The following is a 105452-nucleotide window of genomic DNA, read 5'->3' on the forward strand; positions in this document are numbered from 1 at the left end:
TTATGCAAGATGAACATGATGCTCCTTTCAAATGGAGCATTTTTTTCCCTTATTTATATGGTTGCAACTCAAAGCGATTAAAAAACAAAAAACAACAACGAAAAAAGAAGGAATGGAGTCAAGTTTTTTTAGTTCACGTTAAAATGAGTAACACCCTTACACCAGCACGAGGAATACACTCCTCTCTGTACACAGAAGCGAGTGAACCTTACAGAAGGCTACGACGTCTTTAAAAGCAGGTCGACCGGAATGTAAGTTCTGAATGTCTGACTAGTGTTTCAGTGCTCTGATAATCACTCAGCATGTAGCTCCGTCCTGCTGCGTCTCGTCCTGACAGTGCTCTGACCTTTACTGGCCCATCCATCAGGAAGTCTCGTACGGCATCGGCTCCCGGCTTTTTCGGAATTCGAAAGGCAAAAGTGGATCTGAAATGAGCACAGGACACAATTCTGTAGGCGACAGCGAGGAGAAACGGAACGGATCCTCCCGCTGAAAGGATGATGATGATGATGATGGTGATGATGGTGGAATTCCAGAGTCTTCCTGGGACATGATCGCACAAACAGTCCTGTGTGTACTTGATGCTCGTTCAACCTGAGTGGATCATACAAGGTGTGTACTGGCACAGATACACAGCCGGAGCGGAGACAAGCTTACATGGTCATGCTGACTGTCATCAAATGAACCCCACTGTAACATATAGAACTCATCACAATGTGTTTACAAAGTCTTTTTTTTGTTTGTTTGTTTTTTTTTCTTCCAGTTATAGATGGTGTTCTATTCAGCTATGTGCAAAAATATGTAAAAAAAAAAAAAAAAAAAAAAAAAGCGAAAAAAACAAAAAATAAAATAAATGGAAAGAAGATGGATCTGAGGTAGTTCAGGGAGTGTATTTATGCATCGAAGCTCACAGGAGTACAATGAGTTCTGCTCTACACGACTGAGCTGGGACGCTCGATACACACAGACCCTGGACTATCGCAGTGTTACGATGTCTTGCAAATTCGAACTACACCCGGAACAAGTGCATCTATTTCCACACAGAAAATAATAATAATAATAATAATAATAATAAAGAAAAAAAACCTCGATTTATACTCTACTGACAATAACAAAGCCCAGTATATATTGTTGCAGAGTAATAATTGTTTGTATCGCTAAAATATTTGTTAAAAGTTCGGATAAAACCCCGGACGTCGCTTTCAATACTGCATCGTAAGAGACATTTTTTTTATTTATTTATTTTTTTTAAATCATAGCAAGATGGCTTGAATTTAAATGACACACACCATAAGAAAGCCATGGAAACTACAGCTAATGCATTCAATCTGTCCAAACGAATAATACTGTCTGTCTTTCCAGAGTCTAATTTTTAATGCGCTGAACTGAAACCGCGAAGAAACGTACAGTATAGCGACGGCGGAGCGGCTTTCTTATTGCAAACGGAGAGAAGACGTCCAGGAGACTCCACGCCGGTCTGTGAAGGATTACACCAGGAGTCCTGGACTAAATCAATACAGTTCTGCAGACATTTCTTCATTATTAAAAGATTAAAAGAAAAAAAAAGGAAAAAGTAGCGTCTTCCACATGAAAACATCTGGATTTTGCCATCATTTGTAAATGCCCCATCTGTGTAAAACATATTCGTTCAAAAAGGAACCAGAATTGTCCTTTGATGCGACGTCTGTCCCGTCATCCGGAATCAGATTAAACGCCAGTGTCTACCTAAAAGCTGTATTTAACTCCTATCTAAATTCCAGTTCCCCAAATTCACAACATCTCCCCCCGGATACACTACGACTGTATGTATAATCTGGGGGGGAAAAAAAAATCAGCTTACTAATAAGATATCATGAAAAGCTAAAAGACTCCAAGTGTGCTCTTAGGATTAAAGATTAAATTTAAGATTAGGATTAGATTAGATTATTTGTCACGTGTACTCTTCAGCACTGGGAAATGATTTTTCTTTCCGCCTATTCCAGAGCGTTAGAGCGCCCCCTAGAGCAGATAAGGTTAAACCCCTGACCTTTCGATCAGTAGCCAACAGCCTTACACGGGTAACAAAGGTACTTTTTAACGCTAATCATTTTTTTAAACCCCTTTCCCCTTTTCCCATTACACAATAACGCATTGCATGGACCCGGTCATGTGCGGTAATATTAATATTGATAACTTCCGTTTGGAATTTTTAGATCAGTGAGAAATAAAACCTTCAGTCTAGAGAAGAAGTGATGATGAAGCGTCACTGTAGTAGAACAACCCGGTGAGCAGAAGTTATAAGTTTAAAATCAAAGGTAGATTAAATGAGCCTCCTGTCACACGGCCTCTCTCTCTCCTTCACACACCGACAGCGACTGATGCGTGAAGGAAATGCAGCGCTCGCGACCTAGAGACCTGAATCTCACGACACGCTTCTGCTAATACTGTCCAAAGTGTCTTGGAAGGGACATCGAAAGGTTATCTTACACGAGTCTCGCACCCTGTTTGCCATTTCGCTGAGGGGAAGAAAAAAAAAAAGAAGAAAAAATAGAGAAAAAAATAAACGCGTCAATCAAAGAAAAACTCCACCTGGTCTAGAAGTCTGGGACATTAGTTTACGTTGACTTTTCATTTAGCCCATCCCACAATCTCTTCCCCTACAGCTCAATTGCTTAAGCATTTTAAATACACTGAAGACTATATACAAACACCATCAGCTCACATCAACTCATTCTGCCACAGATTTCCAAAAAAAAAAAAAAAAAAAGTCAAAACCCAAAAGTCTGGTTTTCTTTTTCTCAGTTCGTTTGGCACCAGGTCCAAGTGGCGTGCTGTGAGTTTCCAAGACTACAAGCTGTGTAATGTTTTTCATTAGTTTTTTATATATATATATATATATATATATTTATATATATTTATATATATATATAGGGCCATTAAAAAGAGAGAGAGAGAAAAAAAAATTCTAATTCAAATACTGTTTGAAAGCAAAAACGTCCTAAAGTTACACATGTTGTCATGAAGACTAGAGGTGAGCAGGTCTGTGCCACAGGACATGTCTGGCAGGACATGATGATTTCTCTGTCGTGTCCCCGCCCCCCCTCCCCCAGTATCATCCCTTTAATGTTTCTTGCAGTCTTTCGGTTGTCCATTTGTTGCATGCCACAGGGGAAAACATGCAGGGAGGAGGGACGGCCAGGGCTGAAAGATTTTTTTTTTCTCCTGCTCTCTCCCTTGTTCTCCATCGTTCCTGTGCAGGTTTAGGAGGGCTCGGAGCTCTTGAGTGCGTCCACCTTCGTTTCTAAGTCAGTGATCTGAAAAAGGAAACAGAAAAAGAGGCTTTGTGAGTGTGTGGAATGAACTGTTGAGATTTCATTGTTTAATCTTAGACTTTCTATTTTCCCCCCTGATTTTCTCCCTAATTCGGTCGTGTCCAATTCCTCCCCGTCACTAGGGGGCTCCACATTAAGGCTACTACGACCACTCAGTCGGGAAGGCCGAAGACTATCACATGTTTCCTCTGAACTACATGACGCCAGCTGACCACATCTTTTCGAACTGCTCAATCACGCACCGTTGAGGGCGGCATAACACACTCGGAGGACAGCGCTATCCAAGGAGCTGGCCAAAAGTTTTGAGAATGACACAAATATTAGTTTTCACAAAGTTTGCTGCTAAACTACTTTTAGATCTTTGTTTCAGTTGTTTCAGTAAGGTACTGAAATATAATTACAAGCACTTCATACGTTTCAAAGGCTTTTATCGACAATTACATGACATTTATGCAAAGAGTCAGTATTTGCAGTGTTGGCCCTTCTTTTTCAGGACCTCTGCAATTCGACTGGGCTCTTAATCAACTTCTGGGCCAAATCCTGACTGATAGCAACCCATTCTTTCATAATCACTTCTTGGAGTTTGTCAGAATTAGTGGGTTTTTGTTTGTCCACCCGCCTCTTGAGGATTGACTACAAGTTCTCAATGGGATTAAAATCTGGGGAGTTTCCAGGCCATGGACCCAAAATTTCAAAGTTTTGGTCCCCGAGCCACTTAGTTATCACTTTTGCCTTATGGCACGGTGCTCCATCATGCTGGAAAATGCATTGTTCTTCACCAAACTGTTGTTGGATTGTTGGAAGAAGTTGCTGTTGGAGGGTGTTTTGGTACCATTCTTTATTCATGGCTGTGTTTTTGGGCAAAATTGTGAGTGAGCCCACTCCCTTGGATGAGAAGCAACCCCACACATGAATGGTCTCAGGATGCTTTACTGTTGGCATGACACAGGACTGATGGTAGCGCTCACCTTTTCCTCTCCGCACAAGCCTTTTCGGAAAAAGGTTTCATCGGAGAATATGACTTTGCCCCAGTCCTCAGCAGTCCATTCACCATACTTTCTGCAGAAGATCAATCAAAGAAGATGTTCTTTTTTTGAGAGAAGTGGCTCCTTTGCTGCCCTTCCTGACACCAGGCCATCTTACAAAAGTCTTTGCCTCACTGTGCGTGCAGATGTGCTCACACCTGCCTGCTGCCATTCCTGAGCAAGCTCTGCACTAGTGGCACTCCGATCACGCAGCTGAATCCCCTTTAGGAGATCTTGGCGCTTGCTGGACTTTCTTGAACGACCCTGAAGCCTTCTTAACAAGAAGATGAACCTCTTTCCTTGAAGTTCTTGATGATCCTATAAATTGTTGATTTAGGTGTAATCTTAGTAGCCACAATATCCGTGCCTGTGAAGCCATTTTTATGCAACGCAATGATGGCTGCACGCGTTTCTTTGCACGTCACTATGGTTAACAATGGAAGAACAATGATTTCAAGCATCACCCTCCTTTTAACATGTCAAGTCTGCCATTCTAACCCAATCAGCCTGACATAATGATCTCTAGCCTTGTGCTTGTCAACATTCTCACCTGAGTTAACAAGACGATTACTGAAATGATCTCAGCAGGTCCTTTAATGACAGCAATGAAATGCAGTGGAAAGGTTTTTTTTTGGGATTAAGTTAATTTTTATGGCAAAGAAGGACTATGCAATTCATCTGATCACTCTTCATAACATTCTGGAGTATATGCAAATTACTATCATAAAAACCTAAGCGGCAACTTTTCCAATTTCCAGTATTTATGTAATTCTCAAATCTTTTGGCCACGACTGTAGATTGTGATTAATGTGGGAGCCCGAAGTACCTCTCATGCCTCCCCTCTGAGAGAGCTCGACCAATCAGGCTGCGAGAGGTTACAGCATCACCCGGGAATCAAACTCACGATCTGTCCTACGAGTGCGTTACTCCGCCCCCAATGGTGCGTGAGCGAGCAGTTCGAAAATCTGTTTAAATATGCCAACTAATTATTAAATCTAAATATATTCCTGTAAGTTAATGCGGCCACTTTAATCAATCCTCACGTTTCCTCTTGCACTTTACCTTCTCCTGCAGGGTGTCTGTCTCCTCCTTGTGGCCGGCCTCTGATTCCTCCTGTGCACGCCTCTGTGCTGTCTCCCTCTTCAGATACTCAATCTCTCTGTATCACACACACACACACACACACACACACACACACACACACACACACATATACATATTAATGACCTACCGATAATCTACACAGACTAACAATGGCCTTATATCCTTAATCTGTACTAAACCTGTCCTGTTCGGAACCAGCAGCCCTTTTATAAACCACAACATGCCCTGATTAACCGTGTTTGTGTTAATATGTCTTATTATTACACCGCAGTGCACTCTGGTGGTTCTGGCCCATGTATTGCACCCACTAAGTGCAAACAGCATTCTGTATTTAAACCTGCCAAATGGAATTTTTAATTATTTGTCTGGTTCGAACAACTAGTCCGGAAACTATGCCCACACAAACATGATGTTGTTGAAGTAATGGCATTAGCACAAGTGGATTATTATACTGAGAAAAGCCTTTGGGGGAAAAAAAGGAGTTTGCAACATAACTTTCATTCTGCCTCAAAATCTCAGTCTGCTCAGAAAAAAAGGTCATTTTGTGTCAAATTATGTCCCCAGGTTTGTTTAAAATGTGCCATACCTGTACGTGCTAGCAAGCGCAATGACAAGAAAAAAATAAATAATAAAAAGTACTATTAATATAAACATTGGTGTCAATTTTGCAAGATTTGGACACTAGACAGTTCTGTAAAAACCAGTCTGAATGTCTGTTTTCACTCAGCGACTCAAGTGGACACATGCGTAACACTTTGCAAACCATGTAAGATAATGCTTTGGTTAAATAACCTATATAGGACTGTATCTACGAGTTGTGTTCAAGTCAAAACGGGATTTGTGATGAAATCTTTTCGTGAAAAAATAAAATATTAATATAATAATAAAACAATCGCCGTTCATTAGGCTTTAAGCAGGGTCTGGGGAAGAGACTCTTAGATGCAGTATAATACTTCAATGGTGCAAGAGGATCCCAGCCGAGGTGGCGACATTTGAACTTAAGCATCTTTTGAAGTCCCTCAACTCTGTCTGCTCCGCTCTCACCCCAGCTTCTTACGTGGGATATGCAAAGAAAGGAATTTCAATGTGCACTGATGTATGAGTGACAAATAAAGGCTTAATTAACTTAACAAAGATTCAGTCAAAGATCTTGTCTTTGGGAATCATTCAGGAACACCACTTGCACATTACAGGAACTCGTCTGGGAGTTACTCCCACATCCCCCTGTACAGTCCTGACCTCGCTCCAAGCCATTTCCATATGTTCTGGCCATTAAAGAAGTTCCTGGGAGGCCAGCGTTTCAGGCGTGAAGCAGTCAGTCTGATCATCACTCGGGGGTACTGATACTGAAAACTTTCTACCTTGATGGTATCCAAGCACTAATGAAACACTGGGATAATTCTGTACATCATTCATTCACTCATTCATCTTCCATACTGCTTTTCCTATAAAGGGGTGCAGGAAGCCCAAAGCCTATCACAGGAAACTTCGGGCACGAGGCAGGGTACACTCTGGACAGGGTGCGAGGGCACACATGCACACTCTTATTCACACACTGCGGGCAATTTGGGACCACCCATGAACCTGATCTGCATGTCCTCCAACTGTCAGAGAAAACCGGAGATCCGTGAAGGCAACCCACCATCCAGCACAGGGAGAACATGCAAACCCCACGCACGAGGTGGAAATCAAACCCTGGGGGTGATTTCTATTTGCATATCTAGAATACCCTTGCCATGGGTCATCACCTCACCCAGGGAGAACCCTTCCTTGTGTGCCCCACAACCCTACAGGATAAGTGTAATGTATGGACAGATCATCCATATAATGGATGGACAGATCTCTAGAATATTTTCTAATCTCTCACTTTAAAATGACAGCGGTCCCTCTGCATACAAACTTAATTCGTTTCCATCCTTAAGGTCAAAATTTCGTATCGCAAAAACGTAAACACCTTTTTCCCAATAGGACTAATGTGGTTAATATCTTCCAGCCACTCAAGAATAATACCAATAATACCACTTTACAATTTCGGTTCCGCGTTTTTACTCTGGTGAGATCTTCTTTATAAATCACGAGGGGAATCCCGGTGACGCAAGAAGGTCAGCTGATCATGTGTAAAGGAGAAGCCGGGAAGCTTACGCTTCAGTGTTGGTTATATGCATATGACTGTTTTTGTCTTTTTTGCGGATACATTAAAATTACAGGAGAGTATTACTGGACAGCGTTTTTTCATCATCGTGCTCCCGGATTGACTCGAAAAGCCGGTGTATACAGGACCCGGGAATACATCCATATACATACACACCAAAATATTTAGTATGCGGTTGTAAATAGTCGTATATTAAAACACAATCCATCAAAACTTTTCGAATCGTGAGTCAAAGATTTCCGAGCTGCTGCGTTCGTACGCCGAGGGCTCGCTGTATACAGCCGTGTCTAAGTACATGCCATTACACATCACATTTCCTTCCGTAAGTCCTCTGCCCACTCACTTCTGCTGGTACTCCTTAATGAGGCGTTTGGCTTTGCTGTATTTGCGCTCCAGTGTCTGGTACTGCGCCTGTGTCTCTTTAAGGTGCTCATCCACTGCCTGACACAGGCTCTGGGCCTCCATCCAGTAGCCCTCCAGCTTTTCCATGCGTTCTTTGGTCTCTCGCACGGTCTGCTCCAGCTGGGCCTTCTCCATCCTCCAACGCAGCTTTTCCTGCTCGGCATGAGCCAGCTGCAAAGAAAAAAACAAAACAAAAGAACAAAATAAAAAGAATGTGGAGACTCTTAGTATGTCATCTGAAATCCTTTTATCCTCTGCTAGCTTTTTTTCTATTAACTTGAAACACTTGTGATGTCCTTACCTTCCTTTTTAGCTGCTGGATCTCAGCCTGGGTCACGGCATGCTTTATCTGGAGCTGAAGACACAATGAATGATATGCATCTCTTTTATTAACCATAGTCTCTTGACTTAAATATACAATAATGCCTTTTTTTTTTCAACCTGAATCTCTTCGGTGGTGAGAGAAAAGGAGGAAGGCTGACGACCGCATGCAGCACTGACCTCTTTAAACTTGTGGGTTAGTTTCTCTGGGTCCATCTCCACAGGAGAGAGCATGTCCTCGCTCTCAGCCAGGTCGAACACCTCGATAGCGTTAGGGAACATGGGGCTCATCTCCTCGTCCTCGTCTGTGCCGTACTCACCCGCCTGCACACACACGCAGACAGAGAGAGAGAAATATAGCAATTCATTAACTCAGTAACTCCACCGTCTTTCAATACGACTTCTTTCTCTTTAATGATGTCATCATTAACAATGACAGATAATCCATGATAATCAGCAATAGGACGAAGAAACTAATAGTTTTTCAAAGCCTTGTGCTAAATTGCAGTTCACTTCAAGACCAGCTCTTTAAGATCAGGTTTTTTACTTAGTAATCTTTTCCTGGTATTTCAAAGGTTCAAATATTTCAAAACCTTTGGGTGTGTGTGATGCAGTAAAACATTAGTGACAATTCCACGATCGACCACAAGGTGGCAGGGTTTCTGCAGACACCAACTGGCCATTTGTAGTCTGTGCATTAGATAAGGTCATTCACATTTTCAATTTTCATTTCCAATCAAATTTCTTTCACATTTCCACTGAAGTGCATCGCGCTAATATGAGTAACTGCAGTGCTTATTCCAGACAGGTGTACTGCCTGATACGTCTGAGGGACTAATCGTGCCATCGTGTCAGTAGAATATCTTTACAAAAAAAAACAAGTCAGAGTCGGATGTTCTTTCGGAGATGTTCTACTAATCAGCGGTGGCCAGTATTCTTTTCTCAGAAGCAGAGACGCCACACGACTGATAGCTGGGTTTGTGGTTGGCGTTAAGCTTGACTCGCTTGAGCTGGTGCTGGAAAGGAGGACCTTGAACAAAATACCATCTATTATGTCCAACACCAGTCACCCAATGGAGCGTCTGCCAAGCAGAAGAGCATGTTTAGGGACAGACTTCTATCATAGAGCTGCTCTACTGACACTCCTTTGTTTTCATACACTGTTTTAACACCACTTTACCGTGACGTGATTGGTATTCTTGGGAGTTGTTATGGTCCCTCAACCTCTAATCGTCCTCCGTTACACAGTACATGTATCTCTGCTTTGTAACAGGCTCTCTTTACACACGCAGTTCACAATAATACAGTATTTTCCATCAAGCACTATGATAAAATCAGCTGTCTTAAAGACCATTCCAGGAAGGAAAGACCAAACGTACCACTGATTATTATATACAGCGAAACCTCGGATTGCGAGTAACGCGGTTTGCGAGTGTTCTGCAAGACAAGCAAAGATTTTGAATAAATATTGACTTGGAAAACAAACAAGTCTTGGTTTACGAGTACTGAGTATCGTGTATCAAGTATGCGCTTCTTGTTTTGACGCCGAGCGTCACGTGATCACAACTAAGCCAACGTTTTTTCTCTCTCTTGCACTACGGAATTGTGGGTAATCGTCTCCCCTGGTCGGTCTCTGGTAAGTCACTTACTTGCACGCGTGTACTGTTTACTATAACACTGTGACCACGTATGTGCACATAAAACATCTTTTATTTTGTATCTGTATGCGTGTGTGTACAGCGCGTGTGTAAAGCAAAAGAAAGTCTTATTAGAGAGGTTAAATATAAATTTTCTCTTTCTGATCAGCCTGCTGTTTGTGTCTGAAAGCACGTCACCGGACACCGTGCCCCTTTACCCATACACCCCTCCTTTCGCCTTTACACACACCCCCTGCTCCTCTTGCCTTCACACACACACACACACACACACACACACACACACACACATTCTGCTCTACACAGAAACACTGCTCTGTCTTGATTCTTTTTAGTGCAGGTTAAGTTTTGTTTTTTAACTTTACAGCAGTGATTCCCTTAGTATGCGCTCACGCGAAATTTATTAGCGATATTCCTTGCTGGTTTTTCCGATAAAACACTCTTTCCGTTAAGGTGTGTGTGTGTGTGTAAGAAACTTAAATAAGAGAGGAGGAAGATTTACTGTGTAAGATTAGAAGGGGGAGACGAAAGGGGCTGATTCCTTCTCTCCTCTTACTTTAGCTTCACACACATACACAAACACACACACACACACACACAGCGCCTGGCCCACATTAACGTAAACATTTATCTGTCAGGATTTATTTTTACTTTTTTAAAAGGTAAAGTACAGGTTCATTTGTTTCATTTTTACTTCATATTTTGTATTAATTATTTTTATGTATTTATTTTTTTGGGGCTGTGGAACGAATAATTGAGTTTCTATTATTTCTTATGGGAAAATTCGCTTGACCAACGATTGTTTTTAAATACGAGCCCGCTTCTGAATTACGCTCGTAATCCACTGTAAGGTTCCACTGTACTTTGGATGCCTTCTAGTGATGTGAAGCTTGAACTACCCATTTCTGTTTCCTGTACACAACCTACTGAGGTTTTGCGATGCTTTGCGCTGCACGTAGAAAATGAACGAATCATTCTCCGAGACTACTCGTTCTTCTGAGTCACGTTAAAGACCCGTTCAGAAATGTAGGAAGAAATAAGAACCAGGAAAGACCATGGAATGACTGTAGAGGGTGTGTTCAAACTTTTGACTGATACTACTGGGTAATGATGTACTAATGATAAATGATTATGTACACTACTGAGTAACATACAGTAGGTGACGATTCCCTTATTCTGAACCATAATTTCAGTTAAAGGCTTTGTCTGGCTGAAAACTTCTCATTTTCCTGAACAGTTAAACATCACATTACACACACACATGAACTAAATGTAACGAAAATCATAAAGAATCTGAAAATCGTAACAGTGTACATAACGGAGTAGATGGGAAATTAATATACCCGATGACAATGAGCTATTATGGATTAATTTACTTTTTTGTTAAATGAGAGAACACTTGCAACAGTGGGTTTAAAAAGAGAAGAATGAGATGGAAATCAAGTTTGAGTTAGATGTTAGTAACTAAGTTGACAGAACTTTTGTGGACATTAATTAATTGATATATAATTTAATTGTTAAATGAGAAAGTTGATTTCAAATATATATCATGTTTTATCATATACGTTGTTTTTATTTATTGTTTTGAAACCACAAATCCCTCAATTGCAAGACAATTTGGCAGTATTATGACAATTTAAGCTAACTGAAGCAGAGGTTGCGCACAACATCTGTGTGATATTATAACCTGCTTTCTGTCATATTTAAAAAAGAAAATATCTTTTAATTAATAAATATACTTATCATCAACAAACATATAATGTAGTCACATTATAGAATGACTCGAGAGAACAACTTACTGTACAGCAAGAATAATCCATCAAGAACTACACAGAGAGAGGGGGTTACTACAGTCTTTATGTACTGTATGTATGACCCCCTCATTACATCACTGAACACATAAAGATGGGCCTACAGAGAATAAAGTGATATAATCACATTACTTACAAGTCTGGACTATTACAAAAAATGTCCATAATCAAAAAGACCCTGAAAACCTGGCTTCCACCCTCATTGATTCCTGTCCCTTTAAACAACATACTGCTGCTACAAATAGAGACAGCAGATGCACAGAGACTGAGTCATAGCACTGTGTAACTGTGAAGAGGAGGAACGGGTTCCTGCAGACCCCTCGCCTGAATGTCAGCGCTGTTAGGAAACTTCCGAACAAAAATGCACGGCTAAAGTTCCAGTAAGAAAAAACATACCTGCCTTTTAATTGATCAGGCAAATGTCAGCGTAAATGATCTGAGAGACGATATTCGAGTCATAACTGCACTGTCTACGGATACATGATGCATATTCATAACGGTCGTTCATGCGAAAAGAAAAGAAAAGAAAAGAAAAGAAAATTTAAACGTAATGCTTGTCCGGTTGGGGATCCGATCTGATTATTCCGCTGATCTGTATTACATTTCGGACATTACAACTGGTATTTATTTATAAAGCCTGAGCTGAATGTTCTTGAAGTGCGAGACTGCCACGGCTTTGAATCATCTTAGAGACGCCGTGTGGAGGAAACACACCGCCACACTTTCGCTTTCGTGCCCACGTCCTACCCGAGTGGATCGCAGCACATCCTCCGACGCTGAATTATTTACCACTTGCTTTACACCCGAACGCGTCACACGTGGAGGAGGAGGAGGAGGAGGAGGAGCAGAGGAAGGTTTGGCTGGGATACTGTAGATCATCAAGGTGTGAATAACTGTGTGTGAATACAGGACCGATAGCACTCTCACCTGCTTTATGCAAGTCCCTTGAACAAAGCGACACTAAATACTCCAGAAACAACTTTAAGCCACTGTCAAATTATTCTCAAATAACACAATGTTGATCTTTAAACCTTAACGATCTCCTTATCGTGTCCTCCTTGTCATTTTGTCTTCCTCTGTAGAAGAAGCAATTCCAATTAATGCCACGTTTGTTCAGACTTGCATTTAACTGTCTGAATGCATGATTTCCACATCTGTAATTCAGTCTGAAAAATACCTGTCTAAATGCTGTCCTGCGGTTAATTAACCTTTTGATGAAGTTATTCCGCTGTATGAGAGTAGAAAGTTGAAGATTATAAAAAATACAGTAAGCTCATTGCACTCTTGTAATGTAATCGCACGTGAATCATTCTAACTGCTATTTAAACCATCTGGAGACAAGGATCAAGCAGGACAAATGTCTCAAACGGACCATGATTATGCTAACAGCCGTGTCCTTACGATGTATGTAACATCAATTACTCGTCTCTACTAATAAAAGCATTGCAGTAAAAGTCCACTTTAGCACTTTTTACATTTTATCCAGCCTCACTGTTGTTATGTTGCGGAGGAGAAGCTGCTGCCAGTCATTATGCAACCTGACACGTACACACCCACACAGTCCTAATCAGGACGACAATGCTAGCCTGAAGCTTGAACTATAATTACACTTTAGTTATGGGTATGCATGCATCTAAAAAAAAAGAAAATGGTTTTCCTTTCTTTTTTTTTTTCTTTTTTAGAATTTAATTATGCCTTAATAAATGCCTTTCCTCACCGATGCAGTAACTTTTGCATTGAGTGCATAAACGTACAGACTTTTTATAAGTTGGACATTTCTGTATTCTTCGTACTGTAAATACTTTTTTTTTTTTTTTTTGATTGATCATTGGAAATATTTTAAGATACATGCATTTCCGTGTGCTTTTATCTGTAATCATTGAAATTAGAACAGAAAAAGGGTGGAAATATTTCTTTATAAGTGTAATGAATCCATAATATATGAGGTTCCACTTTTTGAACGAAATATTTCAAAAACACACACACACACACACACTTCAAAGATATTCTAATTTTAGACGCTCTGTACACAGATTGTGGACAGATTTATACTAGAGCTAAATTTGGAAAAGCAATATCTTTGCATCTTGCAGCCATTATCTAGTGCAGAAAATGCAAATTCAGTCATCAAATAATGGAGTGATGATACGAACACGTTCCCTCTGCCGTGGCCCAAAAAGATGATATTAAATTTCCATTCATTTTCCTGATTCCACGTCTTTAATATTACCTGTAAAGCCTCTTTTTACGCCCACTATCTGCCTCTGTGTAGAAGACATGAGCAAGATGTCAGCCTCTTGCCAATTGTGTGTGTAACCTTTTTCTCTGTGGGTGTGTGAAGCCTAACCTCTTCATCCTCCTCCATGTACTGGTTATAGCGCTGCTCCATCATCTCCCTCTGCCAGCGCTCCTGCTCCAACGTCTGCTGGATCAGCTGTGCTACCTCGCTCTGCTCACCGGGCTTCTCTCGCCCAATGATGAACCTGCAACACAAACGTTATGATGTGTCACTTTAGTGCCTGAGCATCATGCGATGACTTGATCAGACTCAAAGGAGTTAATAAGGGTATTTATTAGTTTTATTAGATTTGTTTATTTTTTTCATCCTCAATAAAATTTTATTCACCTTGTGTTTTTTAATGGGCATTTAATCTTTAACATAAAGCGTACACCTGCCACCCTGATGCAGCTCATCCAGCTAAAGCTCAGCTTCTGTATTCAGTGCTGATGAATCTAATCTAATCTAATCTACAGCTGTGCCAAATGGCATTGGTTTCAGTTGGCCTCTCTCCGGTCCTGCTATGCAATGCACTAGCTGGTGGATTGTCTGCTGTGCAGAATAAGACACACCTACAGCAAAAACACATGTGAGAAGTTCACAGCAGAGCACCTGACCAGAGGAGAAGTGTTGCCGCATAATAAAGATTTGGGACAATGAGAAGCCACTAACTGCAAACACTGGTAAAGAAAGCTGGGAGAATCTGAAAGAGGTTTTTGGGAACCTGAAATGTCTGACCATGCCTCACAACCCAGACCTACTGAACTGTAAACCTCTTTCACATGTGCAGTTCGAACAGCGACAGGAATGAGTTAAGCGTCACTGGGTTTTCATGCATGGACAAAAGAGACTTGAAAGTCACCCTGAGACCATCAGTCCATTTATTAAATTATTAAAATGTTCAGGTATTCATCGGCAAAAATTAGCTTATGTTGGTTGTCTAAGATTAGATGTGAAAGACGCAATTTCCTAAAAAAGGTATAAAAAGAAAAAGGTCTACATGTCATTTAAAATTTTAAAATAAATCTAGACTTTATTACCTAAAATTCACACAAAGCCATGTATACATCACACCTAAACATATTTGGGACATATTTGAAGCTTCCAAAAATGTGTTGCCATAAATCTGTAAGCAAACACTTGTACAGAATGCCGTTGCATGTTGCAGGATTATATGTGTGTTTCCATTTGAAGTGGTGACATGCCATTCCTCCAGAATCCTCCAGGTGGTGCACTCTAAACTATTTATACATGGAGCAAAGCATCCTGTGCGTTAGGAGCAAGGTACAGTATTTGCTTAGGTTGTTTAGAAATTCATTCTCTCACACACACACACCCATCCGCATGCAACCTCCACGAACACAGACCCGGGATGGGAATCAAACCCGCACCCTGGCGGTGCCAGGCCACTTCACCTTCTTTTAAGAAGGTAACTTTTTTAAAACAAACCAACTTAAGTGTTAAATAAATGCTTAAGTGCTACATCTACTGCTTTCTTACACTAAGTTTCATTTTGCGTCCAGTGACTTTGTGACAGATAATGTTTAACAGCTTAAAAAAAAGCACAAACGTCACTGGTTAAAAATTACTGATAACAAAACATGTCTTTAAATATGAATAGAGCTTTTTCAGAATGTAAATTCTTTATCAAAAATACAGTGACAGTTTAATTTATGAATATGCGTAAATGATAAGACACAGCCCACTGAGCTGTCTCTGAGATAAGATGCTTTTGTGCACCACGTGTGAGAATGAGTGACGTTCCTCCAGCTCGCCTGAATGCTCTGAGACAGGAACAGTGGGCTTGAGGAATGCACGGTTCTGCTCACAACACTATCTAATCTACTGAAAAATTAGACTGCAATTTTTTCTTGGACAAAGAAGACTCACTATGCGCTATTTTATATCAAGGACGGTCCACTAAAATCCACACGTACTGTATTGTGCTGAAATGTGCTTCTTTTCCGAGTGGATGAAACGTGTCTTTTTTTCTTTTAAAGAGGGAGTAGGTTCAGATTTCAGCACACAAACATGAACGTTATGCAATAACGGCATCCTACAACAATGCTGAAGGGTAATATGAAGAGTGCGATTGATTTCAGCTATTAGTTAGCGGCACATGCGGTAATGATTCCCTCTTTCCATCTCTGACTTCCCTTCGACACTGTAACAGCTACTTAGTAAACCGGTATAAACCTGTGCCTGTAAATCATGTAGAGTATCAGCAACACAATGCATAAATCAACAAAGATAGAAGAACCTGGAACCTTCACATTAGAGGTAAAAATGACGGGATTTGAGAAAAGAGAGCAGGCTATTTGTCTTTCTGATCGGCAGTTATCTAATTGGTATCTCTTCTACTTCTATTCTTTTCTGCTCACCATGTTTGCAGTGAGGGGTTATTTGAACTACCGTAACCTTTATGTCCTCACCCTGGTCAATCCATCATGACCTTTCTTGTCTTTCCAACCATTATGAGTCTGTGTAGCCTCTAAAGACCTAAAGAAATTCCAGCCATTTCTCAAACGTTCAAAGCGACCCATCTGGAATCACCAGCACTACCATGGTCAAAGTAACTCGGTCCCCGATGAAGTGAAACTCGTGACATGTTTATGGTGTACACATGTTCCTAATAATGTGGACGGTAAGTGTGCTGTAATTTAACAAGGTTATGATGTCTGATGATTTTGCGTTTACACTCCACTCACATTCACAGCAGGTACAGTATGTAATTACCAGTAACACTGTTGCTTACTTGACAGTCCCGGTGGTGTTTCTCAGGACGGACGCCGCGAAATTCTGCGTCACTCCCACCAGACTGGTGCCGTCGACCTCGACTATCAGGTCATTCACCTGGATCCTGGTGGATGAGGAAAACGGGACAACGTTCAGGAACATGAAACGCACAACCGTGCTTATTAATCTGTTAAGTGTATTTATTCATTAAGCACCTTTAATAATTACACTACTACCATAATGAAGACGAGACTTACACGGATGAATCATCATGTACAGTTACAATTACTGCTTCAGAGGTCTTTTATTGTAAAAGAAATGATTCATTAATTTAATTGTATTGGACTGATGAATTGCTACTCTCTTCCATATTGGATCGGATCGGATCCCTCTGCTCGCTGACGGCTGACGTGAGATCTAATATCTGTTCTACTGATGTACAGTACATGGTCCTAGCAGTACTACTGCTCCTGGACATGCACAGAAATATAGTACGATGGGCTTCACAATTCAGAATGTTAGTTACTTTTTCGCGGGGATCCGTGAGTACAACTGATTTTGGACAAATAGACAGAATCGCGATCGAATCGCAGCGGTCCATGACAGGTTGTCTAGGGAGCGGAACACTTGCTCTCTTGTGTTATCAGATACTGTGACACTAACCAACCACGAGCTCACGCAAGCAGAAGTTGGTGTATAGCACTTTCCTCCGGGGGTGTTACATCTAACATCGTGTGGGCAGCTGTTTGTAAAGATGTGGTGGACTGGCTTCACATGCCTCGAGAGGAGCACGAGATACAGTGGCCTTCAGCCTGGTTGGGGCTGTCGCTTGATGAGGAAGAGATGTCCTGTATGGGTGGGATAATGGGTGGGAATTATCATTTCCGGACAAAATTAGGGAGAAAATAATAGGAGATCTGTAGTAAACCCCTGCACACAGTCTGCGTATACAGAACCAAAAGCTTGTGATTTTCTCTTAAAGTTCAAATCATGCCTTGATTTTAAACAGACCTTGGTCAGAGTGAGACTGATATAAATCTAATCAGTTCAGTCTGTAATCAAGAAGCAAATCTCTAAATGTGTATTATGTGGATTTAAAAAAATCTGCTTTTTGCTTTATTTAGGTTTTTTGGAAGGGGGCGGGGGTAACTCGTTTTATTTTGCGACGGAGAACTCTTTTCTATTTCAATGTGGGCAAGTCTAGCGTTTTCACAACTACAGCGTCGGCTATGTTGAGCTCAGTTTCTCCAGAATACCAAGTCTCAGTTCTTCAAATGTAATAAGTAGTGAACCTTTTAATAGTCACCTGCTCTGTTTCTGCAGAAGAACGAAAATAATTTCTTATTTAAAGTAGAACTAAAAGCAATAAGGAAACAGAAACAGGATTAATTCCGGTTCTCTGGCTCTTTATCTAAATAATACCGTATATTTCTGACCTTCCGTCGCGGTGAGCAGCACCTCCCTCCGTCACGGTCTTGACGAAGATGCCAAGTTTCTCCAGGCCCATGTCTGCGCCAGCGCCCATTCCGATGATGCTGATCCCCAAGCCGTCGCCATCTGAACACAGGATATAAGATCCTCATGGTTTAAACAGCATCAGTAGATTTATAATACAATTCTTTATTGGCAAATGTGGAGATGATTATCCCACTCACTCATTACCGCTTAATTCTGTATTCTGAATATGCAATACTAAGTATCCTGTGAGCCTAATCCAGGAGACTTAGGGCACCCACCTTGTACAGGGCGCCAATTCATCACAGGGCAGACAGACATACACACACTCATTTACACACTACAGGCAATTTAAAAACACCAATGAACCTAACCTGCATATCTTTCTATCTATCTTATCTATCTGCAGGAGGAAACCAGAGTACATGGAGGAAACCCACCAAGCATGGGGAGAACATGCAAACTCCATGCACACAGATGAGAATCGAGCCTGGCCGGGAATCGAACCCGGATCCTGGAGGTGCAAGGCGACAGTGCTAACTACACCACCCTGCCGCCGAGATGATTATCTATTAGTTAAAATATTTTTTTTTTACAAAAGTTAGTTCCGACCAAGTAATCTGATTGGACGAGCGGCATTCTACGATTGGTGATAGACAGGAACAGCGCTGAGACGTTTAACTATACATATCTCTTCACATCTAATAACATTATGTCACCTTAAACAACATTATGTCACCTTAAACAACAATATCTTTCTATCTATCTTATCTATCTGCAGGAGGAAACCGGAGTACCTGGAGGAAACCCACCAAGCATGGGGAGAACATTTAATCATTGCTTCACTCTGAAGGCTGAATCCCAAATCTCTCTCTAACCTAAGGCTGGGCGATAAAACGATAACGATATGTATCGCGATAGAATCAATAAAAAATGTGTTCGATAAAACGTTCGATAATTTTTTTCTTTGTCGGAAGAAAACAGGTCGCGAAGCTAGATTGGTTGCTGTCATGCGCATGATTCAGGAAGTATAAAAGGAGACAAAATGGCGTTTTACATCGCACAGTCATTGAGTGTGCTCATGCCGATTCCGACGCTTCGCCGGATCTTATGTGATTTTGGGTCCAATTCCTGATTGAGTGTGTGTTGCTAGAACGCGGTGTTAGCTTCTCCGCTTTATTTTGTTGTTTTTCGCGGCAGCACAACAGCCCGTTAATTCATGCCCATGCAGTGATGAGAAAGACAAACGAGTCGATGCATGTCCATTCTTTTATTTACCGCGTTGTCAGGCGATATTACAAACTTCCGGTTGGAATCCGTACTTAAATCAAACTAAAAACTACTAAAAGAAAACAGGTTCAGGCTCTATATTCCAGCTCATCTCACATTTCCGCGTTCACGCACATTGGACTGCATTACCCACAAAGCATTGCCTGCACTGGACTACACTCCCGTAAACAGCTGCCGTAAAATCAACCTCTCTCCCGCAACAGCGGGTATAATTGTGTAAACTCTTGCTCTCGGCGTGAGAGAGTTCTTACAATGACTCGCGTGGTTATCCTGCCTGTTCGCGCTATTTCCATGTTTGGATTTACCGTCCACGCTACAAGGGCTAACTGCTAGTCTTCTGGTCCGCTTCCGGTTGACCGTGACAGTTGCATTAACAAAGGCACGCGCTCTCTGGTAACCTAGCAACGTAGGGAGTGATACACTAACGCCAATCATGTAACAGTATCACGTTTGGTTGCGCCATGTCGTTGTCTCATGCTGGTCTGCTGGATTCCTCTTTAAAAGCAGAAAATGCACTTATTTTATTACGCTTTATTAAGCATTTCTTACATTTCTTTTATTTTGCACCGTAAATGTTAAGAGATAATTGTTAAGTGTTCATTGTGACTTTAGACGTATGTTTACATTTTAATTATTTGAGTTTTCCAAGGTTATTGACATTTGTGTCTTAATAACTGAGGGGACTATGATCAGAGGAAGGTTAAGTTTAAAATAAAAATGTTTAAATGTAATATATTTTTCTCCTGGTCCCTATTTTAGATGGGTCATAAAAATATCAATAATTATGGATATCGACCGATATGAAACACTGGTATCGTGATACAGTTTTCAGCCATATCGCCCAGCCCTACTCTAACCCCTAATAAAGGGCACTACTTGGTGTGCACACCCTAGTGCACTACTGTAGCTTTCTATTTAATGCTACTTGCGATTCAACCCTGGAAACTGGAAGTGAACAGAGCTAATATTCTAAAGTGGATTAAATGGAAATATAAAGATGATTAAGGAATTTACAGGACTGTCCACCACCTCCATAGTTTATTCTCCTCACCTTCAGTGTGTTGGCGGAGAAAAATAACTGCCTAAATAAAAAAGAAATCATAATTTGCTGATAATAAATGGTGTTTGTGGAACTTTGTATGAAAGCAGTATCACACAAGATGGAATGCGGTGCTGGATATCAGCACGACTCTGACGACTTGCTTAGTTATATTAGAAATGATTAATGATTCTCTGTTTCGGAGGAGATAAATCGCGTGCCCTGCCACAAACATGTAACAGATTAGTTTGGTGCTGTATGAGCGACAGTCTTTACAGTGCAGCTGCTATCCATTAAGCCACTGGCTTTCAAAAAATCTCTTGGAGCAAAGTAAAATTCTGAGCCAAAAGCTTTACACATAAGAGTCACATAAACATAAACGTTTGTAATTATAGCATTTAGTGATCTGACTTGTGTAACCACCAGCAGGGCTTCGACACGAACCCTGTAAGAGCTAAAACCAGGCTTTAAATGTGTGTTACCTTTCTCCAGTTCTACAGGGAAAAGGTCCAGCCTCTCCACTCTCTTCTCCAGCTCATACTCAGCTGAGGCTGCCATGGGGTCGACGTCATCGTTACGCCGGTCATAATCCTCGTTGGAGTATGTGGTGAACACCTGGAGGTCAAAGGTGAAGCAGCAGGATTAGATATGGATGTTTAGTACATCAAAACAGGTGAGACGGTAGAAGTCAACTCGGAACTCATAATTTATACTAAAATGTATTCTGGGAGTCTAACATCCTGCCTTGATTATGTACAGTAACAATGATATACAGTACGACTTAGGGTGGACGAATAAGCAGTCCTTTGAGAAGCTAGTCCACCAGGTAAGTAATAAATAATAACAACAAAATTATTATCCATGATAATAGACTGGCCAGTCCAATGCTTTGATGAACAGAACATTTACATTTACGCATTTGGCAGACACTCTTATCCAGAGCGACTTACATTTTTATCTCATTACACATCTGAGCAGTTGAGGGTTAAGGGCCTTGCTCAAGGGCCCAACAGTGGCAACTTGGTGGTTGTGGCGTTTAAACCTGGGATCTTCTGAACCGTAGTCCAATGCCTTAACCACTAAGTCACCCCTGACCCACACAAAAAAAAGGTAGCTACTGTAACAATGTACGAGGTTTGTTCAAGTCAAACAGGACTTTTTATTGCACAGAATAATAGAAGACAAACATAAGAAAAAAACCTATTTAAACAACTATAAGTAAAAAAAAATTCTCAATATTAACCCCTGCTACACTAATGCACTTATTCTAGCGTTTCATCAGTGCTTGGATTTAAAAAAGATTTTTTGTAAATAATTCACGTCTGAAACTCATGTCTGAAATAGCCCGAAAAACGTGGGAAATGGCTTGAAGAAATGTCAGAACTGTAGCAATAACAGTTTCCACAGACGGATTCGTCTCTTCCGCAAGCTGACGACGAGTTATCCGTCCTGTTTCAAGGATCAAACGTTGCACAAGCTCAATGTTGACAGGAACGACTGCGGTGTACTCCGAGCCACCTTAGCCAGGATCATTATTCACGGATGTAAAATGTTTGCACCACTCCATTTTTTTTACTACGACTAAGAGTCTCATTACCACACAGTGCTTAAAGTCTTCTGTTATTGTCAATCATGTTTATGCCTTCATTGACGAGAAATTCCCAGTTTGACATCAACACACCTCACAATAACTTATTATGCAGTGTTCCATATATTTTTCTCTTTATGTCTGTCCCAAGGTGGCTTCAAAAGTCAGTACAGAACTCCAGCAGTCTTTCAGGAAACGGCTCAAAACAAGAGATGCCCAAAAGGAGGAAATCATCTCAGCATGTAACATAAGTTCTGATACATTAAGAAAAGTTGGACGTTTGTGTTCAGTGTATACGCAAGTGCCAGAAACTCAGAGGTCTTCGATTTGAGCATTTAAGTGTTTGCCTATTGATCTCGAATTTCAGTCCAGCAGACACAAACTAGAAAAAATTCCAGTCACGAAACAATTAGACCAAAGTCTGTCCTTTTCTAAGCAACTCTCTGAGGCAGAACTTTATAAGGCAAAAAAAGAAAAAAAGGCAGATTCCTGGTCAGCTACATTTTTTTTCAGCGAGGTGACGTAATGGTAGCACGGGATTTATACGTAAGTAATCCTCGACAGATTGATCGTCAGCCATAAACCTGACGTGTGTACTGAAGCGAGCGAATTCGTAACAAAAAAGCTCTGACACACCACTGTGACGCTAATTTAGTTGAACTTTGTTTTGCAAAAAGTCAATAGCGATTAGAGTTGTTTTCTTTCTGTGGTAGCTGAATGATGAAAACATTCCGCGTAACTGCTAGCCTACTAAAGCTAGCCGGCTAAATCTGAGTCGAAAAAGGACATGTAATCTTCTTGTCCCGGGTTTCCGGGCCAGCGATTAGTCCACCCCTGAGACACCAAAAGGAAACAGGCAGGTCACTGCAGGCTTCTCAGATAACACCCGCACCTACGTACAGACGCGGATCTGGGGATGAAGATGATGGAAGGAAATGCCTAATGCCATTATCTAATCTAACTCTCTTCTCTCCATGACAGGATACATTCCATTTTTGAAAGTATCCACGGAACCGACGGAAGGTCTGTATATCTCTCTCTCTGAGTTTGTGCTACTTGGCCAAAACCTTTTAACTGGAGAATTCAAGCTTAAGGCAGACTAAAACACACCCAAATGAACGGTTCTTCACAATCACTGAAAAGCTTAGATTGCAAACTTGATTTGCTGAGCCGGGGAAAAAAAAAATCAGTTCCTTGTAAAACGGAAGTTGTGCCTCAGTCGGCTGTGTAAACATTCCTGTCGCAGTATTTCATACAGAGTATTACTGTACATTTATGCACGAGGGCAAAATGAGAGAGGAATTAGAGGAAGGAACAAGTGAGAGATAATTAAGAGTCTGTGTCAGGAGAATTGAGTTCGTCTACTGGGCAGAAGTGTTGGCCTGTCTCACACCTCATCCACATCTGATGTTACTCTAATGTTGCTCATCGAGTGTGGTGAGTTACACAAAGACGGGCTCTATTCACTCGTACTCGTTCCTGTACACTGTAGTCACGGCAGTCAAATGACATGTTTGGGTCAAAACACATATGTGTCCCTCTTGGAATTGGGAATTATTAATACTAATATGCAAAATTAAAATTTAGTTAGTGGTTAGCACTGTCGCCTTGCACCTCCAGGGTCTGGGTTCGATTCCCGCCTCGGGTCTGTGTGCATGGAGTTTGTGTTTTTCTTCATGCTTGGTGGGTTTCCTCCGGTTTCCTGATGTTCCTAAATGTTCACTAAATTATAGTGTGTTAATGAGCGCATGTGTACAGTAGATTGGCATCCTGTCCAACGTGTACCCTGCCTCGTGCCCAAACTCACCTGGGATAGGCTCCAGGCCCCCCGTGACCCTGAACACAGGGTAAGCCAGTATAGACCATAAGTGAGTGAGTGGTTAAGTAATCACAATCCTGTTTATTATGGTTTGTTTATTCTCATTTGCAAATACCGACAATATCCAAACGCAGAAAATAATGTTTTCATTTTTTTTTATGTGTTTAAACACAATGCACATAATGAAGGTACAGTAACATGAGCTTTTTTAATTAGATCAATTAACTAGCATAAAGAGATGACCTGTGACCTTTACTTGCTGAATCAGGAACTTGCAGGAGATTTTATCCTTTCGGAATCGGGAAGGTGTAGGTCGGTGGGAACACTTAGAAAACCAAGCAAATTAAAGAACATTGTGAAGCTGATATATCACTCTGCTCTGCTAGCACCACATGCAGTCTGCTTGTGCAGAAACGTGCCAAGGGGAAAATAAAGACACTAAGCAGACACTAATAATATTTGTTCTTGCAATGGAAGAGAGAACACCATGGCTCATAGCCAAACAGATCACTAAAGACTTGATGACATTACATCGAAGCTACAAACACACCAAAATGTGCTGTAAAGAAAAAATATATATCAGCGGTTATCTTTTTCCCAGGAAGTGTAGCAGGGAATTTGAGGTTTGTTATAAAAGCCTTGTTCAAGGACCCACGCATGGAGGCTTGGAGGTGCTGGGATTTGAATTGCGAATTAATAGCCTAGTACCTTAACCACTGAGATCCAACAGCCAACAAGGCACTTACTGTAGTGTACAACCCTGGAGCTTTAGCTGAACTGCTGAGCTAGCTAATGTATTTATCATTTGTCCATCCATAAAAGTGAATATGTATATATACATGATACAATAGCCAGTTAGTGTACATACTGTACTGTACAAGGCAACTGTACCAACAATAATAGTGCACTTAGTGATTAGGGAGATACACCATGCATGGAATAACTGCTGAGGAGGGGAATTATTCTAAAATTTCAATAGATGGTGTCGAGAGAAACCGGCGATTAAATAGACATGCTTATGGTTTTATTTACATATTGTATATACAGTAGTTTAGATATTTCATGGTGACTTGACAATAAATCCACACTCTCAATTAGAAATGTTAATTAACGATTAATTCATAATTTAATCGATTAAAAACCTTTTTCATTAAGAAAACAATGAACTGAAAATGTTTTGCACAATATTCTCCGTAGCTTATGTATCTATTAACTTATCCACCACAAGGGGGCACACTTTTAGTTTTCAGCTGCTTTATACTTCATTTTTATTTGGTTCGTTTCAATCATGTCTTGTTTATAGTACTTAAAATCGATACTTGATTAAAAATACAAGTACAGTATCTGATATTTTCTGTACTTAAGAATCAAATGTAATTGTAAAAAAAATTTAGTCTGATATTACACAAATACTTTGTTTTTTGTTGAGTTGTAAGGTTAGCAGTAAAGCTTTCAGAGGGTGCTTCCATGATGCAATCAGTCATTGTTGATTCTACCGGGCCTTCTGCGATTGGCAGCTGGCAAAAGACGAGCATAACGTCACCGACACGAATTGGTTTAGTAATAAGCAACAAGGATGCTTAGCGGAAATGTATCAGAGTAAAAGTACACATCTTATTTAGGAAATGTAGTGGAGTAAAAGTGAAAGTTGCTAGAAATATAAATAATGAAGTAAAGTTTACAGATCTGAAAATCCTACTTAAATACAGTAATGAAATACAACACAGTTTGTCTGATCATTTGTATCACATAACCAAATTTTAAGAAAAAACTCACTCACACACTGATAATCCATAAGGCTTATCCTAGGGGCCCCAGCGCACAAGGACGGGTACAATTTGGAAATTCCAATTAGCCTGTATGTCTTTGGACTGTGGAAGGAAACTGGAACACCCAGAGGAAACCAGTGCTAACCATAAACCAGAAACTGGTTATTAATTTTAATAAACAGAAATGAACATTTTAACGGTTGTATGTCTGTTTGAGTGTTCTGAGAGATAACAGAATATAAACAGGAGTTCTGGATCCAGAAACTTTATATAAGATTTAAGGTAGAAAGTGTAAGATTTGGGGACATGGAGAAATAATAAATAAAATTGATAACAATTAATACACAATACAATAAAATTCTCTTAAAGATCCCTATTTCTCTTCACCAACGTTCTTCATCTGTCATATTCAATCTCAGGTGAATCTGGTTAAGTGCATCATTTTCACACTATATTTCTTTATCCGTTTATTTATCTCACCCCTTCAATGTTTCATCTTGCGATATTACAGTCTTTGTGTCATGCATAAGAGCACACTCTAACGGTGTCTGTGTCTTTCATTTCTGACCGGATTTTCAGTTTGTTCCTTTTCATCAGCTTCCTTATTTTACTGCGTCGTGTTTTACTTCCTTTGCTCTTCTCACTCAAGTGTTCTCTTCCTCTTTATTTAAGCTCTCTTGTAGTCATGCGAACTGTCAGTTGTCTGTGCTCTGATTTCTGCTTTCTCTCGTACCTTCATTATTCCGAAATCCTACACAGTGTATCAGTCCTCTACCGTTATTATCGAACCACGGAGCTCAGTCTGCGTCCCACCCAGAGCGAAACTGCAAAGCCTTTATTCTTTTTTAAATTTTTTTATCATTTCTCTTTAACTCATCTTATGCTTTACCAAACACACTCTGTGTGTACATATCTGTGCATTTGTGTGCGGACAGAAGCAGACGAAGCCATCGCCCTACACTGTGAATGCCATCGCTCTGGTCACATGGGACCATCTCCATGGCAACCCCCAGGCTTTCCTTCTTTTTTTTCCTTTCTTTCTCCTTTTTTCCTTTTCTGTCTTTCCCTTACACACAAACACACTCCTTTTTTTCAACTCAATCTCATTCATTTTTTATTTTTTTTGGGTCACATACTCGATATGGTGATCACATCACATGTCAGTCTGGCTCAAACACACTGATCTGCATTCTTGCATGATTCTGGACAGCATATCGCTTGCTGAAGCAGCAACACACATCATGCTCTATTCCAGCTGCTATCCAGACTTTCATGAGGCGCTGTGTTTAAAACCGTGTGTCTTCTAGAAGTCTCTCTACCTCGCTTACCAGATGTGCCTGAGAGACACATGTGCAACCTCTCTGATATGTATTCAGGGAAATAACAGGTGGAGGTGATAAGTGGGAAACGGAGATTGAAGGGGAGGGAAAAAAATACAGAAGGAAAAGGATACAAGAGACCAGGGGCAGAATGAGAAGACTGAAGCAGAGAGGAGGGAATAAACGAAGAGGCTGAAGAAAAGAAGACGTGACGAGATGCGACAAGACAAGACGAGGGACAAGGAGACGAAACGAGAAGGGCGGAGAAGACGAGATGGGTCGAGACAGCATGAAACTTACTGCAACCAGGGGTAGGAAAAGAAGAGAGGAAATGAGAAGAGACAAAACAGACGAGAGACAGAGAGACGAGACAAGAAGCGTGAGGGCTTTGTTTCAGGCTTCTTTTTTAACGAACAGCTCAAACTGTACATGATGATAATTCTATGCCATTTAATCAATTTCACAGGCAACCATGCTCAGTTTCTTCTACCTCTATTTGTGTGTGTGTGTGTGTGTGTATACACAGAAAGCAGCTGGTCTGGCTACTGTTATTTCTCCAGTTCTGCTTGACTCAGCCATTCTCGAAGTCCCGAAGGAATGCAGAGGATGATGATGATGCTTTAGCGCATAACAGCCAGCAGTCTGCTTCCCATACACACACACACAGTGCAAGTACATATAGCTAACCGTTCACTCAAACACACTCTCACACACACACATGCGCAAACACACACTTACAAAGGATAAAATGCTATAAGCAAGTCAATGTGCTATAAGCAAGCAGACTCTCATGCCTGCATACACACACACACACACACACACACACACACACACACACACACACACACACACTCTATATAAGCTACACCTATGAATAACAGAGCCTAGTAGTGACATACAAAATCAGCCAGATACACAACCACACACCCACACACCCACACAGAAAATGTAATTACTTGCTGCTTCTAAACCTTGCGTAGAGGAGGATGAATAAAACAGAATGGCGCAGCACACACACACTTACACACACACACCCTCACTTACACACACGCACACTCAGGCAAGACATGACTATGCATTAGTAGAATAACAGCATTAGGCATTTCTTTTGCACCAATCTATTTTGTACCCTCTACGTCCTCTTACTGTTGTAAATGCTGAATATTCAGTATGTCCACTGACAACTTTAATAGGAACGCCTGCACAGTGTTTTCATCCTTTAGCCAGACAGATTCAGTGACTTGATACCTCCTATAGCCTCAGAGTTATGTAACATCACTTTTTTTACTACCTTAGGTGTACCTCAAGGTTCAGTGCTCAGGCATCTGTGTGTTGCATGTTCTGAGATGCTTTTCTGTTCAGCACGGTTGTAACGAGTGATTATTTAAGTCACAGTGACCGATCTGCTCATACTCCTCTAGTCTTCCTAATTAACGTGTCTGCTGCTTACTGGAAATAGGGAGGGAAATCGATTCAGTTATGAATCGCGATACTTTTGTGTGGCGATTCACGTACCCAAATTGATTTTTTTAAAGACTATTTTGACACTTATAATAGAGAGAAACCAGTCGATGAGCCAGTGGTCAGAATTGGCTGTTTTACAGTACATTTTCATAGGCTATGACTGGTGATTGGCCAATCAGCCTCATATATTACTGATTCAACACCGAGCGAGCGCAGAAGCTTTCTGAGTGGTGCAACAGAATTGCATTTCTTATTGCGTTACATTATCAAAAATCATGCTTGTTGAAAGCCTTTGCTTTCAACTTGTTGATCTGCCTTTTTCTCCAAATACAACTGAGCGAATTAGACACAAACCCATTCATTATGCACGCTTACACAAGCGAGTAAAAATTAGTCGAAATCACGTGCATGAGAAGCCCAGCATGCCCACGTCAGAAGCCATACGCAGCCATAAACACACACCCGCTCAATTCTGTCAAGTTGAGTTTTGAGACCTTGGAGGCTTTCGAGGAGGTAAAACTGCACTGTTTCTTTATAATCTTACTGTACAAACGGTACACTCTGAACTACACATTACATATTTTCATTCCAAGTTTGTGTAGAAATAATAATGTACAGTACGTGCTGCTGAGTTAAATGTTCTACTCATATTTAAAGTTAGTTTGTATTGTTTAAATGCTGCCACTGGCTTTAAGTGAGAAAAAGACATGGGCTACATTTAATAACTTTTTTTAATAAATTGTAACAAATTTTAATATTGAATCAGGCTCTTACTTATAGAATCGCAATTTTAATCGAAGCGGCACCTACAGGTATAGTGTAGATTTACATTTAGGCTTTTGGCAGACGCTCTTATCCAGAGCGACTTACATTTTTTTAAAAATCTCATTACACATCTGAGCATTAAGGGCCTTGCTCAAGGGCCCCACAGTGGCAACTTGGCGGTTGCGGGGTTTGAACCTGGGATCTTTAGAACCGTAGTCCAATGCCTTAACCACTGAGCTACCCCTGGCCGGGAGGTGACTGGAGATTTCCATCCCTAATTCCCTGGAAATGCAGTTGTGCATGAAAATCTCAGCTGTTTTATACAGACACACCCTGTCAGGCTCCACCCTCCATGCCATGGGCACAAGCTTTTCACCTGCATACACACTGAGGATCCCTGCCACATGATGAACTGTTTGGATGAATCTCTAGGTGTACAGATTTTTAGTAAAATGGCTAGTTGGTGTATACACACACACACACACACACACACACACACACATATCCACACACATTTATCGTACTGTTCTTGTGCAGAGTTTTCACTGCTATAATTATTAATTAAGTTAATTAAACCTAAACCTTACCCTAACTACGATTACCTAAAAAAAATATTTTGAATCTTTTCAGTTTGATGGAACTGGCCCACAAGGTCAAAAAGGTCAGATATTCCTAGCCATGCGGAGACATTTCGTCCCCACCCAAAATATACAAGCATACCCAGACACACTTGCACAAAAACCAGCGAAATTCAACATAGCCATAGCCAATTCTAATAGCCAGCACATGTGCTTAGTCTGTGAGCATATATACGTAATCTGTGTCTAGTCAAGAAAACCACTTGTGTGTGTGTGTAAGTGTTTTCTTCCTCACTTCGCAATTTTGGATCAGGCAGCTGCTTTTACGCCTCTCTCATGACCAGAGAAAACCAGGCACTCCTGGCCCTATTTTGACACCCGAGCCTGGTTGCTATGGCGATCGCCTTTCTGCACATAAAGGCGACAGCACGCACACACACACACACACACACACACACACGCACAACATGGAGTGCTCACAGGCGAGCCCCTAGGCATTGGAGGAGGTTGCGACAACTATTCTTAGCACTGCGGGTTTTGTCCATTGACTCTAGTCTAGAACAGCAAGCCTTGTGTGTTTCTAGAAAACAAAGAGAAATACATGCATGCATGCAGCCGTGTTGCAGGACAGGCTAGATGTAGGACAGAGAAAGACAGACAAGATGGAAGACGATGGTGTAGAATTTTCGTTTCCAGAGATACACTTATTAGCAAGCCCTACCTAGTCCTGTCACTCGGTTGCCTGGAAACTGTGCCCTTAATTGTGCTGATAATATACGCGTATATTTAGCTGACTTGCTGTATCACATGGATAAATGCACACTTGTACCTTTTCACTTGCTTGTTTACATCCTAAAAAGCCTCTCATGTTGCCTTGGCAAGGTTAATTGCCACCCTGAATTAAAATATCCCTGAATCTGGTAATTACCAACCATTAAAATATAAACATGTATGACAAACATTTTTAATAACGTTCAAGAGGTGACGAACAAGATCTCAACACTTTTACCCACACTGAACATGAATTTGGTTTAATTCATTACAACTCTATTTTATTTATACAGAGCTTTTACGTCATTGTCATTATCAAAAAGCAGCTTTACCGAATTAAAAAAAAAGGCATAAAAATTTAAATGTGTATAAATCACAGTTAACAAATTGCGGTGGCCATAAGTAAGGTACATTATGATTTACCGCAAGGTTTGGCGCTGATTACATTTCCATCTTCCCGCACAAATTAAACGTTTAATTTTTTGCCGGCCCTCACGGAAGCCTGCGGACCTTGCAGAACTTCGCAGAACGTTAGCGGGCAATCGCGGCGGCTCACGGTGCCTAACACCGCATCTCACCGTGAGTCACACCGCATAGGTGAGATAGGGGTATAATGAGCAAGCCGAGGGCAACGATGGCAAGAAAGGAACCTCGAGAGGAACCTGACTCAACAGGGAACCCATCCTCATGTGGGTGATATCAGATAGCAGAGATTGATCTGCAGTCATACAGTGTGTTAGGAGGCTGGAAGTTCAGTATATCAGGAGAGGTATACTTTGTATCAGGAGAGGAATCTCAGATACAAAAGATGTATCTGGCATCAGGGACACCTTCAGCCCTGGCATTCACATGTATGCTCCCTTAACAGGTAACACCTACAGTATCTAATCGTGCTGGCAGACCAACTACACCCCTTTGTGACATCTGGATTCCCTGATGGAATCACAATCCGATCAGTGTCTACAGTATATTGAAACCTGAAAGATCCGCCACTGACTAGCTGGTGCTAGAAACCATGGCATGAGGTCTAATGGGGTCCATGCCTCGAAGAGCCAGACAAACAAAGGGGACATACAGGCAGATGGCTTTAATTTTATAATTTATAATTTATAATTTTGATATAGACATAAAAACGTACAATGGCACCAAATATTATCTAAACCAGCTGGAATGGGTACAGAAATGTGTCAAATGGTATGAATTACTGGCCAAAATTATATGGTGGACTGAACAGCCTGCTGAGTCATTCACCCTTCAGGCAACAGCAAAGAAAAAACACGGACGGCTCAGACACAACATTCGCTTGCCATGTCTAACCAGGCTAGTGATTTCTGCTTAACAAACTCTGGCAATACACATTAAACTGCAATGATATACAGTACAGTCACTACTACTATCACTGTCTGCACGGCTCCCATTTAACCACACTACAACCTCTGTGATAAAACACACAGCTGTACAGCTGTTCTTATAAAAATGAAGCCTGTTATTTTTTTTATAGACGTTTTAAACATATTTTAACTATTTAACAAGTGATGCAAAGAATCTTCACTGCAACAGAAAGTGGCCTTGCTTTTTTTTTTTTCTCAAGCATATAGGCAAAGACCAAAGAAGAAACAGGAAGCCAGCTACAACAACAGGAAGTTGTGGATTGTGATCAGCAGGGGAAACATTGCGAAACCATCAGCGTCGGTCTAACATATAGAGTTGCTCACATGGCCAGGGTATAGCTCAACTCTCATTCTTGCAACAGAGCACAGAAATAATAAAAAAATCTAACAGGAAAATTCTTTAACATTGACATTAAGGCTTCATCACCGACGTTATCGAGATTCCCATTAGTCATTCTGGACTGTTGACTTTAATGGCTGCTGGGTAACATTGTCTTACAGGATAATTATAACCTAAAAAAAGAATGGCCCGGGATCCTCGGTCTACAAAACATCAGAAAAGGAAGAGCTATTGTTTTGTTAGAAAGAACGGGTATATAATAAAATTTTTTCCATGGCATGGTTTTGTTGCTTGGAGAAATATAAAGAACACAAGATCACATAACTACAGTGAAACCTCAGATTGCGAGGAACACGGTTTGCGAGTGTTCCCCAAGACAAGCAAAGATTTTTATATAAATTTTGACTTGAAAAACGAACAAGTCTTGGTTTACGAGTATCATGTATCACGAATGCGCTTCTTGTTTTGACGCCAAGCGTCACATGATCACAACTGAGCCAACGTTTTTTTCTCTTTCATGCACTGCGGAATTGCGGGTAATTGTCCCCCCAGCTGGGTTTTAGTGCGCGTCTCTTACTGGTATAATCAACATCCGTGCCTGTGTGTACTGTGTACTATAACACTGTGACCACGTGTGTGTGCGTAAAACATATTTTATTTTGTGTCTGCAAGCGTGTGTGTACAGAGCGGGTGTAAAATAAAAGCAAGTCTCATTAGGTACCAGCCTCAAGTCTCATTCAGTATCAGCCTGCTCTTTGTGTCTATGTGTGCATGCGTAATTGGACACCGTGCCACACACACACACACACACACACACACACATATGCACGCACACAGACCCCTCCTACTTTCGCCTTCACAGACACACACACACACTCTTTCTCTCTGCTCTACACAGAAACACAAAGTTAAAGTGCAGGTTAATTTGTTTTATTTTTACTTTACAGCAGTGATTCTGTTAGTGTGTTGCTCAATAGAGAGATTTCTTGTTTATTTTTCCGATAAAACAGTGTTTCCGTTGTGTGCGCGCGTGAGGGGCCTCCTTACTTTAGCTTCACACACATACACACATACTGTGGACACACATACACAGCGCCTGTGCGCACAAATGGAAACACTTATCTGTCTGGATTTATTTTTATGTTTTTTAAGGGTAAAGTGCCGGTTAGTTTGTTTTATTTTTACTTTATATTTTGTATTATTAATTGTTATGTATTTATTTTTTTGGGTTGTGGAACGAATTATTTAAGCTCTATTATTTCTTACAGGAAAATTCGATTTAGTTTACGAGTGTTTTGAAATATGAGCCTGCTTTCGGATCAAACGATTATCCTTGTAATCCGAGGTTCCACTCTAATTTGAAAACATAAAATGACTGACAAAATTTCAGGATTTATTCAGTGCCTGTGAAAATCTAACAGTATCTAAAATCATGTGCGGGATGCTACTGAATCACCAGGGTTTACCCGATACTGTAAATGTCGCTCCTACCACACATGACAGGATGCTCTAAGTATTTTCGAATGCATAACCTGCAGAATTATAAATGAATGGCAACATTGTACCACTTCCAATGCAAACATATACATTTTAAATGTATTTAAGTAATAGACTTTTCAGTCAGTGTATAAATTCTATACATGAACTGACACACAAAAGAACTGCAATATGCAACTAAATCGACTTTGCTTCCCATCTCTGACGGTGTCTGTTTATAATGTAAGACAATCAACTGCTGAATCAACTGGTTAACCCCACATTAACCCCAGTTGAAGTCAAGTTACCACAGTGACATCCCTCCCAGCAGCAACAGTATCAATTCCCACAATAATTCATAACAACTGGCAACCAGCGATGTTCTCAAACACCACATGTATCTGAACACACCTGGAGGAAAGCACTAACGGCAATCTTCTGACTACATATGAGCTCACCCACAATTCTACAGTATCATTAATACTGTATATCCACAACTTCCTCCATGTGTCATTAATCCTAAGCAGACATGATGGTTAAGAATAAACAATATGAAAGATTTTCGGCACACACTCTAACAGAGGGTCTTTCTTGCTTTAAGAGCTGATCATTAAAACAGGGGAGAACCCAGGCGGAGGCTGAGAAGCGTCAGATCATCAGAAGGAGGAACAGAGTCTACTGCAGCTCTCCTCACTGGATTGGCTACACCGCCGACAGAGGAAGGTGTGAAAAAGAGAGATGAAGTGAGACAGAGCGGCAGTTTACCGTTCAGTGCAATGAAACTGTTTGTCCTTGACGGGTTTAAGATGAATGGCACAGGATGTGTGGCCAAAGAGAGGAGTGACTGATTACGAGCTTCCTCTAGCACCTAATAAAGTCATAGTCTGATTCATTTGTCTCTCTTTGTTTTCAGGATGTTCTAGCCAGATCTTTTTCACAAGACTGCATGTATTTCTGAACTCCAGCAAACCAGGACGTCTATTCACAGGGCAATTTCCTGATTTATATTCTCAATTAAATCAGTTTTATTCTGAGCTGAGAGATTTAACACTTAAGTTATGCCAATTGTATAGTCCAAACACTCGCAAAGGCACAATGACACTTTACCTTTTCTGATTCTAATCCTGTATTTTTCTTTAACTGCAAGGTTTTAAAATTATTGCATCACTTGAAGCATATTACGCTCAAGGCAAATTATGCTTCATGTAAAAAGCCCATCTTAACAGACCTTGGCTTTACTTCAGTGCAGGAATAAATACATAACCATTACAACTTACAAAAAAAAATTACAGCTTTTTAAAAAATATTGTGTTTGAAGTATTTCCACGCCGCTGACATGACAGGAACACCCACACACGCTTTGTTAAATAGCTGCTGTTATGGTAACTTAGGTGGCTACTATTATTATCACATGACCTACTTTTTGTTGCTTTATACCACTGTGTTGTGGAATTGTTGAACCTGATTGGTCAGAGGTTAAATAATCCAGAGGTTAAATAATCTCATAGTAATGCAGACTACAGGGCGCAAGGCAGTCTGATCATGCCTCAAGCGTATTGAGAAATACTTTTAATACTTTCAATAGCTTGATGGCATCCAAGTGCTAGTGAATTACACAGATCTGTGCCTTATTGTAGAGAAGTCCCAGATTGACTTGAACACCCCTCATAATATCATAATACTGCATATACAGCAGAAGCCTCCATCAGATAATCAAATAATCAGTAGAGTAGTGTGTTGTTTATGTAATCACCAGACAAAATGTTGTCCTGATATCAAAGTCAGATTGTCTTTGATGTCTATGATTGCAAATCATAAATTATTAACCTAAAATCTCAGAAAGACACCTCTCTATCCACAAATCCCTTCACCTGGCCAAAACCAGCTCTAAATCGGCAAAACTAATCACATCAATGGACAAGAGAAGCGTAAACATGATAACAGTCGTACTTGAATCCCATATTATTGTTGATGGTTTGAAAGCGACGTGAGGTAATGCTTTAATCCGCCTGGATGTGACGCTAATCCCTGAGAGACAGGGTCCTGGATTAACCTTTAACAGAAAGTGTGGCCATGTGCTACTCCTGATCTCTGACAGGACTGTATCAAGAACAGCGGTGTTGTTGGGGTGTTAAACATTTACCACCTCTCTTTAGAAGATATGACTAATCTTATGCAAAGGACATTCTTCAACAGTTCCGTAAGTGGATCTGTTATGCAAAGTTCACTTTTAGGTCAATTTAGATATTTAGACTGCTCTCCAGTGTGCATGCAAAAGAAAAAATCCATGCCATGTCTTTTTTTTTACTTTTTTTTTATCGACCAGTGCTTAAAAAATCCAATTCAATTTCCCCCCAAAAAATTATATAAAAAGATAATTGTCGCTCAGATCTGCTGTTGTCTGGTGGGGAGGGGCTTAGCACTAGCTGATTTACATAAACACTGAAATGGTGCATTAGGAAGAGGAGTGAAACAGAGGTTTTGAGGTATGCGTTATCTGAGGCGTTATCTGATTACGCATTATCAAGCGCATTATCTGAGGAGTATTCCAGCTGAAGCATTAGCAGACACACTCAGGAGTTCTGAGACCTTGTTAAAGAAATAGTAAAACCTTTAATGGTAGAAGGTGTGACAAATTATGAGTAGCAACACATGAGCTGCAGTAGACTTACAGCGTACAATGTGCACCAATATGGTCTAATACAGTACCTAAGCAACCGAGGTCCTTGTGTATTTTCTTCTGAATAAACGCATGCGAACATGATAACAGCACAGAAAAATGTGCACAGTGATTGACAAACAGGGTCCATCTAGGGTTGTAGCTTTCACCTAGACGCCGGTAAGACGGCTAAACCAGGTCGATCCATTGATGAATATAGTAAATACACAGTAAAGGTGTTATGTGTTATGATCAAAAGCCATCCTTTCCACTAACAGAATAAGTTTGAATGACGTTTGGTTTTAAACTTTCGGTTTCTTTTTCAAAACCATGTGCATTGCAAACTTTGAATTATGAATTTTCAAAGAGATTCACAGAATTTGCATTCGGATGTCGAAATAAGACACAGGTACCAATATTGAATAAAATGAATAGCATGTTTACATCTTTGAGCATTTTTAAACATAAAGTGTTAACTGGACACGGCCTAAAATAACATGTCTTATCTGTTTTGTGCTATCTATGTGAATAGATCAATTAAACACCCAGAGTCATGATCTAAGAATGAAAGGACAAGGACGGCATCTCAAAATAAAAAGAACGTTTCTAAACCTGATAAAAATAATTTCTGCAATAAGCCTGGTTTCCTGTTTGGTATTCACCACATACTTCCGATGACAACAGCAGTCTGTAAAGGCCTTCTTCGCATTAGTGTTAAAAATTCCAATGCAGTTTAGCCAACTATTCTGCACCCAAATGGCACAATGCCTGTTTCTTTTAAAACCAGCCAAACTCGTTGCAATCGAGGCTCAGATTTCAGCCGTTCTATGGCCATTTATTGCCGTATTCACACCTCAAATACACTGCATTAGGCACTCTAACTAGGAGAATCATTATGCAGCATCAATTACATGCAACAAAAAAAAAAGGAAAAGTCAAATACCCCTGTGCATAGATTCATGCTAGAGGTGCTTCTACACCGTGCAAAACAACAGCATCTGAGCTCACTGGATGTGGATGTGATTAACAGAGGGAATCGTGATTACAGATCACTGATGAATTTTCCATAGGAGCGTCCCAGGATCTGTTTGCGTGTTTCGCATTAACGGGGGAAAAAAAGGGGCTCTTCGAAGTTAACTCCAGAAGTTCACCTAAAAAAAACTCCTTATAGAGGTAACTCGGTTATATTACTACCTTGCAATGCTTTATAAAGAGAAGGCTCTCTCATGCCTAGACATCCAGGCTGTCTCTTCCTGATGTCTCTTCCTGCTCGTATATTATAAGCTTTTTTATGTATATTATATTATGTAATATATATTACGCTTTTTTTAAGTTAAATGTCCAGGAAGTCTATCTTAGCAGGTACGTTTATATGGACTCTAATATTCTACTAACGTTATGCACAATCGGAATAAAAATGCAATGCGATGCCTCAATCTGAACAGTCTGACTGAACCGGTTGGGACTGGAATGATTTTTCAATCAGAATGAGAGGGGTGGTGTAAACCTTTCATAACCAATTTGAATGGTAAACACTTCATCTGATCGTTTCTCTTTTATCTGAATAAATATATTCTTTCTGAGCACATTTGCCCAATGTTAACATTATTCTTTCCTTCCTGATCTGTAAATTCTGAGAGAACACCGATCTGCGAGAGCACCTGTCATTAATTCAGACTTTTATCCTCTGGCTTTTTGGCAGAAGAAGAGACAGTGATTAGCATGCCGTTTCATACATATTAAAGCAACTAACCAAAGTTATCGAATCCTTTTCGAGAAGCGGGGTACACCCTGGACAGGGTGCCAATCCATCGCAGGGCACACACATACACGTTCATACTGTACACTACGGGTAATTTGGGAACGCCAATTACATGGGGGAGAACATGCAAACTCCATGCACGCAGAGGCTACAGGGGCGACAGGGCTAACCACTAAGCTACCTTGGTCTATACCAAGATCTCGTTGTATATCAGCAATAATGTGGAATAAAAGGCAAAAGCTTAGCATGTTTACGACTGAAATGTAAAATGGATATCATACATTAATATTTTCCACATTCTGTGTAGAAAGCTGTATTATATCTGTCTGTGAATATTCTCAAATTTCAAAAAAGGTTAGGACCTATGATCTTAAACACACGCATTACACATCTGTAACAAGCAACAGATAGATAATATAGTTTATAGTTTAATATTCACTGCCTGGACAAAAAGCCACCATTTCAGAAATGCCACAGCTATATTTATTAGTAAGAGTAAGAAAGTTTCTACATGCACAGTGCAATAAGAACTCACACAAAATAACCACTTTGTTTTGTGAGGCTACTCGGAAGAAAGGCTTCAATGTGCTTGAGTTCTAAATGGTTGGACTTATTGGACTAGCAATGGAAAAAGGTCACATGGTCTGACGAGTCCAGATTGACCCTATTCCAGATCAATGGGCGTCTCAGGGTAAGAAGTAAAGCTCATGAAGCGATGCACCCATCATGAATGACCAGGTTATCACATCAATACATTTTTTTTTTACTTCTATGATGGCACAGGTAGTGGTGCTGGATGCAGCATGGGGAATCAAGGGTGATTAATACAACAGTGATAAATTGGTGATTTGGGGGTTTGAACCTGGTGCCTTCTGAACCGTAATCTAACCACTAAGCTACCCAGGACGCCCCAGATACCCCTAGACAACACAGATATATACATCAGTAGTGCTGCCTTCATGTACGCAAATGCAACACAAAACCATTTTTATAGTAACAACTTTGAAAGATTTATCAATGGACTCTACAATCAGCACATTCAAATGCAAAGCTGTTCAAGAAAAACTGGACAAATCAGGGGTAGGGAATTCTGCTAAAGAATCAATTAATTCTAGTTGCTATAACATAAACGACTGGTTTCTCAACGGCACCTCAACATTTGTGACTATAAGCAACGTGACTATAAATGAATATTAATTACAACATGCTTTCCTCAACTAAGTTGCTTGTGGTACGAAAAACTCCAGCACACTAAATGGACAGAAGATGTTGATTATGTTTCTTTTTTTTCCGAACACTTGCAGCTGCAACGATTATATATTTACGTGCGACCTCTGATACGTTATTGTTTCTACAGTATAATAAAGACGTACACAGAGACTTTAAGTTAACATTTTGGAATGAGTCTCCAGTGGTGTATATCTCATCATTGTTCATTATTTTACGCCGAGTCAGGTTTTATTCCTTGCATAATCATTGCACTCATTTTTCGTGCCCGAGCTGCCTTGGAGCAGCCACGGCGTAGTTGATTATTATCTTTCTTCTTATTAACTACAGTACAGATTATGCTTTATTACTACATTGCACCTTTCTCATCCACAGTCCTATTGTGGATCAGCTTGCTTTGACTCGAACCGTCTTACACTATAGTACTATTAGCTAAGAAATGAGGAAGATAAAGTGCAAGAAAGATAAGGAGGGTATAGTAACTTACACAACACACTCAGCAATATGTACATAATCTATGCGTATACAGTATATGCTATTGTTCACACATTTTGAGCTTGATCCTTTTTCTTGTTTTCAAAGATGAAGCTGGAGATAATTTCTTATCAGAGAAAGAAAAAGGAGCTCAGGGCTTATGTTGCCCATTCGTGTAAAGTAACACAAGTATAATTATCCAGAGCATGAATTCATAAAGCAGGAACAGAATAAACAGAATAGGAGATAACACCCCTAACGTCAGTGATGTCCACTAGCCGCCTCGCAACCGATCTGCTGATTTAATATTGATGTAGAATGTAAAGAGTGGTGAAGACAAAGAAAAGCAAGGAGGGGAAAAAATGAAACAAGCCCTACAGTATATCCTGAGTCTTTTCCGTGTAGTGTGCATGACACGTCCTTCCTCCCCTGCCTTCTAGACGTCGCTTTTTTCTCAGCCCGTCTATTTGCGTTTTCATGCTCTACATACTGTACGTACGAGACGAACAAAACGACTGTAAAAGATACGAGAGTGACAACAAACGGAGATAAACGGAGAATCAGAGGAAAGAGCGGACGAGAGAGCGGGAGACAGCGTCGAGGCGGGAAGCGGCGAGAAACAGGGCGATATGTCAGAGAAGTGAGATATATTTAGAGAGAGAAGATTATAGTGAGCGTGTCTGGAAGAGGAGGCTGTATGTAAGAGGCTGTTTGTAAAAGAGAGCTGAAAGAGTGAGAGCACAGAGTGAAGGTCAGAGAAAGAGAGAGAGAGAGAGAGAGAGAGAGAGAGAGAGAGGAAGGGATCTCACATGCGATGAGAACAGAGGGTGCAGTGTGCTGCAGGCCACCAGAAGACTGCTAAAGAGGAAGGGGGAGGTGAAGGAAGAGACTGAACGAGTGAACTGGACACTCCAACGTGACCCGCTCTGCTACACTGACTAGAACGCTGAGGACATCTCAGCACCATAGGCAACGGTGGAAATACCCAAGCATTGTGGCATCGCCTTCGCATTCACCCAGAAGCTGAGAAAAACCTGATGAGGGCTGATAAAACAAGCAACGTCAAAAATACCCGAAAAAACATTAAACTATTACGAGCTTCGATGAAGCCTCAATAAGATCGTTGTCTAAAAGAGACGCTTTGTGTTCTTCCTGGAGGCTCTGCTTAATGCTCGATCACAAAGACCTCTCTAAGTGTCACGGGGCCAAAGTGACATTCCTCCCTCAAAACAAGCAGTTATAAACACTTAGAAATGATACACTGTTCATATCCTTAACATCCTACATACCACAAAGGATGTGTAGTAATTAAGCAATCAGGAGGGATTTCCGCATTGTCCTTAAAAACCTGACAGGATGCAGCAATCAATCATTTTGATCATGTGACCTTTGGTAAGGGTTTTGTCAGTGTTTTGTACTTTGATTAGTAATCTAGGGCTTCCTAGACTTTGCAGCTGAGCACTGCTGACTCAGTTCATGGGTCTGTTTATCAGGTTACAGCTAGGCTGGCTTCAAGCTTTTAGCCTACGCTTAGCATGATGTTGTTAATGTTCCATCCAATCCATTTAGGAACCTTTGTCCAACTAGGGACCGTGGAGGCAAATGGTGATCGTTGTGTTTATTCCCATTTTTACAACCGTGGGACCTCCGGTCAACATTTCCATGCCCATTCACATGATTTGTGAATGCCAATTAGCCTAATTTGCATGTTATTCGGACTGTGGGATGAAGCCGGAGTACCTGGGGGAAACCCACCAAGCTTGGGGAGTACATGCAAACTCCATGCACACAGATCCTGGGGCGGGAAACGAACCCGAAACCTGGAGCTGCAAGGCAACTGTGCTAACGACTAACTTTGCTTACATTATTTTTACGTCATTTTTATTTTACTTTTCAATGAAATTGATTTTCAGTATGCCATAACATAAGAATTCATAACATATGAACCTTATGAATATTCATCATCTGTACGTTTGGGAACTAAAAAAAACTTCTTAATGTTTTATTTAAATGGCAAACTGACTTTTGAAATATCTTTAAATGAAGTACATCTGTGTTTGGGAACGAGGACATACTTTTAAACACACTGTCTACTCAGGATGGATAAGGACAGTGTTAATTGTAGGTCTACAATGTGAATCATACCACAGTTAGTTCTTACCGAGTGATCTGATTGGACAAGCCGTGAGATGATTAACTATACTGTATGTACAGTATGACTTCGGCCCCGTGCCTACGACCACATCCCAGCCGTGCTGATATCCAGCACTTCATCTCGTGTGATATTGCTTAAGTGAAGGTCTTTCAGGAAGATGATGCAAGCAACATGGCCTACTTCCAGCTTCATCCTGTGAGGTGTGTGTACATGGGAAGAAGTCAAACTACCACCGCCTCTTGCGATATTGCGCAACATCTTACACTAACAGGGTTTGGTAAACAGGTGATTTCACGAATTAAAATCAGCTAGTTTGGTTAATTGATGGAACAAAGGTGTGACAGGACTTTTACTTTCGGGGTGTCCACCGCTGCACTAAAATGGCAAAAACTAGGGTATTCTCAAGTAAATTGTGAAATCCTGAGGCAAAATTTCGTACATGATCTTCAGGAAGCAATCAAGCAGGAAGTAATTACTTGCTGGATTGAGCAAGTGACACTAGAGTTCTGCAGACGTTTTTTCAACTCGATGCCCAGCCGGATCCAGCAGGTTTTGAAGAATAAAGAACTTCGTACTTCGACTGTTGTATTGCAATTTCATTGCACGAAACAAATTATCCTTATTGATTATTTGAAAGGAAGTTAAGAATGTCATTCAAACATTGAATTTCTCAAATAATGTCCCACATTTTTGGAAATATTATTATTATTATTATTAATACTACATCCAGTTTAAGTTAATTTAATAGTTTTGTTGCTTAAATAATGCAGACATTCTGTAACTTCTCAGAAATGCTCATTTGCTAAAAATGCATTAGCACAGCAACCCATAGCAATGTGATGGCAAATCCTGCACTGGCCTTTGCCTTGACTGGAGTGTGTTTGTGCGTCATTGCTGTGTTTATGTGCTTATATAACTGTGAGGGAAGCAGGGGACTGTTAACACAGAGACACACACATACAGTCAGATTCATACATTTATTTTACTAAGTCCTCTAATGGTGGGAGCAGAATCCACAGAATATTCTCACTAAATATAATACCACAGAATTCTATCTCTATTTACTGACACACACACACACACACACACACACACACACACACACACACACACACACACACACAAAATCTTACAATTTATACCCAATGATTCTTTTCCTTGGAGATTTCCTTGCAATAGAATGTCCACTTTACCAACTTCCCAAGGCCAAGACAGAGAAACCAACATCCTAGCTCAAAACAGTCAATAACTATTCAATAACATGTATTTACTTTTGGTACCACTTGGATAAACAATAGTCATAAAACAGTAAGCCGATTTCTTGAATGGCCAAAAATTCGGCCAAAAAGCACATGTGACTATGATCTAACCTACACACGCTACACTTTTTGACTTTATGCAGTAAGGTACTATAAGTGTCCCATGAGTAAATACTATAATAATAATTGCCATGCTTACAAGAAGTTGCTTATGCATGCTTTGGGGAGGTTTTGTGGCTAGTGGTTGAGGGTGTGTTTTAGTGACAAGTGTAATCATGAGTTCCCTTGAATACCAGGGCATCTCTGTCAAAGGGACTGACAATGTATAAAAACAAACTGAAACTAAACTGACATTAAAATCAAACCACGGAAAAGATTGTGGAAAAACAAAATGAACTTTGCTTGATGGCCGTCTCAGTCTGGATTTGAACCCTGAAGATTTGCAGATGACGTGCAGACTACAAACAATATTAAGAAAAAGATACCTTGAGATGTTTTTGAATGGTGAAGAGGAACAAGATCCCTCTACCGGTATCTCTAATGTGGTTAGACCTTACAGGAAGCGCGTCTGTGCATGTGATACCCAATTATATATTCAGTTTTGCTCATGTTTATGGTGGGTACCAATATTTCTGGAGTTGACTGTATTCTGCCCACTGCTAAACCATTGTACATCCACAAACAAAACATTGCCACCTTTGTGTTATAAACCATTAAAATTGGCCTTAATAACTAATTACACATTGGCTTTTTCTACAGTATGTGTTATGGTACACATGATGCATAATGATATTTTCATATCCACTTCCGGGGTAAGAGACCAATTTCAGAATAAATGCATTGCTCAAGATATAACAGTGAAATCTGCATGAGGAAGGGAGCAAAAAAATGTGTAAACTATTTATAGACAGGCTTTACAAGAAGAGGAAAAAAAAGAAGGATCCTAGAGTTTGGTGGTTATTGAGTTTTGCTGCTTAGAGTCAGGTCTATTTCTTATGCGTCCTCTTTTTTATGTCTCTTTTATGTATCTAAAAATACTTAAAACGATATCCTTTAGTTAAAAAAAGCTATCCAAGTACAACTTTAAATGAAAATTAAATTTCAGATTTAATTTTAACTCAGTCCTATATAATAAGTAAATGCGCCATAAATAAATAAATAAATAATGGCATACATCATGTCGTTTCCATTTCATACGAAATTTATTTATGCCGCCTGCTGCCTTATATTGTAATCACTAATCACAGAGTACTGTTATTAAGCTGCTGTTACATTTCTTAATTATTATTTTGCAACTATTTATGGAATGCTGGCATAATTCAGCCAGATTAGCGCTGATTCTGTGTACACTGTCTTATTGATATGGACTGACATCAAAGGCTCACACCACAAGCAAATGGAAGTAATTAAAAAAAAAATGTAAGAAATGCAGCAAAAATCTGAATTTTAGGTTATTAGTGACAGCTGTTTCTTTTTGGTAACTTGGACCTGGGTTCCATGCCACTGTAGATTGATAATAAACATTGGGGTTTATTCTTCTGGCACTCCAACAATGTCTTCCAGTCATACTGTACACACTCCACAACTGTTCAAATGCTCTTAGAGAATGGACCAATTGTAGTAATCCTATTATCCTTATTACACTTTGACTCAGTATGGCTGCAGTAGACTAAGGACTGTCTCTTGCATAACGACAAATTACAACTGGCCACATGATGACTTTCAATCTTCAAATGGCTGCTCCTACAGTACTTGGAACTGCAGATTTTTTTTAAGCACACTCGATCAATTCTGAGTCCTTGAAAAGAAAAATGCCAGCCCAACAAAACAGGAAGACAAATGCGGAGACCAATAGGCAAGGAATCAATAGTCACAGCTTTCAATAAAATAGCAGTAAATCTCAAAAGCTGAAAATTTCAATGACTTCTATTAAATCTCCAATACCATAAAGGAAAATATAAAAACCTTACCTATGTGTAGTTAAACATAGTGTTGGAATAAAATTCATTATTGCTAACTACAGGTAAATATGCATGCATTTTGTCTGCTGTGTTGTGGACATGCCTATAATTCTGTGCCACTCAAATCAGCCCTCGCTTCACACACTGTCCCCACCCGTCCCAATGCAACAAAGCAATTTGTTCAGTCTGTTTGCGACTGTATCATCTGTGACCAAACTTAAAGTCTGACTGTCAGTTTAAGAAGTAGTGAAAACCATTACTATTAATAGCCAACAGATGTGCAAGAAGTCATGCATCAATGACCATTATGGAGGACAATCTGCATCCAGCATACATGCAAAAAATTAAAAGAAGACTAGGTATGATTGACTGGATGACTGCATAACCTATGGATGACTGCATAACCTTTATGTTTTTTTTTCCCCAAAATGATCTACTATTGTATTTATGAACAAATACACAGAGAACCAAGTTGAACCTTTTCCATGGTGAAGCAATCCTCATATTTATTTTCAGAAAACAATCGGTATTTCGGATCAAACTGTGCTTGTCCATGAAGGCACTAGGTAAAATACAGATTGCACAGATTGTGTTTCATGAGCAGCATACTGACTCAGGAATTTTTTATACGTCATGTAGTTTCCACTATGCAGAGCCTTTCGTGACGTCTATAGAAATAAAATAACTTGGCTACCTAAATAATTAGCCTCCTATAGAATACCTAGACTGATTGAATTACAGATTCAGGCAGCTTCAGAAATACTATAAGCATAAATAATGCTTCGAACCAAATTTTGGTTACCGAAGCCCGTCACTCCTGCTGATGCAAAACAAACCATTGCAGTGTTTTGGGTGTGACATGGTACACACCAGCTAAACTAGGAGACATGCTCCTACTGTCAGTTTTTTTTGTCAAAAAGAGACACCACTGAGAGAAAGCAGAGACTGCAGCCAGATTCATTTCTTCCACTGAAATGCGTATGAGTCGTTCCTCAAATTTTGCAATGGTGCACATTTGGGTTTCGCGAGACCACGGATTAGTTTAATATTCATCTGGAGGTAATTATGTGTAAAACAGTGTTTATTTTGATGCTTTAAGGAATGCTAAGAAACCTGAGTGAGAACCATAATGGAGCAATCTTAAAATCATTAAACATGCTGCTAATAGTGACTGAAGACCAGCAAAAGGAACTTGTTTTACTACATCACTGACATAATCGCTCTTCTAATTTTAATTCCTTTTATTTAATCCCTATCATCTATAAAAACGTTGAACACACAAAAAGACTTAGTGAAGTCGAAAGTGAAACAATGCACACTTCAATTACACTTCAACAGATTACTTCCACAATTTGAAATCCGTTTTGACACAATGCGCTATAACATTGTTATATTTATTACGGAGGACGCATTTACATCACTACATAAAGGTCAAAAATATGTCTCGTGCCGCATGGCCTCAATGAAACGCGAATACTGTGAAGAACACAGAGATATAACTGTTAATTTATTCCATGTTTACTGAGTGAGAAGGGTGCGCTCCCTTTGAACCGAGAAGACAGCAGTGCAACCACCCATTTAACATCTGAAAACGTCTATACCTTCAAGCTACATAGATTATAATGAGATTATATTAAAGTCATTATAAAATTAGATTATAATTAACATTGAGTGCAGTCACCCTCAAATTCACCATCAAGTATGCACTGAATCAGAATTGTGCTGATGCTTGAGATGTTGCTAAGGGTCACCTGCATAGACTCAAGATTTCTTCTCAACTTAAAGGCTTAATGTGCATTGTGCATTAAAAAAAAGGACCAGAGTAAAACATTCCTTTTAAATTCTGGCAGATATCAAAATGCTCAACTGACGTAAAAAGCATATGATCTACTCAGATTCAGACATTCCATCTCTCCCAGAAGTCCTGGGAGTCTCCTTCATATTGATAACAGCTCCATGACACTCACAAATCATATACAATATACGAGAAATTAAACTTTTGAGCGCGAGAAAGAGAGAGAAAACACAGAAACGTACTTCACCCAACAGGACAATAAACTGTAAACCCCTACCTATAATATGTAAATAAATTAATTACTAGAGTGTTTTTTTTTTCGTTGCCCATTTTGGGTTTACTAGTTGTAAAATTCAGTTTAACAACCTCATTCTGTAGATATTTGATAGCTAACATTACTTAGGTTAGCACTGTCACCTTGTACCTCCAAATTCTGGTTTCGATTCCCAATTTGGGGTATGTGTGCATGGAGTTCGCATGTTCTCCCTGTGCTTGGTGGGTTCAATCAGGGTACTCCGATTTCTTCCCACAGTCCAAAAACATGCAGATTAGGCTAACTGGCATTCCCAAATTGCCCATAATGTGTGAATGAGTGGGTGAATGTTGACCAGAGGTCTTATCACGGTCATAAAATGGGAATAAATACCGTGGTCACCACTGGCCTCCACAGTCCCTAGTTGGACTACAGAGGTTCCTAGATTGATGGATATGATATGATATAATATAATATAATGGAATGTCTTTCGTGTTATAATTTCGCCATATACAGTACTCAAGGTGCTTTACAAAGAACATAGTTTATGCTTTTTCTGTTTAGGAGCAAAAGATATTAGGCAGTTCAATTACAGGGAAGTCTACTCAGGTATCAGGTATTTATAGTGTCACAGAGAATTTCACAAAAGCTGAGGTGCTTTACCTCTTTCAATGTTGAGCACAACCTGCAATTCCAAGTGTGTTAGGTGTGTCGGGTGATGGGGGTTGGAGTTAGGGGTCCCTGCATGTTGTAATTCTCTTTTTAATGACATAACATGTGAGACAAAAGGGAAATGTATGGTAGACTGAAGAGAAGATAAGCAATGAAATAAGTATATCAGGAAGTTAAACCAATCTCTTTTGTAGAGATGTCACAAATGCATGATTGGATTGATTAGATTAACGCTGATTATGTTATGGAACATGACATTACACAGCTGTAAAGCTGCAGAAGATGTTTACTAGTGAGTTGTGGGTGGCTCTCATTTGTTTGTGTAGCTAGCTTACAGTGCTAATGAGCTAATCAACAAAGTAGCTAGCCAAGTTGTTTCATAAAGTTTTTACAGAGATTGACCTTGTTAAAAGCAGTGACTGCTTTGGTATCACTTATCGCTAGTGTTTTAGAGGGAAGGGATTTGTGGTAGAGGATTTGTCTTAGTTAAGAAGCTAAATGTTTAGCTGTTTGTTTCGAGTGATTAGCTCTTCCCAGCCTTCATTAAAAAATGATAATAAAAATACCAAAAAAAAAAAAAAAAAATACAAAACTTTTGCTAGTGTTGGTTTTGTTTGTGCTTTAAGAGACAGAAGATCTCTGAGAGATGCTAGGTTGGTGCATTTCTGAGTAAAATATTAACAATATTAGCTTAGCGGTGCGCTGCATACTGCACTGACTACTGTGTTTTAGACTGTCACTTCGCAGCCAAGTGTAAAAAATTTAAATTAACAGTATATTACCTAGAGTTACTAAACACCTAAAAAACTTTATTTTTAAGTTTTCTTTTAGAAGAATGTTAACACTATAAAAGCAGCAGCGTTAGCATGAGCTGTGTTGACTATATAAGCTCACGCAATCCAATACTGATGTTCTCCAATATTGGTCTTTTCGAACTGAAGCTTATGTACAGATGCAGAGAATCAATTTCTCTCCCCATTCTGTGACTGCCTTGATCGTTCTTGTTCACACATTACACCATTTGACCTTTTACTCTATAGAATGTGAGTCTACAAAGGCGAGTACTTTCAAAGCAGAACCCAGGCATTACATTTATAGAACAAAGAAAATGCCATATGGGTCTCTGACTAGCACAAAAGGACAAGTATCTCTAGCTCAATGAAGCTGGCCACCTCCTTCCATGCAACTGCTGGACCTCTTCCTGTGTTTGAAAGGATAAGAGGGGCCGCCCAAAGCTGCCTGGAATCAGGAAGCACTTAATAATAAGGCCAGCCACAAAGTTGGGCATGTACACACATGCAGACCCCACATGGATGTTTGCTACCTTAAAAAAATAAAAAGACAAGGTAAAAAAAAAACCAACAACAATGCCATAAGAAAAACTGTAAATGCATTTCGTTTTTGTTCTCATTCTTTCAGTCTAGAACGTGCAGTTTGTTAGTAGCAGTACTGTAATCTGCTGCAGCGTTATCTGCAAGGCTGCAAAGTTTACAGATGGGAGATGAACAACAAGGGGAGGAGGGAGGAACAAACGGAATGACAGAGGACGACATAAAAGGAAGAGCTAACAACGGGCTAGCGCTGGGAGAAATTGCCCTTTCCTGCTATTTAAACGTTTATTTTTTAGTTGCCTTACAGTGTTTAATGCTGTGGATATGTGAAGGAAAACTTCACTGTGAAGAAGGTTCTTGCAGCCTATAATTACTTTGCAAAGCAAAACAAGTCACAAAGAAAATTGTTGGTGCTTAAATGGTACACAGTGAACAGTCTGGGTATAATTTAAAAGTACCTCATATAGTAGTCACAATGGTAGTATGGCAGCGTTTATGAAACTGCTGCAGCACTAGTAGCCCAAAATCGAAGTGTATGGTGTTTAAAGTACTGTAAGCTTTTATTCACTAGTCCAGAGACAAAACCCTTTCAATGATATTCTCTATGTCAATAAGTTGACACAATGCGTGTATTCTGCCTACATACTAGGAGCCTGGCATCGCTAAGCACCACATACAAACTGCTTTCAGCTTGGAGGCCGCCATGCATTCATGGGAATAATCCATCGCCTATAAGTGAATGAATGGATGAAACGTTTTGTGGCATTTTTATTTTTGGCATCTTTTTACATTATCACTGTGACATCACTGAGAGCAGAATATACAAACACATTGGGCGCACACATAATAAAAATAATACGCTTTCAGCTAAAATAATATAAACAGGATAAATTTTTCTTACACATATCATTGTAGCATGAATTAATATTGTTTTAAACAAGATGACTTGCCTTCATCACGTATCCTTTGGAGAATCCCTGACTCCATATTAAGAGCCTGTCCATTACAGCTCGCTTAAAAAATGTGTTAGATGACCCCAGGAAGGGACGATTGACTGAGTAAACATGACTGAAGTCTTGAGGTGCAAAAATGACCATGATCTGACAGAATGTGTTTGGAATGTAAAAAAGTATCCCAGAGCAATAAAACAGAGTCATCAATCACTTAATGTGGACAGAACTTTCTGTGAAATAGAATGTAGACATGGTGTGGACACCAGAGATTGTGTTATAAACCAGCTAAGAATCATGATTCTTTTGTGACATACTGTACAAGTGTAGTCCCATTAACTGATTGAGATTTTGGAACTGTATTGTAACCTTATAAGACCACAGACGTATAGTACATGCAATTGGCCGGTATAGATATTATGCAGCATGTTACTGTAATTTCAAAAAATAAACATTTTTAAGTCATAGCACTACTGATGGGAGAATCATCAATTATAGTCAATGACTGTTGATTTCGTGATGTGATTCATAATTAAAAATGGCAATGTCACCCAGGCAACTGCGCATGCGAATGTTTATAATGCCGATAACACTGCCCACAACACGGTTGTGAAAAATAGCAGATGATGTATCTCACAGTAACCTGTTATACAATTTCCCTGAAAAATTCTATGTGACAGCATTTTAGTTTTAGGAAAAATGATAAAAATTATATTCTGTAACAGATGCTTATGCTAATCATCTTTGTTTACAGTATGTATGTGAATCTAATGTACTCTAGGTGTAGTAACAGTGAATGGTGGTGGGATGGCTTTACAGGAAACACAACGAGTTTAAGTAGCATTGTACTGTGCGTTTAAAACGATTATTAAATGATCATTGATTGGTTTACTCAAACCACTCATCGATTATGGAACGGTTACCGATTTTGCTAAAAATAAACTGAGATCTGAGTAGCAAATTCCATTCCTTGTTCGACATAGGTAAGTTCGACTCCCGACACTACCTTACTAGAGCCTTAAGCATTGGCCTTAACCCTCATCTGCTCAGCTCAACTGTAAGATGCTTGGTTAAAACCATTTGCCAAATGAACACTTTGAATTTACTTTTTTTTCCAACATGTTCATGTTACACTTTCAGAGTATAACTGTTGTTTAACAGGAGAAACACTAGAGATAAAGACAACCAGTACTGTATATGGATTCAAGGCTGCAGAATTTACCTTAGATATTAAAAAAGTAAATTTTGAGTCTCTCCGTCTAGAAAATATCAGGTCAGGCAGGTTCAGTGTTGAATACAGCTTTTTTTATTGCCTGACACTTTCTGCAAAATACACCATATATTTATATATACACACCTGGGCCAGGGGTAGCTCAGTGGTTAAGGCATTGGACTACGGTTCGGAAGATCCCAGGTTCAAACCCCACAACCACCAAGTTGCCACTGTTGGGCCCTTGAGCAAGGCCCTTAACCCTCAACTGCTCAGATGTAGAATGAGATAAAAATGTAAGTCACTCTGGATAAGAGTGTCTGCTAAATGCCTAAATATATATATATATATATATATAGAAATATACCTGTTTTAATGATCTTTACAGAAGGTCTCTCATATTCTATTCATGTCCTCCCATCCCCCTCAGTAAGGAGCTATGGTATATACAGTCGGCTAGGCACCAATGGCGTGATGTATGATGTATAATCATGTATTTGTACAAAGAAAAGAAAAAGTCATGAGTAGGTGCCAAAGATCAGCTAAACAGGACACATCTGCATATTCGCTGATTCTAAATTGCTGGCTCAGTGTCCTATAAGAGCACATTGCTTCGGGGCAGTAAAATCATGAAGTGCCACTACAGATTTCACGAGTGACTGAACTAATACCAGACAGCACTTGATGACAGAACAGAATTTTTAACCAAGAGAAATTTGAACATCAGTAACCAGTCAGTCCCTTAAAATGATTTTATATAAATATTACATACTATATTTATTCCATTTAAAGGAAATTGTTATATGCTGCTTTCAGATTCTGATTCACTGAATAGTAAGCAAGTAAATTGTGACATTTGTCACACTGGAGATGTAGAAATATTCTTGAAGGCGCAAACGTCGACGTGATGGTCACCGCAGAAGCATGCAAGCATATGACTATAAGCAAGCACCTGATTAAACTTAGTTCTTTCAGGAAGTGGCTGAACCATATAGAAGTGCTCTGTAAAAATGCAAATGAAGAGGGCACAAACTGCTCAGCCTGCAGAAGAAACCGCGCCTGCTGCCAAACAGCTAGACTGTTGAAATGGCTACCTGCTTGACATAGGGCCAATGCGTCCTTTAAATGATCTACGCATTTACGAAAGTGATTTATATGAGAGTTAAAGTAATAGCAGTGTCTGGTAGTTAACCTTCGACATTCCTTGTCTAAATTAAAAACTGTCATCCACACTGGCGTTAATACCATAGGAGTAACAATAATTCCCAGGAGTACCCTGTTTAATTGACATGTGAATAATACATAAAAAAAAACATACTGTGCATAGTTAACTCAAAATACTAAGAATGATCTGTCAAGCAGCTCGGCACTACAGTTTATCAAAATCTCGCAAAAGATATTGCAATATATTCTGAGCATAAAATCTACTGATGTAAGCAGCATGTCCTTCTATCTTCTGCTAGTAATATATTATAATGCCCTCAAATGTTTTATTTTTTTTAAATTAATGGTCGACTATTAAAAATCACTTTAGTCACTTTTTAAACGCTTACCTTAATAGGGCCAGTGCTGAAACGGATCTTCCTACTGGCTGGAGGATCATCCTCAGTCGGCAGTCCCTGGATCTCTGCGCAGCTAGATTCCGGTTCATAAGCTTCGTCATCATCAGCTTCTTCATCTTCATCCAGCTGACTCCCACCAGAGTCCTCACCTATACCACTGTAGGCACTGATGTCTATCAGGTCAGCTTCTGAATAATCCTCCTTTAGGTGCTCCTCCTCTGCTGCCTCTTCACCTTGAGTGGAGGTGTCGCCTTCGTTCAGCCTGTGCTCATCGCTCTCCTTGGCAGCATCGTGACTGTTTTCAGTCTGCCCGTTCTCGAGAGAAGCGTGAACCTCCGCATGTACCAATCTGCTGCCTGCTTCCTGGCTGCTAGCAGCATCCTGCTCTGCAGGTTTGGATTCCGTCTCTGTATTGGTTCCTGCAGAACCTTGGAGTTCATTTGACTGCTTTTTGTTTGCCTCTGCAGACCCCTCGTTTGTTGATGGCTTGTTGCTTGTTGTATTAGCTTGAGATCCTGTTCGCCGTGGACTTCTAGGAGCTCCTTCTTGTTCCTTAGCCTGTGATTCATTTTCTTGGCTTCCACTTTGAGGGAATGTTTGCACTTTTTTGGCGATGATTTTGGGCCGAGAGGTTAGAAGTGAAGTTGAAGGCGGCCGATGGAGGTTGTTCCTCAATTCTGCTTTCTCAAACACGGCGCTCAGCTGGCTGACAGTGGGTGACACTGCTTCTACAGGCCCATCTTCCGCATCAAGTCTGTCTAGGGCTTCTGTGCTGCCGTTGAAACGTACAACCACGTCCAGGCGGCTGTCCTGGAAGCCTGAAGCGCGCTCTTTCTTCAAGAGGATGCGGTTCGTGGCAGCCTGCTTCTCCTGAAGATGGCGCTGCTCAAAAATCTTGCGTGTCTCCTGCAGTTTAGAGAAGCCAGAGGAAGGTCCACGGGAACCTCCGCCATCAGGCTTCCCGTCGAAGCGACTCACGCGCTCAGAAACGGTACCGCCAAGCTTGAGAAGGGCGCTATGGTCTACATTCTCATTAAGACTGCTAGCTCTTGGCAGGGAGAGCCGCACCGTCTGGTCTTTCATTTTTAACGGATCCTCTTCCTCCCCAGGGGAGTTCATCTGCATGAACATGTTCTTGATGCGATGGACGTTGGAGCCATACCTGCGACCCCGTCCAAGAGGTCGTATCTTCCCCTCTTTGCCCTCCTCACCATTTGCAGCATCAGGCTCTTTGACTGGCTTAAGTGTCTGGATTCCTGCCTCATACGCGTTCCTGTGTGGCGATGCGCTCCGAGCACCAAGCGAAGTACTTGTGGTGCCACTGGTTGCAGATGGGGGTTCAGTCTTCATCATGGTTAATCAAATCGAGGTAAAAAGTAGTTGAAACCGCATAGCCTCGTCCCTTTTTCTCCCCTAGAGGTGGAACCCCATCAGTAATGGCCACAGCAGCAGCAAACATGAAGCAAAGACAAACCATTGACCAATATCAGTATTATGAAACATGCAAAAAAGGCTAAGACACACAAGAACCTTTCACAAATATGGACGTAAACAGATAATGACTGGCAGACAATTCAGACATGTGGTGTCCCAACTGCAAATTTGAACAATTCGCGCAGCTCAATCATATGAAGAGATATTTTTCGAAAAGACTCGCATTGACAAGTGTTATTTGAATGGGTCTAGGTTATAAGTTCCATAAAAGGATTCTGCTTGGAACCTTTTTTAACAAGCAGTCCTCTTTTACCTCTTTTAACCTTTAAACCCTTCTCTCAGCAGACCATAACCCTCTAAAGCGCTAGATAAAAGCATTTTTTTCCCATGTAAAAATGGCTAGGCTTGGAGCTAGAGTCAACTTGTGTGAAAATTAACAAGCCCCAAAAACATCCCTGTTATTCAGTTAATTTTTTATGATCAGGCTGAAGAAAGCACATATTTCAGGACTCTGCTATCCCTCTGACCATTACCCAGTGAGAAGGTATGACAGGCTTGAACACGGGCCTAGGGTATCTGTACATTTAAGGTCTGCCCCTGTTTGATGGACGCTTAGAAATGGTTTTTATATGCATGCCAGTTACGTAACATTAAAACAAGGTTTGCTGTTGATTTCAGGTGATTTGTTTATGGGACCCATAACTGCAATGCAATCAGAATGCAATATTCTATACAACATGTTATAGGTCTGATCTTGATTCAAACATTAATAGGCTTGGATAATAAGCTTTCTTAGGGCTGAAGGAAAAATAAATCCGAATGCACTCGTAGAGCCTGCTCCAGTATATCCTGGCATGGTGCAGTAGGCTTTGTTATAAACCCTGCCTGTGACTGATGCCATTAATTTGATCTAAGCAGGTTAGGCTTTAGTTCCCCGAATCACGGCATCCCGAATATACTTATACGTTATAAAATCGCATGGTTAGGTTGATGCAATAAATATCTAAAGCAGTAGCAGGCGATTAATCTGCGGGTGTCAGCGAACAGGAAGGCTGTCAAAACACGACAGTAGGACCCTGCGGAACAGCGAGGCCCCCATAGGCTCCATCCCAACCCGCAGTACTACCGCACTAAACCGCATGTTCAAATAACACGGACATTTCTTTTTTCTTTTAATGCAAAATTGCAATTTGCCCAAAACACAACGCCCTGCACGTGCTGACAAGCGATTTAGTGTGTTACTATCCGCTTCTGCATGTAGCCTTTGTCTCGCTTACGTCGCTTCCTGCATCTTCTGTCGCCCAAAATAACGGTTCTGTTTTTCGATCGAAGATAGAAACGAGGACGAAAAAAAAACACGCCATCGGCCGTCACTACGCGCACTCACCTGTTTTTTCGTGTTCATTAAAGGTCCGGTGTGTTAAACTCCGTCCGCTGGCGAGTCCATTGTGTCCACGAGCCGTTTTCAGCCTGTCGGTTTCCCCGCGAGCGCTCACAGCTCGGCTCGCAGCCCCGCCCCTCCTCTCGCGCATGGCATCACTGCTGCCATCACTTTTTCCTCGTGCGGGTTTCACATGCAGCGTGTTAGCCGTGCTGCACAGACTGTTGTCTTAATGCACCTAATGGTCATATAACATAACGCTGCAACTTGAACAAACAGAATGTTCACAGATTTGTTTTTCATTCATTCATGTTTAAGTAAGAGCTTTCATAGTCTATTCAAGAACATGAATAGGAATACATCATGGAATTAGCAAGAAAGTCATATGTGTGTGTGTGTGTGTGTATATATATATATATATATATACACACACACACACACACAGACATATAAAAACGTAATTGCTCATTTATTTTAGTTAATCTACCTGCCAAGGCACTTAGCACTGTTGACTCTGGGCTGTGTGCATGGAGTGTAAATGTTCTCTCCATGCTTGGTGGGTTTCCTCCAGGTACTCCAGTTTCCTTCCACAGTCCAAAGCCATGCAGATTAGACTACTGCTATTCATCGCACTGGCTTTGTTTGACTTGCTGAAAATATGTGTTTAGAGCTACAACTCAAGCTATTCATCAGCTTTTCAAGACTACACAAGAGGCTCCATCAAAAACCCTTCTAGTTTGTTTAAAGCAAACATCTGCGATGCATTATTTAGGACATGCCATTCAGAAGTGATCGACAGAAAGTGCAGAAATAAACTAAATAAACATGAGACATGATTTAATTGATCGATCCTTTGCGTTTTTAGAGCAATCAAGTTGCAGCTTTTGAAAATAAAAAACGGCAAAAAAAAGGGCAAAATCTTACTTAGACTTGACTGGCAAGTTCTGTTTTGTCACAAAATATTATGGCGTATAATATTTCAACATACTAAGGTCTTTTGAAATCACACAAGTTTGCTAGAGTTAAGGGAATTTCACAAGGATTGGGGCCTTTTATGGTTCGCTTGCGTGGTTTTCTGTTGCCAGTAAACAGCAGAACATTTTTCAATAAAGTATGTTTATGCATAATTGTATTTGAATAAACCAGATTGTAAAGAGGTTTATTGTTTATTGTACAAGCATTGGGTTACATTATAAAAAATAAAAAAAAAGATCAATAACATGCACAGAAAATTTTGTTTTTTGATTCAGGATATTCAGGTCAAATTTATGTTAGGAGTAAAATAATCAGATGAGATGAATGAAATCACTGCAGCAGTCGACACTACACCAGTGTAGGAGACACACTGACCCATTTTGGCATGATGTGCATCTTCCTTAGAAGGCACATTGAGAGCAGCGACATCACGTGTTGAGTTGAAGACATGACATCTAGAGCCTAGAGGAATGTCACTGCTACAACACCATCCCCCTGATCAGTTAACTTAAATATTGCTTTACAACTTATACATTTTTCTCACAATTTCATTTGCTATCTTAGTACATTTATGACAGAGTAAAGTGTTACACACAGCACACACACAATATTGCATTTGTTGGAATGCTGTTTGCGGACATGGCCAGCTGTTCTAATGTGTGTGGATTATAGTAACGTGCAGTATTTCTCATCGTTCTCATAATTTTTGCTGTCTGGGGATAAGATGAAAAAGAAATGTGCAGAATCAGGCCATAACCACTTAAAGGCTAGGCAATGTTAAGTGCAATAAAATGTGTATAATCAATGCCTTCAAACAAAGTGGTAAAGATGTACAGTGGTATTCTATTAAATTTTCAAATAATACAATGTCAAAGTAAAAAGTGAGCTTGTATGTGGCATATTAGCATACAGCTCATGTCTATCCTTACATTTTATAAACAGCGTATAAACTAGTGAATATGTGTCCCATTATTTCATTCAACACTATGTTTTACAAAGTCCACTAAAATGAAACATGAAGAGTATCATGGAACAGAAGACCTCTATGTATATTCCTAGAAGGAGCTAATGTAGATGCAGGTGGTTCATGCAGAAAAGGCTTAAGACTGCTGCACTCCCCTCCTCTCACAGGCACAGTTTCCATGGCAACCCCTCCTCCTCACTGCCACCATGGTGACCCGGATTTTTCACATTCATAGATTCAACCTGCACTGATAACAGGCCTTTAGATATGGATGTAGGCTCGGGTTAAAAGTTAAAACACCAAAAGTCTAAAATATGTTTCCTGAGGTGGGAATAAAACAGAATTTTGTAAACATATATACACATATATAACACATTATATCTCTCCAATTTAATAATTAAATGACCAGATTGATCAAAATGAGATCTGGGGAAATTGAAAGGACAAATCTACACCTAGAACTCTTTGTCATGATTCTTAAACCATTGCTGAAAAAATTCTGTCAGGGCACATTGTCCAGATAGAAGACGACATTGATATTAATGTGCTTTAAAGGTGTGTACTGTACAGGGTGTGAAGCAATGATTAGGTAAGAAGTACATGTCAAAGTACTATAAGATTAAAATCCCCAGACTCAAAGATCCACAGCGGAACCAAAGAGCAGAGCATCAAACTGCCCCTGCTGGCTTGCCTTACTTCTTTAGAGCATCCTGGTGGAATCTTCTCTTCAGGTAAGCGACACACATACAGTACAGCCTGAAGAAGTGACACACATAGACACTAAAGTAAAGTGTGATTCATCAGACCATGCCTCCTCCTTCATTGCTCCATGGTCCACGTCTGATTCTCAGATGCCCATTACAGGGTATTTTGGAAGTGAGCAGGACTTGCTAAATTGTGAAATAGCACTATGCATTGTGACATATCCAGTCATAATCCAGAATTAAGTATTTCATTAAATTGTGTTGCAGTAGCTCTTCTGTGGAATCAGACTAGACTGGTTAGCCTTTGCTTCCCATGCACATCAGAAAGCTCTGGCTGGCCATGATCCTGTCACCAGTTCACAGATTGCCCATCCTCTGACCACTTTTGGTAGATCCATTATATTGACAGTCATCCAGTTATCACAATTTCGTCAAAGCCACTTAGATCGTAATGCTTGCCTATTTTCCTGCTTACAATACATTGACTTTGAGGACTGACTGTTCACTTGCTACCTAAAATATTCCACCTGTTGACAGGCACCATTGTAACAAGACAATGAATGTAATCCATGTTAAACAATGATATCCATATTCATAGTAATACTTTACATCACTTATAGTACTATTTTTGTTCTCCTGTTTTAAACCCTGATTTTTCATGAATCATAAAATGATTGCTTTTGGGTTGATGTTAAACATCCTTAGTTTCATTTGGTCTTTTGGTTTTGCATGATGAAGGAATGTTGTAATAATAGATACCGATGAAGGAACATCAGAAAATGGAGCATGATCTGTAAGTTGAACTTGATATTGCTGCCTTCCAACAGAACCAATTACATCAGAAGTAGATCCTGGACCAACAGCAGCAAAGCCTCAAATGGTAAAGTGTTACTATTAGGAGCATCTCCGAGCAATTGATTGTACTAAGCATATCCCAGGGATCCCATTGCTTGTGCACTGCTTGCTCGTAGGAGAACTACAGAGTGGGCCTGCCGTGGAGGATAAAAAGGACTGAGTGGTATAAAATGGTGGTATGATCACATATTGCCTTAAGGTAGTTTTTGATCATCCTACAGAGAATATGGAGAAACACTGCTGTGACTAGTCCAGGTAAATAAACTATCATTGAAGATTCTGTGCGAAGGTAGACAAACAAATGTGTCAGCTGAAGTGAAAGGAATAAACTTCATAGAGAATATGCATTCTCTTTTACACGTTGTATGCTGGGTGCAAACGGCGGTTTTAAATCACTGATCAAATCACATATTGCTGCAAATAGACACAGAGTGAAAGAGACACAGTGTGCTAGCTTGTTATTATAGCTCCCTGGTCATTGTCCTTTCAAAAACTCTTCAGTGAGAGAGAGAGAGAAAGAGAGAGAGAGAGAGAGAGAGAGAGGAAAACACTAGGGTTCATTTAATTAGACAGTTTTCCTGAGCACATGGAACAAAGCATGTGCTTGTACTGTATTGCAAGGGTTCAGATCTCTATGCCAGTTGTTACACTTATCCAAACACACATGAAAATGCAGTGATGAATAAAATACAGTATCTGCAGCAGTCGTTTTTAGTTTGATTAATACAAAGGATTGGTATTTGGCCTTAAGATCTTTGTAGTGCCCTACATGTGCTTATTACAAGACATGAATGCCTGCCCTCTCAGCCTGGGGAATGTTAAGGAATGAACTCTTCCCATTTTGCTACTATTTGGAGATCAATATGGATTTTTTTTGTTTTGTCGTTCACATGATCACCTTCTGATGCTATAGAACTGGACCTATTCTCCATAATCCTGTGATCTCCTGGACCTAAAGGGATCTGACAGTGTGGGTTACTTCATCCTACAGCTGCTTTTTCTTCTGCAGTGTCTTTCCACCACATTGAGAGCTGGTTTAATCACAACCTAACATCCTTTTTCACAGGGTAGAGATAGAGTGTAGGTGTTTAGCACAGCCAAGGGATTTAGCCACTGAGCATTTGTTTGGCACTCTGCCTCTGGATTCTTGGATACAAGTATATCCACTGTCATGCAAAGAGACAGAGGACGGATTGCATCCAGGATGCACTATGGCACAATTTCATCAAAACGTTCACCTCATTATCCTAAGTAGGGTTCAGCTTCGTGAAGAAGATAGATGATGATATTTGCCCATGTATCAAGGTCCCTGTCAAATATAGCAACTCATTGCGATTGCTGCCAGCTACAGGGGAGCAGTCGCCACTACACTGGATTTCAGAAACAAATACAGATTTAATATATAATCAGGAAAGAATTATGAATATTCGGGAAATGCATTATGAATACTTTATAAGATTGCATATGCCCTCACCACTTATGTCTTCTAGGTCTTTGCCAACAAAGTCCTCGATGACATACTATCATTTCATTGCTGTCTACAGGAATTCTCTTGAGGCTGAACTCTAAGCTGAACTATTTGATCCATCAGGAAAAAAAAACTTAGGAATGTGTCCTCCGTTACCAACCTCCTCACTTCCTTTGCATCCTTGCCAGAGAGGACAAATGGTTTTAGTGCAGTCAAAGGACCTGGAATCCAGACCTCCCCAGAGTTTAATCCACATGTGCTTCTGTTTTTGTTTTGTTTTTGCATACTCTGTGCCCATTGTTTCGTGTATTGTAAACTCATTATTAGCCTCACCTGTTTCTGGGTCTGTGTATGTTGTCAATTTTTTATGTGTTGTGTATCCGGCCATCAGATTTGCTGTCAAGGAAGCAGATGGAGGAAATCATTTGAAGTGAAAAATTTTAGGTAAGAAACAGTTGCAGACATTTTTTAAAGGCAACCTGAAGACCATTCATCATTTTCCAGTAGGATTTCTAGTCTAAAGGTTAGCCCATGTCACATGGACATCTTCTTAGAATATATACGAAACCCATGCAAAATTCCTTAGACTTAGAATGAATAAGCACATGTGGGTGGTATGATGATCTGGGTCCGTCTTAAGAAATCCCAAAAGCTATTGGAGAAAACATTGAAATGACTTGATTTTTCCACTCAAAATGGTGAATATTTCTTCTAACAGTCATAATTTCTTCCTTATAATAGACAAAATATATCCCTAAAGGTGCCAGCCCTAAAAAATATATACACCTCCAAACAAACTGTCATGACTGTCATTATGTAATTATGATGTTGGCCATGTCAATCCATTTGTCCTTCAAAGTTCAATTCAAGTCAATTTAATTTTATTTGTATTGTGGATTATGGAATAATAAATTACTAATAAAAAATAGGGAAGTAATTTAGGAAATGTACTGTACGGTAAAAAAGTATGGCCTATAATTATGAGTTTGTCCTTGATGAGTAAGCCCAGGGTAAAAGTAACAAGGAAAAAAAATCACTGAGATGACAATAGGAAGTAACCTTACAAGGAACCAGACTTAACAAAGAACCCGTCCACATTTGGGATCTATCAGGTAGTATGACCTTATATCAGTAATGGGTAAATCTGTGTGCCATGAGGTTGAAAGTTCCCTATTCCGAAAAGGTGTTTAAATTAATTTAAATGCCACTTTTATTGTTGAAGACTCAGGTAAAAACTGTCTATGGGAATTTCATAAAAAATACATAAAATAATTAATACAAAATATAAAGTAAAAATAAAACAAATTACCTGCACTTTACCTTTAAAAAAAAAAAAAAAAAAAATTCAAACAGATAAGTGTTTCCGTTTATGCACGCAGGCGCTGTATGTGTGTGTGTGTGTGTTTGTGTATATGTGTGAATCTAAAGTAAGAGGACAGGAGGAATCAGCCCCTCCCATCCCCCCTTCTTATTTTACACAGTAAACCTTCTCCTCTCTTACTTAAAGAAGTCTCAAGTGAGCACTTGCGAATCAGTGCTGTAAAGTAAAAAATACAGAGCAGAGTTTCCATTAGAGAGAGAAAGAGAGAGAGAGAGAAAGAGTTTGTGTGTGTGTGTTAAGGCGAGAGGAGGAGGTGTGTGTGTGTGTGTGTGTGTGTGTGAAGGGGCACGGTGTCCATTGACAAAGTGCAGGCTGATACAACGAGGGAAAGGGGAAATGGATCTTTAACCTCTCTAACAAGACTTCTTTTGCTTTACACGTGTTTGTTTTAAGAAACAATACATGTGCGCTGTACACACACGCATACAAAAACTAAATAAAATATGTTTCATGCCCACACGCGTGGTCACAGTGTTATAGTACACGCGTGCATGGATGTTGATTGTACCAGTAAGAGATGCGCACTACAACCAAGCAGGGGAGACGATTACCCACAATTCCGCAGCGCAAGAGAGAGAAAAAACATTGGCTCAGTTGTGATCACGTGACTCTCGGCGTCAAAACAAGAAACGCATGTGCGCTACATGATACTCTGTACTCGTAAACTAAGACTTGCTCGTTTTTCAAGTCGAAATTTATTAAAATTCTTTGCTCATCTTGCGGAACACTCGCAATCCGAGGTTCCACGGTACCTGCATCAGCCGAGTCCATGGACATCTTTATGGTCATCAACTGAAACCATCCTCGAGAGCAAGCCAGAGCCTTCCATGTGACGAGATCTACAACCAGAAGTGGGGCACCAGGTTGAGTCAGCCATGTCCGGAGGGCAGGAGACACCTCAGAAGTGCCATGAGTAATGAGTGTAAGAAAGAGGGAGAGAAAAAGAGAGGGAGAGAGAAAGAGTTAGGAATGCTAACAGTCACATAATGTATAAAGTGAATGTATGTTTACTGCAGAGTACAAGCAGGTGCTTCTGTAGTACTGACTATGACAGCATAACTAAAAACGAAAGAACAGAAGGAAACAGACATGAGGGCTTCCTGGAAACTAAAGCAATCAGTCACTTCTCTGTCAACAAACCTGAGTGATCAATGAGGGTGGGGGAAGACAGCATCTAAACATATGAGTTTATCATTAAACACTACGACCATGCGGCCCCTAGATCTGCACCTATTCACAAAAGGCTTGGCTAATCAAATAAGTTTTCAGCCTAAACTTAAACACTGAGATTGTGTCTGAGTCGTGAACCTTAATTGGAAGGCTATCATATAACTTTGTGGCTTTGTACGAAAAAGCTATGCTCCAGTAGCTGTGTAATATAGGGGTGATGTGCTTATATCTTCTGATTCCAGTAAGGAGTCTGGCTGCTTACTGAAGCTTGTTAAACCCAATGAGCTTCCAGCACAAAAGACAAAAGCAACAAAAAAATTCATGTTAAAAAATACATTTTCAAGCATGCCCACAGGCACCATTATCCACACACCAACAATGCAACAAAAAGTTTTCCAAAAAAAAAGTGAAACAAATAGAATTTTGTCACGGAGAAAGTTACATGTTGCACATAGTTTGGTGGAATAGCCATCTTTGGAAATGAATTCAACTTCTTCGTCCACAAGATCAATGGATCTTTTTTTCCCCCTAATGGCATATTCTAAGGTGTCCATGCCAGGATTCATCGGCTCAAATTGTGAAAAAGTGGTTCAGCCTTAGTCTAGATTGGCCACCACCAATTAGTCCAGACTACACAGTGGTTCAACTCTCCCATCATCAATACAAGATACTGGAGAGAAATTAATGGAACTCTAGAAATGAATAATATGTAAAATAACTTTACATAAGCTTATCTAAATGGTGACGCAGCTGTAATTAAAGCAAAAGGCGGTCCAATAAAATATTAAATAGTGGAACCTTTTTGTTTTATACATACATACATACATACATACATACATACATACATACATATAATAAAAGAAAGGCTTTGTCTGTATATTGGTCAAACCTCTTTTAATGATATCTTTATATTTCATACATTGGAGGAGGTCTCAGAAAAGTTTTTTGTCTGTACTGTATATCTGCATGTCTGTCCAGCTGATTTTGTCACACCATCACACAAACCTGGGTCAAAAGAATTTAATGAAAAATTTTCAGTCCTTTGGCACATACATGTGAGCAGAAAAGCATCTCAGAACAAAAAATAAGTAAAATGAGTGTGTGCATGTGTGCATGTGTGCCCTGTGTCGGACTGGCACCCCATCTAGGCTGAACCAGGCCTCATACCCAAAGTCTCCTGGGATATGTATAGAGGATAAAGCGATATAGATGATAAATGAATAATAATAATAATAATAATAATAATAATAATGGGATTCTAATCAAACAAATTAAAGCGGCAAAACTAAAACAACTGCATTTTCCCCTCAATAAATACTTCAGATTTTTTATTAGTGTATTATTTATTGTTAACCCTTTATGGCCACTAGATGGCGATATTTGTCTGTTTAATTTGTGGAAAATCAGCAAAAAAGAAAGCACAATTTATATAATACTGATTTCAAAAAGAGACAATAAAACAAACTTAAATTACAGTTTGATTTATAAATTTAAATATTTTGGTAAACACATTTGGCTGTGTTAACTAGGCACATCTTCCTTTTCTTCCTTTTGGAAATTTGCCAGCCATTCCAGGTAAAGTTGTTTTGTTTTAGATAAAATGTAAAATCATCTTTTTCGTGTTAAAACCACTGAACATGAATTATGCAGGGCTTAGCTGTTAAAGAAAGCATCTGTATAGAATTTACATTTCAGTGGCTTCTAGAACCTTCTTAAAAGAAATGATTATATAAATACACAAGTAGACAGACAGCTGTTATTAGTGGCTGCTCCCTGCGAGGGGACACCACAGTGGACCATCTGATCCGTATAACAACCTGGCACAAGTTTTACTCCAGATGCCAAGAACACTCTCATTTTTTTTCAGGCTGGGGACCAACAATGCACCCACTGGCTTGGGTTTGAGTATTGGGTGGAAATCAAACCTGGGCCTTTCACATGGCAGGCTAGAAACCTACCACTGAGCTGGCCACGCCCACCACAAGTAGAGAGACAGTGTTGTTACTCACTCTAAGTACACCCTACTTCCCCAAGTATCCATCAAGTATCCTTTCTCTATTGTTCTTATTTTGCTTATCCCTTGACTTTGCTCATTCAAACATTGGTCCGAAGGCGACGTTGTGTCCCTGGCCTGGTCGTGGTAGAACGGCATTATTTCATTTCATAAAGATTTTACCAATTAAGGCTTTAATTGATAAAAATATGTGACAAAGAACATTTCCTAAAAATGGATTCAGATACGTTCGTACACGTCTACAGTTTAATGGGTTTGCATGTATAGCTGTTACTTTGACTTTTAGCTAAGTGTTGTTCAACATGTACCCTCCAAGCAAATATTTGAGCAATTCATGACCATTTAAGACGGCTGTTGTGAATCAGATAACATTACACATGTCCATTCAACTTTTATTTTGGAATTATTTTTCATCCATGACGTGACGTGTTGAAGGGACATCATTTCAATAGTCATCAATCGTCCAAATGTTTGCTGGGAATAGTTTAAGCTGTGGAATCTGATGTAAAGTTTCACCTGAAAAGGTGACATACTGTACATAATCTGGGTTCATTAATATCAATGTAATTGATGCATATCAATGTATTTTATAAGAAGGATGAACTGCAAACACCTCCTATTATACTGTACATGATTAGATCCCTAAGTAGAGTGTAAAAGCTCCTCTGGTGTACCCTATGTAGTGCACTTACACTGGAAGGAAGAAGCCATTTGGGAGCACCTGAACGTGCTGCTTTAGGCTCCTCTCTGCACAGTGTGGCCTAGTAAACACATAAAGCCCTAATAAAAATGGGTATGTCCTGGAGGTAATTACACTTTGTCTCTGTGCCACAAATGTTATATATTCACTGCAGTGAAAATGAAATAAGGTAGCAAACTACTGGATACAAAATGAAATCAAAGCAGGACTAAGGCTCACATTTCAGCTAACCCCCCCACTACGGAAGCCTGCACATACCTAGCCATACAATGGCTTCCTTGTATCAAGCAAGACTAGCTTCCCCTCACCATGAAGATTTCTTCAGTATGCACTGGCGCAGAGATCACTTCAGTACCAGGGCTGTAAGTACAGTTAAAAGTGAAAATCTGTGTAAGCTGTCTATGGAGTGACCATGAGGACGCAGGAGATATCATCTGAGTCTCCATGGATCTACGACAAAGTTTTCCTACACGGGTGGCAGTTACAGCGGAGAGTCGGCCGATCCTTTTTTTTTGGATTATATAAGGTTTTATTCGAAGCAGTAGCAGAAGAAGAAGACCACGCTAAAAGCAGGTAATGTGCTGAACCTCAACGAATAATCTTAATGCTGTGCTAGGCACTAAAACTTCACTGCTGGTCAAATTCATTGAGTTGTTGGAAAGCTGTATGAAACAGCAAACGCAATTTTACGATTTTAATTTGAGTGTAAAAAAAAAAGGAACAATTTTACGACAATTTTGTTTCTGTTATTTTTTTCTTTAATCTTTCTTCCAGTCAAAACAACCGTAACAGGTGCAAGCTGTGCTTCATTAAAGTCCACTGGGCACTTAGGGATAAGTCAAGACCACTTCTGACAAACATTAGATCGACCACTTAACATGCTTTATTTCAGCACTCAAAATAATTAAAAACATCTCAAATTATTATACATATACAAAATAGGTACAGATCATCTTGTTTTAACCCCCTATTGTGTGTATGCTTCTCTCACTAGTTTTGGGGATCCCTAAATTCTCTTGCCTTCTTTGAAAATCCCTAGTTAAAACAACAAACAAAAAAAAAATTTTAAACTGAAAACCAAAAAAAAAAAAAAAAAATCCTGATACAGAAGTGGTAGAATGGAAGCACTTAAAGTATTCACCGGACAACATGGGGATGTTTTGTAAAGAAATCAAGACAACAACCAAAAAGTGTCAAAGGGCGTTGGAAAATTATGACTCCACCTGCTTATTTCTACACTTGAAAAGACGATGTGCATCAAAGCTTGATGACCTTCGCCTAACAAAGGTTCTGCTACAGAAACTGAAGCAAAGTCCTTTAGCAAGCGAGGCATGTGTTATAACTGGACAGCAAGAGAATATGATTTTAGCACCAAAGATCCTGTGAGCAAGAGTGAAATAATACATTACTTTAGAAACTGCTTGAACACATCCCGCTGACAGGACCTCATGAAATAGCACCTTTTTCACGCTGTTTCTTGCTTTCTTAAACATACTTCTGTGTAAAATCCTAACCTGGTGTTGGTCAACACTGGGTAATAAAATAGGTTTCTTCTCTGAGGTAGGCATAAGATATCAAAAACCCCTGTCTCGTATTTAGTTCTGTTCAGTCTGCAAACAATGATGGTGTTGATCATTTGTTCTGATGGGTAGAACACAAAGACACTTAAATGTCATTTTACAGATTTATTTAACACCTGAACATGGTACAAAGCATTTGTTTTCTCTTTTTCATTGTCCTTCCGCAGTGGTAAAAAAGTCATCTGTATCTTTGATGTTTGATTTCTTTTTCCTTTTTCCAGGGGGATTTTACACTTTACAAGTATATATTATTTTCTTGTGGCCAGTGAAACAAATGAGTCTTCTAAAGTGTCCTCAGTGTTGGTGGTGGTAAAATAGTGGTCCCAAAAAAAGCTTGATAACACATAACCACTGTCTTCTGAAGCGTAGTTCTAAGCAAGTGGACCATTCGGACAGCCAAATCGAAGTCTAGGGTTTTTTTTTTTTTAATGCATAGAAAAGATTTTTAGAGAGATGACTGCTAGAAAAAACACACACACAACACAAACAATTTCAAGTCCAGATTTCTTTTTTACAAGAAGCAGACTGGGCCAACTTCAATGCCAAATTCCTGATCGGGTGCACCAACGTCCATAGGAGCGATGTCAATAATGGGCAGCCGAGATGTTTTCGTTGTTTTGTAGTCGATGACTGTCTTGCCCCATGCACCAGTGTGCGACTGCAGAGAATAAACAAAAAAGTATTAGCATTGTCATAACAATTGCTACAACAATTAAAATATGCATATATATAATAAGTAAGTAATTAAGTAATGCTGTCACTTTTTTGGGCGTAAGCTATGCCTCAAAGACAAGCTCATTATTATTCCATCTTTTAAAAGCTTAAAGGGTTTAAGTTTTAAATTTAATGTGGATGCAAACACAACCCAGACATATAATGCCACACAGTATGAATAGCCATGACTCGGAAATTGACTCACCGTGCAGCCATCTTCAGTGACGCTGTATGTGAAGCGGCTGTTGCCTTCTGCTCTGATCTCGATCTCATTAGAGCCCTGCAGCAGAAGAGCCTTCTTAAGGTTGCCTGTGGCCTGGTCCATGTAGGCAATGCTGTTCTTGCAGTGGTATGTAATGTTCTGGGAGGCCTCGGTGGACATAAGGCGCAGGAAGGTAAGCTGAATGTTGACATCCTCAGCATTGGAGCCCTCACTGCCATACTCAAACTGAATTGGAGAGAAAAAGCACAAAAAAAAGGTTGGTTGGAAACATGGTGCATCATTACTAAGGTAACAGGAATAATGTTTTTCAAAAGAGGACCCTCACCTGGAAGCCATCAGTCATAGCCTCTCCGAACCAGACATGTTTCTTATCCTTGATGTTCTTGCTTGTGTACCAGCTCTTCTTGGGAATGTCAGCCTGTGATGGGGAGACACAGGTCTCACCAGTCTCCATGTTGCAGTAGACCTTGATGGCATCCTGGTTGCAGCCCTGGTCAGGGTCAATCCAGTACTCACCTGTTTTTATAGGACAAAAGAACATACCAGGGTAAATTCCACAATGCAAATTATTTCTTTTTTAAATTTAACATATAATATCTTGATAGAATTCCACTATGACCTATTTCTATTAAACTAAAAAGAAACCCAAATCTCTCTAGAAACCCAGTATGTGCTTGAATGGCAGGTTAAAAATTGCCTTTTTAAAATCAAAATTTGCAAAGAATGTTGAGCTGTGCATACCGCTCTTCCAGTCAGGGTGGCACATCTTCAGGTCGCGGCAGGTGCGGGCAGGGTTCTTCTTGGTGCCGTCGGGGCTGCGGATGTTCTCGATCTGCTGGCTGAGGGACTTAAGGGTGGTGTCAACTTCCAGGTCACGGTCACGCATCACATTGGCATCATCGGCACGGTATGAGCGGTAAGGATCAGGGGCTTTCTCCTGAGGTGCAGCAATGAAGCCAATGTCGAATCCACCGCCAGAAGGTCCGGGAGGTCCAGCAGGTCCAGGAGGTCCAGGAGGTCCCTAAAGCATGGTGGAAAGATTGGTGTAAATGGCTGTCTTGTGTGTTGGTTGAAAACTTCAAAATACAGTTAAAAAGAAGGGGAAGCTCACAGCTGGTCCAATTTCACCAGTGCGACCACGAGGTCCAGGGGGTCCAATGGGTCCAGGAAGTCCACTCATGCCATCTTTACCAGAAGATCCAGAAGATCCAACAGGTCCCTATTATTTAAAAAAAAGGACCTTTGTATAATAATATGTCAATCTATTACCTGTGCTAGGTGAAATAGAAAAAACTCACTCTAGGTCCAGCAGGGCCAGAAGCACCAGCAGGTCCAGGCTCTCCAGAAGGTCCCTATAGTAAAAAAAATATATAATAATAATCATCTTACCAGTTTCCTTTCGTTATTTCATTATTGTGGAAGCATTCTGTCTGATACTGTATGTAAATATTTAAATTTTTTGGAAGAAGAAATGAAGAAATAATATTGTGGATTACAGATGATCCTCCATCATACAAACAGAACATCACTTACAGGAGGTCCAGGTGGTCCCTGCATTCCAGTGAATCCTCTGTGTCCCTTCATGCCTCTTTCTCCAGCCTCACCAGTCTCACCTTTGTCTCCACGGGCTCCAGCAGGTCCCTACATAGGGAGATAGACGACCCGGGTTAGAGTGTTATAAACTACCTAACTGGGTCACAACTAATCAGGTCTTTGTGTTGTAACAACAGAATGACTTAAGTATAAACTTACAGCAGGGCCTCGGACACCAGAAGGACCAGCAGGACCGGCGGGACCAGCGGGACCCTAACAGAGGAAAGAGACAATTAGGCTGAGTGAACTCATTCAGGCACTCATGACTAGATCATTTTCTATTGTAAAATAAACACTCACAGACTCTCCACGATCACCAGTCTTTCCAGCAGGGCCAATAGGGCCAGGAGCTCCAGGGGGTCCAGGAGCACCAGGAGCACCAGCAGCACCAGTCTCACCACGTTCACCCTATAGTGTACCAATAAAGGGCTTGGTCAACATAAGCAAATAACAGTCAGGGAAAGCCTATGTTCTCACTATTTCATATCAATAAGAAGTATTTACAGTTACAATTAGCAATAATATTAATATTGGTGCAGTTCACCTTGGCCCCAGCAGCACCATCACGGCCAGAAGAACCCTCATTACCAGGAGTTCCCTATGAACAAAATTTTAAACATATTAGTTTATGCAGAGTAGGTTAAGACTTTAACACACATTTCTAACAAAAGTCTAGATGTCCTTGTTCATATTATGTCTGCAAAAAATGGGGTGCAGGGGTCAAAGTACTCACCTCACGACCAGGCTCGCCTGGAGGTCCAGCTAATCCTGGGGGTCCCATGGGTCCAGGGGGTCCACGCTCACCAGAGGGGCCACCAGGTCCCTGTTTACCAGGCTCTCCCTAGCAGGTGACAAGAGCAAGTGCGGGTTGATGTTCATGCAATTCCATAACATATTTAGAAGAACTTCTGAACCAATGATGGTTTTATCATGATGCGGTAGGGTATATGCAGATCTTCTAATGTGTGCAACCATGCAAAATGGGGTTATATGCTTTCTGTGTTTAATCACTTAAACACAGTGTCCTAAAGAGCTATTGAGAGTATGTTTAATGAGTTCACTTGGGATACTCACGGATGGTCCTGGAAGACCAGGGAAACCACGCTCTCCTTTCTGTCCAGGGAAACCAACAATACCACGCTGTCCAGCAAGACCTTGAGGTCCAGGGATACCAGAAGAACCCTGTTAAGGAAAGCCAAGGCTAAAGTCTTATACCAAACATACTACATGACCAAAAGCCATTCTTTTTCTTGCTTTTAAAGAATGAGGTTATCTTTAGATCCAGTATGGGAAACTTACAGGGGGACCCTCAGCTCCAGGAGTTCCTTTCTCACCAGGTGCACCAGGAGCACCAGCAGCACCAATCTCACCAGGGCGACCAGCAGGTCCGGTCTCACCACGAACACCCTTTGCGCCTTCCTTTCCAGGGACTCCAGGAGGTCCAGGTGGTCCAGCGTTACCCTGGAAAGAAAATGGCCAGGATGGAACAGTAATTAAATGTGCAGTCAAGGTGTTTTAATGAAGCTACATTGGAGAAGTGGTTGAAAAACTTTGCTTTGTATCTATAATAAAGCACTTACAGCAGGGCCAGGAGGTCCAAGTCTTCCAGCAGCACCAGGGAAACCAGTAGCTCCCTTAACAGATAAAACAGAGATTGATCTAAATATTTAACAACCTTTACTTTTAAGACAATATAAACAATAAAGTGTTGTATCATTTTCGATAGTGATACAGTACTTACAGGAGGTCCAGCAGGACCACGGGCACCTTTAGGACCAGTAGAACCAACAGGACCCTGTGAGAAAACAATGTTGTTGGCTGTGTTATAAATATATTCAGCTCAAATTTTTATAATTGATAGTGTTATCAAAAGGACATACATATAATGAAGGTATATGGATAAAGTATTTACTGAAGAAATTCGTTATAATGCGCATTTTACTAACAATCAAATCAAATTATGTGGTTTCATCATTTTCTACAAAAGTTAAAAAATTACCTGAGGTCCAGCTGCACCTGTAGCGCCAGCAGGTCCGGGAGCACCAGCATCACCCTTAGCACCATTGTCACCAGGCTCTCCCTTGGCACCAGGCTGACCATCAGCACCCTATATAAGGCACATGGAGATCTTAAGTACAAACTGTTGAAAAGCCAAATAAGGACCACGAGAAGATGCAAAATCTCTATTAATTCCACACACATTAATAGTCATTTGAGGCTTAGATTTCATCCGTATAATGCTGAAATTGATTTTAGAGGTATAATGAAATTGTTGGTAATGTTGAATTTTAAGTTAAATTCTTAGACAATGTGCTACATTACTATGTTTCAATATAATTGAAATCATTTGAAATTCATATAGATACTCACAGGTGGTCCAGCAAATCCGGCAGGTCCAGGCAAACCAGTCTCACCACGCTCTCCCTAGAAGTGAACACTAGGTCAGTCATTGGAACTAAGACAAGATGCAGACAGTAGTGACAAAGTAGTGACATAGCAATAAGCATGTCATGATTTGGAAATCCAGAAAAGAAAAAAATCCAGTGCATTTGGTATCCAGAAAAGAAAAATCACTCACAGGGGGTCCACGGGCACCAGTAGGTCCAAGAGGTCCAGCAGCACCAGGCTCTCCCTTGATAGCAAAAGAACAAGTTAATTTAGTCTCAAATATGTCGTAATATTTGGTGCTGATAAGCAATAGATGTGGACACTGAAGAGACTAACCTTGTCACCCTGAGCGCCAGCTGGTCCAGGAGGTCCAATAGGTCCAGTCAAACCACGGATGCCATCCTTACCAGGGGCACCATCACCACCCTTAGCACCTTGGTCACCCTATTTAGAAATGTAATGTGACATCAGTATTTGCCTAACGGAATAGAGTACACATGGGGAAGAAAGCTTGACATAGTCAAAGTTATCAGTCAGTGGAGAGAGTGTGTACAATGCCTCTGTATTGCATAAAACTGGTTTAATATTCGCACTGAAATTTGTTACTTTATATAGCAGTCCATTGTGACAATGCATTATCCATTATAAACTTTTAACCACAATTTTTACAGGAGGAAAATTATTGTTTTGTAAGTTTTTTTTAAGTTAGGGTTTTTGAAGTTAAATAAATGAAATCAAAACTAAATTTTCTGTGAAGCATCATGGTACTTACTCTGTCTCCCTTGAGGCCTGGAAGACCAGAAGCACCACGCTCACCGGGCATACCCTGAAGACCAGGAGCACCCTGAGCACCAGGGGCACCAGGAGCACCAGCCTCTCCCTAAAGAAACAGAAAGAAAATTGTCAAGACTATTAATTAGCTTAAAGAAACTTACTGTGTATCAAAAAGCTTTATAGAGGTTCTTTCAAGGTTACAGTTCTTTCATCTTACTCACAAATTGGACATCATTTATCTCTTACCTTGGCACCATCGTTACCAGCTGAACCAGGAGAACCACGAGAGCCAGCAGGACCAGCAATACCAGGGGCTCCACGCTCACCGGGGAATCCTCTATCACCCTAAGCACACGGAAAGAAGGGAGAATGAGTATCGTTCTGAGAACTCATTTTCTGGTTTAGTTTGCAGATTTATCAAATACAATCCCATAACCTATATAGCAATGGATACTTACTCTAGCTCCACTAGGTCCAGGGGCACCAGCTTCACCAGGCACTCCCTGTAACAAAGAGGTTTATACTTGTATTACAGTTTTGAAGTATCTCAAATCTTCAGGTTTCATACACATGCCTTTACATGGGCCTGTGTAAATACTGTAACATTCTGACCACCTGCCTAATATTGAGTAGGCCACACTTTTTCTACCAAAATACCCCAGACCAGGTGAGGCATGGACTCTTCTAGACCTCTAAAGGTGTGCTGCGGTATGTGGCACCAAACCGTCAGTAGCAAAAGTCCTGTAAGTGAAAAGGGGCTTGGACTGGACTTGTTTTTCCTGCTCATCCTACAGATCCTCAATTGGACTGAGATCTGGAGAATTTGGAGGCCAAGTCGACACTTGTTGTTGTGTTCCTCTAACCGTTATTCAACTATGTTTACAGTTTGGCAAGGCACGTTATCCTGCTAAAAAAGGCCACTGCCATCAGAAAATATTGTTTTCATGAAGTGGTGTACTTGGTCAGCAACAATGTTTAGGTAGTTGGTACATGTCAATGTACCATCCACATAATCTTAGGTTTCCCTAGCAGAACATAAATATCACATTTTGCCTTTCCTGGTCTGGCTTTTCCCCAGGTAAGTGATGCACATGTACCTAGCCATTCACAAGAGGTAAAAGAAAATGTGATTCACCAGACCTGGCCACCTTCTTCACCAGTTCTGATGCTCACATGCCTATTGTATGTGCTTTTGGTGGTGGATACGGGTCAGCATGAGCACCCTGACTGGTTATGGCTATGTAGCCGAATTTGCCAAAAAAATGTGTTATACTGTGTGTTCTGACACCTTTGTATTGAAATTAGCATTAGGGTCACTAATTTAAGCTCCAGTAGCTCTTCTATTGGATTTGACTGCACTCCCCACATGCATCAGTGGTAGGTTCTAGTCCTGACCAGTGCAGACTAGGAGCATCCCTCAAGAACTGCAGCTTGAAGAGTTGCTCTGATCCAGTCGTCTAGGCATGACTTGGCCCTTGTCAGCACCAGTCAAATATTGCTTGCTCATTTTTTTCTCCTTCCAACACATCAACTTCAGTTCCAAAATGTTCACTTGCTGGCTAATATATCCCACCCATTTGCAGGTGCCATTGTGATGAGAAACCCAATGGTATTCAGTTCATTCCTTTGGAACGATCATAATGTTAATTGCTGATCGGTGTAATTATTCGATTGAACTAATTCCTATCGAAGACACAGTGGGCAAGTGTACCTGGCAAATGCTGTAATTGTAAATTAATGTCTTACCTGCTCACCGGACTTTCCAGGCTCACCAGTAGCACCCTGGGGTCCAGGGAGACCCTGTTGCAGAGAAAAATCATAGTAGTGAGTACAAAAATTCCAAGAATTACTGTACTGAATGAGACTTTGGAGTCTGTCTAGAGAAGTAGGCACTCACTTGGAATCCAGGTGGACCAGCAGGTCCCTGCTCACCTCTCTCACCAGCAGGACCCTACAGAGAATAGCAAAAAAAAGTTTTTAAAATGTAATTAAATCACAGGATTTAGTTACCTACAAATAAATTCTAAATTAGGGAATTTAATAGTAGACATAGGAATACATGAAAAGATACTCACAGCAGGGCCAGGGGCACCAGGGGCACCAACATCACCATCTTTACCAGCAGCACCCTACATGTGAATATATGAATGTATACGATGAAACAATGAAAAAAAAACAACCATAAAATTATTCATGTATTTTTTCTTCTGCAAATTGTAGTAAGTTGCAAAGAATAGACATTGACACTTACAGGGGCACCAATGGCACCCATCACACCTCTCTCACCGGGTTTGCCAGCCTCACCCTGCAAATAGTACAAATATGTTACCAAATTTTATAAGCTTTAAAAATGAAACCATTCAGGAAACTGCGGGGAAAGAATGAAATACGTACAGCAGCACCCTTAGGTCCAGGGAATCCCATAACACCAGGCTGACCTCTGGCTCCAAGAGGACCTGGGGGTCCGGGGCGGCCATCTTGTCCAGAAGGACCCTGCCAGAAGCAGAGCAGATATATTAGAGTGTAGATAATATTATAATAAACGTATGCATAAATGTTGTCAATAATGGCTATTCTGTAATAAAACATGGAGTAGTTGTTACTTACAACAGGTCCCATCTTTCCGTCAGGTCCAGGGCTGCCAGGGCTACCAGTCATACCCTACAATACAGAGTAGGGAGAAGGAAGGTCCAGAAAGATAATGAAATTAATATTTAATTAATATTGAATTCATAACTAGTTAGTTACCTAACTATCCAAAGACAGATACTAAATGAGAGAGCTTTCTGGGGGACAACAATTCATTTTTCAAGCATCCTGTTTGTACTAACTAAACAGCTACCACATTGGTGTCTTTTCTAACCCTTTTAGTTCTTAAATATAAGACAAATGCACGAAACTAGTTCCTACCTTTGATCCAGGCATGCCAGGCTCGCCGTTGCGGCCAGGCTCACCAGTGGCACCCTTAGCTCCAACAACTCCAGGGCCTCCGCGCTCACCAGGGGCACCCTATAATAAAGAGAAGGACATGATGGGAATTAGCTACAGTATGAATGATTGGCAAGTGGCTAGTAAGTGGTGTACTGACATTGGCAATGTCAGCAGTCACAATTGCCAAATGTCAATTTGAAAGTTTACTTACTTTGGGGCCTCCAGCTCCATCAGCACCAGGGAAACCACGACCACCAGGAGCACCCTGCACAAGAAAGAATAGGTAGATCAGGCTTAGTGTGTCTATATCTATGCACTGTTGTATATCCTATTGGCCAAGTGCATAAATAACAAGGGGCATTATGGTTACTATTACTCTATATAGAGCAACACATTTTTTGTTAGCATTTTCAAATAAGGGATCAGAGAAAGTGATATGGAAATATGTAAACATATTGTAGAGCATACGGGAAGCAGACTGTTAGACAGTTAGAAATACATACACGCTCTCCAACGGGTCCACGGACACCAGCAGGACCGGGCTCACCACGGGCTCCTCTCTTACCCTCCTCACCAGCAGGGCCAGGGGGACCTTGAACTCCGGGTGCACCCTGAGAAGTTACGAAGAAAAGCAAGAGAGAAACACAATGAATCAGTGCAGTTCCTAACTCATGCTACCTTTTGTAGCTTTAATGTAATATAACAAAATACTGATTTTATTTAGAATTGGAAGGTAAGCCAGTTAATTATGCACTTACAGTTTCTCCCTTGGCACCAGCATCTCCTTTGGAACCAGGAGCACCAGCCTCACCCTGTAAAACAAGACAGAACATATTAATGTTTGTTAAAATAACTGCCTAATTAGTAGAATAATATTGTAATAAGTAGGAGTAAGTTGATAACATGAATATATACTTACAGTGTTACCTTTGGGACCAACAGCACCAGGAGTTCCAGCGGGTCCAGGAGGACCACGGGGTCCAGGGAAGCCAGGAGCACCAGCAATACCAGCAGCACCCTGTAGAGTGCAGCAGAGAGTTAGACCAATGTACGTGTCAATCAAAAGAAATTAAAATACAGATTGCTAAAACAAACGAAGAAACAAACAAACAAAAAACAAACCAATCAACATATCATACTCACAGGGGCACCCTTAGGACCGGGAGCACCATCAGCACCATTGTTGCCCTAGAGTGGAGGAAATTAAAATGGTGGAATGAAAGTGGAATCTACCTAAGGCTACAGCGTTTTAATGAATCATTTTCAACAATAAAAATTCTAATTAAAATGATCCACTCACAGCAGGTCCAGCAGCACCAGCAGGGCCAGGGCTACCAGGCTCACCACGAGCACCCTGGGGTCCCTCAGGTCCACGAGTTCCCTGAGCACCAACCTCTCCCTAAAAAATACATATGAGATTTGAAATTAAATGAATGCCTATCAGGAAGTCATTTTTACTGCCCCCTAGTAAAGAGAGAACGGTGTAATCAAATCATGATAGCATAAACCCTATATACCTATATATGGGAGATTTCATCTTAATGATTTACAAAAATGCATATTTCTCTACAGAAATTGCTTTCTGAGATTTAAAAAGTCACAACAGGACATACTTAATTTATTAAAGCTTCACTCATTTACCCCCTATTTACCCTACTGACACACTGACCCAGAATAATCCCTCTTTCTCTCTGGTGCAGCTAATGCAGCATTTATATTGTCTATGTTTTTAAACAAATATCAGCATGCCATAAAATGCTTAGTAGAAAAACCTACAATTAATTGAGTGACATGCTAGAACACAAAGCTAAGCTCTACAGATTTTAACTTGACATGGTGCTGATAGAGATCACTTACTTTGCTTCCGGGGCCACCGGGGAATCCGGGAGGACCAGCAGGGCCAGTTGGGCCCTGGAACAAATGATAAGAAAAAAGTTAATAGAAGCCTATTTAATGCAGAATGTGGGTGCTGTAATGTAAATGTTAGCTACTCACAGGAGGTCCAGCAGCTCCAGCACCACCATCGTTACCACGAGCACCCTGTAGAAACATTAGGTGTATTAGAGACACAAAGAATTTCAATCTCGACACCTTGGAAATGTGGATGTAACTGTGAACATCAACATCTTTTATTCAGTAGAATTAAGTAGCTACTGTACTTATATCCTTAAGATCCATTACGATGAGTCTACAATATGGCAGCAAAATCCATGCCTTTAGTCCAACCAATGCCAGCTAACTTTAGCACCTGTTTTGTGAAGTTATTGGCTTTTTAAAGTCTATGAAATGTTATGGATTTTAGGAAGGTCTAAAGAATTGAACATTTTCAGTGCTATGAGGTTCAGAGTGGGTGACATTACTCACAGCAGCTCCAGGAGGACCAGCACGGCCTCTCTCACCAGGAAGACCACGAGGACCCTAGAAAAAAAAAAGCAAGATGAAGATATTAAATCACAATGAAGCACAAGAACAATATATGTAATTCCTTCCTTTATTAATCAGATTGTGAATATGATGGTAGGTATTGGTGACACTTACCATAGCGCCAGGGGTTCCGTTCTCTCCAGCTGCACCAGGCTCTCCCTGTGGGGCAAATCAAAACTTTATAAACCACTGCTTAGTGTAATCCTGAGTTTTTTAAATGGAATTTTAATGCAAATTTAGAATGGGCAACGAACCTTAGGTCCAGCAGGGCCAGTGTCTCCCTTAGATCCATCTAGACCACTGAAACCCTAAGATAGAGGAGATGACAAGAAAGATTCAGGATAAGGTGGGTAAGGGCCACTTAGGTGAAGACAGTGCCTGGTGACTATCATGAACACTCACTCTGTGTCCCTTGATACCAGGAAGTCCGGGAGTTCCAGGGAATCCACGAGCACCCTGTGTAAGAGAGCAGACAAAAAATGTGAGATACTGGACATTGGTGAGATATGTGCTCTGTTAACAAGACCAATGGCAAATGCAGAGTTACTAACCTGTGCGCCAGCAGGACCACGCTCACCGGGGCGACCAGGTTTGCCAGACTCACCCTAAAGAAGACAGGAGCAGTTAATAAAAAAGACTAGAGAGAACAAAGAATTTGAGCTAATACTAGGAATATTCAGTACTAGCAAGTAGATGGTACAGACAGACTGAGCTACTCACATCTTCTCCGTTCTTTCCAGGAGGACCAGCTGGACCACGGGGACCCATTGGACCCTAAAGAAGTCAAGAGAGACAAACCAGGTTGGCCATGTGTGTAGGTGTGTTCATATTCATTTAGGAATATTGGAAAAAGAAAGAGCATAAAAACCAACAGAAAACCTATATAACATAGTAACATCACTATTAATATAATGGCTAAAATATCATGCATTATGTGAGTGCAATGGCACTGACAGACAACTGGACTAAGACTCATTTACATATATATTTTTAACACCGTTTAAATTGTAAAACCGTGTTGCAAAATAAAAAAAAAGGTGTAGGTGGTTCATTATAAACTTATATGTATTGATATTGCAGGTTAAATACAGCACAATGAAAATTTGGTATTTATTAAATGAGTAATAAGAGGGTGTGAGGATATTTGTTTATCTTTGTGTATTTGCCTGAGTGTTTGTAAATGATGTATATTCAGATACTTACAGAAGCACCAGCCTCACCAGGCTCACCAGGAGGGCCAGTAAAACCTTGAGGTCCCTGTAGTTAGAAAAAGTACAAATTAAAAAAGAGAGTCTAAAACTGTGGATAAAATGAAAAGGTTCTAAAATTAGTTTAAGTCAGCTGAGTTACTAGTAGTACACTTTAGATATAGAGATTAAAATTTACTCATCAACACCAACATCTAATATATCTGTAGAATAGTGTCAAAACACAAATCGTATTCTTAACAAACAGCATGAATACTTAGGTAAAACAATGCTTACAGAAAGTCCAGGGGGTCCAGGGGGACCACGGGGGCCCATGGGTCCCTGAAAAACACAGAAATGAGGAGCATTAAAATCTTGATATTGATTACTGATATAGAGAATGGGATTAATGGGAAATTAAGTGTATTTTAGAGTTTGCAAACAACTTGGTTGTGGCTGAATTTTGTGTTTAAAAAGGGAGGCATTATTGTATATAGTGTTGTGGTAATGTATGGAATTGTGCATATGCATGTCTTTTCTTACCATTGGGCCAGGAACAGACATGCCACCACCACCGGATTTCTCATCATAACCTCCAGACATCTGAGGAGAAAAGTTCTGTGGAAAATACATAAACAGGGTTAGTGTGCGATTATGGAGAGTGAGATTTTGGTATTAGAACGAATAGTTACGGTACTGAGATACACAACAAGGATACTCAAAAGTCAATGAAAAACTACAAGTCAATTAAGTCAATTAAGCTATGATTTTAGTGTGTAACACTACATAGAGGAATACTGCAAATACCACAGGGCGCTGTCCATTGTAGTGGTGCTGAACTATATTTGTACTGTAACCAGTGTAGTTCTGTTAGACATTTTTGGCCTGTGACTTCCTTTGGTTACCAAATTAAACTGATTGATCAGCAGTAAGATGGGGCATAAACATCTGTTTCTTTTTCTGTGTGGTGTGTCTGGCATTGTCCAGGTGTCTACTTACTCCGCCAAGGCCAGGGGGTCCAGGGGGGCCTGGAGGTCCAGGAAGTCCAGGTTGTCCAGGAATTCCGTCATTGCCGGGAGGACCAGGAGGGCCCTAATAACAGAGGAAAAAATAAGAGTGTGTATGAGCAATAATGTCTTTGGGTAAGAAATGTTTCTGGCCTAAAATTTTCGTACAATACAGAATCTAGTTATGTTGATTTCTGTATTTGCATTAATATCCATTTCTTGCATTTGGAGAACCACCTAACTATAGATGAATGGTATTCAACAACTGTTTACAGTCAGCATACTGGCATTTATTCCTTAATTTAAAATAAATATATTGGTTAAAACATGACATAAATCTGTATTCCATCTGTGCTAAATATCTGCATAATTTTTATATTTATATTTAATACTGTATGCCAAAAAATAAACTGATGTGTTAAAGAATTGCATTAGGAGGTATAACCAATGCAGAATAAACACTAACTATGAATTATTTACAGTATAAAATATCTATTTATGTATTATACATCACTCTAGTATTTATTACAGTTATTGACACCAGTGTTATTGGGAAATCATGTATTGTATGTTGGAAATGCCTTCCCATGCAAATCTGGAAAGTAGTAGGTAACATTAGTTATGGTATTTTAAAAACAAAAAGAAACCTACCCTGTCACCTTTCTCGCCAGGCACACCCCTGGGGCCCTAATAAACAGCAAAGAAAAAGGATTAGATACTTGTGGTTTTCCCTTCAATAACATGAATACATTTGATTACTTTGGAGAATTTAAGATGATTAATTCATTGTGCTATACTGTATATACCGTAATATACTGTATTTTAAACAAGATATGTATATGGGAAAATAATTGAGTAAACAAACAATTGAGTAAATAAATAGGGATAAAATAATTTTAATAGTTATGATGATGAACAGAAATTACCTCAACTGAAGGTTCTTGGTATTCTGCTAAATAGAAAAAAAGAAAACATTAGAAAAATCAATTAATAAAAAAAAAACCAATAATAATTTCTCTATAAATCTAGTAAAAGACATGTTTTGGCCTAGTATACCCATGACCTTTGCCACTTAATAACTTGACTACTGTATGTCCCTGTGCCCTGTTTTATCTAAAAGAGGGCCAGGATCTTGGGACAAATGTGTATGGGAGCATACTGGTAGATGTGCACAATCTCTGGTATAACCAAAACAACAATAATCCATCTAAAAAAGGGATCCATTTTGAGGAATTAGTTGATAATCTATGGGCTTTACTCTAAACACTGATTCTGAAACTTAATCAGAAAGAGTCAATTGTGCTTTTCCAAAAGCAAAACATTCCCACAATAAAAAATATGGTGGCTTTCACCTCTTAAACCACACCCCCTTTCCTATAAAATGCAGTGTTCTGCATTTATTTGGTTTTGTAATCGTTTCGTAATTGGTCTTGCATGATGCAGAAAATGCTGTATATTTATGAACCACTATATACACCCGGAATGCAATAAGATCAAAATAACAATAATATGACACACAAATAGACACAGTCATCTATATAGTGAAATGGCCATGACTTTAGTGACTGTCATAGAGTGATTAGTGTGAGTTAAATTGCCTGAATTCCATTCTGAACTAGTATTCTGGAATAGTGTGCAATTTGAAACACAAAGGCTAGCCAGCCTACCATCATCAGGGCAGACAGGGCAGCACTCATCAGGGGGAATCACTGGGTTCGCACAATCACTCGTATCCTCGCAGATGACTTCGTCGCACATGACAGTGCCACTGTCGCAGACGCAAATCTGGCATGGCTCTGGTTTCCACACATCACGATCATTGTAGACCTGACCGTCTAGCGTGCAGCTGCTGCCTGTGCCTTTAGTGAAAGAAGAGAGAGTATGTCAGTGTTGTAACCAAACCATTCTACCTATTGTGCATAATAATAATAATAATAATAATAATAATAATAATAATAATAATAATGCCATTATTGCAGTGTTTTATTTTTGCAAGAAATTAAACTGTTTAATATTAAGTAATGATGAGGATAAAATGAAGTTTTATGCTTATTATCAGAGTACATCCTTTGGGCTAAAAAAAAGTCAAAGCAACATAATGAAAATCTGAATTTTGTATTTTACCAACATGACAAGTACTTCTAAAAATTGGTGGCCCTATTTTGGTAAATGTTTTAAAAAGGTAAAAGGTATAGCTACAGTAATAGAAACAAATAAGCCTAAATGCTAAATGAATGTGTGACACTAGGTGGCGCAACACCATGTAAAACTGTATCCTGTAGAAAAAAAAAAGTTCAGAGAAAACTTCCACGTCAACGATTATCAGAAAATAATTGAAAACTGTCGGCTTGGCAACGACTTGCGTTTTTCCCTTTGTGGAAAGTCTGCAGAGCCCACATATGTTTTACATTATCACAAAAAAGGGGGCGGGGTGAAAAAAGGGTGGGGTTTCGGAAGCAGCTGCCAAAATATTCCATTTTAAACACAGCCACGTGGAGGCGCTGCTGGATCATGGGAACAGAATTATGATCACTTAAAAGTGACAAAGATCACAACGTCTAAGCTTCCAATCGGTTAAAAAAAAAAAAAAACAATTTAAATGTTTCATCTCCTTAACCACCAACATTAAAAAAAGTTCTTTGTAAAAAAAAAAAAATGCTAGAAAAAAAAAACATCCTTCTGCACTAATGTGTTTTCAGTTTTCCACTCCATCCGCTGATCCAAAGATGAGATCATCACTTTTTCCATAAGGAAAAAAAACATACTCAAACTCATTCTCAAGAGATTCATTTAATGGAATTCGCTTAAATCTGGATCTTAAAACTCATTTTACATCTATTCACAATATCCTCAATATTTTCCCCCATTTCCACACATGCTGCCTTGTAAATTTGACATATATCTCCAAATCATACCAGAAGCGAGTTATCAGACGAGTTGAGTAGACTCATTTTCTCCTGCCTGGACAATTTAAAGGTAATGCAGATTGTAATATTAGTGCTGCAGGCAATAGAAAGCGCAGGGGTGGGTGGGTGGAGGGACGCGTCTCCAAACCTGCACCAACTTGCCTCCATCGACTTGAGCTCGCAAGCATGCAAAAGAGGGTCATTGGGGGCTAGTGAGCCTCAAACCCCCCTTTTTCTCCCACTTCTACTCTTACATTCAAAATGGGATAATCACAACCATGAGAAAGATGGAAAACAGCACTGAGCAACCAGAACAATTTTGCAAGTCCATAAGAGGCGCTTTTCCACATGGGGCCCCTGTCTTCTGCATCATCCTGGTTATTGCATCGCTTTCCCTCAGTTACTATAGGTACAGCAAAAAAAAAGAAAAAAAAAAAGGTATACTCACGGTCGTCCTCGCCTTGTCCTCTTGCTAAAAGCACTGTTGCGCTGAGCAACAGCGCCAGCCGGATATCCACAAAGCTGAACATGTCTAAATATTAGACATGTAGACTCTTTGAGGCGAGGGAAGTTTTCTTTTTTCTCCCTTTAGACTCCAGTCATATACAGTAGGGTCCGGTCTCCTCTGATTCCAATGCGGACCCCAGCAGAAACTCCCTACTGCCCAAGCAAACTTTTTACCCAAGCTTTTATACTCCAAAGTTTTGGGGAGGTACCGGCCACACCAGAAAACTCGGGCATGTTCCCATTTAACGGAGAAAAAGTCCCTCCTTCATTAGACTAAGGGGTTGTCTTAAAAACATCTCTCTCTCTCTCTCTCTCTCTAGTCTTAACATCTGAAGAAACTTGATATTTTAAAGAAAAGGTGAGAGTTAAGCCAGCAAAAAAAAAAAAACAATTCAGTTGGACAGAGTGGCATGCCTTCATCATCATTCAGCTAAAAGTTACTGATACCTCACAAACGCATGGAGAATATTTTCAGGTATTTTCAGTACCTAGGCCTGGATATTTGTAAAATCAGTGCGCTCTGCTTTGTTGTCTGAATGTACACGTCTACAATAGAAAAAGCTCCAGTGCTAAATGAACTCATGCTTTAGTACTAAATATGATAGCAGTTTTTATGTATACGTTTCAGCACAGATTTTTTTTTTATATCCAGTTGTTACAGATGTGTCTACTCATGCTAAATGATGGACACATAAAATGACAAATCTCTTAGGATTTTCTGGTGCAAGACTAACCAGGCCTGTAGTGAATAATTCACTTGAATTACTTGTGCAGTTTGTCCGAGGTTTGTGCAAATATGATTAAAATTTAAAGAGCGTTTAAAATAAAATATGAAATCTTTATATTAATCTTATGATTCATATTAATCATGATTTGTAAATAAAAAAAAACTAAATTATGGGTGTTGGCAACTTGTTAATAGTGCATAGATAGCCTATATTTTAAAGTTTTAATATAAAAGAAAGTAATAACATATGACTCATGGGCTGTTGTGTAGGAATGTGAATTCATCTGGGAAGTGTGCGTGATTTATGAATACTGTGAAACGCAGGTGCAGTTTTGAACCAAGGAAATAAAATTAATAAAATAACTATTTACAATTTAAAATTTTTTTTCATTGCATTAAGTAAGAATATTTATTAACTACAGAAAAACAGACCTGCAGGGTTTAACAGTGATAGAGAATGATGCACAGACACACAGTGCGCTCCGGCGCGCGCCACGCACGACCCGCTTTGCGCACATGCGTACTGAGGTAAAAAAAAAAAAAAAGAAATCAGTAATTTGATTTCAGGATTTCATTTGTCTTCCGCAGACGTCGCATTTGTGTGAGGATCCAATCGCAGCTCTGCCCCCTCATTCTTTAACTTCGTGCATTTTCCACCATCCAAAAACTGACTCTGCTTTCTTTTCTTTTTTTTTCCCCCTTTAAACACCGGGAGGTGAAGCAGCCTGGGCGCTCGTGAGAGAAAACGCCACCTCATCGCCTTCAGGTGCGTTTAGGGAAAAGTCTCAGAGGAAAAACTTCTGCTCCTCATTGTTATAACAATGCTTACTGAAGACCTGCTGCCAGGGGAGCTATAGGGGGATCAAACAGCGTATACATTTAAACTCTTTGCATTACCACGCAAAACCTCCAGATGGAAAACAGCATTTCAGACAAAATCAGATCCTTCTGATCTAATGCTTATTTCATCTGTCTAAAAGTCTAAACAAGATTACAGACCATAAGAGAATATGAATTTTTGTTATGATTATCCTCAGATATCCCCAAATCTTTAACATCCATTTTTCCCCTATTTATTCTAGACATTTCTGTCATTTTCTCTACTCTGTTCCTTGCCCCAAATTCACAAGATTCCCATACGCTTTATTTCTGGAGGTTACCTTGGTAGCAGTGTAGCATGGTGCTACACTGGGTAGCTTTGCCACCTTACAGTCCTCAGCTCGGTGAAATCCCGAGCTCAGGTGTTTGTGCATATTCTCTCCAAGTCTGCATGGGTTTCCTCACGGTTCCCTGGTTTCCTCTCACCCACTTTCAAACACATGCAAGTGCAACTAAGTGTCTAAATGTGTGTGTGCATGGTGCCCTTCAATGAACTGACCTTTCTATTTCATATCCAGCACTGTTGTGGTAGGTGTCATATTGATGATATTGTTAAAGTGCTTATTTTATATTTGTAAATAATGAAAGGCTTTTTCTGAAATCCATGATTTAACTAATGTTTGGCTTATACAAAATAAATAGAATTGACACTAGGGGCTACAACAAACAAACCAAGGAAGTTTGAAAAAAAAAAATCTCACACAAACAAGCAACATCATGAATAGGGTAAATAGAGTACAAAATTTAAACTTGGATTGCAAAAAAAAAAAAATAATAATAATCCAACCTGATGATTCCCAAGAAAAACTGCAGGTACATGCTTAACAAAATCCTCCACATTTTCTGGGTTTTGGACACTAATGCGAAGAGAGTGATCCGCGACTGTGAGTGATGCATTCAGTATAAAGAAATTATTGAAGCTTCCATAAAAAGGAAGGTGAAATGTACATTTTTTTATCGTTCTCTTCAAGAGTGACGGTATCTTAGGATTCACTCCAGGCTTGTGAGAATAAAGATCTAAACAGCTGGAATTCTTCAGCCTATACATGTACCGACTCTAAAAGGTCATCCATATTTGAGAAGGAGTGCAGACCTGATTTTAGCAAAGAGAGTTGCACAATAAGGCTCTGGTGGATCTCTCAATGCCGTTTTATCCCTGCAGACATCCTTCTCTTCTCAGTCTGGTCTTTGCTGTTTAATAACGCATACATGGATGTAATTCAAGAAACTGAAAATTTATGGAGACAGAAGTGACTTGCTAATGAATGAAAATGGAAGCAACTGAGAAAAGTCAAGTGTTAGTATTAATCCATGGAGAAAGAAGGCTTCTGGGAGCTTTCACATTGTCCAAAGTCAGCAGGAGCGAGAAGTGGCCAAGCAAAACAGAAAGCTCAGATGGCTCCAACCTGGACAAGACATAGGAAAAAGACAAACCTGTGAAGACTATTCATAAAACCTTGTCCTTTCCTGGATTGCCTTTTTGAGAGAAAGTATAGCATGGTGTGAGACAGTTTACTCCTTGAAGAAAACAATTTGCCGTACTGTTTGTTTGATGCAGCCACAAAGGATGCAATTCAGTAAATGGACTTTGTCTATTAGATGCATTGATTAAGCCTATTGGGTATCATATTAAAGGGAATAATAAAGATCCAGTTTGAGGATTAGAATGGGGCATTGGATTTTAACCAAACTTAGAGTGCCAAAATAATTCTGCTTAATTAATAATTATGTAATGAATGTTAAATGCAAAATGTTAACAATATATTAAGTATAATATAGGCAAATCAAGCAAGGTAAACATATTAAACTAAATATGGGTATCCTGGCATCAACGCCCAACCTTCGTGCCATTAAGATGTCTAGATCAGGAGTACACAGTTGAAAATACAACTGTTTGACAGGAAAGGTGTCTGTTTTAAACAAACAGGTGTTCCAACACTTCCTGTGCTTTCAGAAAACCAGAATCCTGCCATGACAGAAATACCAGCATTACCCCATTAAACAGCCTTTGCAGCTGTTGCGTTATAGGAAACTATTCATCCTCTTGGTGGTTTGCAGTCATGTTTGAAAAATCTGATATACTGACATAAACCAAGAAGGTTTATCAAGGTGCAAGCAATGGAAGTATATCCTCAAAGCTCCAACAGTGGACCTACCTTAAAAGAATTTTAAAGGTATCACATCATTGAGGTATTCTCACTAAAATGTCTCACTAGTGACACAAAGTTTAGTTTAATATACATGATAAAGACCTTCCTATGGCATGTGGAGAATAACAGACGAAACGTAAAGTTAGTGGTCATTTGATCATTTTAATTAAATTCACTGTGATATTACAACTTTTGACGGCTTGTTTTAGTTTCAGCTATTATTCTGCTCCCAAACAAATAAACTTCATTTATCTTGTATAAAATTCCCAGTTAAAAAAAAAAGACGCCAGTAAAAGAGCATGTTCATTGGCAGACATTCCAACGGGAGTATGTCTTATTGCTCAACTGATTATGATTAGTTTTAGGTAGATGCAGAGGACTATAAAATGGACAGGATCAGAAACATTTACTAGACAAAACTAGAGGAAATCTTAAATTGGTTATGCGTCAGTAAAATTATTGTAATAATGTATATTCTGTATTTCGCTAAATTCTCAAAGTATTTTAAGAGTAAAAAAAAGAACAGTTTTGCTGAAAAGACCTTCAGGTCTATCTGTGCTTTCTCAGTATTTAATAACATAATGGATTAAACATAAGTTACAGGTGATAACCAACATGCTAGTATGACCTGTCCCATCGTGTATAAAAAAAAAATGTGCAAAAAAAAAATCTGTAATTTCTGCATGTGCCTGTGTGCCAAGCCAGTATAATACAGCAAGCATTTTGGAAAGTATTTACAGCACCAACACTACCTTTTACTTTTCCCACTTTAATACTACACAGAAAACTTGCACACCAATGGACCAGCATCTGTGCTGAATATTTTTGCATAATTCATTTTTAACTTTTGATAAAGTGTCATGGCTTTGGTAATATACGCAATCCAGGATAAGTACAACAGGTGTAAACAAGGGATAACTCGATCCAGGTAACCTGGCAGATGATCTGAAGTTTAAACACATAATAAATAACGTTAACAGTTGCTACTTATTTAGAAGCTATAAATGATATAAATGATTATTGCTATTTTCCCATTAAACAATAGACGGTTTGACTAATATCATAGGAGACCATCATGAGATTCAACATTAGCCATAACATTATTCAATTAGCTCCTTCTGACTGAAAAACATTCTAAAACTTACCTGACAAAGTTTTTAGTGGGATACTCAGAGCAACTATGAATATAAAATTATTTCTGGATTGATTTTTAAAAATCTACAAGGCATATAGTGCAGAATGTAAAAATGATGACATTATAAATGCTATAAATAGTATCTGATTGCAACTACACACCCACTGCACTTTTTGGACACTTTATTAGGAATACATGTACACCTACTCTTTCTTGCAGTTATATAATAAACCAATCATTTGGCAGCAGCCCAGTGCATAAAATCATGCAGGTATGGGCGAGCAGCTTCAGGTAATGTTCATATCAACCATTAGAATGGAGTCGGGTTATACTTCTGTCATTCAGCAACACAAAGCTGAAGTTGCAATGGGCACAGGCTTACTCGTAGCTGAAAAACATAGTGCATTTCAATTTCTGCTAAGGCACAGTAATGGTAGGATCGAAATTCATGCCAACACCATGAATCCATAGCACTGTGTGTTTAATTGTTTAATTAGTAAAATCACTGTAAATTTATTCTTTTTTCGTTTTTAGTGTGTGATTGCTGCTACTGTACTTTTCCCTCATGACTTCTGTTTTAAAATGATGCTTATGATAAATGATCTTAATTGTGTTTATTTGTGATTTAGCTACACAGTAGAAAAATATTAAGCAGAGAGATGATCAGATGAAGAGAAATTCGTGGCAGTCGTTTAAACCGCAGCGCTGATTTAAATGTAGACTTAGTCCAGGTAGGATGGAAAAATACTCTACTCTGGAGCTCAGGTCTGCCAGATGCTTGAATGAAAGCTGTCTTGGAATGGAAATACAGACGAGGAATCTGAAGAATGGAACTGGGATTAGAGCTTGATCCTAATTTTTCAGCTTTTCTGTCATTAATTTATTTACACAGTCATGATTATGCAGATGAATATATTGTAGAGTAGTTTGCTTGGAATAATGGAAGATCTTTAATAAAAATCTTTGAAGGTAATGTGGCGTAGTCACACCCTGATCATGCACCTACAGTAAGCTTCCTACGGCTGTTTCCTCAGGCTTATTGAATAAGTAGTGCAGGAGTGGAACAGAGGCAGCTGGGGTTTTGGGTGGAAATAGAAACTGCCATTTTACGGAACCTCCTCATCCGACCCTGGTCTTTGTAATCTATAGTTGTGTGGTGAATGTCTCCCCGGATTCAAACTGGTGATTATGGGTGGAGTGCTGCGGGACTGCATAGTAGTCTGGAGCTTGACTGGAGACAAACTTTAACTCTGCGTTACTGAAAGGAAACTTATTTCTGTTCTCTCTTCTACTTTTCTTCAATAGCAAAAAAAAGAAAAGAAAAAAAGAAAACTAATTGAGATTGCAGGCATTAAGCTTAAAATGACATGTGATCCGTTTTTTTAAACATTAAACATTAAGGCATCCAATAGGGGTAAAATATGAAGTAGTTAATAGATTACAGTCAGGAGAAGAAGGTCAGCATGAAAAAAACATTAAATCGTGCCACAGATTTCATAAACGTATTATATATAACTGCTCCTTCTTTATGGGAGTTAGGAGAGTAGTGTATCTTATGTGTATTTTATTTTAAATGTCTTTGCATTACATCCAATCATTGATTTCTATAATTTTTTATACCTAATTTTATAATAAACATAAGTATTTTTTATGGCCCCAAGGCACCAGTCTGATTAAAGCCATTTAAACCTGCTTTGGGCCGTTTAACAACACCTGAGTCTCACAGCAAGTAATGAAGGCTTTATGACAGCTATTTTTCCATCACCCTACATAAGCAAAGACTAATGGGTACAATGTAACCATCCTCCCAAAATGCTTGCCCCAAAAGGTGCCTTGTTTTAAACCCCCCTTGTTTTTATGAACGGAAGCCCAGCGTTTGAAGTGTGGAAGACGCCACATGCTTGCTGAAAGCACTGTTAGCGGGTGGGAGATTGGTGGGGTAACAACACACTCAAGCCTAATAATCAGGCATTACACACACACACACACACACACACACGTACAAAAAAAACACGCAAAACAGAGACCAGGGCACCAGTAAACTGGACATTCACTGTCTGTCGTTAGAGTTTTAGAACAACTTTTAAAAGAAGGACTCACCACCCGAGGCAAGGTTTTATTCTCCCATGTCGCTTTACATCTACATGACTTCGAGACTAGCACTTTGAGTCTGTCATAATGTTTTACTATAGAAACGGTGAGAGCAATGAGAGAGCCACACACTTTACGTTTCCTTGTCATATGTCATATACCACAAACATCCGTTAGACACTACTTTTCATGAGATTTGAGCACATTACTTTAAATAAAGGTTATGAAACCCCTTACAGTCTTGCTATGTAATGACTATCTGATTATTAATTTATTCATAAAACATAATTTAGAAACTGCAGACATTAAACAAACAAACACAACAAAGAAAATACCAATTAGGAACTGTATGTATGGTATATATGAGAAGGATTTCAGAGGATTAAGGGGTTAACACTAATAAGAAATATGATGATAATAATTATAATAATAATTGTATAATAATAATAATAATAATAATAATAAATGATCTGGATCCAATGGCTGGGAATTAAATACAATAATAATAATAATAATGAAATCCAAAAATAAAATAATAATAATAATAATAATAATAATGATGATGATGAAATCCAAAAATGAAATAATCATAATAATATTTACAAATGAATAGCAATTATCACTATTATTATTATTATGATTTTTTTAGGGCATTTAATTCCTAGCCACTGGATGCAGATCCTATCTCAAGCCCACAAAAATGAAAGGGTTGCATCTGGAAGGGCATCTGGAGTAAAACCTGTGCCAAGTTGTGTGCAAATAGGATGGTCCGCTGTGGCGACCCCTCGATGGGAGCAGCCAAAAGACTAACAACATTATTATTATTATTATTATTATTATTAAGTTAAAACAACAACATGAGATATTTTAAATTAATGTATTCCTGTTTTGCAATTACCATGGGTTGTTAGTCTTAAAACATTTACACAAAGAATTAAATAATTTCTTATTAATGCAATTGGGTTTATCCATACAGTATATCTGTTTTTTGCTTCATTTCCTATTTAGCTACTTGCTTGTTTACCGTTTATCTGTATATTTTAATAAACATTTTAATAATCACAAATACACCATGAGTGATCATTGGTTGCATGCTCAGTTGGCTTTCTGTATTATTAAATGACAGCTAATGAGCATGCAACCAATTTCAGTGGTTAGATACCTCCCCATATGTGTTTCGCTGCTTGTAGCAGCTTGTGTGCAGATGTTTCTGTATGAACTGCTTGCTCAAGGCAGTTTTGAAGCAAAATTGTGTACTCGGAATGAGCACCATGAAGGTACCTCATTAGGAGGAGGCCTATCAATCAAACGACATCTTTTAAATTACAGTAAGGGAAGTCAGAGCAAGGCTTTAGTGGCAGGCTTTATTTCCCTTGTTAAAGAAATTGGTACAACACTTTGAATTTAACCAGATTTTTATATAAAAATAAATATAAAACGTTCAAGGTAAATAGTTAGATTGTATACAGGATTCCTTCCAACGTTTCGTTAAATTCAGTCTCATTTATCTATGGCAAGCAAAAAAAAAAAAAAGCAGTGGTGAAACCCTTTTTCTAGACATTACATTCATCTCTGATTATCAGCTAAAGAGCAGACATAAAATGTAAAAAATCAAACGAAACTCCATACTTCTTTCCATCTTCTTGCTCAGTCCTGTGTGTTTTGTATCTGGTAAAGTAATGATTGTGTAGCTGAGGATCTTTTTTCGTGTGTTTAGTGTCAGTTTGTGTACACACACTTGTGTGTAAGGCAGTTAGCTACATGCTGTGAGACACACTTCAAGAGCTCTTGTTGGCAGTTAAGGGGCAAAGAGGATCAACGCACTGGCGCCTGCTCTTGCCAAGGTGCCTCTGTTGCCCAGCAGGTGAAGAAACTAACACATACACGCAGACACACACACACACACACACACACACACACACAAACTCGTGCAGGCTTTGCTGCATCAGGAATCACTTCAGACCTGCGGCGTGCTCCATGCCAAGTCACACCCTGCAACATAACACGTGTGCTGTTTGATCGAGCAGACCTGGTTTTCCACTTGCTACTTCGGCTTCAGTAGTGGATGCTGTCGATCATGCTGTGAGTTACAGAATCAGACTGGTACGTTTACACACAAATCACTGTTACAGGATCAAAACTATGATTCATTGTGCTGCTGCTGAGTACTTCAATCTGATTGGCCTGAAAGGATTTTTTTTAATAACAGGTCTGACATTAGTGCTGAAAATTCAAAAATAATTCTTCTCTCCATCTGATTTCATTTATCATTTAATGCATTATTTTGTTTTTTATTAAAACAACACCAGACATTTATTTATCATTTTTAAAGGGACTCTATAGTGGCAATGCTCTGTAAACTAAAAGTAAAGCTGTAAAGCGTTCTAAAAAGATTTTTATTTTCCTGTTGTAGCATGCCCTGTTATGTTTTATTACTTTCTTGGGACTGTTATGAATAGATTTACTTTATATGAAAAGTGGTTCTTTGGGGAACTTTTGGTGCACCAATATATTGTATATAAAAATATATAAATGAAACACAATATCATAATTATTATGAGTACTATGACGATGACGATTATAATTATTATATTGTTGGTGTTTATATTATTATTAATTAATAATAATCATAATAATATAAAGGAGACAATGGCATAGTGTTTAGCCTCCAGGGTTGAGGTTCAGTTTCTGTCTTAGGTCTGTGTGCATGGAGTTTGAATGTTTTCCCTGAGTTCGGTGGGTTTCTTCCGGGTTCTCCGGTTTCCTCCCACAATCCAAAGACATGCAACTTATCCTAACTGACATTCCTAAATTGCCCATAGTTTGTGTAAGTGAGCGTGTGCGCTTGTGCCCTGTGGTGGACTGACACCCTGTTCAGGATGACCCCTTCTCCCCTTCCCTGTCTAGTGCTATGAGTCCCCTGGGATAAAGAGAATGATACAATAATTTATTAATATGACAAATATTTGCATACCATTAAACAGTAAAACCTCCAGGTTAGATATGAAGCTACATACTACCCTGGATTCGCCCTCTCATTCATAATAAATAGTGGTCTATGTGCAGGTCCTAAATCAGAGCATGATGTCACAGGAAATATTTTAGTTTCACAGTAAATGCCTAGGAGTACAATTGCAATAGAGCTGTGCGTGAGGGTGTTTAAGACATCGAGAGAGAGAGAGAGAGAGAGAGTAGATAGTTTGTTTTTAAAATGCTCAGACATTGTGGTGAAGCATATGAAACGAGGTGTTCAAGGAGTGCCATCTAAATGCTTCTTTAACTGTCCATAAAATCTAGTGGCAGATTCTAACCAGACATAGTCATCTCAAATGTTCATGGTAACAAGACCAAAAAACAACCTTGATTAAACGTGTTCATGCCGTGTATATCGTACACTATTTATGCATAACTGATTTTTTTCCCCATTGATGATTTTAACACTACAGACTATTCAGAAAAGAAAAAGTTTCAGTTTGTGAGGGAGCATAAATATTGGACTTTGGAGCAATGAAAAACGCTCATGTGGTATGATAAGTGAAAATGGACCCTATTCTGTAGTGATGGAATCACATGACACGATGCAAAGTGGCCAGTATACAGTACAAGCCTCTGGAGGCAGTGTTATGATTTGGGGTTGTTTTATTTCAGGTCAGGTCTAGACTTAGCAACGTCATGTGGCTAATAAAATGAAGTCAGCTGATGACCTGAATGTACCTTTTATCCGATGAGCAGTTATCTTTGCTAACAACAAAAAGTGACTTTATTATATCATATAATCTTATTGAAGTTAACAGATCATGGAAAATGAATATACAGTATTTATTATTTTTAATTCTGCATTTAAAGAGTGATGATATATACTACGTAGTTCCACTGGAAAAATTTTATTGCTTTTTAATGACATTTTAGGGGGGCGAGGCTGCTAGTCTTAAAACAATTGCTTCTGGTTTAAAGATACATTCCATAGAGTACTGTACCTTCGTACCTGATCAGGTAAAGTTTATCAAAATATGACATTACAGTCTGGTTCTATCATAGGTACAAGGTACAGAGTGGCTCTGATGACTTAAACTTTTTCAGTCCCTCACCATGCCTGTGTAGCTGTCTGGTGCAAGCATGGCAACACTGCTACTTTGATAACCTCCTCACGTTCCAGACAAATAACAGGGTGAGTGAGGGGGAGAAATCAGCCTTTTTAGAGACACCTTGGCTTTGGTGGAGACGTCTATAAATGTCTGTCATTAGCATCAAGGTAAATTCACCCCTAGCAATTACAGGTGCCCACCGAAGCCCTCCTTAGACTAATACATACAGATGATGACCATGGGTAGATGCAGATGACTTGGGGATGAAAAAAGGGAGGTGAAGGCTTTATATTCTTAAATGCATTCAATTAATCAATGGTAGAGCACATTGTTTTTTAGTTTGGTTCATGAGTTTGTGGAAGGTTTACTTTAGTTTAGTAACCAGATGAGCAAACCACACAGTTAAACCATCATAAAAGATTATTATTATTTAAAAAATGTTTGAAAACTAGTATATAAACTATTATGGTACACATTTGTTTTCTATGTGCAAAATGCTTTCTATAAATTATGGAAAGACGTCTTTCAACTTCAGTCAATTAAATCAAACACATGGACAAATCAGAGGGTGTCTAATCCCAGTCCAGTTTTGATGGTCGTAGTATTAGGGCGTGGTTTCATTTAGGTCTGAGTCTGTCTCAGTCACTTTTTGGGTCGGTTAGAAAAGTTTTCTGTCTTTGGGACAGCAAGCAAAATGCAACATGTAAGATGATACAGTATGATATGATGACATTGCTTCCTATTGATCACAATATTTGTATTGTTTTTAAAACTTGGTGGTCCAGACAGCATGCTCTGCCGACAAACACATCTCCCATTACTTAAGTCCACACCATATTTAAAGGACGTACTCACGGGACACCTACACTATCCTGGCACACCTGTATGCCACGCTGTGCCGGATGCCTGCTGTTCTAGAACACAACACAAACACAGACATCTCTAATAATCAGGCCCAAGTATCCTAAGCCAGGGCCATCGAGTCTACTTCTGTGTGTGTGTGTGTGTGTGTGTGTGTGTGTGTGTGTGTATATATATATATATATATATATATATATATATATATATATATATATATATGCATACGTGTATATGTGTGTATGTGTGTGTGAGAAAGCCACCGGCAAAGCTCTTCCTCTGCCAGAATGTCCCAACCAAAGCAGTGTTTTTGGTGAAATGAAAGGGGACTTTAAGCTGATTGGGCGGGGTGCAATTACAGGGTTGCTGGGTGTCTTCCTCGCAGTACACTGGCATCAAGGAGGATGTATGGAGTTTTTTACATTTTAGACATCATTGTGTGCTTCAACCTGTGATTTTAGAAGACTGTACTCTGATCAGTTTTTGGTGCTTGTTTAAATCCCTGGCCCTCCAGCATTGTACATGGACATGATTAGAATGTCAAATGATTCTTACCAATATTTTGTAGCTGATGACAGAATATTAAAACATACTTAAAATTCAGTCGCAAATAGTGGGACAAGGTGAAAAGGTTAAGAATCTCTTCAATCTTCATCCACACCATTAGTAGCTGTTGTATACCAGAAAATGGTTGGATATTGGATTAGAACTGGCAAATTATCACCATTGGGAAAAAACAGGGCAACAAAAACATTGAGTTTGTACCGCTTGTAAAACCTTAAACTAATTTCCTATAAGAAAAGATTCCATGTAGAAGCTTTACTTAAGAACCCTTAACGTATAAGAAACCTTGAATGAAACTTTAGACTATTTGTGAAAATTTTGAACCAAAAAATTGAAAAAAATAAAATAAAATAAATAGTACTGTGGTCAGAAGAGAAGGTAAAAAAATTCCACATCAAAACGTTTTACTCGTGAACATGCATGTGTGAAGCAGCTGATGTCGTTTACCAGATCGGCAGTGATGAGGCAGAGAAAGGGAGGGCTATTCTTATAGCTGAGCTGGAGAGAAAGGCTATAATTTGCTCTAAAGCACTTGAGGAGAGTGGAATGATTTGTGTGTGTGTATGTCTCTGTGTGTGTGGATTAATTTAGTCTTCTCTTCATCTGATTATGTGTTTCAGGTTAAGGCAGGGCCTTCAAAGCCCCCCCCCCCGCACCACCCTACCACCACCTTTCTTTCCTTAGCAAACCTGACAACTCTGTATACAAAATCATAGTAAGAAGTATGGTGTATAAGAGTAAGGGAATAAAAAATCCAGGTAAAAAAAATCTCCACAGCACAAACTTGTTTAACAAGTTTTATCTTCTTATTTAAACATTTATTTGAATGTAGCCTAGACAAGCAACCAGGAAGGTACCCTACAGTACTAGTAGATTTTAATGATCGTCATCAAATCTCTACAGTTCTTGGTTGTATTGTGTACAGGGTGAGAAAGGACTACAGAATATCACCATCCATGCCACATTGAGGAACCTAACCAGCTGTTTTTAGGAGTTTCTGGTCCTGTTCCTCCTGGAGTAGACAGGGAATGTCTCTTAACTCTCAACAGGGACAAAATATGAGATTGCTTTTAAATTCTACTGTGGGTTGTGGCTGAAGTGAAATATGACTTTTATTGCTGCTTTCTGCTACAGGGTGATGAAAGACTTGTCACTGGATGCCCTCATTGTGTCATTGCCAAATCTGTGACTGTACAGTACATTTACAAGAGTGAAAGGTGGCTATTCAATGATCCTACAAGCGGTGTTAAAGTCAATCTGGGACTTATCATCTCATAAAGGAGTTAAACCGATTAACATTTATAGAAGACTTTAAGTACAGTTTGGTGATGAGACACTTGCTATAGTAAAACATTTGAATGGTGTAAAGTCTTTTCCAGAACGCTACACATCCGTGAATGACAATCCTGGCCGAGGTGGCAGGTTTGATAACCCAAGACATTCTATTATTGCAGGACAATGCACAACCTCATACTGCCCACCACACCACTTGCATATCACAGGAACTCAGCTGTGTTAGGTATCACCAAATCCCCGGTACAATCCTGACTTCGTGCCAAGCCATTTCTACATGTTTGGGCCATTAAGGAGTTCCTGGGAGGCCAGTGTTTCAGACGTGAAGCAGGCAGTCAGATCATGGCTCTGGAGTACTGAGCAAACTTTCTACCTTGATGGTATAGAAAAGCACTGGCTAAATGCTGGGAGATGTGCATGAATGTAGTAGGGGATTACTGTACATAGGGAAATAAATATTCAATGATTTGCTAATATCACACTAATAATAGAATGATGCAGTATGAATGTACTAATGAGCAGATTCTCTATGTATGTTTTGCTAATCTTCTATACAACACAAAAACGCATGGCATTACTACAAAATCTCTTGCCATTTCTGCAGCTGAAAAAGCAACAGTTGCAGTCATAACCAGTTTAAAGCCTGGAGTCACAAAGGTCAGGAATACATTCCATTGTATTAGCCAGGCAAAAGACACATATACACACACACTCGCACACACACACAGAAAGATCTCACTGCTTGATATGAACAGTCATACTGTGCACATTGAACGAAAGAAAGAAGGAAGAAAGAAAGAAGAGTGCGAGAGTTGATGGAAAATATGAGTGAGTCCGCACTGCCAGCAACAACAGCACAGTAGAGGGATGACAGGAGCGAGGGAGTTAGAGAAATCTTTTCTTAAAGTGGGGGAAGGGTGGAATCTGGATTTTAGGAAGTAGGGATGCAAAAGTGAAAATGGTCAGAGGGACTGAGGTATGAGCAAATTTCTAATGTGGAAAATGACTTAAGAGGGAGCAACCTTTTAGGTTATACAATGTATAGACTATATACAGTTATATACAATACAAAACAATAATCAAAGTAAAATTATTTGGAGGAAAACATATAGTTAGGTAATACTATTTGGTTGTACATTTTGGGTACGATAACCCATAAAACTTTCTGTGGATGTTGGCTCTGGATGGTTTTCCACATTCTACATCAACATTTGAAGATTTTATCATTATAAATCAGATTCATGCTTGATCAAACCACACAAACAGAAATAATAGTACCTGCACTTTTAGAAAAACCCTTCAGGAGAGAATTTTTTTTCCCCAAATAAATGAAGCAAATCTACCAGTTTAATAGATATGTATATTTGGTAAATTGAAGGTTTTCTAGGAAGATTACATTAACCCTTATTGTACTGGCTTTTTTATTAATGCAGAACATGGAATGATCTTGTACCGTGCTGAGGACTCAGTCATCTGCCTTCTTTAAGCAAACATTTGGAAGCACCAGCACTGTGAACAGAGGTTTAATATAGCATGATCATTTGATAAATAATAAGGGTCCATGCTCAAAGTGTAATACTGTAGATGTCTAACAGCTCAGGTTTCTTCAGGGTTTCTTTGTATAGGGAACGACTACAGGTATGTTATAGGTATCTCCCATAGTGACAAATAACTCTCAACTCCAGTTCAGTTCCTTAGGTTCAGCCTTTATTTGTCAGCGTATTTAGGTCTTGAGTTGCTGGTCTGAAGCTTGATGGTTCGAGCCCCAGCTCAGGTAGTTTGCTGCTTTTTGGGCCTTGAGCAAGGACCTTAACCATGTCATCAGCCTGTGGCACTGCAGAGGCATTATTGAAAACAGGTTGCTTTAATAGCAGCATTCAGCTTATCTGTATTGGTATATGGTTGATATACCACTTTGAGAACAGCCAGCCCTTTCAGCAATGCTCTTCTGTGGCACACCGTCCTGTGAGGGATGTCCATGATTGTCTTCTGGACAACTGTCAAGTTAGCAATCTTTCCCATATCTGTTGTGTATGTACTGAACAAGATAGAAAGATACATGGTATTTATAGTGTATGAAAAGTTATTTATTCAGACTTAAAGTGAAACATTCTAATAATGGACTTTTTGTTTTTATGAGCTCTAAGCAAGAACAAAGTGCTTGTAATATTTCCCTTTATATGTAATAAATATAAACTGTATGGGAGTTTTGTAATTAAATTCCAGCAAAAAAATAAACCTTTTTACAAGATTCGAATTTGTCAAAATGCACTAGTTTGCTGTGTTAATGGATATAGTTATTATTTGATCAATAATTTTCTTTTCACATTAAGTTATATACAATACTATTCCATGGTTCAACTAAATAAACAATTAAACAAAAAGTTCAAATAACCAAAACCTAATGATAAAAGGCACACAAAGATGACATTTAATTCCAATTCTTTAGTGTTAACTCAGATCAAGCAGACAAATTCTTTACAGGTGTCAGGTTTCCAAACTAGTCAATTTTGACATTTTGTGTTAATGAATATTTTTGCTACATAAAATATAATAATTTACTAAAGTTAAAAACGTTTTACTGTTTGATATCTGATGAACTGCAGATTCACCAGCTGTATATATACAAAGCTGGTATGCCATCTAAAAGTAACACTACTATTATCCAGCTGCTTAACACACACACACACACACACACACACACTTTTTTAAGGCCTGCAGAATATACTTTGTCCAGACCTGCGCTCTGCTGGAAAAATGTCTCACAGAGAGTCATCGACTTCTCCCTTCCCCCTTTCTTTGGTGTTCCAGTTGGGAAAATTAGTCAGAGAGTGAGCTCAGTCCCACGTCTGGAGAGCACATTACGTCCTCACGTTCTTGCAGGAGAAAGGAAAAAATGGAGCGGATAAGACAAGAGGATAAGAGTCTGAGAGAAAATCGTGGATCTACAGTACAAAAATGCTCTTTTATATTTTGACTGTGCTGTGTATAGAATTAAAACATAATCTCCTGAATAATAAAAAGCACAGCATAGGCAGCTACTGTTTTGGAAAAACAATGACTGGTACTGCATTTAAGTATGAAGGCATTAAGGGACCAACACTTAACTGTACCTAGGGCAGGAATGAGAGCTCAGGTTTTTGGTTTTTGGATATCTACAGTAGTATTGCATTCTTCCCACACTGCTGCAAAAGCTCTTCACTGTGTGCTTGCTTTTTAGCTTGACATCCTCCTCACCGCCCCTCAGTGTGACTCATACGGGGGTTATGTACACAAACGTTCTCTGGCATATAGCCCTGTTTATGAGGGGTTTGTCCAAATTGGTGAATATTCATAAGAGGTAATGGCAGCTTTATTTATATTCAGATCCGGCTAATCAGAGATAAGTTTTGCAGTAAATATGTCTAGTCCCAGATCACCATTTTCCCCCTTTTTTTCACAAATACTATTTCTTCCTCTATGGTGCTGCAAAGTGCTATAATGGTGGTTTTAATTAGAAAACTTTGTTCACTTTTGTGCATTGCGACCAAATATTATAACGAATATTATAATATTATTATAATATATATATATATATATATATATATATATATATATATATATATATATATATATATTATATAAAATATATAACCATATTGTAACGAAAATGGGACCAAACACCTTATGAAATACTGGCAATCGATTTGTTATGCAATCATTTGCTCTATTACAAACTATCAATAGTATAAACAATTATGGTTTCCTAACACTATTTGTTCCTTATCAACCCAAGTACAACATGAGAAAGCAAAAATATTACATTTCTGAACTATCCAGTAGGCCAAAAATTACTATATCGTTTGCAGTCATGCTGTAAAATGCTGGAAGGAATGCAGTTTTTTCTTTATTTCCGGACAATTAAACATGTACAGTAGGTTATTTGGTCGCAAGCAGGAGGCAGTTAGTGTTAACAAAATGACATCATGCCTATTACAGTTTATTTAATCACAACCAGCGTTAGCACTTTTGGGTGATTATATTATTAATAACCATGTGGCTAGCTTTCATGTATTTTTTTTTTTATAAAAACTTATATATTTACTAGTGCATTAACAAGTTCTTTTTTTGTCCATTGACCACCTGAAGCACATTTTTCTGTAGCACATGGACATACATAAAGCAGCAAACCAGAATATCATTATGTATGTACTCACTGTACTGATGATAGCCTATATATGTTTTGAAGTATGCTATACTTTTCTAACATCTGCATTTGTGTGTTATTTATGGAACATGTCAAGTGTCCCAAAGTCAGTAGCATCAATAATGATGCACCATAAAGCCCAAAGACTCCAGTTTCCTGTGTGTTAAACCGGATTATCCAGCTGTTTCATGTTTCATTGGAGGGTCTGTTCAGGTCTGTGTGGCGCCTCTGCCCCTGATAAAAAACCAAGCACATCTTTTAAAATTCATAACTACAGGTTCCTACCTGCAGGGTATAGAAAAACATCTGTGATATACACAATCAAGAGTCCAGAGCCATTAGTGCAACTGTTGTAACTCTTCATTTGCCTTTGGTTATAAAATATTAAAGAGTACAATATTATTTTATTCCATCTACTGTGGATTGTAGTTTTTCACCCACAACTGGGCATCAAAATCTCTAACAGTTAATTGGCCATACAAGAAAAAAAAAGCACTTACCTAAGAGATTAAAGATACAATAGAGGAAGCAAAGAATCAGGTTGTTCATGAAAAACTCTGACTGATTCCTTCTCTCTAAAACTTATCCTGTACAGGGTCATGGTAGGCCTTTAGCCTTTCCCAGGGAACCCTGGATGGCGTGCCAATCCATCACAGAGTACACACTCACTCACGTTGAAATCGGGAAATGCCACTTAGCCTACTCTGCATGTCTTTGGATTATGGGAGGAAACCGGAATACCAAGAGGAAACCCAAAGTCCAGAGAGAATAAACTCCATGCAAACAGACCCAAGGCAGGTGCAAGGCCACTGTGCCGCCTCTAGGGTCCGTCCACGTGTCATTGGGTGATAAATACTCCCCATGCCTACAGAGGTAAGCATCATTTCAGTGGAGGATTTCTTACAGGGTCGGGTTTCCAGCTCCACACACGATTGTATCTGTTCAGTTGAGGGTGAAGGGCCTTGCTCATCAGTGGTGCCTCTGGGGCCACATATAAGTACATATCGAGGTAGGAATTTCAAAGCTGATGGAGGTGCCTTTTTTTTTTCCTTTTTTTAACATGACCCTGTGTTCATCCTTGCCATTCTAATTAAGGAAGTGGAATACAACATGATGCAGCACAGCTACTTATATTGTGTACTTAAACTGCTAATAAAGTGTGCATATGAAAAATGTTAATCATCATTAATTTCCTTGAACATGTCAACAGCACTTTCCTCCAACACACACACACACACACACACACACATTTGTCCTAGTATTTTTATGAAAAACGTATTTATTTATACAAGAAATAAATTGTAATCTTTTTACAGGTTTTGCTTTAGAAAAGAACAATGTGTTAAATGAACAAAAAAGGAAAAAAAAGAAAATTTTCTTCATAGTCAAAACTGTCAGATTTTCCTATCCTTGCAGGATGTTTGGCCTATACCAAGAAAAAAAAAAGGCTTTCAGTTGAAAATTTTGCAAAGAATGTTGAATCAGCCACAAGCGCCAGTGTATAAGAGTGTATGTGTGTTTATAACTTAGTAAGTTCCTTATTCAAGAAATACCAAGTTAACAAGCAAAAAACAATGACAAAAAATCAAGTCATCACCAAAAAAAAACTATTTGCAGATGTAGTGAATTTCCTTTCTTCCTTCTCTTTCGCAGTGCTCTATTTCTATATTCCATGTGCTCGTGCCATATAAGGTGAAGACATTTAAAATACTTCAAATTATGGCCAAAGTACTATAAAAATGCACACACCCTTCAATCAGAGGTTGGCTTTGGACTTGGCAGCTAAAAAAAATAACAAAGAAAGAAAACCCTGGCAAAAAGCCATTAGCTCTGAATGGTTTTTTAGTGAGATGGAAGAAGAGATTTGCAGGAGAATAAACTCAAAGAAAGAGAAGAAGAAGAGGAGGGAGGGATGGGGGGGGGGAAATGAAATATTAAGGTGAAACTCCAGATCAAACAAAACTCCCTCTGCGAGAACTTTTTTGCTCACTGGATGAAACCAATGAAACACCCTCAACTATTCTCTGGCTTATGGACCGCCCACCTCTCTGCCTCAATCTCATTGGCAGGTGTTTAACAGGAAGTAGCTCTTTGGAATGGATTCTCTTCACAGCCACGTCTCGCTTGGATGCTGCCCAGCTTGACAAGACAATAGCAGATTTTAAGTTTGCTCAACTGCAGTGCGAGGTTTCCCCACTTTTGTGACCCTATTCACATACGTACATGCATGAAAACAGACTTTTTCAGCAGGGATCTTTCTAATGTTTTTTCCATAGAGCATGCTATATACCACAAGCTACTGTACAGTATATGCTTCTTCTTGTATTTTTACTGCCTGCTTTATACATACTATATAAGAAATCATAACCAATGACCTGAAAAGACATGTCAATGAGTCAGGTGCACAGCTAAGGGTGTGGTCAAGGGGGGAAGGATAGCCACCCCTCTGAACACCCCAGGAAGAAATTATTATTGTTGTTGTTGTTTTTGTTGTTAGTCATGTAATTACAAATACTATGTAAATATAAAATAAAATATAATAATTTAATAATTTTACTAGGATAGATTATAGAATAATCATCACATCTGGCCTACTTTCATCTGATAATTAGTGTATTAGGGATTGTTTGACCACCTGTGAAACAGAAAAATACATATAGTTAAACGTCCCAGTGCTGTTACGCTGTATTATCACCACTCATGGAATGCCTCTCGTCCAATCTGAACTAACTGTTGTATAATAAGGATTCAGGCTTCTATGTGTCAGCTCATTAATCAAGTGGCCCCACTTAAGCAGGATTATTTTGTTTGTTTGATAATTCATGTGCTCTAATCAAAGAAACATATTCTGTCTGGTTTTTGCCTAAGAATGAACATGTATGGTTTAAGCTTGAAGTACACATGATAATTAGATGCTGAGAAATTTCAGCTCGGAGTTGGACAGGGAACATTTAATTTGCTGTAAGCAAAAGGATAAATATAATGTAGGCATGATTTCTATGAATAGAAGATGTTAAGTAAAGCCAGTTTAGGGAACATTCTCTAAGTACTAAAAAATTGAACCTAAAGTTGAGA

General features: G+C 39.5%; 2 protein-coding genes across 3 annotated transcripts; both read right to left on the reverse strand.

Moving 5' to 3' along the window:
- Nucleotides 1–2885: 2885 nt before the first annotated feature.
- Nucleotides 2886–56080, reverse strand: ppp1r9ba (protein phosphatase 1, regulatory subunit 9Ba). The gene is made up of 11 exons (XM_053514863.1): nt 55951–56080; nt 53121–54542; nt 21062–21194; nt 18232–18352; nt 16815–16919; nt 14129–14264; nt 8496–8639; nt 8296–8349; nt 7936–8165; nt 5399–5495; nt 2886–3293 (listed from the first exon to the last, which is right to left on the reverse strand). The coding sequence occupies exons 2-11, from the start codon at nt 54480–54482 to the stop codon at nt 3240–3242; spliced, it is 2436 nt and encodes an 811-aa protein (XP_053370838.1). The 5' UTR covers nt 54483–54542; nt 55951–56080; the 3' UTR covers nt 2886–3239.
- Nucleotides 56081–67035: 10955 nt separating this feature from the next.
- Nucleotides 67036–84570, reverse strand: col1a1a (collagen, type I, alpha 1a). Of its 2 annotated transcripts, none has more exons than XM_053515357.1 (51): nt 84351–84570; nt 82664–82855; nt 81923–81945; nt 81648–81683; nt 80989–81081; nt 80533–80607; nt 80287–80331; nt 80006–80059; nt 79523–79576; nt 79354–79407; nt 79205–79258; nt 79057–79110; nt 78917–78961; nt 78743–78796; nt 78374–78418; nt 78236–78289; nt 77679–77777; nt 77522–77566; nt 77298–77396; nt 77137–77190; nt 76882–76989; nt 76590–76643; nt 76358–76456; nt 76055–76108; nt 75842–75940; nt 75699–75752; nt 75523–75576; nt 75345–75398; nt 75194–75247; nt 73906–73950; nt 73694–73792; nt 73446–73553; nt 73010–73117; nt 72864–72917; nt 72656–72709; nt 72285–72392; nt 72027–72080; nt 71866–71919; nt 71585–71746; nt 71360–71467; nt 71019–71126; nt 70830–70883; nt 70586–70693; nt 70445–70498; nt 70226–70333; nt 69991–70044; nt 69804–69911; nt 69434–69713; nt 69018–69208; nt 68675–68917; nt 67036–68413 (listed from the first exon to the last, which is right to left on the reverse strand). In XM_053515357.1, the coding sequence occupies exons 1-51, from the start codon at nt 84430–84432 to the stop codon at nt 68267–68269; spliced, it is 4350 nt and encodes a 1449-aa protein (XP_053371332.1). In that variant the 5' UTR covers nt 84433–84570; the 3' UTR covers nt 67036–68266. The 2 variants fall into 2 exon arrangements, with proteins under 2 accessions (XP_053371332.1, XP_053371331.1); XM_053515356.1 differs by having other exon boundaries at nt 81923–81948.
- Nucleotides 84571–105452: the final 20882 nt, after the last annotated feature.

This window comes from Clarias gariepinus, chromosome 16 (genome assembly GCF_024256425.1).
Source record: "Clarias gariepinus isolate MV-2021 ecotype Netherlands chromosome 16, CGAR_prim_01v2, whole genome shotgun sequence".
Taxonomy (NCBI): domain Eukaryota; kingdom Metazoa; phylum Chordata; class Actinopteri; order Siluriformes; family Clariidae; genus Clarias; species Clarias gariepinus.

What these genes read in the sequence shown, in the direction of transcription:
- ppp1r9ba (XM_053514863.1), bottom strand. Translation starts at nt 54,482, where the DNA reads ATGATGAAGACTGAACCCCCATCTGCAACCAGTGGCACCACAAGTACT. An exon ending in TCAGCACTGGCCCTATTAAG is followed by an intron (nt 21,195 to 53,120) that starts GTAAGCGTTTAA and finishes TTTGACCTCCAG; the next exon opens with GTGTTCACCACATACTCCAA. An exon ending in AACACCACCGGGACTGTCAA is followed by an intron (nt 14,265 to 16,814) that starts GTAAGCAACAGT and finishes TTTGTGTTGCAG; the next exon opens with GTTCATCATTGGGCGAGAGA.
- col1a1a (XM_053515356.1), bottom strand. Translation starts at nt 84,432, where the DNA reads ATGTTCAGCTTTGTGGATATCCGGCTGGCGCTGTTGCTCAGCGCAACA. An exon ending in GACCCCCTGGCCTTGGCGGA is followed by an intron (nt 80,608 to 80,988) that starts GTAAGTAGACAC and finishes TATTTTCCACAG; the next exon opens with AACTTTTCTCCTCAGATGTC. An exon ending in GTGGTCCTGCTGGACCTCCT is followed by an intron (nt 71,920 to 72,026) that starts GTAAGTACTGTA and finishes TTATCTGTTAAG; the next exon opens with GGAGCTACTGGTTTCCCTGG.